The 121896-nt window shown below is 40.1% G+C and overlaps 3 protein-coding genes across 14 annotated transcripts; 1 reads left to right on the top strand and 2 right to left on the bottom strand.

Moving 5' to 3' along the window:
- Positions 1 to 1186: 1186 nt before the first annotated feature.
- On the bottom strand, positions 1187 to 12693 carry TXNDC9 (thioredoxin domain containing 9). Of its 5 annotated transcripts, none has more exons than XM_055702160.1 (5): positions 12584 to 12693; positions 10263 to 10479; positions 7913 to 8031; positions 5754 to 6008; positions 1187 to 2799 (listed from the first exon to the last, which is right to left on the bottom strand). In XM_055702160.1, exons 2-5 carry the CDS (start codon positions 10449 to 10451, stop codon positions 2682 to 2684), a joined length of 681 nt encoding a protein of 226 aa, XP_055558135.1. In that variant the 5' UTR covers positions 10452 to 10479; positions 12584 to 12693; the 3' UTR covers positions 1187 to 2681. The 5 variants fall into 5 exon arrangements, with proteins under 5 accessions (XP_055558135.1, XP_055558134.1, XP_055558137.1 ...); XM_055702159.1 differs by lacking the exon at positions 12584 to 12693 and adding an exon at positions 12171 to 12238; XM_055702162.1 differs by lacking the exon at positions 12584 to 12693 and adding an exon at positions 12217 to 12228.
- A 26-nt stretch (positions 12694 to 12719) lies between these two features.
- On the top strand, positions 12720 to 51959 carry EIF5B (eukaryotic translation initiation factor 5B). 4 transcript variants are annotated; one of them, XM_055702157.1, is made up of 24 exons: positions 12720 to 12896; positions 29230 to 29355; positions 29443 to 29527; positions 29934 to 30585; positions 31049 to 31269; positions 31449 to 31599; positions 33127 to 33222; positions 34403 to 34489; positions 35891 to 35980; positions 37811 to 38106; positions 38784 to 38891; positions 39050 to 39160; positions 40007 to 40074; positions 41253 to 41394; positions 42615 to 42746; positions 43381 to 43563; positions 43717 to 43878; positions 46299 to 46430; positions 47754 to 47885; positions 47999 to 48075; positions 48197 to 48361; positions 49342 to 49480; positions 50087 to 50248; positions 51172 to 51959. In XM_055702157.1, the coding sequence occupies exons 4-24, from the start codon at positions 30084 to 30086 to the stop codon at positions 51277 to 51279; spliced, it is 3264 nt and encodes a 1087-aa protein (XP_055558132.1). In that variant the 5' UTR covers positions 12720 to 12896; positions 29230 to 29355; positions 29443 to 29527; positions 29934 to 30083; the 3' UTR covers positions 51280 to 51959. The 4 variants fall into 4 exon arrangements, with proteins under 4 accessions (XP_055558132.1, XP_055558133.1, XP_055558130.1 ...); XM_055702158.1 differs by lacking the exon at positions 12720 to 12896 and adding an exon at positions 13291 to 13501; XM_055702155.1 differs by lacking the exon at positions 12720 to 12896 and adding an exon at positions 14537 to 14674.
- Positions 51960 to 55525: 3566 nt separating this feature from the next.
- On the bottom strand, positions 55526 to 118305 carry REV1 (REV1 DNA directed polymerase). Of its 5 annotated transcripts, none has more exons than XM_055702153.1 (23): positions 118115 to 118305; positions 104783 to 104849; positions 103851 to 103983; positions 101916 to 102084; positions 94950 to 95099; positions 92112 to 92824; positions 90168 to 90275; positions 88630 to 88746; positions 83767 to 83899; positions 82635 to 82763; positions 81809 to 81963; positions 79256 to 79375; positions 76324 to 76544; positions 73878 to 74050; positions 69662 to 69764; positions 67326 to 67482; positions 66771 to 66973; positions 64035 to 64268; positions 59873 to 59981; positions 58597 to 58805; positions 58268 to 58427; positions 57346 to 57448; positions 55526 to 55946 (listed from the first exon to the last, which is right to left on the bottom strand). In XM_055702153.1, exons 2-23 carry the CDS (start codon positions 104837 to 104839, stop codon positions 55835 to 55837), a joined length of 3768 nt encoding a protein of 1255 aa, XP_055558128.1. In that variant the 5' UTR covers positions 104840 to 104849; positions 118115 to 118305; the 3' UTR covers positions 55526 to 55834. The 5 variants fall into 5 exon arrangements, with proteins under 5 accessions (XP_055558128.1, XP_055558129.1, XP_027669194.1 ...); XM_055702154.1 differs by having other exon boundaries at positions 83767 to 83896; positions 118115 to 118304; XM_027813393.2 differs by lacking the exons at positions 88630 to 88746; positions 90168 to 90275; positions 92112 to 92824; ... (3 more) ...; positions 104783 to 104849; positions 118115 to 118305 and adding an exon at positions 85283 to 85652 and having other exon boundaries at positions 83767 to 83896.
- Positions 118306 to 121896: the final 3591 nt, after the last annotated feature.

Here is a 121896-nt window from a genome sequence, read left to right as displayed (position 1 = left end):
GAACCTTATTAAGTCATGTCCTTATATATACGGTCTGTCTGCTGTAAGCAATTAATCGCATGCAACCTGCATCCTTTCTAGATACTGCACATCATCATCATCTTCTCATCTATCAGCCATGCTGCCACTCATTCGCTGTTGACAGCGTTAACTTTGTGCTTTTCAAGCCTGCACACCTGACACGTTTGAGCTGGTGATCTCTGTATCGTTTACACTTCTAGCTTGCTGACGCAGGTCTTATTACCGTGGACACTTCATTATTTAATCTGCACTGCAAAAGCACTGAGCTCTCTTGCAGAAGAGTAATTTGCTTCTCACTACTCAAATTAGAAGAATTTTCCAGTTCTTAAGAGAATTTTTAACTTTCATCCAAAATAAAATTCTTGGATTTGGATTGTTCATCTCAAAGTAATATGCAGATCAGGAATGGAGACCAAGAGGACCGTTTGAAGATGCTTTTAATCTATATTCAGGACAGGAAATGCAGAAAGCAGACATGAAAGCAAAGACTTGAAGCAGACTCATCTATGAGGCTGCTGCTTCACAATAAATTTAAACTTATAGCACAAAGTGTCTCAACTTCCCCTTTCACCCAAACCACACATTCCTTTAAACTCCTTGGATCAGCACTGGAGCACGTGTGGCCATATTACAAGCCAAACGAAGGAAGAGGTCCAACTGAAGATTAACCTAGAAAAAAATCAGCATCTTACACGAAACCACAGACTCTGACCAGGATTTGCATTGAGTTTGTAATGGGACTATTCACACACGGAACTGAATAACCTCGAACAACGCACCATGCTGGAATCCTGACAAGCCCACATGTGTTTCCACACAGGACGCCAACTACCTTAGACATGATTTTCTACTTCCACAGCCTATTCAACATAACTAGTACTCAGAGATTAAGTCCTGCTAAGCCATTCTTAAAAATACAGCTGGAACATTGGTTTCCTAAATCAAATTTCATGCAACTGGATGAAAAAAACCTACAAAAACAACAAACATTTTCTAGCGCATTTAGAGAGTTTGTGTATTAAAAAGGAGATCAACTCAAAGCAAGCTTACTTTATGCTTCTAGTAGATCAACAGGCAGCTATCTTAAGCTGATTGCCCTCTCAAAGTGATGTTGTAATGCTAGACTGAACTGTATGTAGTTTGCTAGAAATCCAGAAACAGCACATGCAACTTTCTGATGGACTTTATTAAAAGAAAAAATGATTAACCCACAGCACCTAGACCACGTTATTCGAAAGGATGCAAACGTCAATGTTAGAATTAAAATAATTTTATTTCAATGTACATGAACAGAAATAAAATATAATTTTTTAAACTTACTTACAGAGATATATTGCTGGGCTGGCCCAAGGCAGCTAGACTGACTAGACCCACTTCACTGCTTTCTGGACCAACTGGATTCAAAGTACTACCTCAAAAGGGTCCTTCAGCACAAAGCAAACTATTTTTTTGTTTTTGAAAACTAGAAGAAGACTCATCAACTCTTCACCTAGCCAGAAATTTTAGTGTGTTCCAAGGAAGATCCCCCTTGAAAATTCTGTCCATTACTGAAGAACAGTACACAGCATGTGGCACTATATCTAAAATTAATGGATCAAGGTTTCTCCCAAATACTCTATTCTATTCTACTCTCTTGTACAAAGCATCTGCTATAAAATCCACACATTCAAACCCACAGAATTACACAAACGCATGACCAAGGCTGTTTTCAATATCCTTGTTGCTATGTGTATTACCTGCTGTATCAGCTTTAACATGCAGTGTACATACGTGGTAAAAGGGCATTTCTCTTGACCATCTTATCTTAGAATTCGCAGAAATTACAATTGTTTTTACAACTTATAGTGCAATGTAGTTGTTATTCAGTGTCATAATATGGCACCATAAGATAAGCAATAATTTGTTAAAATGCACAATTCCTCTACTAATAATTTTGTGGTGCTTAACTGATATTATAAGTAGTAATAAATTTAAAAAGACAACTGGAAGAGGAGGTGATAGCAAAAAACCTTTTAAAAAACTGTTTATCACCTCCTTTACTAAAGAAAATTAGAAAAAAAAGCAGAGCTGTCAGATTCAAGGAAAACAACAGGAAGTAGTTCTTCACACAACACAGTTAAACTGTGGACTCCTTGCCATAAGATTTGGATGCTAGGATACTATGAGGATTTAAAGAGATTATTCTTCCACAATTTTAACCAGCAAATGCTCTCAGATACAGAGTTCCCCAATCCACAGACTGCTTAAAGTATAATCCGGGGAAGCATTGCTATCTGCTCACTCTGTTATAACTCTTCCTTGCGCACCTGCTTTTGGCCACTGAGACTGGATGCTGGGCCAGAGGGACCTTTGGTCTGACTTGGTACAGTTGCTTTAACAGTTACTTCAAAACACTTCACAAACTTATACTCAAGACAAAGTTCATCGTATGCCATGTTATTTAGTTAGAAGGACTCAGACCTTTAAATTACAAATGACTTCCAAAAGAGGAAAAAGAAAACTTAAGCTTTTTTCTGCTATGACTCAGTTGTATAAAACTGTATAGAAAAATGCGCATTATGTGCAGATGTAATGAAAAGCAGTAAGCTTTATAAAAAACATTCTTAGAAATGTACCAAGCATAAACAAAAGATGATTTACAAATACATTTAGCTGTTCTTCTAGTCATCATCAGAATCTGAATCATATTTCTTTCCTCTGATGGTCTTCTTATCCAACTTCATAAAGCTTGTTCCAAATTTCTTTTGACTTTGAAAAGGTGGGTCCATCAAGTTTCCACTAGAGGAAAAGAGTAAGACATGTTGATTAAAGCCATATTCGTGCAGACAAGCAGCAGCATCTCTAACTACCTATCTCTCCAGAAAAACACTGTAAAAGAACACAACCCCTGCTCACTAAAGCCACTCTAAGTAGCATTGCGGTGTTGCCTAGCACAGCATATCCTGGAGAACTGTAGTTAAGATAGGAGTACAAGTGTAAACAGCACCTGTGAGTGGAGCTCTAGAGAAAAACTGTCTGAGAGGGCTTTTGCTGCAAACTAACCACGCTAAAGACAACCATCTGTCAGATTCAACAGTAACCAGTGAATTACAGAGATTTTTCCAAACCAACAAGGAGTCAGAAATACAAAAGCAGCCAAAATTTTGTAACAGGGACTTTGGAATAGAAACAGATGCATCAAAACTGGGTTTTGTACTTCCAGAAGTCACCGTATACTTCTCTGCAAAGGCCAGGCAGTGCAGCTTCCCCATCAGACGCTGCACTCTCGAGGGACTCACGCCTCTATGTGCATGTCTGACCCTGCAGGGGGTTTCTCAGCACCCATGTAGGTCCATGGGTTGTTGAGAACAGCAGGTGTTCACACAAAGCTGGAGCAACCATACCTCCTACAGCAGGGGTGCGCAAGGAGAGGAATCCCCTCCCCTTGCTCAGAAAAGGGTGTGTGTGCTTTCACTCATGTGACCTGTGAAGGCGGTTTGCCTCAGTGAACAAGCAATTAGAAACTTCTGAAATTAGCTATAGAAGGGTGTTTAAAAATTTGTAGGTATTAACACTTTATAAATAACATTTTGCCAATATTGATCCTAAATGTACAGTTCAGTGACTGCCAGTTAATTACATGTCAGTAATAAGTCAACACACCACTTCAATACTGATTTTGGTCAAACAATGTGACCTGAACAATTCCTTCCGTAAATACGGTACATCCTTTCATCATCTTCTGTCCTGCAGGCTGAAGGAAAAGAACTGTTTCAAGGCTCTCAGGATGACTATCTCGTTTTCAGGAACTCCACAGAGAAGGACATTACATTCAGGGCAGTGTGGAAATGCAAAGCTTGTACATAAATGGATGTATCCTGGAATGGATCTCCTGGGCTGTGCAGATATGGTGGCTCCTTCTGCAAAGCCAGGGTACCAAACTTAGGATCTGGCAAGATGAACAAAGAATGAAAGAACTCCTGCACTCCACAAGAAGCTGGGAAGGGAACACACAGTACTAGTAAAGTAAGAAGTAAAATTACGCTGTAGGCCAATGTACTAACACTTAGCAAATTCAATGCAGCTTGGTACAACTCCACTGAAAGATTTTTCCCATGAAAGGCTGTTGCTGTCTAGAATTTATATCCAAGCTGTCTTTGACTCCTCTGCATATTTGCTTCTTACTGAAATGGGAAGTGGGTATGTTACCGATTAGTTAATAAGTTAAAATCGATTGATTCTATTTGATTAATTAATTGATTTTATAAAATCATATAATAGAGTTAAAATGTAGAAGGCTAAGAAAAAAAAAATTATAGGAAACTTGCATATACGCAATAAGAGACGTTATGGAATCTTTTGTACGTCTTGTACCAAGGCTAGAAGAAGGGCCTGGAACTATTGTAATAACTCTAGGGTTGGAAGGTTCCATTGTATTTAACCAGTCTTCTGTACGCAGAGGTGCATTGAAATGTCAGAATATGAGATTAATGGGAACTGGGGAGAGTCGACTGGAACAGCTTATAGGTGCCTGCCAAGAAACTGTGAACTTTAGTAAAAAGGTAATTCCGGCAGGGGGAGATCGCGACCACCGACTCATATACCACCTACCCAAATTGTACCCTAGACCCATTTCTAGACCTTTCTAAGCTTTGCTGCGCATAATCGGATATAGGAGGAGAGTATGTAAATGATTTACGGGAAATGTGATGATTATGTATGAATAATTAATGAATATGTATGAATAAGTTCTATATATGGGATCTGATTATGGGACTTGGTGTGCGTTGATCGTGAGAGGACTCGCTCACGCACCCGGCCGTCAATAAAGAAGTGTCTGCTTATCTACATCACATTGGTGTCGATAAGTTCTTCATTCCGAGATTTCGGTAACAGGTATTACCACTTGTTTTGAATTATAAATTTTAATTTCAGATGTTTCAACAGCTTCTTTGCCTTTAAGATACAACGACACTTCTTGCCAAAATTTGGAAATTAAGAGATTGAAATAAATTCAGATAATGAAGTTTAAAATAAAAAAACCCACCAAACCCCAAAGACATTCAAAACAAAGAGCAACCTAAAAAGATAAAGGTGATGTTTTAGCCATGCTAGAAAGCACAGCAGAAAGTTCTGGTAAATGATTCTCTTGTAAAGTTAGGCTATTGTGATGAGAGTTACCTTCTACTGCCTTCTGTCCTGTAGTCTTAAATGTGGGATTTATGGTGCTACACAAATAGTTTATCTGCACTTCTGCAACTTATTTTCACTTTTTGTACTGTTCACTGAAAAAAAATCCATAGTGATGTATGTAATATGGACTTAGATGCAGTTTAAGGATGACTTGCTGAGTTTTCTCTGAAGTGGACTAAAAATGCTCAAACTTTACTGCATTGCAACTGTGACATCTAAGCACCTACAGCTTCTATAGTTGATTTAGAAAGGATTACATTAGATGCACAGAGAGGCCATATCAAAGCAGCGTAGCTACTCTATACGCCTCACAACAAGAACTGTTTATTTTTATTACTGTACAAAAAGGACAACGCAACGCTCACCGTAATGTCTCAATACTTTGACAAAGAGATACTCTTCCTTCCTTTGCCAAAGTACACAGATTAAGTAACTGTATTAAACCCTCACGTGCCTTAAGCATACACTGATAAGCCAAAGTCAAACTTTTACAGATTCTCCTAAGCGTGTTCTCCTTGTACTGTATCTGAAAATAAAACAATCACAAAACAATTAATTACCTGTAATTAATTATATCTGCACAGCCTAATCTCCATTCTAAGGTCTCTGTAGTGAAATCATCAGTATTACCGAGATCAGTAAAGCCCACAACATAGTCTTGTGTTTTTCCATCTTTTACTAGTGCTAGAGTGGGAATTACTTTGATGCGCAGTCTCTCACACAAGAAAGGAGATTTTTCAGCATTTAATTTCAAGAATTTTGTCTCAATGTGCTTTTTTGCCAATACAGTTAAATGTTTGTCCATTATTTGGCACCTGTGGAAAAAAACCAAAACATACAGTGTTAGAATCAGTAAGATGAAGAATACATATTTTAGAGAAAGTTTAAAAGGAACAGTAAAGAGCTAGTTCTATCATGTTAACTCCTCAGATATGACCTTTGTAATTAAGAATTTTGTTTCAAGAGAAACTGTGTCTCAAAGGTAGCTGGATCTAATGGCTAATAGAATAACAGCCTGAAGCACCTTACTGTACAATCATACCGTCAATTTCTCTAATTACTCCCACATACACCTGAAAGCCTCTCTCATTTCTTGAGGCATTTATTGATGAAACTTCCCTCTGGCTTCTGTTGTTCCTGCTCTAGCTTCACTGCCTGTCAGCTAGGAAAATTTCTGTATAACGATCTTCACATCTACAGAAAAGTACTCTCAACATGTTACAGCGTTTGTTTTTTTCAGTCACTACCTCCATAACTGAGATTCAGTAACTCACTGTACAGAAAAAAAACCCACAAGTTGTTTGCACAGACTGCTTCAGCAGTACTACAGGCAAAAAAACTTCACTCTTCTGCTGCAATGGAATAGAGTGAACATACAATTATTGTTTCTCAGCTGAGGGACAGTGACATGAACTACTCAAAATACTTGTCAGCGGCAAAGATTTGTGGACTTGTCACTTGCAATCTCAACTTTCTGGATTGTCGTCTTTAAGAGGTTTGGCTTAGCTGCATGAACTCTGTGATGTGACCATCCTTTAACTCAAGGAGAGCCGAGCAGATCAAAAAGCTGGAGTGGGCAAGGATGAAAGCAACTTGATACTGTGCTTGGTAAACCCGACACACTAGCTTCAAGCTGGTTGTCAGCATGACACATTTTGCCAACAACTTCCTCTAAAGTGCTTTTTCCTATCTGAGTCTACAGACTCTGTTGGTTCAACAAACAAGAACTAAACTACCCAAACCTGTTCTGAGCTACTTTATTTGTAGCGACAATCTTTCAGATTCTTTAAGGAAAAGCTAGCTAAATACAACCACCTCAGATATTTCTGAAACTTAAAACATTTAACTTAGAAAATGTAAGATCAGATACCTCACTGCATAATCCAGCATTGACCTCTTCCAATTCCTCACATTGAGGCTGTCTCCATTTATATTCCATAAACTAGGGAAGATAACATCTTGGGGGAAAAACACCCCAATCAACCAAAACCAGGATAACCGCCTCTTCAACAAACTACTCTACTTTGCAATTGTATTTTAACATAAGATAATGAAATAGACCCACTGGGGAACAGCCTATAACCCACAACTTCTGAAATTCTTCCAGGGTACTGGGAGATCTTATTTTAGGCTTCTGTTCTGACTCAGGACATATTCTCAGATCTAGATGTCTCATACCCTAAAAAAATCACATAATCACAAAGGCACAGACACAAAGGGAAAGCAGCTGCAATCGGTATCCACAGATCCTTTCAAAGCAAAAGGTTAAACTGTAAAGATGCCTAGACAAGTTTTTGTTTATATTTTAATTTTTGTTTGCCAGAACCATCCAGAATATCTCTGTATGAAAGTGCTTAAGTGATCTTTTTGAAATGCTGATCCTCCATGGTCACTACGTTCACAGACCTGGCTCCCTCAACCTAAATCAATAACAAAAGATAGCACTCTCAAATATTGGCAAAAAAGTTACACATTTATATTCTAATCAACTATGTAACAGAGTATTAATTGCTGTCAAATCATGCTCAGATTAACTAGAATGGAAAAAAATATTTTAAAAAATCAAATGTCTTGAGAAGGGAGCGAGATTTGGAAAATGAAGGAATTTGAATAGTTCTAAAAATGCCTACTTGTGGGATTTGAAAGAACAAAGGAACATGTCTGGTTTTGTAGGCATCTATAAACAAAAGGTTTCTTAAGCACAGCTTATTTACCATACCTGAACGTTGTATCTCTATAGAAATGGCAAATCACGTTTTTACTTTCTTTGACTTCTTGGAAAAAGTCTCTCTCACTTGGGATTTCTCTGTATTCTCCATGTCCTTTTGAAAGCCACTCCTAGCGGAAAACATAAAAGGAAATAATTAGTATGGAGTTTGTTAGTCCTGCAAGCTCTAGAGCTTTTAAGAAAAATTAAGGAGGGGGCCTGTAGTGGAAACCCATTTCACACAGTAACAGAAGGAGGAACAAATTACTTCCTCCCCTTTAGTTCAGTTTTCAAAATACACAAATCCCACTAGGCTAGACAATACTTTTGGGTTGCCTCTTTCTCAACAACAGACAGGTGGTTGAGCAGTAAGGCTACCTTATTTGGAAATACAAAACTTGTACAGAGCTGCATAAATTTCTGCAGTGCACCCTCTCAGTAAGACTAGACTAGTTCAAAGAGAACACCAACGACAGAAAATTCCCAGCATTTGAAAACTGCTAATTGACAGCTTGGGCTCTCTAAAAGGTTTTTGTACAATCAAAGAACTCTTGTCTAAAACTGATATCAAGTCATTACATGTGTTAAAAAGTAGATTTCTTCTACTTTTTCCCTCTACGAAAAAACCCTATTAACTCACCTGTAAGAGATGATATTTATCTATCAAACATACACTGAAGGTATCATAATATGAGCCAGGCTTCCAGAACACAGATGCATACCATCAGTCATAAAGTGCACAGAGAAACTGAATTTCACAAGCTAAAATTTACTCGCAACTTCAAAACCTGCCTGATTAAATGTGCAAATACAGTTTAGAAACAGCTAATTGTTTAGATTTTCAACAAATGCACTTAAATAAAACCCCAGCTTCTACAATACTAACAGTTAATTGTAGTGTATTAAAACAGTACAGACTAAGCTAAACGATTATAACTAGTGCAATATGACAGAATTCGACAAAAAACTAGTTTCTGGTGGGGTGGGGCCAGAAATTAGATAAATCACTGTTCTTGATCTTCCAGTTTTGTCTTAGCAGAGTGGGGGTGGGGGGAAAGAAAGAAAAAGATTTTCAAGCAAACCAAAATACTCTGTAAGCTACATTAGGATAGGACAAAGAACTTCCTGAATATTGTACAGATCAAAAATGCACAGAAGTGTAAGCACATGAAGGAGTCATTATGATGCAAATCAAGAACTGACTTATCCTTCACAGTGGGTATGCATTAATTCCCCTCTGCCCAATCCTATTCCAGGATAGTGTGGCAGCATACTCCTTTTACTGAGTAGCATCCTACTTCAAATTTGCGTTTGAAAAACACGTAAGAGTGACTTGAGATCAACAGACATGAACAAGTTTTCACAGAAGAACTACCACATGTTCACATCCAAGAACATCCAAGTAGTATGACTTCTGAAAAAGGAAAACACTAGAATCAAATATAAACTGAACTTCTGAAGACAAGCAAATAGCGTGCCACTTTCTCTACTTCTGTGTTCAGAGAATCAAAGTTGCTAACCGTGCCATGACATTTCACCACATTCCTGTCTCAAAGCATGACATTAGCTTTTATGGGTTCCACCATAGACAGAGCATCTCCTTTTGACTCAGTTGTCTGCCCCCCAACCCAGTCTATTTCTTTGTTTACATTTGCTTAGACAGAGCAAGCTAAGAAACCTGTGGCTTCCATACTCATAATTCAGGTCTCACACCATATGTTACCAAAATTTTGGTGAGAACTACATTCAGAGTGACTTTTTGGGGAGCATAAAGACCACAATTTACCATGAGGTATCAGGGACCAAAGCAGCACTTCTTTCCTGCAAGAAGAAATGAGCAGTTGTACAAAGACAACATCTTATTGGGTTTGGAGTGGGACAAAGGATTCCACCCCAGGAACAAGGAGAGACCCTGTATCGTTCTACAAAATAGCTTAAGAGAACAGCATGCATCACTTACATGCCATAAATAACAATCTCCAGAATTCAGAAGCTTAAGGACCCTAAAGGCTTACGATTATGTTGCCTACAAGGCTTATACTTCCAGATAGCAATGTTCAGTGAATATGGACATGTTCAAATCTTTGTATGAGACTCTTTATCCTATTCTTACTGTAAACAATCACAGAGGTCCTTCTCTCCTCCTGTTAAAAAAACACAAAGCATGCACACATGGACAGACACTTGCTTCCCTGGATAATTTAAAATTACTAAGTACAGAAAGGTGAGGAAGAAGAAAAGAAAAAACCACAAACCAACAAACCACCCCAAAACACTTAGGTCACATAGACAATTTCCCTAGGGTCTCCAAAAAGTCTATTACACTGTACACATCAGGAGTTTATACTACTACAGGAATTACTTGTTTCTGCTGCTGAGCCTTTTTTAGTGCCTCAAGCCTCCTTTGTTTAAGGCGTTCCAACTCATCTTCATCCATCTGGTCCAGCTTCTGCATTTCAGCATCCAGATGTTCTTCCACAACCTTGGTAGTCTGAAGTATTTCATTCTCCAGAACTTTTTGAAGTATTTCAACAGAGGTATCGGCAGCCATCTTTAACTAGAAAGTGAGCTCTTCAGAGCTGTGGAAATAGCGAGACATAGAATTAACATTTATACAAACAATTAAAAGCCTGACCTCTTTTACTTGCAGTTCACACTGGACAGAAACAAAATGCTATGCTATTTAAAGAGAACAGTAGATAGGTCTTTTCTGTATTGCAGCCCCCCTTGGAGAATACTTTCACAATGAACACGGATGGCAACAAAGATACCAGTCAAGTCCTATTCTCTTAACTCCAAAGGTAGGTGTTGAAAGTGCACAGAAACTTGAAATGACTTGTAAAGTCATTTGAAACTTGAAATGACTTGTAATGGGATATTAAAGTGTGCATTCAAAAATGAAGTAAAATTCACCAGTTCCAAAGGAATGCTCATCCTGAGCCAGATCCGCATACCTTTAATAAATATTCTGCAACTAGAAGATGCAATGGAAAGCTCCAAGCTGCTGGGAAGAGGTACAAGATGTCTCAGAACAAGTCTAAGCAATACCCAGTATGTAAGCTTCTGCCAGCAGTTGAAATTCAATTACTTTAAGTACTTGACGGATATTACTACATTTAAATCTGAATTAACACTCTTCTCAGGTAAAAGAAAGACAAGGCACTCAAGAGCAAATGCTTTAGGCCAATACACTGCTTAAGTTAGTACCAGAAAACTGCTATTGCAAACACTGCCCTATGGCGGCCAGCGAAATTATTTAAAAAAACCCAACAAACCACTACTTAATTGCTGTGTAAAAAAACAAACCTGAAATAATTTTATGTAAAATTCTCCCTGCCCAAACACTTCGAAAGGCACAAAATACTGTGATTGGGGTGCAGGAAGAGCTGGAGCAACATAATTGATTGTTCTCCCCAATAAACTTACATTACAAAAAACTAGCACTGTAACGAGTGAGTTTTGAAACAGGGACAGTGCGCGATATCACCCTAATCAGATTCTCAGCCTGCACGCTACTGATCTAATGTGCTGTATGTGGGGTTCAGGGTATGGCTGGCTGTATTTCAAAGCAGCCACACTGCCAGTGCCATTGGCTTTGTAAACACCTTGCATACAGAGGCAAGAAAGCATTGTAAGTAGCAATGGGCAAAGTACCAAGACCAAGGCAGCACTCCAAGTGTAATGTGACATCAGCAGTGCAAAGCCCGCTGCCACACACCCCTCGTGTCACAGCCACGCTCGCTGACCTGCAGCACCTTGCCCTGCGTCCCGCTACCCGAAGCTGCTGACTACAAAGTCACCGTTTTCTACCCCCCTTCCCCCTACTGCCAAAGGGCGTAAGACCCTCGCAGATCAAGGGCCACTCGGTCTTCAGGGGACAGAGGGACCCCTGCCCAGCCGAGGCAAAGGGAGGGCTGTCCTCCAAGCAAGCAGGAAAACGGGAAATCAACCCCAGCCAGTCCCCGCCACAGCCGGAGACCCCCAGAGGACTCCCGGCTCCCCACGACACCGAAGCCCGGGTGCCAACAACCGCCTCCTACGTAGCGGGGCACCTACACCCCAGGCCCACTCCCGGGGGACTCGGCCCTGCTGACGAGGCCGCGGTACGGTCCCGCTCCGCCCGGGAGGGTCCCAGAGGGCCTGTCCGCCGGCTGCGGGGCGGAGGCGGCACACCGCGCAGGCGCCGCTGTGGGGCCGCTAACAGACAACGGCCACCAGCCCGCCCGCTCCCCCAGCCCGCTCCTGGCGAGCTCTCCAGGAACGGTCTCACCTCGTACCGGCCGCGCCGCGCCCCGCCGCTCGCCACCGGCACTCGCCCCGCCGCTGCCCCGCCACCGCCCGCCCCGCCACCACCCGCCCCGCCCGCCTGGCAAGCCGGCCGCGCCCCACCAACGTCTCGCGAGAGCCGCGGCGGGGCGGGGCCGGCTGCCGCGTGCGCGCGCAGGGCTCCCCGGCGCGTTCATTGGCCGGGGGCGGTGGGCGCGTCCCCGCGGCGGCCAGCGCGCATGCGCGGCGCCGGGTGGTTGCCGCACGGGCGGCAGGGGGGTGGGCGCGTGGGGGTCCTCTCCCCTTCCGCGCTGCAGCCCCGCCCCGCAGGGATTGCTGCTGCTCGGGCGCGCTGCCCGCCCCCGTCCTGCCCCGCTGCAGCCGCGCTCCTCCCGCCGTGCGCGGCCCTTGCTTCACCCTTCCCCGACCCGCCGGCCGGGCGCGGCCGGACTGCGGCGCAGCTCCGCTTCGGGCCGCGGGCCTCCCGCCGCCGCGCTGCTCCGGGCGGGGCCTGGCAGCCAGGGGGCGTGTCCCGCCCCGCCCCTTCCCTCACCTCAGCGTGCGGGCGCGGGGGCCGCCGGCGGCAGCTGGGGGGGCTCGCTGCCGCCTCTCCGGGGACTCCTTCTGGGGGTTGGGCGTGTGAGGCCGAGCCCCCCACGGGGAGTCGGGGCGCGGCGGGGACGTAACGGCCGGGAGCTGCGGGGCCGGCCCCCTGGAGCGATGCCGTGAGGTAAGGGCGGCCCGCGCGGCGCCTCGGCGGGGGCAGGCGGGGCTAGCGGGGGCCGGGCTGCGGCGCGGGTCGGCCAGGCCGCTCCGGCAGTCGCGCTGAGAAGACGGCTGCCTGAAGCAGCCGGGGCTTGTCTTGTTGCTCTTGCCCGTGCGCTTGAAGATCCACAGGTTTAAATAATGGGATATTAAAGTGTGTTTTCAAAAAACCCAAAGTGTTCTGCTTTCTTGTTTCCTGGAAATGTGACTCTTCGGTACCGAAGTGCGCTGGTGATGAGGGTGGGGTGGGAAGATAAACGTGGCTTTATCTGCAGTCGGCTGGGAGAGGCTGATAAGGGCTGACAGCTGTATAAAGGCAGAGGGAGGTAGGAAGTGAGGATTTTAGGCTCGTGAAGGAAGATGGAGGTGGTGGTCCTGAGGCTGAAAGATAAAAGAGAACAGTAAGGCTTGCTCAGCCCGCAAAAGGAGTTACTGTAACGAGGGGGGTGACAACAACGGAAAACGTGCAGCTCTCAAAGCACATGAAGTAGCCCGATGCCTGTGATCCCTGTGATTGTTGTTATCCCTGCTCCATCTTGCTTTGCACTGGAGCAACGTGACTGTGAGGAGGTGGGTTTGCACCTGAGAGCCCCACTGCCATAATACACAGCGTTTGCTGCCTGTAACTGCCGTATTTCTGTGAATGTCGGCTGTCTTCTGCCCCACTGCAGCAGTATCCAGGCTCTCCTGTGAGAGGGTGCAGCACCCTTTTCAGCAGTCGTGCTGCAAGACTTCTTGGAGGGGAGAGGGTGAAAAAACTTTGTACGCTTAGAAAATTTGGCAAGAGAAGAAAATACCGTATTTTTAATATTGCTGCCCGGCAGCCAAACTTCCTGCAGGGGAACCTCTTGTGGTTCATTATTGAGCTGAGTTTGTTTGTTGCTTCTGCACTGAGTGGTACCCAACCCTGTCCCCCGGTTTTGGTGGGAGGCCAGCCACCACGGAGTCAGATGGCAGATTTTTGTGGTGTACTCTCACCTCCGGTGGGGAGAAGTGCTGGGGGTGAAGGCCCAGCAGAGCCCCGCCAAGGGCTGGGGAGTGCAGCTTATGGCCAAAGGCGAACCGGGCAGTGCTCACCGACACGGCCCGCACCTCCGTTCCTGCCCGGTCGCCATGCTGCCGCCGTGCACCCGAAAAGCTTTCCCCTGAACCTCTCCGCTGCCCCACTTTGACCTAGCTGTCCCATTCGCCTCCGGATGAAAGCTCTCCACACGCGTTTATTTTGGCTGTTTGCTGCGGGTTTTGTGGCCGAACGGGCTACGACCCTGCCAGCAGTTCTGGGCCTCTACGCGGCTCTCTGGGGAGGCAGGCGGAGTGGAGGGAAGCTGCGGCCTTGGCGCGTCGCTTAGGCGTTCTCCAGGGCTGCCCGAGGGCCACGCTGATGGACACAAGGCCGATTTCAAGAGGCCGGTGGCCGCGACCCCCCCGAGACTAGCCGTGTCCCCGCCCCGGGCCGCGGCGCAGCGCCGCCTGCTCCCCCTCCGGCCGCCGGGAGGCGCCAGCGCGCAGAGGCGCTGCCCGGCCGGCGCCGTGGCCGCCGCTCGTCGCGTGCCGGCGCGGGGCAGGCCGGGGCGGCGGGGGGCGGGGCGTGCGCGTGCGCGGCGCGCGGCGGGGCGGGCGGCGGGGGCGGCTTTCTACCATATGCGCGGGGCTGCGCGCGGGCGGCCGGGTAGCGCTGAGGCGGGGGACGGGCGCCGGGGCCGCCGCCATGGGCAAGAAGCAGAAGAACAAGAGCGAGGACAGGTAAGGGCGGGCGGCGGGCCCCTCGTCTCGCCCCCTGCCCCGGGCGCTGACAGCGGTGCCGAGCGCCGGTGCCGCGGCGCTGAGTCAGGCCCTGCCGGGGCTCGCGGCCTCCTAGCAGGCAGCGGGCGGGCGGGGCGCGCTAGGCCCGGCCCGGCGGTGCGGAAGGCCCGGCCGTACCGCTGGCCCTGGGGGGCGGCTCGGGCTGCGCTGCGGGCCCAGCCGGCGCTGGAGGCCCGAGGAGACGGCGGCCGCGGGCCGGGCGGCGGGGGGCGGCTGGGTGTCCGGCGGGCGCCGGCAGGAGACACTCGGCCGCTGGTGCTGGAGCGGCTGCGTTGGTGCCGCCGTCTCCGCGCTCCCCAGAGAGGCGCTGCCCTCCGCCTGGCCCGGCGCCGCGGGGAGCTGGTCCGGGAGCTAGCAGTGCCGGGCGGCCGCTGCTTGTGAACACAGATCTCTACTACCGGCTGGAAATAGCTACTTCTTCAGTTGTATTGTCTGCAGTGGTTTTTTTTTGTTATTTTGGTGTTCGGTTATTTTTTTTAATGGGAGACAGTGCTGTAGGTCACACTGTAACTTAAGTGATTGTGCATGTTTAATAAACGCCGATGTTACATAGTGGTTGGAGGATATGGGGATCGATTCTACATTATGAGCATATCATCTTGGATACTGCCCCATCTGTGGACTTTTTTTGTGTGTAAGAAATTCTTATAATGGCAGCTATATTAACCATATGGAACACTGACTGAATATACATGCTAGCAGGAGAGAACATATTGTTGCTTGTCACTATAAAATAATAAATGCAAAGTTACGATCAGTTTGGAGAGTGTTTTTAGTTGTTAATACTGACAAGGAGTTAAATGAAAACTGATATCTTAAAACACGTATGAATGAGAAACTACAACTTTTTTCCCTTACCTCGAGTCCTTTCTGTGCTTATCCCTTAGTAATAGGTTCTGTCTGCAAAGGTACCCTCATCATCTGGCGGTCTTGGTTCTAGCTGATACCCCTGGGAATGTCAAAGATTAACTCCTGTGAACAGAAACATTAAGTGTGTCTGTTATGAAAATACTCCCTATGATGGGTACTTCACAAAATATTTCTTCTCTAAACATTTTGTACTACCTGCATGTGGATTGCATTAAGGTGTTGATGTTAGTGACTTAAGGCTGTTACCCTTTACCAGGTGCGTGTAAACTGTTATATTTTCTGTGGTCCTTTCTGGATGATGAGTATTTTGCTAGTATTTTGCTCATCTGACTATTTTTCTTCACACCTTTTGCCATACCGTGTATGCTGCTTTGTAGTGTCTGTTGTTATCAGCTTGTTTCATGGGTTGTATTTCACAGGTATATCTTGGGAGCAGCTCTGGCCAGGAGATCACTCAGGTGTGGTTTGAGAAGCGGAAAGGGTTGGATCTTTGTGCTGTAAAGGAAAGAAGACGTAGTGCTCATCTCTGTACCTGGTGTGGTAGATGATAGTATCATGCAGAAGCCTTTGGGTACTGAAGCACTGCTGCTTGGGGCCCTTCCAGTGACAGTGGCTGGTGTGCAGGGGACATTTCGAGAGTCTTGGTGCCTACTAGATACCTTGTTCTCTTTGGGTATCTCTGCATGTATTTCTGTGTGTCTGTTAATTACTGAGCATGGGCCTCTCACGGGTGCTGTGTGCAAAATCTCATTTGTGTCTAAGAAGTGGAAGCATACCTTAAAAGAGAGGCCAAGAATTTACTGTTAGAATAATTGACATCTTCAGAGCCTAATGATTGTTAATTCAGATCTAATTGTTACAAGACCCAGAAAGAATAATAATGCAGTTATGCTCGCTATCTCACTGCTGCTCTAAGTCCTAAGATCAGGGGTTTCATCCTGGTGGTGATGAGCTGTTACGGAGCGTTGTCAGCATCAGGTGTCCTTCACGAGGAGCAATATGATTGTTTGAGTTGATGGTTTCATCTTCCTTGCTCAAGAATCCACTTGAGATCATTTATATATGCTTGCTAATGTGTTTATGTGCCTTGCTCTTCATTGGTTTGCAGCTGTGTTACATCCAAATATGTAAACGGCACTGTATATTAGATACTATTTATTTCTTGTTTGTTATCCCTAAACCCAGTTTTGTCCAGGTCTGCATTTCTGTTAGCCAACCAGTGGTGAGTTGTGGGCTGTCCAGTGCCAAGTCTTATACAAGCCATCTCTGTTTTTTACGTGCCTGCGCTCCTCTCCATTGCATCCTGTGTCTCCACTTCTCAAGGCTTCTGCTACCATACTAACCCTGTATTTCTTTACACTATGTCATTGTTGTAGAGTTGTGAATATCTCATTCTATACAGAATAACTGCTTGTTACTGCTATCTACGTAAAACTATGGCTGCAGCGTGCCTGGGTAAACAAGAGTAGAACCAATTAGGCATAGGCACCTGGTCAATTAGAGAAACTGCTGTCACAGCTAAATCAAGTAATAGTTGCAGGCAGGTCAAGAAAAGTTCAGCCAAAGTAAGCCTGACGGGCTTCAGTCCTGAGGCCTTGCAAATGCAGTACAGAGCTTATGGACTGCTATTAGCAGTGGGAATACTACGTTACAGGGCTGCACAGTTGTATGGCAGTGGGTTGATGTGGAAGAATTCAGAGAGATACATGTTTGAAAAGAAGGACAGGATGGTTAGACTGGGTGTATTTTATAGCAGGGAGTTTGAGACAATGGTAGTGAGGATGGACCTGGAGGGCCAGTAATGTTTTGGAGTAGGTTCTGTCTGCAGAGGTACCCTCATCATCTGGTACTCATGGTTCTGACTGGCACCCCTGTGAACATCAAGCTCCCTTGAGGGAGAGGCTGCATCATTCTTTCCATCTGTAGCTTGAAGTTGGACTTTGACATCCCTCATCAGTCTGCTATTCCATTCCCAGTAGACTGAGAGAGGAATGGCACTGTATAATCAAAGGCTTCCAGTCAGTTTTGTCTCCTGCATCTTCAGTTCTATGCTATGCCATTATTTCCTCCTTCTTTTCCTTTCCTTCCCCCCTCAATTATGTTACAGGTGCAATCCCTTACATCCCTTCTGGCTGCAGCTCCCAGAGCATGTGGCAGCTCACAGGAATGACTTGCAGTGCAGAGGAAGCACATGGGAAGATGCAGGTGGTCTGTCTGTGTTGTGTATATTGGTTTGAGAATTGGTGTGACAGGAAGGAGATTTTCTGCTTGTCTTCTGATACATACGGAGACAAGTTACAGAAGGTACAAGTAATCTTTACTCTGCTTTTCTCTCCTGACCACCATACCTTTGACTTCTGTTGTCTAGTTTCCTGCTCCCTCGCTTCTGCTGAGTAGAGCAGAGTTGTAGTGGTGAGTGTTGATATATGTCTGGGAAGCATGCTGGTAAATGAACGTAAGGATGAATTTTGTCATGGGAACAGGGTGTAAGTACAGAGGGACAAGACCCTGAGTGAGATGATACCTATGATGAGCAGGGAAAGAATGGGAATGCAGGACTGCTGCCTGTTACAAATACAGATTGCTACCTGAACAGATACACCTCCAAGTCTGTTCCTACTATGCCAGCACCTCTGTTACGCTCTTCTGGAGCTCTGTTACTGACTCCTGCTGCTTGATTGCTATGCATCTGTCAGTGAAGAACATACTTAGCTGGAGTGGCCAGATATATAAACACTGTAGGAAGAACTCAGTGTGGCGTGTTAGAGGTACTTCGTAAAGGTGGAGAGCGTGTTGGGTCATAAATAGCTCCTAAGCCCTATGGAAGTTGCTTCGGTTGTTTTTTCTTTGGAATTTTTCTGATTGTGTTGACCACTCATTTTCAAATGGAACTTCACAGCAAATCTTTCAATAAAAATGAGGTGTCTGAATTTTCAGGCTTTCCTGATTGAAGAGCAGGTGTTCCAATGTGCAGTCTAGCTCTTCCTGGGAATCATGTATTATGCTTTAGTTCTAGAGCTGTAATGGCAGAAGGTATGCCAGGGTTCTACCGTGCTGTCTTTGTGAATTTAGTATAGGATTTTTTTTTTAAGCGTGTGGGAAGAAAGGCTGTTTGTAATCTACAGAACTGTGCTTTGAATTCAAGCATCAAAGCAGTGCTGTAGACTTCTAAGTAAATGTGCTATATGCTGTATGTTACAAATTATTTCCTGTCTGGAACATGGATCTTTCTCCTTGGTGGTGTTGCTTTTTCATGGTTTTTTCCTCTTCTCCCAGCTTTGTCATCTTCCTCTTCTCTTAGTAGTTTACCTTAGCTTCTGGTAGGTAGTCTTCAGGTATGTTTATTCCTGTGCCCTTTAATATTGTGAACTGTTGCCTAGGCATACCACTCTGATCATTCATGCATATTGCTTTAGAAGTTATGGGTGCCAGCTGTGATTCTGCAGCCAAGGGTGAGCACTGCTGCTAAAATAAGACTTACAGTGCTGTTGCTGATGCTATATATTTCTTTCTCTTCTACAAATGAAATTGCTGGCATTGTCTAGTAGTCATTCTGTTTGGCCCATTTTTTATTAGTGTGTTAAGTAAAATCATCTTAATATTGTGTAGGAAAGTTCTGTGAAGGCTAGAAAGCCTGCAAACACTTGTAGTTCAGAAACATTCTGTACGCCAGAATATTTACAATAAATGTCTCTTATCAGCTTCTCAAAAATACTTCCACAAGCTTTGGAAATGTCATCTGGAAGATGCCAGGATTTTGTACTGAAAGATGGGGTAAAATAATGTACAATAATTTCTCCATTACAGAAGTTTGTTGGCCTGTTCTATGCAAATATATGTTACTGTTTCCCCCCAAACCTATTGTTTTTAACACAGACATTACATATTTATAGGAAAACTATTTTTAAGTAAAACATTGTAAAAAGGCTGTGAGGATCTTCAAATATTTGCAGTAATGACAACATAAATGAAAAAACTGCAGTATGCTAAGTAGACTGTTAGAAGCAGCTTTTCTTGTTGAAATCTTGAGTCTCTTCGTCTTTTACTTTCATGAAGGCATCTAAACCTTATGTATAACTTCTAGAAAAAGTATGAAAATAGTACGTTGCAAGCCAGCAGGAATTGCGGAAACTGTTCTTCTCATTCTCTGAGGATCTCTGGGAAGCCTTGCTCAGAATAGAGAGTAATTTAAACTTTGCTGCTGTTGTTGACGCTTGTCATACCAAGCCAGGCAAGCTGACAGCTCTACATACCTTGCCAGTTTTGTTTTCATTAGTATTGTCATGTTTTTCTGACTCTGGGTTCAGGTGCTTAGCTGTGCACTCGTTCTGTGCTGTTCATTGTTAATGAGCTGCTTAGGAATGAAGGTTACAGTTCTGGACAAAACCTCCAGTTTATAACTTTTAATACTTGCGTAGTATTCCTTTTCCTCCTCTCTCTGACTACCTCCACAAAAATAGACCCCAAGACTGGTAGAGGAAGTAATTTTTCTGCACACAAATTGTGTGCACATAATTAAATCAGTCATTAAGTTTGTTTTGCTAAAAAAAGTACAGTGCAGTCTGGTGGGTGTTCTGGTCTGAAGCAGTTGGTATCTTACAGAAGATAGGTGTTTTGATGATCCTGGTGTTTGCAGTACTGATGACTTATTCTTACTGCATGTAAACTCTTTTTTGTTCTTTTTCAATGCACTTGTAGAGGTTTTAAACATGAATCTGTTATCTTAATATTGAAATAAGTTTCTTTAGATACATGCTGTAAGATGAAGTATTGGGGTTTTTAATTATAGTTAATGTAGATGGGCATCCTTTGCCCTTCAGAATTATAGACAATCTAAAGTGTATGTCATGAGGTGTTCTAAATGGTGTTGATGTGATGTATTTTCATTTTATGCAATGAGATAGGATATGGAAGTTGTGAAACACTGGACTTGGAGGTAATTTCTGTTTATCTTTGAACCTTTTCTAAACAAACAAAACCCAAAAGAACTAGAACCAGCATTCAGTCTTCCCTGAACTTTACTTAGTGTTCCATATTCCATGCTTTTAGTCACCTTGTTCTCTTGGGACGTAAACACTTAAACTGAACCTTGAAGAACTATTTTCTTCCAGAGCTCTGTGTTGCCAGCTACTAGCCATAACAGAAGCTTTGTATCTTGAAGGTTTGCTGTATCTCTGTTTGAACAAGAATTTTAGGTTGTGGTGAGCGTGCTTTTTTAATATTTCTTTATTTAAATAAATCTGGTTTGTATAAGGGAGACTTTCTGTTTCTCTAGCATCTGTGGGGGTTAAAGGTTACGCTTTCTATGTCTTTTTTTCAGAAGATCTTGCTTAGCTGATAGCTAAGCCACTCTTTCCCTGGTCAAACTTGAAAGAGAAGGCATGACTCTTTTTAATATTAAAAATGGAGTCATTGTGTTGGGAGCCTGAATAAAAAGCAATTACCCTTTTAGTCAAATTTTACTTCCTTGCTGTCTCATGTAATTAGGTAGCTTCACCTTCCTTCATCTTACTAGGGAAAAATAGCTAAGGTGTAGTTTCATGTCACACCTAACTCAGATGAGCTGTCAGATATTTCAAACCTTGTGGTCTTGCTCTTGCTGTCCCCAGCTTCATGCTGTAACTGCTCCCATTGCACTGGATTCAATGCTTATGTGCTTATGTACGACTCAGGTGTGTGATTTGGTCTGCCTCCAGAGAAGGGTTTTCTGCAAGGACTTGCAGCCACAGGATTGCCTGAGCTGATGTGAGGGTAAAGTGTGGCTGGGAATAGGGACGGACATCACTTCTCCCCTGCCCCATAGTTTGAAGAAGAGACAAGAGGAGAGTGGTCTTCTGCCGGGGCTGTGATTTCTATTATTATTTTTTTTTTTTCAAGTACTGTTAGCTGCAGTGGTGGGTTGCATAGCTGGTGCTCCTGTGGGCACTCCTTCACTTCATGGGCTGAGGAAGAGTGCAGTTTATTCTTTCCTGAATTTCAAGCTGTCTCAGGCATATGTAACTTAAATGTTTTCAGTAGGAAAAACAAGGTAGCTGCTTCTATCCTAAAGAGAAATTTGTGGTGTTCACGTGCTTTGATAGGTAAGAGTGAGAAAAAGGCCACAGCTTTGTTTTCATGTTTTGAATAGCCTTGCTGAGCCAGCAGATGCTTGCATTTTGAATTTCATAACCCACTTAAAGAACAAGTTGGCAGTGCATGGTTTTGAATAACTAAACCACTTTGGAAGTAATTATTTATGTTCTGTAGTTAGCCAGTTGCTCTAGAGTAACTTTTTTTGGAAGAAAGAATGCCAATTTATCTTAATACCTACAAGTAAACCGAACTACAAATATGCTTTTCAGCACTGGTAACTTGCTAATATTGGATAAGCTTGTATTTAGAAAAGTATCCTTATTACTGGGCTTATGACCTGCATATACGGAGGATGGGTAAGGCGCTCTAGGGGAGTAATGGTAAAGAACTGTCTAAAAGTATTAGTTATACTTGGTCTAAACTATTGCAAAACCAAATGTATGGAAACAGATGGTTCAGCTTCTTTTCAGTCTTTTTGAAGGTCAAGGGCTTTTATTTACTCTTTTTCTTTAAGCAAAAGAAAATGACTTAATGACAGTGATGTTCCTTTGAAGGTGGTTAGGGCTGGTGGCATGTAAATGATGAAACATCTTCAAAGTTGCCTCAGCAAAAATGAGGCTTCTGATTATGCAGGAATGTGGCCAGTGAGTTCGCAGTAGTGATGCAACTTTCTTGCTGTGTCGACTTACTGACTTTTCTGCCCCATTCACACGAATGTGGAGTTCTTTTAGTCTGTTTATAACTATACAGCATTTTCTGACATTTCAACTTCATCTTTATGGAGACAGCTTAAACCCAATCTTAATTAAAATATTTTTAGTGTAATTTGACTTAGCTTGTTATCTCAGTTAGCTGTAAGGTGAAGGCAAGCTTTAGTAATTATATTTGTGTCCATCAGTGCAGTGTATCATAAAGTACTTGTAATCTTTGATTCCCTGTACCCTTTAGTTTCAACAGGAGAGTGTTATCCTGTAGATGTTGAATTTCCAGTAGTTAAGGCCTTGTTCTCATTTTAACCTGAATTCTTCCATTTATTTTCTTCAGTTTCATTTAATTTCAACAGAATCAAATTGCTATAAAAGAGAGCAATTCAGCTCCTTTGTATAGTGCTAATTCATTGCGTTGCTCCACTCTTTCAGCATGTGTTTTGGGGCAACGGAGCTGGTGAAGGGTCTGGAGCACAAGTCTTATGAGGAGCGGCTGAGGGAACTGGGGGTGTTTAGTCTGGAGCAAAGGAGACTGTGGGGGCAGATCTTACTGCTGGGTACAACTATCCAAAAGGAGGTTGTAGGCAGGTGGGAGTAGGTCTCTTCTCTTAGATAACTGTTGACAGGACAAGAGGAAAGAGCCTCAAGTTATGCCAAGGAAGGTCTAGATGGGATATTAAGAGAAAATTCACTGAAAAGGTGGTCAAGCATTGGAACAGGCCGCCCAGGGCGGTAGTGGACTCACCATCCTTGGGAGACATTTAAAAACACATAGATGTGGTGCATAGGGACGTGATTTAGCAATGGACTTGACAGTCCTGTGTTAACAGTTGGCTTTGATTTCAAAGGTCTTTTCCAGCCTAAATGATTCCGTGAATGAATTAATAGTTTTATTTGCTCTTTATCTTATTGCTACCTAGTTAGGATGCCATCTCTGTCACGTGTAGATCACAGTGCGTATTTATAATGGAAGTATTGCTCTGTGTTTGGGGAAATGTATTGTAGGCACTATCATAAGTGTACTCTAAGTAATAATTGTGTGTGGTCTTACAAAGAGTATGAGGAAACCGTGCATATTTGCTGGTGGTCTTGCTAATACAATATGCTTGTCTGTTATCAGAGAGTATCTGTGAAATGCTGCTAGTGTCAGATGGCTTGCAAAGCTGTCCTTAACTAGAACCTGCACGGAAAGTTGGAGGAGCTTGTTTGGCAAGGAAGGGCAATTATGTATTTCAGCTGCAGAAGTTCACTGAGGAAAGAAAAATGTTAAAAGTCTATTGGCTCTTCTATAGCTGTAGCCCTGTATTCGGCCTTGTTTTCTGGGACAGTACTTGGAAAGTCTTTCAAGTTTCTATGCCTACATATGTCTGTTACAGAGATTATATTGCATGCAGTATCTGTGCTTAGTATGGAGGCTTCACGCTGTGAAAATAACTAGTGATGAATTTATTAACTATGCCAGTACTTGGAGTTATTTTTTTAACCTTCCATGGGAGAGAAGTGCTAGATAATTAAATGTACTTTTAACTGTTCTGAAATACTTTGTTAGGAAGCTTTGATGGTTTTTATCTAATTTCAGAATTGTAAGTTTAAATCTTGATTTGGAGCATGAAAGCTTCTGTTCTGGTGAGATTTGCACTAGTTAATACCTATAATATCTCAGACTGCAAAAGAAAAGGTAAAACTCCAAAAATACATCTTGCTAATTGTGCACAAGTGTTAGAAACAATGAAACTTTACAATTTTTTTGTAGGCAAAATGGCAAAGTATGCCCTTAAAAGACTAAAGTAAACCCTACTACGTGGAAATTAAGATTAACATAAGCTTGAGTATTTGTAAATCAAAGGTTGTGTTAGGGTTAACTCTGGGCTCTTGATATTGGGAATTTCCAGGTTCTGGCTATTGCAGACCATTGCATCAGTAAAAGAATGGTGCTTGTTTCTCATGTTTTACAAAACATGCCACACCCCTCCTACCCCCCCAAATAAAGCCCAACACCTTAAGGTATGTGCTATTTTAGGTGGTGGTTTTCTTTTTTTTTCTAGCAGATGCTATGTAATAGCTGAGGGTTTTGTTCTGTGTGTTTTTCACTGGGGTTCTAGCCTTCAAGATTGTTTCCTTGCTGTACTGGCAAGAGAAACCCTGTGATGTTTTTTTCTACAGACTGTGCATCTACCAGTCACGAGGTTTTTCCACTTTTCTGACTCAATAGCTTGTAACTGTGTGGGATCTTATAAGTAGGAGAGCTACTGGCTATCTTTTTACATCTGACTGAGCAGTGGTAGGTGACAGCTCTTCATTTATTTCCTAATTTTGCTTTAATCTTCACACTGAAAATGTTTAATGCTTTCACTTATAGGCAGGATATGGGATTGTAGCTTATTTGTCACTGGTTTTGCTTTAAATGTAACATGAGTAGCTTACGTTGTGTTTTGGAGTGTTGCTTTCTGTTGCTGGCCTGATTTGATGCTTTGGTTGCTTGAGAGATGTTGAATTTCCTTTGCCCATGCCAGTCTTAAAAATCTCCAGACACTTACTTGGGATGATCTGGGTATATTTGATCCTGGTTTGGTACAGAGTGGTGTGCTAGCACAGTGTTTAACTAGTCACTCAGTGAATATTCAGGAATCTATTCATCAGTGGCTTTTCCCTATGTAATGCAGGTTTTCAGTAGCCTATGCAGACAGCTGGTACTGGAGCCCTTTTTGGGCAACAGATGATTTTTTTATGTAGTTTCTAGGGCAGTAAGGTCAATATTTTTCACTATAAAGTATATGAATGTTTCTATGCTACTTTAAAAATGCTTGGGAATATTTTGAAGTTTTATATTGCTGTAATCCTGCTTCAATGGCAAAAGGCAGTGAAATTGTGTAGGGTAAATGTAGTTTTGGTGTTTGGTTTTTTTTGAATCAGTGATGTAATTCTAAAGAAAAGTTTTGCTTGGTATCTGAAATGTGGTGATCTCTACATACTTGTTATTGATTACTGCTGTCTCCTTTAATTAGCCTGGCTGCTGTGTCTTTTCCCACTGCATAGTTTTGCCCTGTTTTAGGCACAAGCCTCCATGGAGGAATGTCTGCAGTCATTTAATGTTTCGGGAATTGCTTGTTTAGGTTTGAGTGAAACACACACAACTAATGCTTGCTGTAATTTACTGCATTGAAATGCTGTTTTAGCAGTATCAGAACTCTTGTCATATCTGGCAGCAGAGGCTGGAATCAGAAGTATGTGAGTAAGAAAGGTGGCTCAGGCTTCACTTTTGAAGCAGTGACAAAAGGAAATGGGGGAAGTAACTCCTTCTCAGCAATTGTAGTAGCGCTTGGGTTTGTTTCACACTCTCCAGACCTCCTTGAGCCTTTTGTGCTGGAGAAACATGGGGGTTATCTCTGTATGTGAATCTGATCAACAGCAAGCCTCCTTTGGGTCCAAAGCATTATGAGCTCGAATGGCCTAAGGTAGCGAGGTGGTGAAGTCTGTATGTAAAGTCTTCATGTGAAAGCAATTTGAGGTCAGAATTGAAAACTGTTGGAGCATGCTGGTGCTTTCAGGTTCCTGTATCAGGCACGGTTTGGACTCTTCTAAAGGCTGACTGGAGGGTCAAGAGTGGCTGTGTGGAGACATTTTGGAGGACTTGGAGGAGGAGGTTCCTGCAAGTGTTCAGGTTTCTGAAATGTGTTTGGGGACTGCTTAAAGTTTACAGGAAAAAGTTCTTAGTTGTATCTTTCAATGCCAATAGGAAAGAAGCTCTCCTGTTATGTATCTTACGTCATAAGGAACCCACTGCACTTAAGAATTTCCCAGGAAGAGAGGGAGGGCACCTTCTCAATCTTCTTTTCAACTTTCTTTTATTATGAAATTCTAGTGGAATATTATTAGAGTTTTAAAAGGTAAGTGAACTCAAGGTCAGTATGGGAGTAAACTCGTACTAATGGAAGCCAGTACTTGAATTCCATGGCTTTCCAATGATATTATTGCTTTACAGTTTTTAAGAAGAATCATAACTTTATATTGCTGTATATATAAGTGCATACAGCCTTAATTTTACTTTTTACTTCACCGAGGCTCAAATGTTTTGAAGCTTGCTGTGTAACAACTTAGGAAGTGGAAATATGGTGGAAAGTATAGATTTCTCAGAAACCATTGACTGTTCAGCAGCAGAAGCCAAGGTTGGAAAGGCTCTGGTACTATATTTATGCCACTATTGTGACAGTTCAGGAGTGTTTGTTATTATTCCTAAACTATTATTGCTGGTGGGTGTTAAAGCTTAATGTCTGTGAATTAGTTTTTTCAGTGTTTGATGTGAGATTTCCCCCAACCGCCGCCGCCCCCCCCCCACCCCCCACCCCAACCCCAAGAAGTTTTCTTCTTCAAGGCTCAGTTGAAGTGAGTTGATTTAAAAACAAATCCCCACCCCCTTAAACCCTCTGTCCTGGAAAATGTAAGGTACCATAAGCATCCTCTTTGCTAGTAGCATAAAACCCATGCAGTTTATGTTTGGACATAACTTTCTGCGAAGTTGCAATGTGAAAAGTCAGCCTTGAGAATATCCATGTAAAATATAGGCTGTTTAAAGGCTTGGCTCTTTGATATCTGTACAGCCCTATGGTTAAGATCGTGTAGTAGTGGAAGTAGTAGTGGGGCTTGTATTTTGGTCTCTTCAAACTATTTTGAGCTACGATGTGACTTCATCTTCTCTATTAACTCCTAGAGCAGCAGGAGGAGGTAAGCAAGTGTGCTTAATAAACTGATACTCTGCACTTAATGCAAAAACCCCCATGAAGGCCTGTGTGTAGGCCTAGCTGTAATATGGTTATCTTGATATTGGGGCTTTAACTCTAGGTGTAGAGAGACTGACGTTTTTTTCAGCCGTCTATACTGTCCTTTGGTGCGCAGCCAGTTAAACGGCTTATAAAACCATCTCTTAAATTGCTGAAATACCAAGTCAGTGCTCTTTAATGTGGAAATGGCCAAAAAGTTTATTCTTTCCTCTTGAGGCAGGTGTGGATTGGTTTAGAAATCTTGCATTAACTATTTGAGTTGCATTTCTTTGAGAAATATATTACTTATCCTGTCAGCACATACATATTTAAGATGCATTTTTTTCTGCTCTTGACTAAAAGTAAACATCTCTGGTAATAAAGATGCAGTACAGTGAGGTGCTTTGTTGTGCCACCTTTTATTTTATTTGATAGGTTCAGTCTATATAGAAGAAAATTTAAGATCTTAAAAATACAAATAATCTTGGCCTGTAACTAAGGGAAGTGCATTGTTGCTTACCTATACTGTTGTCACACAGATAGCGTTTGGTGGCTGGCTTATGCCCAATATTTGGGATAAAATGGGTTTGTGAATGTCAGCATTCACTTAAACTTGTAAAATGATTCTCTCAGTCCTCTCCTTTTGCAAAGGGAAATACAACTGAGACTTGGTGAATTTAAGAATCTTTAAAGAAAAGCAAGTACTTAATTATTCCTTTATTAATATTCAGCTTCTGGGTTTGTAAATTAACAAGGCTGAAGCTCTGGTACTTCAGAATTTGCTAGTAGAATGTGCTAGAAGAGGTGTTGAATTTGGAAGAAATTTATTTCCCTTATTTTTTGGATATAGGTTCAGGTATTTGGTGAGTTGATCTTTATCTGTCTGATTTGTCCTTAGTGGGTGTTAATAGAGGCAATGAAATCATGAAACAAAAAAAGTTTTCTACCCACGTATCTATGAGGGAGTTAGAGGAGATATTAATAGCATATTGATTAAATAGTTTCTGAAACTGCATGCTGTGATAAAAGTAGCATCTTAATATTTGCTACTTTAATAGACCAGTTTTGGTCTGAGTACCAAAGTGTGAAGCAGGGAATAGGTAAGCCTCCTTTCTTACAGTTGTATTGAGTGTGATTAGGTGGAAAAACCTCTGGACACTAGACTTAGTCTTCACTTAATTCTCGTGGTACAAGTCAAGAAGAAAGTGCATCAGAATTACAGCTATTGATAAAGGACAGGAAAAAAGGCACTTCTCCTTAGTTGCAGATGAAGGGCTATTTATAGCAAGAAAGGAAAATGCTTTTGAAAGAGAAACTTGATATAATGAGCTCTAATGAGGAAGTGTGTATATTTCAGGTGCCTGGTGAGATTTCTTTTGGCTTTCTCTAGGTCTGGGAGAGGTAACACTAAGCAAGTGGTGGAAATGACTCCTTGGCAACTGCAATGGTATTTTTTTATGACTTGCTTTAGAATCTGGCTCAGAATCTGAACTGTGTCCCCCCCTCCCTGTGACTTTTTTTTTATTCTTATATTTCAAGAAAAGCTTTTCAGTCTGATGGCAGAGTATAGGCAACTTAGCATAAGTTGTAAGCTGTAAAGAACTTCAATAATACATTAGCTTCTATTGTTTGCTGAAGGGTGTTTAAAGGAGTAGATATGAGCTTCTTAATAGAATTTCCTGGTTACTAAATTGCAAGATTTCTTTTATTCTTCATTTTTACACTTTCATTGTGGAGGCTGCTTTCTTATCAATGACACCTACTGTGATTTGAAGGGCTAAATGGTTTATCTTTTGGAGGAACAAAATGAAACGGTCTACTTGCCTTCTTCCAAGAAGTTTTATCAAATCTGTTGCAAGAATGGAATGTGTTTTTACTGTTACACCTCCCTTCAAGCAGACATGTGAAGGTTTTTCCTTTTCATCCTGCTGTGTGGAATAAGGTAATGGTGCATAATGGGTTTTGCCCTTGCTTTGCTTATGTTTTGTGATTGATGTTGCATTTTGAAGTTTTCATTTGTGCAGATGGCTGCTACTTATGTAAACTTTGTCTGAACTCTTGATGACCCTGCTTTCCTTTTGCATTTTAGTGCAAAAGATGATATTGATATTGATGCCCTGGCTGCTGAGATAGAGGGTGCAGGAGCTGCAAAGGAGCAGGAGCCTCAGAAATCCAAAGGCAAAAAGAAGAAAGAGAAGAAGAAACAGGATTTTGAGTAAGTCTGGGTTTCTTATATCTGGCTTACTTTGTTCCATTATACAAAACCTGTTACTTAAGTACCGTAACTTCTTTCTTATTTTAGTGAAGATGATATCCTGAAGGAGCTGGAAGAGCTGTCAATAGAGGCGCAAGGAGGGAAAGTTGACAGGGAGCCTTCTACAGGAAAGGTGAACACTGAGTGAGAGGGAGGTGGGCTATTTGATAGGAGGTAGTTGAAATATGTGACACCTCTGTCCCAGAACAGTCCCAGTGTTGCAGTGTAGTTGGAGATCCTATGTGAAATGTGCATCTAGCATATATTATTAGCTACATTTGATCATATTTTCATAGTAAAGTCAATTGTGAAAGATTTTACTAGAAGTCGTGTCTTCATGATGGTAATTATTCAAAGACAACCGGAATAAATTTTAATTGTGGGCTGAGGTATGTGCAGTACACTCAGCAGGAACAGTTACTGCTTTCAAACGTTGCCTTCAATAAGGGAAATTTTACTTGACATATCTGAATGCTGCTACTTAGCTCACAATAGCAAGTAATTTTTCATGGCTGATTACTGAATTGTTTAATTACCAGGTTGAAAATGACAATGAAGAAAGCTTATCAAAACAAGACAAAAAAAGGAAAGGAAAGAATAAAAAAGCCAATCTGGAAAATGACTATGACAGTGAGGAAGTGGAAGATAAAGATAAAAAATCTAAAAAAACTCAGAAAGCAAAACAAGACATGCTTTCTGGCAGTGATGATGATGATCATGAGACACAGCTTAAGAAAGGCAAAGGGAAAACTCAGAAGTCAAATAAAAAGCATGATCTGTCGGAAGAAGATGAAACTAACATTAAGAAAAGCAAAGAGCGTGTGGGGGCAGTGTCTACAGGTGAGAGTGGTGACGAATCAGATGAAGTTTCCCAGTCTAGAAAAGGACAAAAGAAGATCCAAAAACCAAAGTCCACCCCTGCTGCTGAAAGTGGGGATGATGAAGAAGAACCTTCCTTCAAAGTAAAAACAGTGGCTCAGAAGAAGGCAGAAAAAAAAGAACGTGAAAGGAAAAAACGTGAGGAAGAAAAAGCCAAACTAAGGAAGCAGAAAGAGAAGGAAGAATTAGAAGGGGCTAAAGAACCCACAAAGCTGAAAGAAGGTCCAAAAAAAGCTGAAGAGAAAGCTTCTCCTGAAGTCACGGCAACCCCTGGCCTCGGGGAAAAAGGAGAGACTCCTGCAGGAACAGAGGGTTTGTAACTTGGTTTCTAAAACTGTAGTTTAAACATTGTAGCTCTTACAAGGCCAAATAGTTGGCAGGCAGTGGGGGTGATTTGTTGCTTCGTACCGAATGGGGAATACTAGACCTTTGGTAGCCTTGTCTGCCTCTTTGTGTTGGCTCACATGTGGCTGTTTTCTGGCCTGTCGTTCACCAGGTACATGGGAAAACAAAAGCCAGATGGTGAATTCTCATTACAATGTATGCTTACAGTTCTGTGTTGCAAACATAGTTTTTCACTTCCCAGTTATTCTGTTACTTCAGGTCCTGACTTTGTAACTTAAGAGACAGTTTTATTTTTTCATTGTGAAGTGCTTATGTAGTAGCCAGTCAAAATGTTCCTCATTTAGTGTTACTTATCATATGCAAAACATTAATTGTATTTACAGTATCTTTAAAATTTCTGGGATCTTTGAATGTATGCCTCTTTCTGTAGCTGATGACAATGAAGGGGACAAAAAGAAGAAAGACAAGAAAAAAAAGAAAGGTGAGAAAGAAGAAAAAGAGAAAGAGAAGAAAAAGGGTCCCAGTAAAGCCACAGTTAAAGCTATGCAAGAAGCCTTGGCTAAAATGAAAGAGGAGGAGGAAAGGGCGAAACGAGAGGAGGAAGAACGCATAAGACGACTGGAGGAACTAGAAGCAAAGCGCAAAGAGGAGGTACCGTGTATCTTACTCTGAGAAAAGAATAAGGGAGAGGGTAATCTTAACCTGTACCCTTGTTGGTGCAGTTTGTGGATTAGTCCGTAGTATGTTTCTCATCAATAGAGTATATATTTGGCCAGCTTTTTTGTAAAGCATAATTTAAAATTTCTGCATGTTTTTTAACCTTTTCCTAGGAACGATTAGAGCAAGAGAGGAAAGAAAGAAAGAAACAGAAGGAAAAAGAGAGGAAGGAGCGTTTGAAGAAAGAAGGAAAGCTTTTAACAAAAGCGCAACGAGAAGCCAGAGCCAGAGCGGAGGCTACTCTTAAACTACTCCAAGCTCAGGGTAAGCAGTAAAGTTTAATAATAATTAAAAAACAAAATAAGTTTTGTACTACTTACTGCTCTGTGTTTGTTTTTTCTCTCTGGAGTTAGGAAAGCAAATACTGAGTATTTCCATGTACAGCTGCTCTATTGTCAAGGAAGGCAGTGTGTCTGGCCTTCCCTTTTTTTTAAAGTAGGTTTAAATGTCTGTATATTTTCATCTTACACTTTAAATATCCAATTTCTTTAAACTGCAAGTGGAATGTATTAAGGTGTTAGTTATGGAACTTAGGAAGAATCTTTTATTTCTGTTGCTTAGTCCAGAGGTGGGGAAGAGCAGATGGGCTATGCTGCAGGTCTTGTAAGACCAGTGGTCTTGAATTAATTCATGCACTTCCTTCAAGTGCATCGTTTTGCCTCAAGTTAGCTAGTCCATGGGAACAGTATATTATCCTCTTACATTTGATTCAGGAGAAGGGTATATAAGAGCTTTGCTACTTTTCTGTCAAATAGATCTGTTTCCATTGCAATGAAGTAAAGTTATCCAATGTATTGTAAGCCCATGTCCAAACTGGTTCCTGGTAACTTGTTTGTGGCTAAAGAAACCAGTCCCTGAGTGCTGAGTATCCTTTTTGTATTTGTAAAGAACACTGTCTGACACTTTGCTGGTAGGTGGATGTGTAAGGGTGGGAATCTGTAGGTAGTAAAATGTTTGGAGCTCCTAAACACACACAAAGGCTATTTCTCTTCAGTTGTTGCTGTAGTTACTATTTGTGCACTGCCACAGTTGGATTTTTGTCAAATCTACACTGCAAATCGCAGAGTACCTGAAGGAATTTTGAGCATTTCAGAAGGTGCAGCAGTAACTAAATTATTAATTTGTCTTTGCATCAAACTTCTGTTTTTAATTGAATCTCTTCCAACATTACAGAGTTGTCTTTCTGGTGAGGTGAAGATAAAGCTGATGAATCGAATCTGGCATTATTTTAATACCTAAAACCATCTATGTTGTTAAACAAACAAACAAACAAAAAAACCCCAACATTGAGCAAAACTGAAAATACTATCTACTGAACAACTTTAAGCTTTTAAGAGGAGCTGTGCATCTCAACTGCTCCAGACTGTCTGAAACTAGGATGATTGAAAGACTGGTTTTAAGTGAGTTCTAGCATAGCAGATTTAAATTGACAGATGCTTGTTAAACTTGAAGTATGCGTGTTTGTGAAATTCTGTGTAAGTATGTGATAACTTCAAATCTGGAGTCTTGGGATCAGATTAGGTTTTTTGGGTTTTGTTGTTTGGTGGGCTTTTTTTCCCCCCCCATTAGTGATCTAACCTTTTTGAGAACATTCATGGTATCTGGAGAACTATACTTTGGTCAAGTTTTGCAGCTTTTGAAAATCAGACTTTTCAAAAAGAAAATACACATTGAACCTACTTCCCACTCCCTTCCTCCAACTTGCAGTTCTGGAAAGTGTTCTCATTTAAATCAAAGCTTATGTTTAGTAATTAATCACTTGGATTTTCTTTCTGATTTTTTTTTTTGCAGGTGTTGAAGTGCCATCCAAAGACTCTGTGCCAAAGAAGAGGCCAATATATGAAGACAAAAAGAAAAGAAAGCAGCAGCAGCCAGAAAATAAAGAAGGTATGGTTTACATACAGGGATGCTTAATAGATTAGTCACATTTCTGAAAGTGTTTGTGGAATAAATCAGCTAATCCTAAACTAACTGTACTTCAAGGTGCCTGTGAGGTTCTTTTGACACCTCCGACCCCACACGTAAGTGCTGATGCATTAAGATCCTAAAGTTGTTTTGAAGGCTGCTCACTTAATCCTTGGTTTTACAATCTACCTGGCTTATTTTTTCCTAACCTGGGTATTTTATTTAGAACTGCTGAATGTTGGAGATGTACGGAATGTAAAGGCCTTTTATGAATGTGAGATGAAATGCTTTGTGTGTGTATGTAGGTTAAATACAATGTAGTGCAAGTAATAATGACTTGTAATTCAGTCTTAAGTTCATGTCCCATGATGAAAAGGAATTGATCCTAGTTTTAGTACTTCTCTTTTAAGTTAGAGACAGTTTGTTTGTATTCTTGTATGTAAAAACAGTTTTCAGTTTCCAGAGTGGAAGCAGTTCAGAGAGTTTGCATTTTAGAAGACTTAGTATTTATTAGATAAATAGGTTCTAACATACCTTAGTTAGACACAGATTGTGTCAGAATTTTTTACTTTTGTGCTTCATGGCTTTCCTATGGTGGTATTACTGTGGCTTTTCTCAAGACTATTCCTTAGATTAAAAAAAACCCAAACCTCCTTGCATCTGTTTATTTTGTTACTAGCTGGGTTTTTCTTTTTTACATTAGACATGAGTTAGATGGCTACTTACTACTTAAGGAGTGTGTGTAAAGAATTGAGAACAGTGCTTATGTGAATTGTATCAGTGATATTTTTAATTTTTTTTAATATGGAACAGTTGAGCAAGAATGTGTAGTTGATTAGTATTACGTCATTTTCTCTTGTCTTTTGAAGAATGTGGAGGTTTTTACGTTCAAAAGCAATGGTAATCCTCTTAGCCGATAACTGACCTATCAAATAAATCTATTTAACTGCTTAGCCAAGTGTTTTTCAGATAAGCCATGTGCTCTAACTTTGTTGCTCAGTAAGTGGGAGTTCAGTTTGTTTGGTGTTGCATAAATTCAGATTTCATTTACTTGTATAGCACAACTTAAAAACAGAACTGAAATGTGAAGCTGTATGTCTTAACTAAGCTGATTTGCACTTTGGAGGAATGTAGCAACCAATTTGCTTTCTTGCAATTTCAGAAAGTGCGGAGGTAACTTCCCTAGCTGAAGATGCTGTAGAACTGGAAACACCAGTAAAAGAAGAGACTCCTCTTCCAGTAGAGCCAGGTTAGTAGTAATGCTAATAAAATGCATATGATTGGTGGTACTGCATAGCAGGTATCATACCTTGTTGGGTGGGGGCCGGGTGGCCATCCTTTCTTGAGGTAGATGCTGGTTTTTCTTTTCTGGAGGGAGGAACTGATGGAATTTTGTGGAATAAAAAGGTTTGAAGCTTCAAAATGAGAATGTAAATGTCCCTTATTCTGGGTGAGCTCCAATGTTCAAGTAGCTTAGGCAACTATCTCAAATTAGCACATTCAGTGCCTTATGGTTAGCTCTCTTGACTTTCACCAGCTTTCTGAAAGGCTGTTTTGTCAGCAGTTAGGTGAGGGTAGGGAGGAAATATGCAGTGTCTAGTATTGATACTGCAATATTCACAGTCGTTATATTCTTGATGTCAGATGTTTTGCTTTCACAATGGCTAAGTGCAGTGGATATGGGTTAGCTTGTGAAACTGAGCATCAGCCTAGCAAGTGATTGTTTTCCTCTTTTTGCCTACACACAGTACTTGTTTTTGCAAAATCACCTTTTACTGGACTTGTTCAGCAAGGAGACTGTTTCAGTCTTATTCTTAAGTCGGACAAATACTGACAAAATTTCCAGCTTTTTGTAAACAAAGCTGAATGTACTCTGATTCTAGCTCGACTTACCTTGTGAAGGAGTAATTCCATTGCTGTAAAAGGGCTTACTGGCAGAATGTTAGTGCCCAGTTAATATTCTAGCAGTCTGGAGCCTGCTGTTAATTTCAAAGAGCTGAAATTTCATTACACTCCATGTGCTGCAACATACCTATTGTTTAATGCCTCTTTTGGAGGGGTTTCCATTTGTCTGTTTATGAAGAGACTGCAGCTCTTAATATCTGACTGAATTCCTGCTGGAATGAATATAGTGCTTCTGGAATCCATGGTATAATTATGTTAAGGCACCTGGAGTCCTAAACTAGCACTTTTTATAGACAATTTGTTATTTTCCTACTAATTAAAATTAATACTGTAACTCGGCTTGTTTTCTTGTTTCTCTGTCATTTTTTACACATGGCTAATTGTAAATTGGGCAGCTCCTTTCAAGGAACCTGGTTGTGGTAGAGATTTGTGGCATGCATTACGCAGGCACTTGCATGATATGCGGACAGGAACTAGATCAGTAGTTCAGCTATGTCTTCCAAAAATACTTTTGGGTAGGCAAAGATGCTAGCACTAGAAGATTTTATGGAGAGAACAAAAGGTTGTTTCTGAAGTATGCAGCATTTTCTGTTTAGGGAACATGGAGATAACTTGGTAGAATTACGGTAGCTGCAAACTTGTAAGTTTCAATTGTCAGTATGTCAAAGGAAGTGGCATCCAAAAATGTTTTATGTTGCTGGGCTTTTTTTTTTTTTTTCCTTTTTGTTTAATGTGGATTTCTTAGTTTCAGAAGAAAAGGAGGAAGAAGAAGAAATGGAAGATGCAGGTTTGGATGACTGGGAAGCTATGGTTAGTGATGAAGATGGAGAGAAAGGTGGGCATGTAAATATCAAACGAATGTGGGTCTTTTTTGATTCAGGTTTCTTTGGGCTGAGTGTTTTGTTTCTGTAGAAAACTATATTGTATTCAGATTCTCCCCCTGCCTATTAGATAAATTACGAGTCAAGTGTGATGATAAATAGGTACAAAATCCTCTTCTCAAAGGCAGAACTTTCAGAAACTGCAGAAATACTGGTCAAGATGGCCCTTTGGAAATACTCATGTGTGCAGTTACCACTTAAAATAAATCAGTTGAAATTTTTTGTTTGTTTTTATGGGAGTAAACATCCTCTCAATATGTGCTTAAACCACCTCTGGGAGTTTAGGGGAGCCTTTTATCTGGTACTGTATTTCTCTAGTAACCACTCCAAAGCCATAACGGTTTTACTACACAAATCTGGCAAATATCTAGGAGAGTAGCTTTGAGACAAGTTCTCAAAGTGGGGGCTAAAATGGTGTGAAGGTTAGAGTGCATGCAGTATAGTAAGTTCCAGATACCTTCTTTCATCTGCTTCTATGAGAGGCAGGTGCAGAGTAAAGGAAAGAATTGTCAGAACATTCATACTCCTGTGCTTATATGCCAAAGCCCATATTCTGTCTGCCGCCAATAGCAGTGCTTAGGGGGAAGGTAGAGCTATGCAAGAAGCGTGCAGGGGGAACTTCTTTCAGTGGTGGAGAAAACCATATTGCTATGAGTCTTCCTAAACAGGTGTTGATTACTGTTCTTAGTGCTTTCATGATGTATCTTCGTTGTGCCTTAAGATTAAAGACTGTTCGTCAAGTATTTTGTTTTATTTGCTTAGCCCTGTACTTCTGGCATCTGTACTTTCAAGTGTAATACTTCATATGTACAGCAATATGGGGCTTATGTCAGCATAAGTACATGTTCCTGTGGTGCTGGACTATTCTACTTTGAGTACTAAGGGCTGCTCACCTTGGAAGTCCATTGCTGCTCTCTGGGGAGAATGTCACATCCCACTTGTTGCTGCTTGGATTTGAAGGATCTGCCAGTGTGATCCAGAGAGTCTTCCTGGGAATTAGAGTTAGTGTATTACTCAGCTGATGGACTTTCGGCATAGCAAGGAAACATAACTAAACTCTTAAGAACAGTGAGCCTCCTAGCAGATCTGTAAGGAAGAGAATGCATGGCTTTAAAGTGTTCATTAACTTGTCTCTTACAATTTCACAAGTATGATAAACGGGAAGCATTCAAAGAAAGAAAATTACTCTTTGATACTTCTTTTTGTTTGTTTACTGAAGAATTCCTCTGAAAAATATTAATCTTCTCTGAACAGTCTAGGAAAAGCTTAAGATGAGATTTATTTTTTTAAGATGTGGAAGAGACCATTTGTTCTGATTGTTACTTCTACTTAAATGTGCATTCCTGATCAGTAATATGCAGAATCCATATTTTGTTGAGTTTGGAGTATTTTGGCTTTCTATTTAAAGGTGTTAGTGCATTCATTCCTTTATGAAGTGCACACAGCTTTAAGGAATGTCACTTCATCTGAATATTTGCAAATGATGTCAGGCATAGTGTGCTGCTAACAGCATTCCTCCCCTCACCCCAAACTCACTCTGCTGATAATATCACACACACCCCTGGCCTCCAACTCACTCTGCTTGCACAGATTCTAAACACAAGACAGCAGCTCGCAACATTTTTTTTTTTTAATTGAAAGTTGAAAAATTATCTGACTAGCAGTTCTTGAATGGAACCTTCTCTCAGTCCTCACTCGTCTATAGTAGTCTCTCTTTTTTGTTGTCTTCTCCCCCACAAGTGTGAATAGAGAATTTTTACTTAGATTTTTGTTTTTTTTGACAGAGAGCAAACCTGTCCACATTGAAGTCAAAGAACAAAATGAAGTGGATGAGGAGGAGGAGGAGGAAGATGAGGAGGAGGAAGAGGAAGAAGAGAGTGAAGAATCTGAAGATAGTGAAGGGAGTGAGGATGAGGATGAAAAGACTTCAGATGAGAGAGAGGCAGACTCCCAAGCTATTGGAAAACAATCTATGGAGAAAAAGCCCAGCAAAGAAATTAGCTCTGATTCAGAGTATGACTCTGATGATGACCGCACTAAGGAAGAGCGTGCTTATGACAAAGCTAAACGGAGAATTGAGGTATTAAGATAACAGCTTTATTTGGACAGCTGGACTCCTGTGGTGTATAAGAAACAACTTAATCTTCAGTTCATTGAAAAGCCTTTTAATCATGTTTGTCAAAATGATGGCTGTGTCATGACTGATATTTAGGCAGATCCAGAAATTGCGTTAAGAAAAAATACCTGGTTTTGCCTGAAGATGAAGTATTTTATTTGTGAACAACTTGTTCACAAAGAATGTGTGCTTCAGTGTTGTTCCCCTCCACCTCTCCACCTCCTGAAGAGAGAGGCTTTTGTTCTTCTTACAGATTTTCAGGATTTTAAAAGATGTATTTCTAAACTGTTCAACACTTACGTGGCTGCTAATGTCCTCAGTTTTCTTACTCAAGATGCTTCTTCAGAATGTACTGTTGACAAAGCTACATGTTAGTGGATGTTATAACAGCCTACTTAAGCTAAATAATAAATAATGTTAAAATAACTTGGCCGTAACTGAAAACAAAACCAACCAAAACCTCAACTGTTAGTTGTAAATTTTTGATTTTTATCAAAAGGGGGATGACAAACCTTGAATTGCCTTGAAAATTTAAGTTCCACAGTTAACTGTGTTTTATGTATGTATGCATGCAATAAAGTCAAGAGGTGAGCTGTGGTTTTAGGTTTATACGTAACAATTTTTATGTGTCTTTTACATAGAAGCGGCGAGCTGAAAACAGCAAAAACGTGAACACTGAAAAGCTCAGAGCACCAGTTATCTGTGTCCTGGGGCATGTAGACACAGGCAAGACCAAAATTTTGGATAAGGTAAGATGTGGAATGTGAAGGCACTGCCTGTGCATCTTGTTTGTGCATGTGTTGTTTGTTTTGGTTGAGAATGGAATCAAAGTGTACTCAAAGAGATTACTTTTGTTTCTTATGTGTAAGTATTTCTGGTCTTTTTTTTTTTTTTTTAATGTCTTCAGCTCCGCCATACTCACGTACAGGACAGTGAAGCTGGTGGTATCACTCAGCAGATTGGTGCAACTAATGTTCCCCTTGAAGCTATTAATGAGCAAACTAAGATGGTGAAAAATGTAAGTTACAGCATTTTAAAGACTGGTTTTTACAAAAACATAAACTAGTTAAGGCCTTGTGAAATTTCCTGACGTGGGCAGATGTACTTTCCCCTATCTGTAATGTTAGAGTTGATTTGTTTTTTAATTTCTGTCCTCTCTGCTCCCCTCACCCCTCCCCCCACAAAAAGGAGGCTGTCTCATTTTTCATTTTAGTTGATACATTTGGTTTCAGTTAATGCATTGCCACTTCACAAAAACACGGATACCACTTACTGCGCTCTGGACAGTACACATATGTACATAGGCTGCTTATTTATCAATATTTTGATTGTAAGCTAAAACTTACAGAGTTTATTTTGTTAAAAACTTAACTTTTTACTGTGCACTAAAATTGGGCCAATTCCTGGGTGATTAATTTTATTGTGTTATAGAAATAGTAACTGTATTGCTTGTTTTGGATACTATATCCTACTTTGCTGCAGCAGCTGACTGGAAAACCTTGATAGTGATGTTTTTTGAATATTTTATTTAATTTATTAAAAATGTAAAGTCAGTGGAGAGGAGGTTAAGACAAGGATGATAAATCTCAGTAGTCTGAACTACTTTTTCGCCTGTAGGCTGCCTTATCTTACAAATTTTAGCTGAGCTTATGGCCACTTGATACCTAGGGGGATGTGCTGCATCATGTTCTTTATTTTTAATATTGGAATGAACTTTGACTGATTCGTTTTATGGAGGGTGTTGGCCTTTCTTAAAATATGTCTCGGGATTTTTGAAGTGAAGGCTGTCAATAATGCTGCCAGCTCTTAAATTTTTTTCTTCTTGTGTAATCTTTACAAGATGGCTAATATTTTGAAATGTTAGTTTGACAGAGAGAACATAAAAATTCCAGGCATGCTGATAATTGACACTCCGGGACATGAGTCTTTCAGGTAATGTTTTTTCACAATATAGTACTTCTCAGAAGTGATGGCTGAAGCATCTGGATATATTTTTAACAAAGGCTAGGTCCTTGCCTAATCCATTTCATTGCTTCTCACTTCAAAAACAAACAAACAAACCAACCCTCAAAAACCAACCCCCAAATGAAAAACTAACCTGAAGTGGAGAAATAAGTGGATTTGCTTAGTTTGCAGGTACTTTTTGTATCTGGTTAATTACTGGCCTTTTGTATCTGATTAATTTTCTGTCTTCGTGCCAGTTGAGCCATGGATATCTGAAAAAGCACATCAGTAACTCTTTTCTTAATAGTTAGTGTAAGAGGAAAGACAGAAGCAGGCAGCTAGCTGGAGAAGAAAATGTGAGGATTTCAGGTGGCTGAAGCACTCTGCTGTGAAAAATCAATAGCCTCCAGTTCATAGTGTCCCAGTTAAGGTAAACTGAGTTCATAAGACTGGAAGTTACCAACTACACGAGTCAGCTGAGTGTTAGCAGAGATCATACGCTGTCTAGGAACACCAGTGGCATGCAGGCAAGCCACTAAATTAACTTCTAAGTTTAAAACACGATAGATATAACTGTACTCACTGAGGTAGTGCTCGGGTGAAATCTCCAAACACAAGGATTAAGACTTTTATGTGACATTCTTAAACATAAACCTCTGCAAGCACTGAAATGCCATGTCTTAGGGCATTTGGTAATGTTCTGATCAGTTCATTGGCATCGTACTACTTTCAGCTCTTCATCTTCTAGCCAAAGAAGATCTCTGGCACCAAAGATGTCTAATAATGTTAGAGTTTTATGTAGTATTGTATTAAAAACTGTCTTGTTCAGGTTTTGCACTCTGGTATTTCACTGTAAGAGTCTCAGTTCTCCAGAAAAAATCAGAATGTTTCTTAACTTGTAAAAATACATAATAACGTGAAAAATTTTGGGAGAGTAAGTTTCTTATTTTTGCTTACGCATACTCTAATCTGTTAAATAGAATTTGCACAGTGTGATTTTAATATTTTTGGTGACATTTTTCCCTTAGAAGTAACTAACTACTTGATCAGCTTTAGCTTTTTTTTGGTCAATGTAAATTTGATATTTTTGGTGTTTATTATTAAAGTTCTGTTGCTGTATGACTGATTTTTTTGGGTTTTTTTTTCCCTTCCTCTTAATGCCACAGCAATCTAAGAAATAGAGGAAGCTCACTTTGTGATATTGCTATACTTGTCGTTGACATCATGCATGGTTTGGAGCCACAGACAATTGAATCAATAAATCTGTTGAAATCAAAGAAATGTCCCTTTATAGTAGCTCTCAACAAGGTAAGATAACTTCCGTATATGGTTCGTATTTGTGGAAGTTGTAATTCAGTTGTGGTTTTTTTCCTTGCAGCTGCTTACATGGATTTGTGTACATTTTCTGATGAAAGACAAACTTCATGTTGAAAAATCTTTTTTTAGCTACTGATACTTGTTAGTTTGACTTGAAAACAGGCTAGCTTTTAAGCTTGTGGAGCGGTAATGTTGATCTGTATTGGGAAGTATTTCAGGCTCTGCAATATTAGATGGGAAAGCCAATTATTTTCAGCTTGTTTTTAGAAATCCTGTGCATAAGAAATTACACTGGCTGTTTGTGATGACTTACATGAATTATAATAAGGAAGTTACTTTTGTCTGATAGCATCCAAAGTTATCTGACATGCTGATAGAGAACTTACAGAAGAGTATTCACGTGCAGTGTACAAATTGCAGTATACTTTAGAAAAACGAAATGACCATTACGACTGAAGATGGCTGAAACTGGGGAGGCCATTATCTCATTGCTGAAAACAGCTGCTTTTTTACAAAAACTATTGGATGGAGAGTGTTAAAAGAACTATAACCTGAAATGCAAGAACTTTTGGTTATTTAAGCTCAGGCTCACTTATTTGACCAGGTTATAATCCATTTTCTAAAGTTATAATCCATTTACAAAATGTTTTGAGTTGTACAGCAAGTGTAGTAGTTCCTTGGACTAAGTCCATCCTGCTTTGAAAATCTACTTAGGGAAGCATTTCTGAAATATGCATTCGTGTCTTTTGAACAACCCCCCTGTGATCCCTTCTCTCTAGCAACATGGAAAAGGGTCCACATTCACCAGGAAGTTTTAAATGTTCTTTGTAAAACTAGTACAGTCTCTTTTCAGCCAAAACTCCAACCACATCACGGGATTTTTTTGTATATGTGAAGCTGTACACGGGTCTCTTAAACTTGATGTAATCAATATATATAAACTTTTCCTCTATGATCCTAGATTGTTATAGCTTGAATTTTTAAAACCTAAATTTGTATTGCTATCATGAAATACTGTCTGATGTTGGGTAAATACATAAACAGAGCTAAATATAGCAGCTAAAGCAAATAAAAAGATTTAACTTGATCACTGGCGCAAATAGCTGGCTAGCTGTGTTGGCTGGTAATGTATTTCTCACAGGTGATGTTGCATAAGCATAAAGGTGCCTTTTAGTAAGCTGCGTAAAATGACATATTACTGTATTTCCAAGATTGATAGGTTATATGACTGGAAAAAAAGCCCAGATACAGATGTAGCTGTCACTTTAAAGAAGCAGAAAAAGAATACGAAAGATGAATTCGAAGAACGTGCAAAAGCTATCATAGTGGAATTTGCAAAACAGGTAGGCTGGAATATGTTCTTTGGTTAACAAAAGTGATAGTAAAGGGTGTGGGTGGCGTGGGGGTGTGTTTTTGCTTTTCCTTGCACAAAACAACTTGGAATATCAAGAAAACTGTCACCATCTCCTCTGACACATTGGAGTTTGCCTCTTGTAAACCAAACTTTGTTGTTGTTAAATTTCTTTTAATTGCTCCAACCTCAGAGTGCTAGTTAGGAGAAAAGTAGCAGCTAATTGTTGTGCATGGTTAATAGTCATGAATAGCAGATTAAGTTTTTGTCCCTATTCTTTCTGTCTTTGGGAATTGCCTGAGAGAATTCCATCTGTCTCTTGTTTCCTTGGACACTGGCAGGGCATGAATCACATCAGTTCTGGGAACTTCTGTTGGCAATGTGCAGTGCTGTCTAGAAGCTAGATGTGGTAATTAGCTTTCTAGAGTTAACCCATACTGCTTCCATGTGTGGGTTGAGGCTTCATGTTCCATAGCATACTGTCAAGAATGGGTGTGTGTGGGGGGGTGTGTGTGTGTTTGAAGCTGGCATTTAATGCAATAGTAATTGACTGGGGTTGAATGTTACTGTTAATTGTGATGCATATATATGTTTTTTCCCTATGTAACTGTTAATCCTGATTCCAGGGCTTGAACGCTGCCTTGTTTTATGAGAATAAGGATCCCCGCACTTTTGTTTCTCTTGTACCTACCTCTGCTCACACAGGGGATGGCATGGGAAGTCTGATAGCTCTGCTCGTTGAGCTAACACAAACTATGCTGACCAAGAGACTGGCTGAGTGTCAGGAGCTGAGAGCTCAAGTCATGGAGGTAATTCAGTAGCTGTGTTTTGAAATTAATCTAGAAATTTCTCCCTTCCCTGCCCCCTTCTTCCTGGTTAAAAAAACCCCAAACACAAAAACAAACAACAAGGTGTGATTGGAGTGCTTAAATATGGGTTAACTTTTTTCCCCTTTCATTCAGGTTAAAGCGCTGCCGGGCATGGGCACTACTATAGATGTTATTTTGATTAATGGACGCCTGAAAGAAGGAGACACCATTATTGTTCCTGGGGTAGAAGGTCCTATAGTGACTCAGATTAGAGGTCTTCTGCTACCTCCTCCTATGAAGGAGCTACGAGTTAAGGTATGGAAACTGGTTAGTGTAATTGGCATTTAGAGAAGATTTAGAATCAGGAAAAAAAAAGAAGCAAGTTTTATGAAAAATGAGGATGTAGTGGAGTGCAGTTGTATCTAAGGATGATTTAAAGGAGAAGACGGTGCACATCCAGTGTTTTTGTGAACGTACTTACTTGCATATACCTGTTGGTGTGCCTGTTATAACGATGGCAAAGGAGTTGCCTTGCTGCGAGGATTAAGATGTTTATGCTTTAATAAAGGATTCGAGCACGTGGCTATGTGTAAGAGGGAGATACCAGTCTCAAATGGAAATTGGGATGTGCTAGTACAGTGACTTCTGAGTTAAAGTATATATGATTAGTTGTTTTTTTAATGACAAAAATCATGTATACTTAGATTTGGGAGAAGTGAACAAGTGACTTCCTAGAAGTAGTTGGTGAGTGGTGATGACCAGGACCTCTGCAGAATAGGCAGCCTTCTGTCATTTTTAAGAGTTATTGGAGGTTTTGCTGCCCTAGTCTTAACAGACTGGGAGAGACTGAATTTGTGATCCTACCTGAATTGCTTGCATGAAAGGAGGAGAGCCACAGAAACAAAAGGCTATGAATTCATTATCTTTGAATTGTATATATTATTGTAAAGAGCTGCTCAGATTTTTTTTCCTGCTTAAAAGGGAAGGATTAAGTGTCTCCACAGATTCTGCTTAAGGCAAAGAAAGCCATACTGATAACCTAGGTGAATGAAATAGGACAAGCCTTAAAGGTTTGGTTTAGATGTGGAGAACTAGTGTCGGGATCTTAATCGAAGGCAATAGTTGTGGTGTGCTTCATTTCATTGGAGACCTGCGTCCCTGCAGGCCACTGTACTCCTTGGTGTTTAATCTAGTTCCTTCCTGCAAACTTAGTCACTCTTGCAAATTATTACTGATAATTGCTGGGGCCTGGGTTGACGTTGGTGTTCTCTCTCTGTTGTGGTGATCCTCCTTTGAGAGCTTTGCTGCCTCAGATGTGCTGAAGAATGGAGTGTTGATGTTGAGATGGAATTGAGCAAGAGCTGCTTGGCTTGCTTTAAATAGGAAGACAAGAGCCACTCTTCCCACTTGTGTGCATGGCAGTCTGATCAGCTGTGGGGTGGGACGGTTGTCTTGGAGAGCCTGTCAGGCTTCCCACTCTGGAACAAAGCTTTACTCCAATCATTTGATAACGGCTAGAAAGTGGCAAAGGGGAAACGGACGTTTGTGTTTAGGTTATGTTCTTTACTTTGTTGGAACCTGTTGAATATATTCTGGTACAGTCAGGAATGAATTTGCACCTGTTTGCTTCCCTTTATTCAAAGCAGAAGATAAACCGGGGCATGCCCATCTTATGAGACTGAAGTTTGTTTTTTTGTGGGACTGAATAGCAAGATAATAGATCAGAGGTTCCCATCAACAGGATCTTCAGATGAGTCTGCACTTTGGTGGGAGATGGAGTATAGGGTACCAGTACCACAATGAATAATACTGGATTTGGGAACCTTTAGCTGAGGAAGTGGATCTAGGGGAGCCGTGTTTTTTTCTTTTTTCTTTTTTTTTTTTTTCTCCCTTGTTTTTGGGTTTTGGTTTTTATTGAGCAGGCAATGAGGATACATTTCCATTCAGCCTGTCCATGGGGAATTCTCATCCTTGAAATAAGACCCAGATTTTTGGGGTCGAGGGGTAAAGAAAAGACGCTTGCAGGAACAAAGTGCTTACTGAGGAAGGGAGCTGCCTTGCAGTTTCAAGAAAAAGATGGGACATCTCCTAAATAAATGAAGAAACAAACTGGAAAAATCCCTCCAACGTTGATTTAAAGGCCTTCAGAAATAACCGCTTTTGTGATGCCTTAGAGCTCTTCTCTAAAGTGGTGAAAGATCTTCGAGGTTCCCCTGGGTGGGGAGGAGCAGCTGGGAAATTGAGCATGGAACTATGTACATGAGAAGGCTGGATGGGAGGCCTCCAGTGGGAGAAGGAGCACGCTGTTGCTGCGCAGAGCCGTGGGCTGTGTCAGCTCCGCTTTGGTGCTTCAGCTGAGCCGTTGGTGTCTTCCCCTTACTTCCGTATGGGGCTGAACTTGTGCGTGTGGTGTTTGGTTTTTAGTGAGGAGCTGCCAATCACTGCTTACTCTTTTCTAGTATATATTCCTTTTTGGCTGCTGTCTCTGTTTTTTAGATGATTCCCCCTGCCCGCCTTGGCAGGCATGTTTGTGGGATCTGAAGGGACAGCAGCATGCTGACTGAAGCATGCAAATGCAGAGAAAATCAGATTTAAGACAGGAGCTGCTGGGCGCTTCGCTGTCACGCTCTCCGCTGTGCTTGTGGGTGGCGAGTTCTTTAGCTGCTCAGCACTGCTTTGTGGCGCTGTGTAGCATCTACATGAACTCTTTTTTTGGTGCGTATTCTCCTTTTCAGAACCAGTACGAAAAGCACAAAGAGGTTGTTGCTGCTCAAGGTGTGAAGATTCTTGGGAAAGATTTGGAAAAAACATTGGCTGGTTTGCCTCTGCTTGTAGCCTATAAAGAGGATGAAGTCCCCGTCCTCAAGGTGAGATGGCTTATGTTGAAATACGACATTTAACCTGAAGGTAACGGAGTTCTCCAGTGATGAAGCTCATTCAAATGTTGAGAGCTCAGTATGAAAGTAACTTGCTTTTTTTGGTTGCATTTTAAACACTGTTACAATAACATGTGTAGGCTCGTGGCCGTGTGAAGCATTAGCGTTGGTGTGATTTTAGTAACGTGACTCTTAGCTTTTCCCTGATGTATTGCTGGGGTGTCTCTGCTGATAGAATGATGTTTGAAAACGATTATCATATAGTTTGATATGTTAATTACTGATTTGGTATTTGTGGTAACTTACGCATATATTTCAGTGACATATTAAGCAAATATCTGCTAGTGTGGAGTTCTCCAAACGATCATAAAAGTTGCTTTAAGACTTCTGTAGTAAATTTCTTTTGTGACTTACACTTGAAAAATGGCAGAGGAAAACTTAGCTGGCTTAAAACCAAAACTGAGATACTCTTGTTCTCCAAAGTTATGAAGTTAGTTTAAAAAGGAAATTTGCATGTTGATAGTTTACTTTTAAAACACAGTTTTATTTTAGCCTTCTCTGGTTATCTTTGCTTCTAAAGGGAAGTTCATCTTTCAGGCCCTCCAGATACAGACCTTGTTGCTGGGTACTTAAGAGTATAGTATACTAGTAGTAGCTATGTGACAGCTTAAAGTAAATGGCAACACCTGTTCATCTCTCAGAGGAAAAGACTGAGTGTTTGGGTTTAAAAGGCATGGGCTCTTAAAAAAAAAAAAAAGGTAGTGTGGTTTTGTGGTGTGGTGTGTTTTTGGTTTTTTTTACCTTTCTGAAAGCAGTAAAATGGCCTTGCCGCTCATGCATCCTCTGTTTTGCCCTTAGGCCTAAAGAGTGTTCAGAATCCTTCCCAGCTCACAGCGTCAGGAGGTTCTGCTTTTGTTGTGGGTGCTCAGTTAGGAAACCAAAGATACTGCCACACCCAGCGTTCACTCAGTCAGTCCTGTTAAGTAGAAACTTACAGTGGTGGGGAGGGAAGAACAGCGTGTAATCTGCAGAGAAATGTTACTAACTCCCCAAATGGGCATCTGCTTTGTGTTACACGATCACCTTCTTGCAAAATCCTCAAGTCTGGTTCGGTTCAGACTTTTCTAATGCCAGAAACAAGCAGCAGTGTATCACGGGGCTGCCTATGACCTATGCAACCAAGTAAGTTGGTACTGCTCAGTACAGCTGTCACATACTTTCATCAGCTTGTGAACAGAAAGACTTAGTACCCTGAGGCATAAATAGTAAGAGAAGTAAATCTTGCTTTTTTTCCTCTCCTTTTTTTCCCTAAAGGATGAACTAATACATGAACTGAAGCAAACACTGAATGCAATCAAGTTAGAAGAGAAAGGTGTTTATGTTCAGGCTTCTACTTTAGGCTCTTTAGAAGCATTACTTGAATTTCTTAAAACGTCAGAAGTGCCAGTAAGTACTTCTGTGCTGTCATCTGATGATGTTGTTTCCACGTTTTAGTGGGTAACTGTTTCCTTGTGACTCAAAGATCGGTGACTGATTTACGTGGCTTTCTTCTTCAACAGTATTCAGGAATTAACATAGGTCCTGTCCATAAAAAAGATGTTATGAAGGCATCAGTTATGTTGGAGCATGACCCACAGTAAGTAACTGCTTTGCTTTACTGTGCTGGTAGACGCGCGGTGGTGTTTCAGGAGGGCCCCCTCCTTAGTTCTGGTTCTGTGATCTGGCCAGTAAACTGTTGAACTTCTTTTTACTTACAGATATGCAGTCATTCTAGCATTTGATGTGAGAATTGAACGTGATGCGCAGGAAATGGCTGATAGTTTAGGAGTTCGAATTTTTAGTGCTGAAATAATTTATCACTTATTTGATGCCTTCACAAAATATAGACAAGACTACAAAAAACAGAAACAAGAGGAATTCAAGTAAGTAAGAGCAATCATATTCTGGATGCTTCCCAAGTAACAGCATCTCAATTATTTTATTACAAAAGAAATTGCATTTAACTTCTTGTTTCCATTTTGTTATTTACCATGTAGTTCTGATGGGGAAGAGGGAGAGGAGGAAGAGGCTAGGGCAATAAATTGATAGTTTTCAAGAATTCATTACTCCAGTCTAATTGTTTACATCTGGGATTAGGCTTAGTAGGGTGAGCACTGTAAAGCAGTTACAAGATTTATCTAAAACTATCATGTAATATGGAGTGGCCTTATTAAGGTTTGCTTTGTATACATGGCTTCTGTTCCTAGCTTGTGCCAGATGGGTTAGTCCTGCAGTTAAGAAAACCAAAGGGATTTGGATTCTATTGTTTTGTATTTACGCAACTCCAGCGTACAGGGCTTAATTCTGACTGCAGTCACATGAATATGCAGTCATTTAACTTACAGGGACCCAAAATTAATTTTTCAGATTGGTTTCATTGGGTGATCCTCAGTAAAGACAGACAAAATAAATGAAAACGTATTTATTTCATTTCACATTGATCCCAATGTGAGTTTATATACTTCAGCATTTAAACCTATTTGTTCACTTTACAAACAAAAAATCTTGAATTTTTGTAGACGCTGTGACGGGTTGAGGCAATAATATTTCTATTCCTGTGCTCTTCTGAGACTAATTATACAGCAGAATTACTATTCCTTTGGTCTTGGTCTTAGTTGACTGCCCAAGCCAGTCAAAATAAAATCTGTGCCAGCCGTGCTTGATTATTGTTCCCTATAGTTCTTGAAGATGAAGTATTGACGGGGATTAGCAAGATTGCAAAAGAGTGTTTTCCTGCTTGATTTATCCCCAAGTGACACTCCTAGAATAAATGCCCAAGAAGTGCAGGAGAAAGCAGAATTGTTAATGTCGTGTACACTGTTCAGTATCTATCTCAAATTGCCTCTTCTGTGTCATCTTTCAGGCATATAGCAGTATTTCCTTGCAAGATGAAAATACTCCCTCAGTTCATATTCAACTCTCGTGACCCAATAGTGATGGGTGTGGTTGTGGAGGCTGGCCAGGTGAAGCAGGGGACTCCCATGTGTGTACCTAGCAAAAACGTAAGTAACCGCCTCTTCCCAGTGCGTGTTTGATCTACCTGGTAGTTCCAGGGATGATGCGCCAGGAAACGCTTGCATGCCTTTCCCCGGTGTACAGCGTTCTGGTAGGAGACGAGATTCAGACTTCTAGCTCAGGTCTCTTTCCTGGCGACCACCCATCTTGCTGTTCCTTGCTAGAAAGGAGTTGAGTCCTGTAGTGGGGCACAGCCTCTGGACCACCGCAGGGCCCTGCCAGGAAGCATCGTGGTTAGAGGGGATCTGCTGGTCAACCGCCCTCCTTCCCCTGCCGCAATTCCAGTATTGCGATATAAAGTAATGAGCGAAATCATCATTCCTGGCAGCTAATAAGGGGGGGAAGTCAAGTCGTGCCACTTCACGGGGTAACAAATTGGTATCCCAGATGACTATGGATGGGCTGATGTTGCTGGCTTTTCGGTGTGCTGGCCTTACAGTGCAGGGTGTTTTGCTTTACTGGCTCCGAGGTGGCTGCTCCACCAGCGCAGTACTTCAGGCCAGCAAGCCTGTCTATATAAAGAGGAGTTTAGAGAAGGGTGTGTGCGCGGAGGTTTTGTGGATGTGGATTACAGCTTCTTCATTGTATTGCAGTTTGTTGAAATTGGAATAGTTACAAGTATTGAAATAAACCATAAACCAGTGGAGGTTGCAAAAAAAGGCCAAGAAGTATGTGTTAAAATAGAACCTATTCCCGGTGAATCACCCAAAATGTATGGACGACATTTTGAAGCAACAGATATCCTCGTCAGTAAGGTAAAAGCAACCTGCGTTTCTGGAGTGGGCTTGCAGCACAGCGGTAGCTTGCTTTGAAGGGGAAATGTTGCATGAAGCCTGAAAAACGTACACTAGGAACCTTCCATCAGAGACTATCGAACACTTGAAATGGTGCGTGTGGGGGTGGCACTGCTCAGCCAGGTTTCTCTGTAGCCTTGTTTTGAGGTTTGTAGTAGTGCCCCTCAAGAGGACCGAAGGAATGATGTACTGCAGCTAAAAATACCTTGCAGCTCACTGCACCCGAGAGGGTAAAACACTAAATTAGCTATTTGCATACTGTGGTATGTAGCTGGTGCTCAGAGCACCTTAGAAATCCCCTGTGGCATTACAGCATGATTGTGTTTGCCTGCTTTTGAAACTGTGCAATAAACAGCAATACTTCAGCTGCTCTGACTCGGCAACGCTGGGCTTAGATGAGATGATCCCTCGCTCGGTTTTCTGCTGTCAGAAGCAAAGCCAGAGCTCTTACCGTGTGGCAGCGCACCCCCTGCCGCACGCACGCCGGGGGCACATACCCACAAGCGGGGGGGGGGGGTGTAGCCACAGGAGCTTTTTCAGCTGGAGACGGCAGGACCTGTGACGGGGCCTGGGAGGTGGTGCTGGTCCTGCAGGCACTGGGCGAAGCGGGAGATCCTCTCGGGTCACAAGTTTCTGCCTCGCTGCGCAAAGCACGAGACGGTCCGTGCTGCTGCACTCTCTGAAGAGCGGGTAATGGGGTGAGGAGAGAAGGGAAACGAACGGGCCAGGTCACGCGGCAGAGCCGTAGCAGAAGTGTGATGAGAAGGTTTCCTACTGTGCCTGTGGACGCCCGTTCCTTGGATTAACTGCTTCCGGTGTGCTAAAAGCTGCCTGTAGTAGCGCGCGTGCGTATGTTTCTGATGGGTTTGTCTTGTGTGTTGCAGATCAGCCGTCAGTCCATTGATGCCCTGAAGGACTGGTTCAGGGATGAAATGCAGAAGTCTGACTGGCAGCTTATAGTAGAGCTGAAGAAAGTGTTTGAAATCATCTAGATAACTTTTTACAGCAATGGGGAGGCAGGAATAAACGTGCTATTCCTGTTCTAAAAGTTACCAACAAAGTCATATATTGAAGACAGTGTTGGATATATGTTTGGGAGGAAAATGTGTGGATAAAATGTTTTCCATGAGAAACCAAGAAATTTACACTGGTTTGACAGTGGTCAATTTACATGTTCCCATGGTTCCAATGTGCCTGTTCACCTCTCCTACTGCCCTTCCTAATACTGGCTGCTGTTTTAAAGTTTGCCCTTCCTTCTCTTATACCTTCCTTCCACCCTTTTTCCCTCCCTCTCTCCAAAAGTAAATAAAATAAAATGGAATTTTTATTACAGAACTAAAGCTCTTTCACTTTTATACTGATGAGATCAGTACTGCAGTATTTGATTAACCAAGCTTCTGCAGACTTTGTGATTCTTGGGACATTTTTGATGTAAGAAGTACTTCTTTATTTATGCATACCTCTTCCCTTGACTCTCTTTTCCAACATTCTTCTGCTTTGTGCCTATAGAGATTTTTTTAAATAGAAAATTAGGCAATTGGATATTTCTGTATTTGCTTTGTGTGATACGATGTAAAGCATAGTTGGCCACCTTTTACTGCTTGTACAGTTCATGAAAGTCAACCTGTAACCATTATAACGCAGAGCCGCAAATAAAGGAGATGGACATAGTAGCCCATTTGTTTTACAGTTTGCTTCAATAAACAGTTTCACTCCGTGGGCTGTGGCAGAGGTGGAAGCGCCGGCGGAGGCTTGCCTCGCTCTGCTTGGCTAGGTAGGGAGGCGTGTTCCAGCAAAGGTGTTTCTTCCTCTGGCTTCACTTCCCCTCACGGAGCGTGCGCGCTGCGTGTGGTTGTGATCTCGGTGGCTTGTGCCTCATCTCGTGTTCCCAAAGCACCGGAGTTGCAGGCCGGGTGTTTGGCCGGTCACAGTTCCCCGGGAGGCTCTGCTGGGAGGAGCTGAGGTGGGATCTCTTCTCCAGCTGCTGCTCAGCTGTGGTAAGCACCTGCAAAACTGTCCTCTGCGAGTGAGTGGTGACTTCGGAGGCTGCATCAAAGCTGTTGAGGAGTCTGACACCGTGGGACTGAACCAGCTCAGAAGGCGTCTGGTTGCCGTTTGTGATGACCAGGAGTCAGTCCGTAATCCCAGCCTGTTCTTACCCGCCCTTCCCCCGTGCTTCCCTCCTTAGGATGACAGCTTGACCTATGCCTAATCAGGTAGTCGTTCGTAGAGAGGAACGAAACAAACACTTTTCAAAAGCACAAGCTGAAAGAAAATTGATAATGATCTTTCACATAGCCGAGATTTTTAGATTTAATTTACAAGAATTTAACTTGCAATAAGTTTGATCAGATCTGTCGCTGCTTTTTGGTTGGCAAAATCTGCATTTTATAATGGAGATGGCGTGGAATTCCAAAGGAACATTTAATAACTTGCCTCCTTTGGCAATGGAATTTAACTTACCGGAATTTTTTTGGTTGTTAAGACTTTAAACTTGCCATTGAAAAGCACCTTTTCAGTATGGCTGGTGCGTGCTGCAAATTCACATCGCTGGGCGTGTGGGTGGGTTAGACTAGAATGATCAGTGAGGAGACTGCGTTTAATTGTTACACTTTTCTTTTGCAAACTATGCAATCATGAAAACTACACTAATAAAAGAAGTTCTTAAGAACCTCGATGTCAAACGTTGTCTGGATGTATTCTTGCTTCCTTGAATGTGGAAGGGTGTTCTTCCCACAGGCAGAAACTCTGGGAAAAGGATCATGCTATTTTTTGTAGGTTGCTGTTGTGGAATTTAAAGCCTTTTATAAGGCAGCTAATAATGGCTGAATACAGTATTTAAGGGTTTGAAGCAGGGATCGCTATGGAAGAAGGAAAAGATAATTACAAATAGCCTTACTCAGTTAAGTAACGCTTTGTTTGGCTGTTTGGGTTTTTGGTTTGTTTTTTTTTTATTATTATTATTATTATTATTTAAAGAGGCTGGTTTCAAATATTCCTTGAGCGGTACAGGCAAACTAGTAGAAACCGGACAGCTTGATGGAGGTAAGGCGTGCCCCTCGCTGGAGGTACATAGCTACAAACAGATGTAGTTTATAGAACTTAATGAGCTGGAAAAAAGTCTTGTTGAGGTTGGAAGGGACCTGTTGCAGTCACCAAGCTCAGGGCAGGGGCTGTCAGAGCAGGTTGCCCAGGTCTCCAGTTGGGTTTTGAGCATCTCTACTGCTGGATCTCTACTACTACTCTCCAGAACTCCTGTGGACAACCTGTTCTGGAACATGGGTGGGGGTGTGTACACGGGGGGCTGCTGGAAAGCAATGGTTTGTACCAGGTAGTGCCCACCATCCCATGCCTTTCGCTGGTACAGAGGAGTGGCCCCCAGCGGGTGTTCATACACGTGGGTGCCCCCCCCAGCCTTCTCTCCAGGCTCAGTCCCAGTGCTCTGAAGCTCTGCTTCCTTATGCAACTTGTGGCCCTGCAGGGGAGCTGCTGTGTGTCCACGTGCCTCTTGCACCACGGAGCCCAGAACTGAACCCAGCATTCCAGGTGTGTCCTGCCAGTGCTGATGGCAACGGGCGTCTCCGCTGACCTGCTGCCGGTGGCGGTCTTGCTTGTGCAGTCAGGGGGGCTGCTGGCTGCCTTTGCTGCGAGGGAGTCTTGCTGGCTCAGGCAACCCACGGGGCCTTACGCCTGCAGCGCTGCCTTCTAGCCAGGTAAGGCCCCGGTGCCTGGGGGGGTTCCTCCCTGGGTGCGGAGCTTTGCACTTCTTGCTGAGCTTCACGCGGTTCCCACAGGCTCACGAGGAGCCCAGCAGGCTCCAGCGGCAGCACCGGTCCCGGCCCAATCAGCCCATCCTGTGTCACCAGCAGACGTGCTGGGGGTGCACCCTGCCCCGTCATCCAGCTCATTAACAAAGAAGGTGAATGGGACCAGACCTGGTGCTGACGGTGTGGGTACAGCACGTGGGACTGGCCTCCGACAGGGCTTTGTGCCAGGGATCGCCATGGCCGGGGCCTGCCTGCCCGGGTGGTTTCCAGTCCTCGTCTCTCCAGCCTGTTCGTCAGCTACTCTGTGAGGATGTTACAGGAGGGATGAGGAAAAGCTTTACTCAAGCCAAGAGAAACAATGCCGACCGACCCGCCCCTGTCCACCACCTTGCTGCAGAAGGCCGCCAGGCAGGCGTCCCTCCCAGCGTGCGTTCCAAGGGAAGCCTGGGGCACAACCTAAAGCTAAAAGCCACTGTCACCGCTGTCACCTGTGCTGCAGCCAGTGAAGTGACTGCAGAAGCTTCTTCCCTGTGCTAGTGGAACGGCTTCCAGCTAAGCTGGTGGCACAAATCCTGCTCCAGGGCTAGTTCCAGTCTGCATTCCAGCTTTCATTCTACAGGCAGGTGGGCCCGCACCCACCATTATGTGGGGTCCTTCTGACTCCTCTCCCCCAACATTTCTTCAGAAAATGAAAATATTTTTCTTATCACCTGGGTTTTCTTCCAAGTGCTCTTCATTCCTTCCAGGCACCTGAACAGCCTTCCTTCAACATATTGGGCCAAATACGACTACATGAGGCTGGCGTACATCTGGGAAAAGCAGACTCGCCCAAAACGCAGACTGCAGAGGCACAGGCTCACCCCTCCCTACCACAGACGCAAAGAGACAGGGCTATTTATTTCACTTCTGCTACTCGCTACAACCTATTTTGTTGTGTTGCATAAAGGAAATGCGTATCACGGGCTGGGGAGAACGATGGTATTTTAAGAGTGGAACGTGGCTCTATCCCAAGAAGGAGCAACGCAGAGAACTGGCAGAGGCTTAAACAGTGCTCCGTGTTAGCCGCTCCTCAGCACTGCCTTTGCGTAACTGCTTGAAGATCTCCGTTTGTTTTCCTCTACGAGCACGGATCTGCAGCGGTGACAGTACATGTGAATGCACAGACCTCAGAGAGCACTTACGCTTCAGCTAACACCGTGTGTGCTTTGGGAGCGGCTGGGCCACGCTGGTTTCTATCTTTGAAGCATGAAACTGAAAATGAGCTAACATTCTTTCCTCGGCTTAAAATCTGTAATAAAGTCAGTGGAGAAGAAACAAAAAGCAGCCAGGTGGATGTACAGCAGTCTCCTACGTGCGTTGAGGCAGTGTCACTGTGTAAAACTTTGTGAAATGAATCAAAGCTGCAGCTTTAATAAAAGGGGTTAGCTATATTCAAACTGAAGCATCACAAAATAGAATCAGTACAAAAATATACATACAGTTCTTTATTAAACAACTGTAAACACTTCACTGTAAAAATCCATAAAACTTTATAAACAAACATTTTGTAAATAGATTCTATACTACAATAAAAGAATTTTAACACAATTATTTACATGCAATACTGACAAATTTGGCACTTTCTGAAAAGAAATGTACAAAACACTTTGTTGTTTAAAAAGAAATTTGAAATTATAAAAACTCAGGGCATTACTATCATGCACTTTGCAAATACCTCACAAGCACTTATGGCACAGCTAGCAGAGAGCTCCAGGCTCTCATCAAGCTCTTTACTACAAGTTCAGATAACTTTTAATGTGCTTCCGTAAGTTTGTTGTAAAACTACCTGAACATTATCAAGAATGAAGTCAAATGCCATATTCCAAACCGATTCCACAGATGACTGCATTAACCTGAAGGAGAAAAGGAAGAAGAGGGAGAAAATTACCATTACAGAACCAGTCCTTTTTACAGTAAGTTTTGGTCTTCGTACTGGAAAACAAGACCACAACAGTTCGCTATGAATGGTATTTTGATTTGATCTTGGTAAAGCCCTCTCTCTTCCAACAGACCAACTCTTCCCTAATGCCACAGACTGCTCTGCCATTCAATGGTGAAATTCCTGACGTTAGCAGCGTCACACCAGCTTGCCAATGTTAGCATTTTGCAGCGGCTGTACGCCTGCGATTAAAGCGGTGACCTACCAACTTCATACTGAAGAATCAGAAATGGCAAGCTTCTGGATCCTCATCTTTCCTTCCTCCTTCCAAGCCATACATGCTACTTTTTTATTCCAATGAATGCCAAGGGCGATTAAGACATTTAAGAGGTTCTGGGGGCACTACATTGTGTTTACTGCCAAAAATGGAACCAAATCATGGAGGCCCACTAAGAGCTATGAGTTACCTCTAGCATTCAGCTGCTACTAGAAACAAATTAAGGAAAGCAAAGCAGCTCTGTAGTCTCAAAATCCCCTTCCAGATCACTATTACAGGAGAGCAGAGGGTTTCTATGCTTACAGCTTTGGAAGACCTAACATCAGGATCATCCAATTCCTGATTTCTTGTCCTATTCTTGTTACCAGGCTCTGGACAGACAGACTGCCATCGGTGCAAATATCACATAGAGGGACCAGGAATGGAACATGATGCTTTCTGAAGAGTTTTATAAAGACTTTACTACGCAGCATTCAATGCACTGTGCATTTTGCATTTTCTGAGGCCTAAAGCCATCCCATAATGCAAAAGCATAGTGAAGTTTTTATATTCCTGTAGTCTTTTGGGGGTTGATTAATTCTGTGAAGTAAGTATTTTCCAGATCTAAGACACAGAAAGCTGAGCTCCATAGTTATGTGTCGGTCAGTAAGCAAGTCAGATGAAACCTGGGCCTCCTGACTCACGGGGAGAGTAACTGGAGCACAATAACTAAGTAATAAACCCTGATTTAATAGGTTGGAGGTGAGACAGGATACAGCAGAATGAAAACAGATGAAACAAAAGAAAGATCTAAGGTACCATGAAAAATTTATGAAAACAGCATGAAGAAAAGGGACAATGCTGCCAAAAACTATAACCTTTGTCTAGAAACAAAAGACTTTGTAGCAAATACTATTAAACGCTACTTTTATTTTTTCACAAATTACCTATTTTAACAGCCCAACTTCTTAGCCCATTTTTCAATAAAGTTTAAGCCAAAAATATTTACACTCGTGAATGGAATGTCTAACAGGCTTATGGCCTCACACTGAAGCATCTAGTACATGAATTCTAACAAAACTAGTCTAAATATCACAAACTTTAGCAATTAAGCTACCTTTTCATGTACTTAACAACCAGATCCAACTTCTCCAAATCTTTTTCTTCTATTAGATCAGTACAATACTTCACAACCTGTAGAATGTCTTCTTCCATAGGATCTGTAATAAAAAAAATATGAGAAATTGAGGTAACTTTTCTCTAAGTTTACTTAGAATATAATCACAGAGTAACTGGAATAGAACAGAAAGAAATCCTGCAAGTGTCAGCGCATCAGGGACTGATCTGGCAATTGCTATATTCCCATACTTCTCCCCAACATCCGAAGATGTGTACGCAGAAGGACTGATGTATGAACAAGTAACAGCCAGACTAATATTAACCAGGAAAATAAACAGGGATCTAGAATGCAATGGCTGTTTTGAAACTCTTAGAACAGTAATGCCCAGGGTACGAAGGTCAGATTTGTCAAGATACTAAGGGATTGCAAATTATTTGACATGATGTTAAAATTCAAATCACAATTTAGCAATGACGTTACACTTTTGCACTTCACTGTGGAATTCTTTCCAGCTTTTATTCCCAAAAAACCCGCATTCCTTTGCTTCTAAAATAGCATCTTCATAAAAGAATTCCCTTTCAATAGCTTTCAGCCTAGTGGTTGTAAGATGCTGGACAAAATAAGGAAAACCTCCCACACAAGTAAGGTCAAGGCATAAGACAAGGGCCTGACAAGGCCTGAAGAGAGTGCAGGTAGATTTTCATGAAGTTAAGCGAGAAAGAGGAGCTGGCAAAACTACAGAATAACAACTGAGTAGGAAGAATCAGGTTACTTCAAGATTGCAAGGTGGTAAGACTTCAAGATTACTGTGAAAAATAACCAGTGAAAGGAAGAGTGAAGCAAGAAAGTACAAAAAGTCTACTAAAAATAGTTTTCCTTGTGATGCATGCAAGATTACCACTAGCATGACATTCTGTACCTGAAATAGTTGTAATCCATTCTTTCAACAACATCTTTACATCGTTGAATTCAACAGCTCCAGCTAAGTTGGGTGCTTGTGGCCTAAATGAACAAGGCTGTTGTTCAGTCTGCACAGCTGATGGGTCTGAAGAATCTGAAGTTGATGGAACTGCTTCTGGCTGTTCCAAACATAAAAATTGATAATGCTCAGTCTGACAAATATAGTAACACCATATATATACATAGATAAGAGTCTAGTAAAGAATCCAGTAAGGAAAACAAGCTGCATTTGTGAATATAGACTAAGTCTAAAGAAAAGGACTGAGAGCTGTTAAGTGTTAAAATTACCTGAGCAGCCGTTCCTTCTTGTTTCAAGAAATCATCTATTAGCTTCTGTGGGCTACCAGATGTAGCTGGCATGTTTTTTGCAGGGCTACCAACAAGTCTGCTTTTCAAAGGACTCCGAATCTTTTTTACAGGACTGTCTGGATTTTTTTTCCGGATTTTTTTATTTTTCACCGTTGCATGCTTCAGGTGTAGGAATGCATTTTTTGACGCTGAAAAACACAGGAATAGTCAGTAGTTGAATTATTTAAAATTTAATACTTTTCCACAGGAAGGGGGACTCTCTATCTCCCGTAAAAATCTACGGATCAACTGGGAGAACACAGCCTAGATAAAGTGACTTTAACACTCACATATGCCATTCCAGACACGGGCGATGTTTTAAGTATTTGAAAAGCACTGCTAGGCATTAGTGTACTCGGAGGATACTGAACAATTCATAAGCCTTTTAATATCAAGCATTTCAGTGCTTGAGTATGAGCAGCTGGTGAAATCTGAAGCCCACTGGACAAACTGCTTTCCCTCAGTCAGAGCACTGTCTCACCTAGATACCCACACTAAGACCTCCCCGCAGCGGTTATCAGGAAATCCAGCAGTGAAAAGCCCTACTTTTTGTAATATTTCACTAAGGACACTGCTCTCATTCCATCATACTAACGTATCTGCATTAGCCCACTGGCCATGAAATCAACGTTTGATTATAACAACACTGTATTTAACTGGCAATGAACCAAATGATATTTCCAACCTATTTTATGAGAAGGCATGTTCACAAGGAATTTATCTTACTTCTTTCTACTAATTATATAAAGGAGACCTGGGTGATCAGCTCAGAGTAAAACCATCTGACTATCAGACACATGGAGAGATGGATCATGTCTCGAGTTGCCTAAAACCCATAGCACTGGTACGGGTTTCAGGGAACCATGAGAATGCTATCTGAACATAACTTAGGTACTGAAGATGCGATGCTTTAAATTACAAGACATATCAAGTTTAGATTCCATTCTGCAAACATATGGACATGGGTAAGTTTAGTGCCACAGTCCCCATGAATTGAATTAATTACCCATTTAAGCAAAGCTAGGCATCTGTCTGCAAAATGAGACCACAGCTGGTTGTAACCGACAGTCTGTCAAAAACACAGAAATTTGATTTAACACAGCACCTTCATAGAAGCTTTAGTTGTATTTTCCAGTTTGTTGTTTAGGGCTGCATAACTCCTTTTGAACACTAAGCAACTCCTATACAGAACTACTGCACAACTATATATACTCACCAAGAGTGTTAGCAGGTTGCTGCTCTGATTGCTTTTGCCTTTGATCATATGCATCTTTCAGCTCTGCTTGCAACTCAGCAGGTAGGGCAGCAAAAACCTCAGGGTCCACCTGAACAGTAACAAAAGATTAATTTGATTATTTTACCAGTAAGCAACACCACTTGCTCTCCTCCAGATCACACACATGAGAAAGGTATTTACATTTTATGCCAAGCAAAATAAATGAGATGCAACTGAAACACTGTAAAATGTTTTACACTTTCTTCATGTGCTTTTTTTGTAAAAAACATAAAGTTTGCCATCTAATATTACTCTACATTTATTATTTTATAAAATTACTATTTATGGGCCTATAATACACTAATCAACTTTATTCACCTACTGATACACAGTGCAGCTATCTTAACAGCACAATTAATCTTAACTCGGCGAATGGTCTCCTCAGATTTCCAGACACAAACACTGTGACAATCAGACTTTTGTTCCTCCTTTTCTTTTGACACTTCTATTTCCTGGAAGCTGCTACTCTCCTCAAACAAAATATCCTTGGAAATAGTCTCGCTTCTTTAAGGAGAGGAAATGCAAGTCCAGCTACCTCACATTTTGAACCAGCGCAAAAGGGTTGCTTTTCTTTCTCCCCCCGTTGTCCACCCCTTGTTCAACTGATAAGAACGCAATCCTTTCCAACTGTCCTACGGGCTGGAATTCTAGACAGGAAATAATTTGTTGTCTTTTGCCATAAACACTCATCTGGCCAAAATAAAATTTCGTGTTTCACCCAGTTCTCTTCCCTCACTGTGTCTTGAAGTAGCAAATTAGTGACCCACTAGTCTTGTATTCTGAGTTTCCCAGTATTATTGGATAGTGTTTTCAGCTCATAATCTGCAAAATCTAATTCAAAAAAGCAAACCTATCACTTACGAGGATTAAAACTGCCCAGTGGGAGAGTGCCCTTCCATTTCAGTGGTAAAATTCAGAGATGTGCACAAACAACAAAAAAATTATTCAAAACTACTATTACTATTCTAAGGGCACAATACAGTTTCTCCACTATCTGAGATACTGTATTATATGTCCGTATGCATATATATTAAAAGTTACCTTTTGTTTTCAACAGAGATTTGATCTTTTTTTTAAACCAAAATACGTATGTTACGTCAGGAAGGTAGGCTGTGCTATTCACACATATGATGTCTAAATTATGTAGATAATAAACACGAACATGTTACCCACAGGTAAAATTCATCAATTTAGCACATTTTTTCCATTTTTAAAACTCCATGTGCTGTCACAAATTTTTCACCACACAAAATAGGCACTAATTAAGGGAGGAAATGGGAACAACTCTGACCACCTCAATTACTGCATATGTGGCGCAGAACAAAGCATCGTAGTGGAACGTAGCCAATTAAGCCCAGAGGCTCAAGTTATTTTTTAAATATAAATTTTATTTAATAAAACTATTTATAAAAGGTTACTGTTCTCTGGTTAAGCATTCAGGAGTCAGGAATTTGGGAGGCCCTGAATTAACAGGTTTCTGTGTACACAACTTAGTAATTCCTGCAGAAATAATGCATTACAGGGAACTGGATGTGGTTTCGTTATTCCCCCTATCATTGCCCTCTGAAAGCATAACATGCAAAAATTCTGTTAGAAGAGCCATCAGTCAAATTCATATGAATTCTGCACTAATAATTGGACTTTTGGGTAATTTACTGTACAGCCATAGTGTCCTAACATAGCTTTCGCAGAGCTGGAGCACATTCACATTATCGAGAAACTTGATTTTATAAATTAATGTACTACCTCAGCATACAGCTATCAGTGTTTTTGATGTGCTGTATAAATTTGCTTACAAGGAATCTATACCATGTCGAGACAATGTGAGGACGAGGGGCAAATTTGCTACCAGTAATTAATGCCACTACTACAAATGTCCTTCACTTCTAAGCATCTTTACTTCTTGCCTCCCATGCTTTTACAGGATTCAGCTGCTACAGATAAACAGCTCTTCTAAATTTTAAGATTACTTCAGCAGCTAATGGAAATGAATACAACCTATCTGGATTCTTTTTATGGGAGAACCTTACCCAACAAAGGACATTTTCCACGTTTTCTAATTAATAAATCACTATCAGCCAATTAACTTGGCACCTGGTCATAAAAACAGTTCAGACAAAAGGAATGAAAGGTTGAAAACCAAACCTAATTAAACTATAAAAAGATGGCAGGGCATCATTTACATTTGCTGAGTTGATGTGGCTAAAGTACTCAATTTGGAGTGGTTTGCAGTATTTCTATACCTGAAACCCATTACTGCTCAGTCCACTGTATCATTTGAAAGAAAGTAATCTTAAATGTTTGTATATACTCATACAATATACACTCCTGCAAAAACTTTAACAATACCAACAATTGTATCAAACTATATTTAGACAAAGATGTTATTTTTGAATTAAGTTCATGTATGATTTTAACACAGAAAAAAAGTCTTCCCAGATTAATGAACTGGGTTTAATATTTTTTTCACCAAGCCTAAGAAAGCTAATTTAACCATAGTATTCTAGGTATTAAACTTGGACCTAACTCAGAGAATTAAAATTGTAAATCGTAGTTCTCTTTTTACCAGTAAAGAAAGCTGAATGGTTTTCAGGAGAAAATGTGGAGTACAAGAATAAGGCATTCCAGAATAGTTATATGGATAACCCTGACAAATAAATAGGAAATAGCTAATTCTTCTTGAACTACATCTTCAAACAAAAAGGCTGCTCTGCTAAGCTGACATTTTTGGATCAGGTAAGAGAGTCACAAAATGCATTAGGAGATAGAGACAGGAAAACCGGTGCATTTGAGTGTGCAAATTAGGTATTTCTATGGCAATTTCAAGAAGTAATGCTGTTATAAAAAAACCAAGAATCAATTCTCAACTACCTAATTAACAGACAGATAAAACACAAAACAAACCAAATGCAATTTTTATAGAAAGCCACATGCAGTTAAAATTTACCCTGAAAAAGAGAGCACTGAGTGGTAGAGGAGGGGTGTACTTTAAAGCACAGCATAATTTAATACGTAAGTCCAAGATAAAGTCTTGCCTATGAATGAATGTAACTACATAATTTAAAACAGCTGGGGTGTGGAGAGTTCGTATACCATCTGCACAGGGATAAAAACTGACACAACTCTTTTTGAACCAATGAACTTGAATCAAAGAAATTTTAGTAGTAGAATAGACTACACATCTTCTAAATAACCATTACACATTAACTACTTTTTACTGAAAACAGGTCAAGAATTTCTATGTAATTTTCTCTGGATTCTTTGTCAGCTAAGCAGCATATCTTAGAAACAGCAACAAATACCACTGAAAGCTGATATGGTATCACTTCATTTGAGAACAGCAATGGAGCAATGGCACAGCAAAAATAAAAATACTGCTCTATTTTAAGTGATGCATATGCAAGATGATATATCTCTGGGTAACCCAATCTTTGATTTTTTATTATTCTTACCCTCTATTTGTTCAGCACCATCTTGGATTGAAGGGTGGATTATTATTACGAGCATCATTACTGCTATCTGCTCCCCCTTCAGACCCCTATTCTGAGAAACAACTTTGCACTTTCCTCATCCTGGACATGCTGTATATGACCACATTCAAAAATCAGGAAGATATCCACAATCTTTAGCTGCGCCTGCCTTTGTCCCAGGAACGTGATATAAACAATCACATCTACCGAAGCTAGAAGAGGTTGGCTTTACACCATCAAAACATCCACCTAACTAGAGTGAGTCTCCTGTGACTAAGCTAAGCAGATTTTAGGACTGCTTCAGACTTATGGTGCAGTATAACTGAGCTGCAATGCAGAAAAAAGACTATTTACACACTGGATTGCAAAGCAAAGTGTAAACGAGGAGGTTTTACATTAAACAACAGCAAAAACATAGGCATACTTATGACTATAAAGCTTTAATAAATATTATCATACTATGTATGTGATAGATCAAGAAACATTTGAATGCAGAATTCTTAAAGATATTAAAGGACCATAAATGATTTTGGAAAGTCACAGATTCTAGTGAATGCTGTCTCAAGAAAAAGCTGTTAACTCTTCCTATAGGTGTAAAGTTGATGTTTATTGATACCCTGTGAACATCCTACCTGTGACAAAGCTGGCAAGGCTATTACATTAATTCCCATATTGGTATTTGGTTCTTGGAGCTCCGGTATTTGTAAAAGCACTGTTCCAACTGGTTGTGACAGAAGTGCCGAGTTACATCCATTTATTGGCTCTTTTTTGCTATCTCCATAACTCTCTCCTTGCTGAATGGTGCATATTTGCTCTACTTGTTCTCGGAGGTCAGGTGGCAGAGCTTCTAGCACAGACTTATCTAGCTACAAATACATAAAAGCTTTTAGATTTTTCTAAGGAATAGATAACAGGCTTAGTTTTAGTCAAAAATTAGTTCTACAGTCCTTGAATTTTATAAAAAAAATCAGTTTAATCTGTGTATGCAAACGTACTTAGGAACCTGACAGTTACACTCTGCAGCAGCAAAATGTAAAAATATCTTTTCAGATTTAAGTAGTTCAGTAAATATGAATGCTCAGTTTTACCTTTTCACAATGTTCAGTGTTCTCATCACAAACCATATATGAGGTCTCCTCTACAGCTACTTAGTGATAAGGAAACCCAAATTCTGAGTTCAAATTACATAGGCAACATGTTGATATGAATACTAAATCAGTGTCTAGTACAAAGCCATAAGCAATTAATTCTTTCTTTATATAGTTCTAGGATACATGTTACTAATTTACTTTGATGGTATTACGTATGTTTGCATACTGTCAGACTCTTGTCATAAATTTTGATAATGAAATAAGCTTTAGGTTCAAATTTTTGCTTGCTGTAATTGCTACTTACCATCAATTATTGGCTTAAAACAACTGAAATGACCCCTCAGTGCCTAAAAGTTGCTGTATACAACGATGGCTGCACAAGTGACAGAATGAATATAACTGACAAACAGATGTACAGCATCATTTTTTTCACAAGTAAAATTGAGTAAAACTGTGTAGATAAATGTCAATGTTTGCCTCTAACTTCTGCTAAATGAGACTCCACAGCAGTGTTAGAAAACTTTATCTTTTACCTCCAAGAAGAAAATTTGGAGTTGATGACCAGATTCTGGATTTACAGAGAGGAACTACAAATATCTGTGAAAAGCTACTCAGCTTATGGTAACTGAGAACATTTGGTGAAAGCTGTCTGCATTATTAATCTTTCAGTTATTCTTCCACATTCTTTTCATGTTCACTCATTTCAAATTTGCTACATATATACCTCTACAAACCTTTTCTGGAAATCCTGGGTGTAAAGTATCTTGTTGCTTTTCTAGCACAAGAATAGCAATACGGGACCAACTCTCGCCACTCCTTTCCTGTACCGAATTCCGTATTATATTCCATATATAATATACAGTAGAAGGAAAGATGAGCATATTGTGCCACAGAGCCACCAAAGCTTTACGACTTCTACTGCACAGCTAGTGCATTTTTTACTTGCTCATACACACTGCTCCTATAGCAGAATCTGAGTGTATAGAGCTTCATATTGTTACGTGGCTTTGAGATCCTGAGCTAGCTGTGAAAATCATAATTTGCTTCTAAAAATGTATAAATATTTGGGAAAGCCATTAATGGAATATCAACAAATGCTTTTACAGATTTAAAGTACAGAAATTAAAATTACAGAATTTTACAGAAAAACATGTAAATCTGTTTATACCTAAAATACCTACAAAATTCAATGTAGTTTGCTTATAGCAGACCCTTCTAACAGATGTCTGCTTGAGTAACATGTGGGATGGAAAGGAGGAGGCTCTTCCTTTGTTAAAGCATGCAGAAAAAAACCCAAACCCTGCAGAAATATTTTGCTTAAATAAAGATTGCTCTCCTCTCATCTAAAAGGTGATATCCTGTACAAATATTAAGTATGCATTCACTATTGTTTGAAGAAAATTTTAAAACACACAGGAAGATGAAAAATTCTAAATACAAGTTTGACATCCTTTTAGGCAGAAACCTGGAGCAGTCATTGTAAAAGTGTATGAGGGAGTGTAAGACTAGTTGCTGTTCAGTTCCTTCTCGCTGACTCAAGCCTGAAGAGAGATTTATAGTGTAATTTAAAGACTGGTATAGAATACATGACTTCAAGAAACTATGTGGAGAAGACTACCTGATTATCATTTATTTGCATCTGTGGCAAAGAATATTGCTGCCACAAAGAGGAATGGAAGACATTTAAAAATTCTGTCTCCATGAAAATTAAATAAAGTACTTGTCAAAATTCTTCTTGAGCAAGTCATCAGTGATTAAGCTAATCAAAATAATTTTTAAGAGCTAACACAAGAAAAGGGAATTTGTAAGTCTGCATCCTATCATAATCATATAAACACAACATTAACTATAGAATGTGTCAAATTTCTCTGATGGAAGTTTTCCTAGAGTCTATTGCACATTTTTTATAATTAGACTCTGAGCTTTGGTTGTGAAAGGTGGAAGGTAACGATTTTTAATATTTCATCCCTGGCATCTTTTCCATTCCTGATCCATTGCAATCCTTTGGTAAGTGATTGGAAGGGAAAAAGATACTGAAAATTCTATTTCTTTTCTTTGAATAAATACAAACTTTTTGGAGTTATCCTATAAATGACTGATTTTAAAAAACGCTTTTATTAAGGCAAAGTAGTTTTCCATCAATAACAGTTTCTTACTGTGCATTGTACTCTGCTACAGCTCTTTTTATTTTTAAAAAGTATAATGTAACTTTTTTTGCTCTATCCAAATAAGACAAACAATCCCAAGTTATTACAATTTTATATTCTCAGGTTTTACCTGGGAAGCAGATGGAACCTCAATACTCAAATTAAGCCTGGATTTTACGCTGATAGGAGGATGCACGCCATTCCATTTGAGCGCAGACTCAGTGTTGTTAACATTAGAATTGAGACCAGATGTGAGATGGGTACCACGAGATGGAAGAAAAGTGCAAGTTCTTGAATCAGAAGATATTTCAAGGTCCATAGCAGCCACAAATACTATACACATGAAAAGAAAATAGAGAATGATCCTCAAATAGCTAAAAATACTATGAAGATTCAAGATACAGTGAAGCCAATTTCCAGTGTTCTTTACTAGTTTACTCAATATATAGCATAATTATAACATTTTCTATTTCAAAGTATCCTTTGTTACTATTAACTTTTTTAAAAGATTCGAACAATCCTATACAAAGGTTTTTTTGTAGCATTTTTCATTTGAAGCAGCAAAACCTGCTCTTTACATTAAATAATTTGTATCAGTATAGTACTAAGTATTCCAAAAGGAATCTATGTTGGAGCCGTTCAGAACTCATCAATATCACACATGCAAAGTACACAGCTTACTGACCTTCCTTATGTTCTTCCTCCGAGCACTTTTTTGTTTTCTGAACATGGAAAAGGTCAATAACTGAATGCGATCCACCAGGTAAGTGTCCAGACTGTACTGCTGAGCGAGTGGAAGTAGTTTTACTGATGGGAACTAACTGCTGCACCTGAATTCCAACCTAAATCCAAAACATGAATACATTCATTTTATTAAGTTTAAAAAATAAAGTATTTTTTTTAAAAAATAAGTATCTGTAAGTCTTTCATATTAGCACTGCCTTCTCTGAAATTGGCTGCCTGTTGTGGGTGGGGGAAAGAACGAATAAAAGTATGTTGAAATACACATAAATAGCCACTAAAACCATCCCAAACAAATCCCAGAATTACCCACCACAATCCAACAAATAAGAAATCAAAAAGATAATACCATCTAACTTTTCTGATATAGAAAAGCGTTGTGTTTATTATCAGATTTCTTAGACACTAACAAATGCAGAAGCACTGACCAGGAAATGATTAGTATTAAATCTGGTTACTTTTACAAGAAAGGAATGTTCTTCATGAGGACAATCTATACTAAATCCGTGACCTCAGTCTAAAAATGGGAAAAATAACATTGTTGCACTTCTAGACATGGTCCTTGCAAAGTCTCAATGGATGAAATTTACTTTGGTGAAAGTTATCTTTATCAGATGAGGTGTTCCTCATTTTGAAAGATACCCTCGCTTTTCATTAACTTTTAAATACTAAATCAACAGGGGTTCAAAAACTGTGTCCAACTAAGAATGTATTCGTAAATTGTGCAAGTTTACTGTTAATTCTCCATTAATATTAAGAAAAAACCCAACACTTAAAAAAATTTGTATATACAACTCAGAAAGCATGAAGGAGCTCATGTATGTATTTTCACCAGGTGGTCTTCCATTAATTACATAGCAAGGATTTTGTTTGTTAACAGTTTTTAGTTGCAATTAATGGGATATTAAAACATCACTGTACAAAGCTTTTCTTTGCACTTTTATCTTTTTGTTTTGAAACATTTCTAGAATATTTGAGTTCTAGAACTTAAAAGCAGCCTTCGGCATACTATACTTGCTGTGCCAACAACTTTGTCTCGTTTAATTTTTTTTTGCCTTTTAGGACAAGCATTTGAGTTAAAGTGTTGTATGAAGTCTACGGAACAAATGAGTGGATTCATCTGCCCAAGGGTAGGCATGAACAGCTAAAGGTATCACTTTAGGACCTTTTCTAGATTCTGAGATGAAAAGGACACTTCAAAGCATGACGCACCTCATGTATAAGCAAAGCTTAAGGGGACTAGCTACAATACAGACATATAAATGGGAGGTGTCTGAAGTCTGTTGAAAGGAATACCACTGAGGGACCTTGGATGTATCTGCACTTTATTACATAATCTAGAACTGAATGGCCCCTCCAGGACTGAACAGAGCCACCTGGTCAGAAGTAGTACTTTGTTTTGCAAAACAACGTACGCAACACCCATGGGATACTAACTTTAAAGAAGAATCCTCTAAAACCAGGGATAAAGAAATCAAGGGAAATAGAACAATGTAAGAAGCCAGGAAAGACAGCAAAGGAGACAGACAAGAGACTAGAAGACATGGAGAGGATGATAAGTATTTCCTCAACTCCGAGGAGAAACACAAGCCATGGAGCTGACTTTGCAGGGCAACACTGAATCAAAACTGTACTTCTACATCTAGATGACCAATACATGCAGGTTCGTTTTAGAAAGCCTCTGTGTGCTGCTGTAAGAAAGAGCTTATGTCAAAATAGTCTTATCATGGGTTCACATTGCTATGACAAAACCACTGAGATAAGCAAGAATGTTCTAAACTAAACCATGATTCAAAGACCCAGCAATTTACCTTCAAAGGCCAAACCATGGGTTGCTAAGTTTTCTGGCTTTAAGACTTGCAATCTAGAGCAAAAACTCCTCTGATGTCTACCTTTTGATTGGCATTACAGGCAGTAATTGTGTTAGCTACTTTACTAATAACTGCAAAAGTTTACAGAAAATTCTAAAACAAAATAAAATGTGCATGTGCTAACAGAATTGTAGAAGATGCAGTTTAACTTTGTTACCTCAGGCTGTTTTAAATCATGAATTAATCCAGTAAAATTTTCTGGTTTTACATTTACGGCTTTGTAACCATGTTTTTCAAAGGTAAATACACAAAACATAATATGATTCCATAGCCTAATTTACACAAACTTTGTATTAGCTACACTTTTGCTTAGGTTTGGTTATCTTGTACCCTGGGGAACTGAAAATTTATTAAAGACAAAAAAGAAGGTTGATAAAGAGAATAAACTTCAGTTTTCCCATTAACTCACCCCTCGCATATCTGATATGTTCAGTTTCATTGTGTGAAACATGTTTAGAGTTTCTTTCCCAATTACTTTTGCGCTGTCTGTTGCATGGTCTAAAGTCACAGTCCTACAAAGAATAAAAAAGCATGGATAAAAAAGGAAACTGTTTCACAAATCCTCAAGACAACAATTCTGTGTTTATTGCAGAGAGAACCTCAAAGAAAGACAGATCTAATTTCCTGGCATACAAAACCTGAACACTGTTTTTTTGTTCTGTGGTTTCTTTTTAAAGGTAATTACAGCTAAGCATGTTCTACAGCGAAAAGGATTACTTACAAATTGAACACTCTCAGTGTGTGGTCCACACATTAAATTGTCAAATATACTATATACTTACATACATGCTATCTACTGAAGCCAGACAAAAATGCTTCACTTTACAGTATTCACAGAAATGCACTCATGCACTATCCTTCACTCAAGCTTGGTTCATAAAGAGTTTGCTCAGTATTATTTCAGTTGTCAATTGTCCAATGTCTAAAGCAAGACTTTCAGATGGAACTCTGAGAGTTAAGCAGATGTAGGCATGTGCACGTGGATTACAAGTAACAAAGAACTTGGATTAACGGTATGTAACTTTAAAACAACATTCCAAATACACCTTACACGTGGGCAATTTTCTGCAACAACTCCCACAAAATTACCCGGTCGCAAGTTTTACAAATTGCCACCAGAGACCTTGGCAGGGCAGTGCTTGGTAGTTCTGGACTCTCTAATGGCCTAACACTTGAGACAGACAAGGACAGAATTCCAGGTGGCTAATCAAACACATGGAAGTGATGTGAAGTCTTCTCACTGAGGAAACCGATGCAGTTTCAACTCTGACAGAGTGGGCTCCATTGACGTTCACCTTGGTGTTCTGACAGCGTGCCATCCCGGCAACTTAGTAAACGCTTTGATGGCATCTCCTTTTTAACTCTACTTTTGAATCTGTCAGAAACCACCATGAACAGCCAAGTTATCTCCAGAAAGGTCTGGTTCTGCTAATATGAAAACGGAAAACTTTCCTGCTGGGAGTGATATGAAGACCTCCCTGAGCCTCACTGTCAGCGTTTTTAAGAAAAAAAGACATCAATATCACCATTATGATGCAACTATGCAAAATACTAGGGAGAAATGCATGACAGGTCTATAAGTACACACACAGAAGAGTATTTTACAAAGGTCTATGCTGTACTACCAGGACCTGATATCAATGGCGCAGTAAAAATACCATTAATATCTCAGAAGTTGAATTCGATTTTGAGCGTGTCTGTAAGCCTGAATCCTTTGCAGGACTACAGTTACCATTGTAGAGGATCTTGGCCTGTGGGATAAGAAAGCATAGCAACTCATTCACCTGTGAGGTGAGGGGACAAGGTCATGAGCTATAGCTACAGAGAAAATCTTTCACTGAAGAGAGAAACCAGTCACTTTAAACTCCAGTAAATGTTGGAACTAGGCTGTACGTAGGGAAAGCACACCTGAGGGAACACACCCTGAGATTCTAATCCATTTGCCTGGATTCAGCTTCCAGAGGTTACCCTGCTGCTGCTAAAGCGCCTTTCACTGGGCTGAAGAGAAATACTCTAACAGACAGGAATACAGCATTTACATCATCAAATAGCATTATTTGGATTGATGGGGGCTGCCGAGTTCATTAGTAAAGCCAGAAGCAGAAACAAGAGACACTGCCAAACGAGACCCTGGCATTAGGACCGCTTCAGCTGTGTATGAACAACTTCGTATTCTTGGGTGCCCCCTCACCATACCTTAATGAAGACTTCATGAATTAGGCAAATTCCAGGGCACATGCACATTAGCATGCCTGACCACAGAAATGAGGTCCAAAGCATTCAGCTGTTCATGAGAAGGCAGTCTGGCACTAGCTCCAATAAAGCTCTATCTCAACACACACTTCACCCTAAAAAAAAATACGTCATTAGGCTGTTAAGAGTAACCTTCAGCTCAAAATATTCGGGATAGCCAGAAGACAAAGGTATAGACTGATGGATTTTCTTCTTGATATACCAATCCCAAAATGTGATGAGCTTCTGATAGTGAAAGGTGAATCCTGTAGTTTCAGTTTTAAATACAGCTGAACTGTATGCCAAAGCTCCCAAGTACGAGACAGACCCTATGCATCCAAGTCCTACTGTTGAGCTCCAAGCCACTGAAAGAACGCCACCTCTTCCATTACCAGAAATCCTGAGCAAATGATCCTTCAGTTCAGGAGGGATTCATCTGTTAGATGGAGGGAAAAGTGGAAAAGACCTGTCTTTGAAGATGCCAAATGCACCCTCGCACTAAAGCCAGGATCGTCCCTTCACCTAAGGAAAAACTGCTTTGATACAGAAGTGTCTGCCTGAAGAATAAATATGTATTTAGAAGGTACTGAGACAATCTTGTATGAAACCGCATATAACATGATGCTCTCTGTCTAGATTTCATTCTTGTGTTTTCAGTATGCAAGCATGTAATATGTCTGACATTAAAAAAATCTTTAGTCAACATCGTCCAGTTGAACAACAGGAAACAAAAAAGGATCAGAAATTTAATATAATCGGTAAGAGTAACAGCACTACTTGAGGAACGTGAAGAACCTACTCCTTTGACAGTGATGTATCAACTGACACTACCCAGGCTGAGTAACGGGGTTACCCCATGACGCGCGGGCATGGGCAGCCACCACAGGCAGCATCTCAATGAGACCAACAGAGCTGCAGTGAGACCAAGCAGAAAGAGACTTTGTTATGTTGATAATGATCCACAAGAAAACAAAGGCATTTCTGATGAGGAACTTATGACTATATGAAAAAGCGTAACTGTGAAGGTCAAGAGACGTGAACAAATTGCCTTCTTCAACAGCTGGAACATGGGGCACAGTCTCTGACTTCGAGATTTTGTGACTCAACCTTCTTAGCTCCACTTTGGATCTTCATTGTCTTTTTTCTTCTAGGACCAAAATAATTCTCTGCAGACTTACTGGTAAAACAACAGGAAAGACAGATTTGACATAAAGAAACTTGTCTGTACTAAGATGGACAACTGTAGACCAAAGTGTCTGATGCCAGCTCCAATCTTCAGCACTGAAAGTGGCTTCTCAGTCTTCTGCAGCAACTAATTCTGCAAATATTGCCCCATGGACTCTAGACTTGAAGAAGAACGGTCCTGGATCAGACACCCTTCTTGACAAGTACAAAGGCAATTTTCTTTGAGAATTGACTCCAACTGTCACAATCAGCATGTGACCAAGAACCTATCAAGGAATAGCAGAAAGCCTCTCAAGAAAAAGTACCCAACATTACACAGAGCTCAGGGAGAGGAAACAAGATTGCAGCAGCAGAACATTTCAACTCTGCTAGTTACTGAAAGAAATAAAAACGCTGCTGCATGCATGTCACAGTGCAGGATGTAAATATGTCTTCTACAGGTGCTGCAAAAGGAAAACAGCTCCAATACTGCGCAAGCTGGAGAAATGTACGCCAACAATATAGACATAACTATATATTATTGTTTGAAGACAAACCCTTTAAAAGATCAAAATGCTTTTGTTAGCTAGTATTTCATGACACTATTACCAATTAAGAGCGACCTTAAACTACAGATTATTAAAGTCAAAAAGATAAAAAAACGTATCTCCCTACCAAGAGAAACAGTCACAATCATTCACTGAAAATATTCTGCTACATCACCTTAATTTTTAAGCAGCATCCACAGACACATGAGTACATTCATTTAAGAAAACAACCTCAAACCAGAAAGAATGCATTTGTGTGGAGTCAGATTCCTTCTTTCCCATTCCTGCTTCCTCTGAAACCCACACATTATTTCTTCTATGCCCAAAACTTTTCAGCTTCTGATATAGTGTCTTTTCCCCCCATTTTTCTCTTTGAAAAAACTCAAACGCAAAACATGAATGTTAAAATTCTTCTTTCTCATTCAGACACCTTACTCTCTTCCTTCTTTCTCCTCCCAATAGGCTGTGTTTTTTATCATTGGGGGATTTACATTTCATGTTGATGACCAAAGACTTTTGATAATAATACTCTACTTCTGATTTTGGTGCAGGTCTGATACGTAGACAATGAGGTACCAAGCACTTCAAAATTTCCATCCTGTCTTCCTGTAAGTTTTGGTGCTCCCTGCAGAAGTGTACTTATACCTACTATTGACCATTGTTTTTTCCATGTGTAGTTACCTGGCAATGTTATCACAGATTCCATGACCTCCATATTTTGCAGGCTCCACTGGTGCCCCAGCCTTTCTGACCATAATTTTAAGAGTCAATCGTTTACCCTTCATACCAGCAGCTTCAAGTCTACGTTGGATTTCTTCTGAGAGGCTCAGAAGGAAAGCTTCTGCTTCCTTAGGCTGAGAGGGAAAAACAACAACATGTTTAGATAATTCCTAGTTTTCATATATTGAAGGTTAATCATTAACAGTTAATGCAATCCAGACCGTCTAAACAGATGTGGTGGTGCACTTTCCCTTCTTCAGGCTGCTCTACAACCTTGGCAGCTGCCAGCTAGTCCTCGGTGCCTTGAGTAATGAGTTGGGCAGTTAAGCACCTCTTGGCTGTACCTCCTCTACTCAACTGAGGCAGGGAATGGCACTGCCTGTGCTGGAACTCCCCAGTGACTGGTCAAAGCAGGGAAGAAGAACGGAAACGGTGAGTTATTCCCTGACAGCCTCAGAATGCTCCTGCTGGATCACAGTCTGAGCGGTAACCAAGTGGAATAATATATTGCTCCTGGAATTTTTCAGCAAATTACCAACACAGGTTGAGGTTGGGATGGAAATTTGCTGATGACTAAAGGCAGTCATCTCACAGCCTCATAAACAGCAGTGCTAAAGTGAGACCTTTTTGAGCTCTCCTGGAGCGCAACAGGCTGCGACCAGCATCTCCCTCTGAGCCGGACGCTGCTCAGAGCTCGCAAACCGCTCAGTTTGTGATACGAGGGGGACCATCGTGGAAGGTCAATGATGGGGCCTGGGCTGATACCCCTGCTCCTTGAAGCTCAACCCTTCGCCCTTCGAGGAATGAAAAGGCATAACGATATGAGTATTTCAATGAACTCAAGGGCAAACTTTTAGTAGGTATTTAGCTTTGCTGTAATATATATTGCAAGCCTGAAGTAATCTTGTGATTTAAAACAAACTGATTTGCTGCTAAACTCTTATGCACTGTGAATAAACTTTCTGTCTCTCTCCCTCCCTCCCTGCCTTTAGATCTAATCTGTCGTCCAAGTCTGAGACTAGGAAAACATCCAGCCACACCTAAACTCTGAGAGAGTTTAGAAAGCAAGGGGGTCTATTCTGAACCTCGTGACTCAGCAGAAAGGTCTCCCTTGTTCTTTACCCCACTTTCTATACCTTTCCCTTTCAGACAAAAACTGCTGACCAAGCCTGAGACTAAGGCTGGATCCAGCCGCACCTAAACTCTGTGAGAGTTTAGAAAGCAAGGGGGTCTACTCTAAACCTTGTGACTCAATGGGAGGATCTCCTTTACCCTTTTATACCTTTGATCTTTACAAACTGTTTCCAATTCTACTATTGACTTGGTTTCAACTCGATTTATCTTTGTGCATTTACTCCATGTAATAAGTAACAGAATGAATCTTGCCAGTGAATCTTGGGTAGATGCATTTCCTCATATTCCTATTAAACATGTTGCACTTAAAACTCTCTGGTGGTAATTCTTTAAGTAACCTGACCTAACCACTCCTTTTCATGACAAGTGAAAAGAGCAAGCTGACTCACAGGCAATTGTCTTATTTAACTTCAAGTGTTTTCTTTATATTGTAGGTTGCTGAAGTTAGGTGAGATGGTAGAATCCTATCCTAATGCTGAAATAAGTAGGAAATACTTACCCTTTTGGAAATAAGTTTTTTAAAAACCTACGTATTTAGAAACCCCAACACAGAATTGCAAGTCTAACTTTAAGCATACACCTAGATGATGAAGAGCATAGGGTTTATAAGGAAAATCTTTTCACCATGAGGAAAGTCAAGCAGTGGAATATGTTGCTCAGAGAAGTTGTGCAGTCTCCATTCTTTGAGGTTTCCAACACCAGATTGGATAAAGTCCTGAGCAACTGGTCTGATCTCATAGCTTCCCCCTGCTTTGAGCAAAAGGCTGGACTACACAGTATCATGAGGTCTCTCTCCCAACCTGACTTTTCTATCATTTCTATAAATGCTTCAAGCTGAGTTATTTTTTAATACAATTTTGTCAACAACACTTCCCCTCCTACAATATTTGTAAAAGGTCTAACAAAAGTGTTGTACTGGAGTAGCTGGTGATGGTTTCAGGCACTGGCATCTTTGAATAATCAGCACTTAAATGAAAGAGAATGCTAGGTGCTGACAAACCTACTGCAGTTCCCTTTTTCTGCACCAGACTTGCATAACGAATGCAGAATAGCCAGCTAATTTTGTGCAAGCTTCTTTTCAGTCCAATACTTTTGCAGTCTCTTCTCCCATTTTATTGTTTTGTCTCCTACTTCTTAATTTTCCTTATTTCTATTTGGTGGCTAAGATGGTGCTCTAACAGATCAAAGTGTAAGTGAAAATAATCAGAATATGAGAAGATTCTTCTACAGCTCACAGAAGTCACTGCAGAAAAGAAAGTAAGTTCAAATTTACCTGAGTAAACCTTATTCCATAGTTGATTTCTGCTGAAACAGATTTTCTTTCTTTTTCTGTACGAACAGGTCGATCATCCAAACCACGACAAAATCTGTAGAGCATTTGTCCTGTTTTTGGACCAAATTCTTTCTGCAGTTTTGACATTGAAGCACACTGCAAATCTCCACAGGTTTTAATTCCCAAAGAAGCCAGCTTAGATTCCATCGTCCTGCCAACTCCTAACAACAAAGCAATTAGTTCTGTTAACACTACACAATTCAAAGCCAGTCAGGTTTTGAAAAAAATAAAATGTCTTTTTAAACCTACACTAGGTCATATCAAATAAATAAATAAATATACACCATAAAAGATAAATTCCACTCAATAAAACATGGTTCAAAGGGAAACTTTTGCTGTCTTCACCTGTGTTTCTTTAATCTGTTTTATATATTTAGTTTAAGATGTCATACTGCTGCGCATTTCTTTATTTCTGGGTAAAATGTGAATGACTCCTGCTTGTAAATCTTCTTGACAAGGTAGTGCCTGTTACAGAGTATACAGCTCTGAAGACCACAACACTCAGTCCAAAAAGAGTGTCCAACATGTAATATGTTTTGCCATCATATACAAGTGATTTTATCTAAAAGAAAACCAACAAATATTTTGACTACTGTTCCACTGCTTCCTTGGTAGAAAAACAGTATTTCAAGTAGAAGTGATAGCATACCTGTATCATTTGTGCTCTGAATTACCAAACACTGGAAATTGTAGGTAACCATGGCAACATCACATATGTGAGTGTGATAAACTTAAGTGTGTTTCTGAATTTTGGAGAGGAGGCCTGTTACTTCTGAAAAATATTAGTCCTTTGAGTTTACACTAGCAAAGTCAGTGAAAGTTAGAAACCCCAGGTAATCAGCTTCTAGCTTTCATAATCTGTTTCTTTGTCTAGGTAGCTTTATTGAAAACATTAGAAAGTTTTTACTATGAACATGCAAGTCAATTCTGAAAACTTTAAAATACATCAAAGCATGGTACTACATGAATAATTTTCTGGAAGAAAAACACCACCTGTAAGTTAGGCCAAAGAGCAATGGTGCTGTGCTGTGAATTATGTTTGGCCATGGAAGGGGATACATTAAGAAAATTTCTAGTAAACTGCACCTGTCCACGTATGCTTTCCTACCACTTTTCCATTTCAGTGCCTATTACTGTCTATTTTTTGTTTCCCTTCCATTTTTTTTTCCTTAAACAGAGAAAATACTATTTTGAACATTTAACACTAAATAACTGTGTACAAATGTAGGCTGATCATTAACATACAAAGCATAACTGACTGCTTACTCAGCATTTTTTGCACTATGCCTGTGTCACATTATACTACTAAAGTATTGACTAACAATACAACGCAGAGTTAGATGCCAGGAAACAGTTTAGCCTACAACACTTTAGAGTATTTTTCTGGAACAATAAAGAAAATATAATAAAGCCTGTTTTCATACAGCTGTAGTCCGTATATCCTTACTGCCTGCCATGCTCCCAGCACAGTAAATCCAGTTCCCTGCCATCTCATCTCTCCCACAATGCCTTGGAGAATCTCCGTAAAAAACCTGTGGGCCAGAAACGGTTCTTTCTTCCCCTCCACTTTCTCCCTGGTCTTCTCTATGTCCACAGGCATCCCACTCAATTGCTCCACTTCTCACTCAAATATCCTTCTCTCTCCTATCTAAGGAATGCAGGACAGAAAACATGTACTCTGCCTATACATATGATGACTGCGAACAACTGCCAAAATGTACAACAGTTTATTTTGCCTGCCTGTTCCTCGAAGGATGTACTCATCTGGACCACTCTTCTCTGTCAAGCGGTCATTTTTCACAAAACTTGTGGAAACACTATGTCATTAGAAATTACACCTCTCAGTAAGATTTGACTAAAACTGCCAAACAGTTCATGAAGTTATTAGTACTGTCACACTTGAAATTATAAATTGTCATAGTCACAATCGTTTCTTCAGACAACTAGGTAAAAACCAACTGGAATTTGAGAAACCTGTTGTTCTTTAAAAAATCAACACATTCTGTCACAGTTGCAATATACTATTGACTAAAGATCCTTACCCCCCAAAAAAGCAATTACTTGTGTAACAAAAGCCTAATGAGTATTCCAAGTCTACCAGAACCAAAAACTGTCTATAGCTGGATGTATAACAGTGGTAATATTCCCACACTAGCCTTGTTTTCCACCTTTCCCTCTATTTATCACCCATTCTAATATAGCTTAAGTTGCAAGCAGGAACACTTCTCTAGTTTGGTAACACTCTCCTCTGCCAAACTTTTATTTCTTCATTTTCCTTCTGTCCTTATGCTCTCTGAAATATCTCTGAGTTTCTTAGATGCAGGAGAGATTAAACAAACTCCTCTCTCCTCTCTCTCCTTTTTTTCCTTCATATGCCCTCTGTTTTATTATGGCATCTGCACTATTTTTTCCAACTCCTGACTTCATACACTCCTTTTTTAGAAAGAGTACTCTCTTGGGCTAGTTCTCAGTTCTAAGAACAACCTGCTTCTCTCAGCAATAAGTACCTGACGTTACTCATTTTATTACATTCATTATGATACAACAAACTAGCACTCACTTGAAATGACTTATCTAAATAATTTTAGTAAAGAATATACGGTTGCATAACAAACTAAACTCTGAGCCTCTTCCATAGATCACGCTGTATGAATCTGTAAAATTCTTCACTGAAAAAGATGCTTCTCCAAGACACAAAAAGGTAACAGATTCTTTTCAGAAATGTCAGAAATTTTTAGAAATCAGTATATCTTCTTTTTTTTTGATCAAAACAATGGAATAACATCTAATCTTATTTGATCCAGAACACATATGTGTAGCTGACACAGTTTTAGTACCAGGAGGCAAAATGTTCTCTAAAAGAAAGGAGTACCTGGAAGACTGGTAACAAGTTGCCCTCTGATAAAATCATCCACTTCTTCAGGTTTTAAGTGATACTGTCCATCTGGTTTTGCTTTACGAGTTGCCATTCTGGCCAGCAGAATATTGGAACCTGTAAAAAGAACAAATTAAAGTGTGTCGGTACTAACTTCTGTCTTCTCAAGTAGAATGCTGCAGTTCAACAGTCAAGGTAAAAATGCAGAAAGCACGGTCAAATCCTTTATCTTTTACAAAGAATTTAATGAAATGCATTCATATATATGCACAGTATCTACTTTCAGATTAGCAGCTAGCAGTACTTGTCATTACATCAGTGTAATTGGAATTACATCAGTGTAACCAGTAAAACTGGAACTGCAAAGTTAAAACCAACCAAACAAAATCCCACCAAAAAAACCCAAACCAACCAAAAAGTAAGTACAGGACACTTCCCTAAGAACAATGAATTTATTGGTCTTGGTTATGGTCTACACATGTAGAGATACAGATAAACAGTTAAGTGGAAACGGTTGAAAGAATTAGAAGTGTAGTATTTTAACACTGCAGAACTTCAAAAAATCCACTGTGGTCAACATAAATAATAATTAGGTGACCACTTCATCAAGTGTATTTTATCTGAAATACTGGAATTAAGGTAATATTTGGGCCTGAGTATTCACTAAAATAATCCAATGATTTCATTAAATTATTATATACACTTATAAAGTGTGGTGGGAACAAGACCTATTTCAGCACTTTTTCTTGTCTGCTTATAGGCTTACTCGTGCCCAGCCAGTAAGATCTCTGAAATGATACGCAAACATATTCATTATTGCCACTCAAACACCCTGTTCTAAGATAAAGCAAACTAAGAAAAGGTCAAGGGAATTCATAACCCACAGCACTGTGTGTTACTATTGCTCCTCTCCTCCCACCTATGTTCACATTTCTTTTGTCTATTCTAAAATTTTAGTTAATAAGAACAGTAACAAGAGTTTAACATGCACTGTTTCTACTGAGGCGCTAAATTGATGAAACAGTTAATGACACATTCCTCTCAATTTCGTATTTAACTTTGGGGATCCATGTTTTGTCTATAGAGTACTGAAGATTACTGATCCTCTTATCTATCAAACATACCAACATAGCCTCTAACACCAGGAAATCTCAGTGATTTACCTTCTGCAATGTATTATACCCACAACACTGATGTAAAGTAGGAGAAAACTAATACCTCACTTAAAAAATGGTTAAGATGTTTACATCTTAACAGGATATGGATACAGGATATTTATAGATGAGTGTTTAATCTTTCACTAGCATTGTTTAAAGCAGTTTAGTTTAGCCACTAAAATCTCTAGGGTAATAAATCAAATTTATTCAACTGCTATAAGCATGGCCTTCCTTAATTTATCTCTAATCAGACAAGAGTGTCAAGAGGAGATCTCAATAGTATTAACATAATCTATTCAAATTTACATTTTATTATATTGGTACAACTTTCCCATTGGGCAACATATAAATCACATAAGATACACATTTCAGGCAGACCATGTTTTTCAGATAAGGTCTCTACGTTCATGTAATAGTACAATTGTTTCCTCTGATTTATTTACTTAATGATGAACTATAAGTGAAGAGTAAACGTCCTTGTTGTGCACCTACCATACAATTTTCTAGAAAAGATACCAATATCCTTATTTTCCAGTATCTCACACAAATTGATTATTAGGAAAAAAAAATAATAATTGCTCATAGGCATTTGTCTCTTTCAATCTCTAAGAGAATTATGATACCAGATTAGAAAATAATGTTTTAAAACCTAATTCTGCACTTTCTAAAGCAAAAAACAAACACTAAATAAGCATATAAAAGAGATTACAAATGTATTTCAAGTAAAACAAGACATAAACACGAATCCAGGGAATTACAGTCTCTGTACTATGATATCATAAGAAATAAAGGAAGAATTCTGCTTACAGTAATGAATTTCAGCTTGTCTCACAAGTGGATTTCATACACTTATACATGCTCCGTATATTTATTTACGGATACTCTAGTTTAATTAGGGACAAAAACAAAGGAGAAAGGAAAGGCCTAAGTGAAAAGAAATCAAGTAAGTCTCTTCAGATGTGTGATTTCATACACAACACCTACTATAAATCATATAAATTTTTGCTTTCAATATCTTCTAATAATTATACTAAATCATGCCACCCTGTAAATTTTTACTGCTATCTCCAATAAGGAACAGAATATCCACTCATTTTTCCATTTACTGGAAAACTACAGTAGCATTTCATGAAGTTGAATGTAATAATATAATATGGATGGGATTTTAGCATACTGTTCAGATAACAATGGAGAAGCAATGGCAATTTTATAGATTTTTGCTTAAAACTTCCCATATATGAAGATTTTCCTGCATTTTTAGTTACACTAATGTAAATGGCAATATATTCCGTATCACACATGTACTTACAGAGTTTTAGCAATCTTACATAGCTTTGATACACCTAACAATAGCAGGCAAAGCTTGTAAACAGAAATGAAATAAGGTACTTACCCATCCCAACAGAAGCAGTGCATTTAGTTTGGGCTTTGATTTCGGTGCGGATAGCATTTGCAAGTTCATCGGGAGTCAATCTGGTCTCTGTAAGTATTTCAGTGATATCTACTAGTGCTTCATCACAACTGACTGCTTCGATGTTATGAGTATAGCTATCAACACAAAGTAAAGGAGGTGAAACACCAGCAACAGCTCACCATCTGTTAAAACAAATATGTAGCAAATAAAGTCTTCCTTTTGTGGTGGCATTTCCCTGCTTATTTTGTATCACACATCACTTACATATTAAAAATGATAAACCAGCAAATTACAGTAACGTTGCTAAGGTAGGACTAATTTCAACATGCATCTCTATTCTAAAGGAACAACTGGAAGAGATGAACACTTATTTTTCATTGACAATAAGAAATTTCCAGTTTTGTTCAAGTGCATTTAAACCCCAGGAAGTATAAAATCTAATAGATGTTACTCCAATAACCCCTTCTTAAGTTACTCAAGAAACCCTCCTGGAAGTACCTCACTACTAAGCAAAGATCTGCTTCTCACAGTGTAATCAGTAAAAAAATGTAACAATGACTCCTTTGGAAGTCAGATGTTCACTGTTTAGAGGATCTGGCTTCAAGACAGAATGCTCAGAAGCAGCACAGGGCTTAAATAACAAAAATACTACAAAAGGAAGATCTCAAATAGGAATGGCTTAATTGAAGCTGAAAAGTAACATGGAGGTGAAAATGCTAAATTGAATAACGGCATGCAGCAGTGGCAAATAAAATATGCTTGATAATCTTACCACGAAAGATCATGCAAACAAACAGCGTGTTACCTTGCTAATATTTCATATACCGTCCGTGCAACTTCTTTGTATGCATCAAAATCATAAGAAACTGCTTGAAGATTTGGACACAACTTCTTTGCTTGACCAAAAAACATTCCATTCTTTATGCCAACTTGTCTAAATTGGAAGGATAAAAAAACCCCAAATAAACACAGTACCAACTTTTCCACAAATAAATATGAGGTATTTTCGAATGAAGTATTTGTCTTTTCCCATAAAAATGAATTGTCAACAAAAAGGAGTTTAGTCCCAACTGCTAGCAATTTAATAGATAAGAAAAATAACTGCAGATTGAGTATTTGAAGTAGCTGTACAATATTCAGGCATGCAGCACAGACAACTCCCCTGTAGGAACATGCTTAAACCAAAAGTCTCCAGAAAGCGCTACTTGCTACCTTGTTTCAAATTAAAACCAAGCATAAACTACAGCAACTAAGGTAACTGGATCTTATATTCCACTGTGCAAGTTGACAAAATTATGCTCCTGTAATAAATGAACTCTTAACTTTCTAAGATACAAATATAAGCCTGCCTATCTTAACATGCTTGAGAAAGGTTTCAAACGAAGGAATAATTTCTGGAGTATTATTTCCACCAGGAAAGAAAATCCTATTTCCAACACTGTGCTTCTATTTTTAACAAGTCATTTCATACTCTGAAGATTTATAATGTACGTTACTGGGGATGCTCAGAGTAATCTGTGTGAGAAACGGTTTTAAGTTTAGTAATTGCAGTTCCTGTCTGATTTTACTTCCTTCAGCAACAAAGTGTTCTTAATTCCATAAAAGAATGCAATTTTGACACAAAGAAGTGAAGATAACATCATGAAATCAACAATATCAGAGTGAGTGGCACAAGGTTTTCCTTAATAGGCTTTGTTTCAAGTAACATGCAGGTTAGGTTAAGAGCTATTAAGGAGTGTTTAAAAAGCAGCAGCATCCACATGAAAGACCTAGTGTTAAATTCTAACAACCTATATAACTACAAGTTTTGAAAACATTACAAAAAAATTCCTGTCTAGATAACGCTAAAGAAGCAGACTGAACAACTGCTGTTTTTGGACATTTTATGCTTATCTGTATGAGATTTTCAAGCAACCTGATATGTAACTTTTACCTACCTGGCTTCATAACTACAAGAAGCTATTTCAGCCATGGACAGAATAGTGAGATCAAAGTCAGCTCCATTCACATGTGTGGAATCCATATGCTCCCAGACTGATGAGTCCAGTTTATCAGGTACTCTAATTTCTGCTTGGAAAATAATATTTATATTTGGTTTTATACTGTTTTTCTTAAAAGTTCAACAGACAGAATGTGAATAATATAAACATTATTGATTTTATTTTATACAATTTCTATACTGCTACCTGTTGATGAAGAGGTTCTTATTACTATATTGATTCATGTCATGGTCCAGGAAAAAAACACCAGACCGCCCCTGAGTAATCTCTCTCTGCAGGTAGGTCTGTACGTATTACTGAGAATAACATTAAGCTACAGAAAATTTCTGTTTCTATTTCCCCCAAAATTACTAGACAGCAGCTTGTTGGTGATGACATACACCATAGTGTAAAACAAGACTGATCTCAGTCAGCTTTAATGACAATAAAAATGAACAAACACTTGAGGCTAACTGCTACAACCACATCCTGTAAACAAATACAAGACACTCAAAAATTTACCAACTGCTTGGCTGAACAAGACACTTTGCTACATTCCTTTTTACAAAAGCACAACTACCACCAGAACACAGAAACTGAATTCAGAATACAAACCCATTTTTTATCCTACTTACAACCTCTTACTTGGAACTACTTTTCTAATAATTTAGATACCACAAAGTGATTTTTAAGAAGTGAAATAACCAGAATGCTAATTAGTTCAAACTAAAAAACACCAGCTAGAAACTTACATTTCCTTTAACACTCTTACGGGGATATTAATTGGCAAAACTGCTGTTCCTTCCTAGTAATTCTCTTACTAGGATATGTCAACTTCTTTCAAATATCACCATAAATTTACCTTTGATCAAAACGATACATTTATAAATACGGCAACCCCAGACTTAAAATGAGACAGACCTTCCCTAATTTTAGAAAACTTTACTGCATGCTCTTAGATAAATTTTAGAGTCCTCTAGGCCCACTGCATACTAGGTACTATAGAACAGAATTCCATGACACTGCATAACTGGCATCAAGTACAGCATTTTCTATTCCTTTCTATTTGGGTTTTCACGGTATGTAAACCTTGAAAGATATGTGCCTATATTCTGAATATTTATCAGCCTGCAAAAATGGCTAGATGCAAAAATTACTATGCCCTCCCAAACTCCCCACCAGAATCAAAACAAGTTATCACAGACAAAAAGCTTCTATTTACTTAAAATGAAATCCAGTATGCGTGTTATAGTTCTTTTTCATTACTGTAGTCTATATACCACCATACACCACTGTAATATAATAAACAGGGAGTTTTCTTCAGTGCCACAATGTTACGTTACGCAGTAACATGGTGTGCACATTCAAGTACTTATCAGACCAGAGAAAGTGTTGTAGTGAGTGGAGACAGCAGGGGTAGAACCTGACTCATGAAAAACTGCTTTTGTTCAGAATCTCTGCTAAATTTGTGTACCTTTTTATGTCTTAAATATTTTCATGAATGATGAGCTCAGTAAGTTACCTAAGATGTCGGCAACTGAAAATTAGAGCAAAATTATGCCCCAAATAAAGATAAGAATGACAAGAACAATTTCTTTAGTCCATGCCTTCCTGTGCCCTGGCCTGAGATGATGCTGTCATCTTGTCTATCTTCATTGGACTCGTCGACTTTTTCCACTTCGCAGCAGAGCAGATCCCCCCATGAGCTGATGGAGTCACTTCATGTGAAATTCAGGGCAATGCAGAACACATTGTCCTCAATGGAAGGCGAGGTAGAGAACCTCTCATCAAAAGCTGGGAAACTAGACAGGCACATGGTGAATGTGGAGCAACGGATGGAGAAATCAGAGGCCAGGACCCAAGTCTGTGAAAAAGAAATCGCTGAGAATAAATCTGTGACTAATATGATGGTTAAAATCTGCTGCTCTTTAGAATGAAAAAAGGGAGATACTAGGGTTGAGGGAAAGGAAGCCTAGAAAACATTCACATCTTGGGCATCCTGGCCATGGAAAAGAGACCCCAAACTATGAATCCTGATTAACATACGTTAATCTTCTATCTTTAGAACATGAATGTTAAAGATGGCATGTATGTAGAGAAGTAATTTCTACTACCCGGAAAGACTATCTCCAATTCGGAGATTTAGGGCGAGAATGATAGCAAGTTTTTAAATTTAAAAGTTACACATTTTTGGATGAATTCAAACAAGAAAAAGAAAGTATTTCATAAAAGAGTCAAGATTCTATTGACACTAGATATTTCTCTAGCAATGCAGATCAAAAGGCAGAACCAGTATCACTAAAGAAGTAATTTGCAAAAAAAGAAGTAGCTGAAGCAGCGGAATTCAGTATTTGGTCAAAAGTGATTCATAAAGGTTTGGTTTTGTTTGTTCTTTTTTTGGTGTGGGGTTTTTTTTTTTTAATTTAGAACATTTTTTCTAATAGGCAAGACCTGGAGAAAGCAAAATCAGAGAACAGCCTGGAAAGCACGAAGCATCAAAAAATGATGTGAGTTCCATGTTGAAGCATGGATGTAAAAATATGCTCATGTTCAGAGTTGGTGCCAACTACCTTTTCATTTCATTTACATAACATGTCCTCAAACAGAATTGTGTATGTTTAACAGCATAATTTAGCATTTTGAATTTTTGATATTTTAGAAAAGTATCTTTTCCATGTGATACATGTACCTACTGGACTGTGTCTACCTCTAGCATGGCACAATTAAACACATGCTGTGAAGTGTGTCATATAAATTCTCTAAGATACTGTTATATTAGAAAAGCCTAACCCGTAATTCCACCTTTTCATCTAAGACCATAACTAACCAATTTCTTTTCCCCAAAAGGAAGACAAGCCATGTACTTATGAGAATGCAAGCAGAAACAACAGGTTGTAATTTTTGTTGATAAAACCATTGTGCATGGACATAAAAATTCATAAAGAGACTAAAAAAAATATTATGAACTGCGGCTGATGAGATAAAGACTATAAAATGAGTGTTAGGAAAAAAATCCTTTCACCAAAACAACAGGTTGCACAACCAGACTAAGTATCAAGAAAGAAAGAGCTAGCTGCCTGCCTGTGTGCAAGCCAGTGAGATTGGATGCTGAAGTTAAAGAAACGAATGTGGGGCTATCCGGAAAAAGCTGCTGCAGTAAGAAACTGAGTTTGTTATACAATAGGCTGAAATCTGCTGTACCCTTAAGCAGTACATATAGTAGAAGAGACACTATTGAATTTGTGAATCACAAAGAACATGCTAGATAATCAGCTAACTTCAATAATTTAACTGCCTCACTCTCCAAACATCACTTGATCGTATTGTCACACCCTTACCCAGTGTAAGATCCTAATAAAAGTTACGAAGGCGCTGTATAAAACTGAACTACCAATTAATAGTGCATACGCAAGCTATACTACAGAAAATCCAACACCATAAAAACCACAGCTATCTTTGTAACACACTTGTATATGGCATTGCAAACAACATAGCAGAAGCTAAGTCTGGAGCATCCTGAAAAGTCCTCAAAGAGTTAAAGGCCAGTGGGTTCCACAAACATATATTCTACCTCAGTTTTGAAGTGATCTTAAACTACAGCAAAAAGACCAATAAAATGGCATCACTTCCTGTAATACCTTGTTTCCACATGTCTTTGAAAATTGGCAGAATTGATTAGGGTTTTTTCTGTTTTAGGGGTTTTTTTTGGTTTTGTTTTTTTTTTCTTTTTGAAGTACTAACATTTCAGAAATAACCATGGAAGAACAACCTGTCTTTTTCCACCTCTTATATCAACAAAATAACTCACTAAGGTGTAAACTTTGTAACAGTAGTACTTGCTACCATAAGGTTGGAAAAAGTGCATATACAAGGGGCAAAGGAGAAACTCAACTTTCAAATCTAAACTGAAATGAAATAGCAGTTGCCCCTTGTACATGCACTTTTTACCAGCCCTGAGGTAAAAACTAAGTTTCAAGCTGATTAAGCAGACTGTTGGGGGGGAAAAAAAAACAAAAACAACCCAAAACAGAAACAACTTGCCAATGTTTAGCAATATGCTTTCTTACACTGAATGCAGTTCAGGCAGAATAATTACACAAACAAACAAACAAGTAAAAATATACTTGTTAACAAAAGTATGTTCTGTTTACATGAGTACTACTTGAGGACACAAAGTAACAAATTTCTAAATTACTGCAAGCAAGCAAGGAATTTTCAAACTACAACAGATACCCTGATTTTGAGGAAACAAAAGTACTAGAAAGACAGAACTCATGGAAGTTGCACAGACTTTCCAGAAACCTGAAATGCCCTAAGGACCACCCAAATTAACTCACTGTACAGAGATACTGTACACATGCAATTGAAAAGTCAGCTTCAAACAATCAGTTTCTCACTGGCCATGTGCTGTCATTTCTACTTTTAAAGTAAAAAAAATAGACTTTTAAAATTTATTTTGTACCTCCTTCTCTGTAACAGACTTACTCAGAACAAAGTGATCCTGGACATCTTGTATTTATTTCTTATTCTAAATAATTACTTAGCATTATATCTTATACTCAACCTCAATGAAAGTGAGTAAAACCTAAAACCACTCTAAACTGAGCAAAACTAATTGACAAGAAGACACAAGGGCATGTTATTTCTGAGGCCACCGGCATCCTGTTGTCCAAAGATTATTTCTTTTCTGAAATCCCCTCTGTGAAAAAAACAAACTTATCCACTGTGCACTTAAAACTCTAAGGAAAAAGTCTTCAATAACAACAGTTGAAAACACACAGACAGACAGACAGACAGACAGACAAACAGACTTATCTGTACCTGCTTTGCCATTCAATAGTTTATTCTGGTAATATTGCTGTTCAAGCTGGGGGTTTGCACCAGGGCGCAGTGGTGCCTTTCCTGCACCTCTGTTACTAGTAACAGCTACTGGTTTTCCTGTGGAGAAGAAATACATGTACTTGTAAGTCAACATCTGTAATAGCTTACATTTTAGTAACAGCACAACTAGGCTAGGATCATACAGATGTCTGATTTGTTTGTCATTACTTTCAAGTTTATACACTTTGAGCATTAAGAAGTGACTTTGCACTGTGACTGTGAATTTGCTGTCTTACTTGCAGTCACATGTAAAGAAGAAAAGCTTTTAAAGAGTGGAAATACAGCTGTACTAGTTTGTCTTTAATAATCAGTATAAATGGAAGCTGTGAAACTTCATCAGTTTAACTGCAAACGCTACTGATTTTAAGTACTTTATCATGTACATACATACCAACACGCTCAGTTTCATTTGTTTAATTAACTGTACAAAATAAAATCTTTAGTAAACTTTCGACTTTTTACTAGTATCAGCGCCTTTGTAATTTTTCTACAGGAAGCTTATTTATGAACTGAAAATTCCTGCAGACTTCCATGGAACAGAAAAAATATTTGCATGAAAGTCTTAGGTTCTTTATAATCCAGTAATGGAATTTGAACCTTGACAGGAAATAAAGTTTTAAAGATCCAAACATACCAGGAATATCTCTGACATAGTTGCTCCTACCTTTGGACAGAGGAGAGCAAAGGAATTGTATATGCAGCTTACTCTTTCCCAAGGTCTAGGATAGCTGGGTGTCAGATGGTCACCACTGCACCAAGTCTTCAGACTTGTGCGTCACTGAAGTTCAGTGTTTGCACAGAAGAACTAGCATCTCTGCTTCTGAATGGTACACTTCTAAGGTGCAAAACTTGCTAAAGAGCTCCACTAATTCTTACTATGCCTTAAGGATGATCACACAAATCAGACTTCTAAATGACAACTAAATTGTTCATCCTCCAGGTCTTATAGTATATTTAATGTATAAGAGTTTAGATAGAAAAGGGAAGGAGAAGCAAATTTCCTTTGAAAAAGATGCATCAGGCAGAAATAATTCTCAACCTTGACCTCTCCACTTCTCTAGCTAAACAAAGCTCCTTACTTTACTGCAGCGAAAATATCAGGATATCCCACCTTTTTTTTTTTTAATAGAGAGTGACCAAACCCCACTTTTGGTACAATCAGAATTTGATCCTCAGTTTCTAAGATGGCAGATTTAAGTCTCACAAGATATGTGCAATGTTAGAGAGAATGGTTACTTTAGATCTTAGTTCTCTCTTCTTTCTTTAGATACCAAAAGGAGACAGCAAGAAGAATTCCAGTTCTTTCTTCCACTTGTTTTCAATTGTGAGAAAGTAAGCAGGAATATGAAAGTTGCATGGTCTGACTATCAAAGATGCCAGAAAAAGATTAACATGCAAAGTTCATTTTGGAAGTGTGCAAGTTTGGTTTTGTTTTTAAAGGCCTGAGTAAACTGTAACATGTAGAATTAAATACTGACCTTTGAGATCTGGTCTATTTCGGATAGCCACAGACACAAAGAAGCAATCCATATCCACGTGCATTATACAGCTCTGTGGCTTGGATGAACTCGCAACAGACACATTACCTAGTATGAAGATACACCAATAGAAAACTTGAACCCTAATTTACACACTTTGGTACTACTCACAGTAGTCATTAAGGACTATTATAAGGATTTTACCACCTTAAATTAGGAAGATTTTTGTTTCTTCTCACCAAGAAAATACTTACTCAGAGAAATGTAAACATAAAAGTAGACAAACAGCCTAAACAATGCATCAACTTAAAGTTTCTATTTTATTTTCTTGTAATTAACACCTTCTACCTAACAAGTTCCCCCAACCCAAGCAGATTAACGCATGTTGTGGGAACTGGATCTTAATTTCACTAAGTTAACACTGAATCTGGAACAAAGAACTTTACTCCTTTTTGTTCATCAATCAGAAGACTGTTCCAAAAGTTAAAAAATAAGTTTAGCTGCACTAAGAGCTACCATTAATGCTTCATAAACCACACCAAAATTAGTTTTAAACCTCTGATGCAACTGGATTCTCTCATTGCTGAGTCTACAGTCACAGAAACATTCAGCGAAGAGGAGCAAGAAGGCCCCAGACTGAAAAAATTAGACACCTGAAGAACTAGAAATACTTGCGTCAAGTATTCTAGAAGTTCTAGTCTGCATGTCTATGTTGCTGACATACCAGAGGAAGCTATATCTAACAAAAAAATCTTAATTTGAACAATGCATAAAGTGTAACAGTGCAAAAATACTTCAAGACATCAGTGAATTGTTCCACTTAACATCTGCGTTAATTACTGAGCAATGAGAAAAGTATTTTCCTGTTTTTAATAATTTACCATTTGAGCTCATTCTTTGAAAAATAACGATGGTCTTATAAAGGGTGTATTTACAAATAAAGCGATCAAGTTAATGCTTAACAAGCTGCTACTTGTCAAGTGAAACACAGCCATTAACTATTTGAATACTCTAGGCCAAATCAAAGAGAAAATAAAAATATATTAGTTTATACCATATTTTGATGGAAAAAAATACACATTAAGGTAGTTCATAAGCTAACATGTTTTATAACTGGGTCCTAGAACAAACATGGAATCAGTTAATTTATTAATCTAACAATTTTTTAGGACGTGGTAATTTATCTTCCAGCGTATCTTCGTATGATTACAAGTGAGTATTTTTACAGCACAAGAATCAGAATCTCTTTGATGGTACAGAGCTAGCCTTTTAATTGAGTAAGACTGTAAATGAGAGATTCTAAAGATGTAAAATGCTTTACCTATACTTGTAACGCTTTTCCTCTTATGAATTACACAACTTTTTTCATTTTGGCCCTTGATGTAATGACATAAAACATTTCTTGCCTGCCACAAGCCAGGTTCAGAAGTCTTATATGACACTGCTACACCATTTAAACAGACCCAGAGAAATAAAATTCTTACTAACAAATAAAAAAATTAAATTTTAGTTCACTTCCAAACGTTACTCATCTTTTTAATTTTCAGACTGAACTATACGAAGCAAGGTTTTTTCTTCTGTTTTCTCCCTTTAGACCTTCACACAGCAACTACAGACTTGTAGTTAGAGATATATAGAAAGTATTTTTTCCCCTTATCAATCCACATATCTTGGTAAAGTAAGAGGTATTATTTCCACAAGGAGGAATTGAATATAGACCAGAGTATCACATTCAGTCACATTTTATAAGTTAAAAAAACCACCTCAAACAAAACCAAAAGCAGTCAGATCCTTTAGTTTTCAGAGTACCAAGGTCACCAAGCTTTTCAAGATAGCCTGACAATGTGGACAGTGAATATTAACCTACTTAGTCTCAGTTAGACATTTCATGTACAAAGATATAAGGCACCTTCTCAACATAAACCTTCTTAAACAAGTATCTACCTGTGTCAGTTTTAAGTGCAGACCTGCCTGCTTTCCATTTTTTTAATTTTTCCCTTCCTGGAAAGACACCGCTGTTTTTTCTCTGCAGGCTGTTGACAAACTCTGTCAATTCACACTTCCATGATGATATATGATGCAGTCTTGAACGTGAATAAAAGTCAGAAATAAAACTACAATCTGAAGGTTTGGACACAGGTAAGGAAGCTGCCTTGCTAGCAGCAGGTACAGAAGTGCTTTTTGTGCTTGAAGGCCCCTGAACAGTGGAGTGGTGAGCACCATTTATTTTAGCATTACTGTGCAAAGATGAAGATGAGGATGAATTACTCATAGTCCTATGTGGATTCCACGAGAAGTCTGTATTTTTGTTGCTTTGCTGCAACTGCTGCGTTGTGCAGTCTCTAAAGTCAACCATGCCTTTTTCAGTCTTCTCCTCCTCCAGCACAGGGCTTGGAGAGAACCTACTCGCAACACCGTTGCCGGAGGGCACCAAGCAATCCTGTGTCTTTAAGGCACTGGTAGAAGTGTGTGTCCGTCCGTTAAAAACGGCAGTGCTGTCTTTGTGAGACTGAATCCCATTTTGTTTCCGTCCAGGAAGGATCTGCTCCAGCTCCACAAATCCAAAATCGTCATTTTCTTCCTCCTCTTCTTCATTCCAGCTACTTATTCCGTTGGGTGTCATCTCATTTTCCATCTCACACTTTTTAATATGATTTCTGAAACAGATATGATTCTTTAATACCACATCTTTCAAAAGGCACACCTACAGGTCATTTCAAGTGCTAAGTATTTATCTTCCTAATTGTTACTGGTATGTATTTGAGTAATTTTTACATTTTCAAGACAATTATCTCAAACTCTGAGCCATGTCCTCTGCATGTCACAAAATATTATATTGCTGTACAAAAGATTTCACAGATTTGGTGTATTATTAATGCAGCGCTACACGGAGTTTATATGGGAGTAGCCAAAACCATGCTCACACTAGAACAGCTATTTCCAAGGCCTTTAATTTGACCAGCATTCTCCAACTGAACTATAATATTTATTTGTTAACAGAACTGTACTACCATGGTCAGCATGAATGGGGCAGGAATAAGGCAAACCATCAGAAGGAGTTACCTTTTTATCAAGAGAGGTGATTTTCCTTATCTAGTTACAAACACACAAAAAAAGAAAAAAACAAAGTATACAGAGAAAACTTCTATTTTTTAGAAAATTATTTTGATGTGTTGCATTTATTTTACCTTCTCCCAAGGGAAAAAAATATCTGTTCAAGCTCTATAAATCAAACACATTCTTAGCTTTTCACAAAACCCCAAACAAACAAATTTTCATCTTTTAACCATATAAAAAAAAGTACTCTGCCACAAGCGCACTGGCAATTTACATTTACTATGACAATGTAAAGGTAAAGCTTTCATTCAAAGAATTAATGCTGTAACAAACCTTAAGTGGAATTAAAACCAAAGCCTTCAAGAGTTGTGCATACTCTTGATCCGCTGAAAAAAACTCAACCCACAACCACCATTCACAACTCCCAAAGCTATCAATGTAAGTACACAAAAAAAGGCAGGCAATAATTAGCTATGTAGTATACCAGTGAAACCAGAAAGCCAATTAAGTGTGACAACAATTTGGTTAAGATTATCACAATCATAAATTATTACACATAACATTTTGGAGGAGTTGCATGGTTGAAAGTTGTATACCCAGTGGTACATATTTAGTATTAGAGGCTAGGGCAGGATTTTTAACTCATGCTTTTCAGACTAAATTGTTATTTTTGGAAGCGTGAATATTTTTCCCATTTGAAAAACATTAACAATGCAATAATAAGAGGTGATGGTAATTGTATCACTCATTGTTTAGAATACAGGTAAATACTCCTTACGATATTAATTTTGTGGCACTGTCATTTTTTCTAAATACAGACAAATCCCACTGATAGGTAAAGTCTCCTCAGCATTATGTGGAACTGAATTTTAAATACATCAGCAGACTACAGAAGAATAGAGATCACCATTACGCATCAGAAAGTACAGTATCTTGTACAGTATCCTTGGCCCTTTTTGAGGAGCAGTAGCATTGGACCAGATGATCTCCAGAGGTCTCTTCCAACCTCAAACATTCTGTAATCTTATGATTCTTCCTTCTAAAAAAACCACATGCTTCTGAAAAAGACGTGGGAACCCCCTTAAAAAGATCTACAGAACAGTATGTTCAAGTGGAAGGTTTCTTTCCAAATTCCAGTTCCTCTGCCAGTTAAAAGTTTCACTCATAGCTTTGTTCTCTTCTCTTCTCATGGTCTTTTAGGAGAATTTCTTACGTTGTAATTGAATTTTTTAATCCATCTTCTCTCTCAAGTGTGACTTAAACCTTGGTGTTAACATATATAAGGTATGCTGTCACTTTTTGGCTTAAAAGAAGCTAAAGAAAGAACTTAACTAATATGCATTTGTATTTGTTCCTAGGCACCTCCAGCAAAAGTAATCAAATCACACCAGCTTTTTGTTTTTGAAATAAAGACCTACTTTTCAGTGTCACTAGTCAGAATCTTTTAATGTATACCTGTTGCTTCCACACAGATATCCTACATCCTAGGATTTCTAAGTCACATAATCAAAGTGTGGTCCTAAGGTTAGAGACAAAGCTTGAAGTAAAGGTAACTGTAGTTCTGTCCTTGACTTATATAGCTATGCCTTACTTTTAAATTTCAGTGCCTCAGAGATTTCCTCTTAATAGAGAAGAAATTAATTTAAAAGATATTATATAGTTATAAGTGCAAACCCATTATGAGTGAAAGATTAGCATCTGCATTACAAGATCAGAAACACTTACACCCTGTTGAGATCTTTAGCTATATTGCTTGGACCTGGCATGGCATCTTCAGGTTTGCATATGCTATTAAAGTTGAGACCTTTTTGAACACTTGACTGCTTGGTGTAAAGCTGATACGGAATGTGCGACAGGAGACGCCCAGCTTTAATGCTGAAACAAAAAAAACCAGGAACAGGTTACTATTTCAGACATTAAAAAAAAACCAACCTTCTGTGCTAGAAAATACCTTATGCACAGTAAACTATTACTTTAGTCATTACTGTTTGCTGTTCTGCTATATGTACCTGCAGTCCCTTCTACAGCCCCCTTCCCACTACTAACTGAATTTCACTGAGAAGTAATTTGTGATGTGGTGACTGGTACTACAAAAGACATTTGCACGGTTCTGTTGGTCAGTTGTCTACATCCATTTATCTTCTCCAATTGACACAAAATCCAAATATGTATTTTCAAAACCAAAATAAACAATGCCCAATAATAAAAAAAAAATAATAATGGTGAGTTGTCCAGGCTATTCTAACCGAACAATGCTGACTGAGCTTTTAAACTTGGAACAATACATATGCATGTGTTCCAAGCAAATCTGCGTAGAATTTGAAGGTCAGCTAGGATGTGGTTCACTATTAAAGAGGAACTACTTTTTTCCATTCTGAAAAGGTAATTGCTCCTCCTTGTGAGAAAATTCACTGAAGAAAGCTTGAATAACTTCCAAATAGACATTCCGTAAGTATCTACCACAATCATTCCAGTCCTGTCTTATGTGTTCCACTGTATCTCCCTCTTCTTTTTCTTCTTCCACTGACACTGCAATTATAATTCAGTAACTCTTGAATTCCTTAGGGAAATCATGGACTTTGAAGGGGAATCTTCTCAAAAATACACCACAGCATGATTTCATCCTTCCACCCCAATACCTGTTGCTGGCAGTAGAGGTAACAGCCCTCCCAGCCTATACTTCACCTCTTCTCCATATACAGCTGTCCTGGTTTCAGATTAGTAGCTGGTGCAGTGCTGTGTTTTGGATTTGGTGTGAGAGCAATGTTGATAGCACACGGATATTTTCAGTTGTTGCTGGGTGATGTTTATACCAAGTCAAGGACTTCTCAGTTTCTCAGGCCCTGCCAGTGAAAGCGATGGAGGGACACGGGAAACTGGGAGGGGACACAGCCAAGGCAGGTGACCTGAACCAGCCAAAGGGATGTTCCATACCATGGAATGGTACGGTACTACCATGCTCAGTATATAAACTGGAGGGGTTGGCCGGGACCTGCCAATCGCTGCTTGGGGACTGGTGGGGCATCAGTCAGCGGGCGGCGAGCAGCTCTGTTGTGCATCATTTGTTTTCTTTCCTCCCTTCCCTCTGGATTTTATTCCTCTCCCCCTCTCCCTCCTTTTCATTATAACTGTTATTATTATTGTTCTTTCATTTTTTATTTCAACTATTAAACTGTTCTTACCTCAACCCTCAAGTTTTACATTCCTTTCCAATTCTCCTCCCACTATCCCTCTGGGTCAGGGGGGGAGTCAGTGACTGGCTCCATGGTGCTTAGTTGCCAGCCAGGGTTAAATCACAACAGCAGCTCTTCATGTTGAACACTGGATCAGAGATGCTGAAATTTCTTACAGCAGAGGAACCTCTCTCACATCAAAGCAGCTTAATTAGTGCTCAGTTTTGAAGATACAATTGGATTCAAATTTTTAAAGAGAACCTAGCTCAGTGACAGATACTGTTTTTCTGTTCAACACCTGAATGCTTTCTCTTGGACATGTGCTTTTTAACTAGCTCAAATCTGTATTACTGTCAGGGGAGTTGGACAGTGGAACAAATGCCCTTAGGAGCTTTCTTGCTGCAATTACAGAAAAATATGTAGAGGGATCGCATTTCCCAATTAGGTAAATTAAAACTAGTTAGGCATATACACAGAGACCTAGTAAGGTTTCTATGGGAATGGGATAGTAGAAACAGGTCTAAAAATATATCAATTAAATACTGTTTGATACGTGAATATATAGCACTCATAAAGGAACATCATTTACATTATATGTTGCGAACTATTGCCAAACATTGCCATTTGGAACAGGCAGCCCAAGATGGAATCGCCATCCCTGGATGTGTTTTAAAAAACCTGTAGATTTCATACTTAGTGACATGATTTAGTGATGGACTTGGCAGTCCTGGATTAATGGTTGGACTTGATGATCTCAAAGGTCTTTTCCAACCTAAATGTTTCTATGATTCTAAATAAAGCTAAAAATACACACGGTAGAGTTCCAAAGTTTTCTTGTACAGAAAGCAGTGATGCAGCAAGTAGGCTTTTACAATACCTGGTTAGACTGTTTCTCGTTATCACTGTGTGAATATGATAAACTCCCACATTTACTTAAAAAGTTCTAGCTAAAATTTTAGCTACTGGAGTAGCTGCATCACTAGATCAATACACAGTTGGTTTGTTTTTTTTCTAACTGTACTAACGTTCAGCAATAGGAATCCCATTTTAGATGCATCATTCAACACTGTTCCCCATTCCACAATCCCTGGATCACAGAATTCATAATCACTAAAAAAATTACATTGGAAAGGACCTCTGGTGTTCTCTAGTCCGAACACTATTCAAAACAGTTATCTTTAAAGTTAGATCAGGTTGCCCAGGGCTGACTCCACCTAAATTCTGAGTATCTCCAAGGCCTGAGATTCCACCACCTCTCTAGGCACCTCCTGTTCCACTGCTTACTATCACTGTGAAAAATCCTTTTCCTTATACTCAGTCAAAATTTTCTTTGCTGCTATTTGAGACTATTGCCTCTTGTGTTCTTGCTGTGCATCTTGAAGAAAAATCTGGCTCCGTGCTCTCTGTAACCTCTATATCGGTAACAAAATACAATACTAGATCACCCCCAGTCCTCTCTCCAAGCAGAACAAAACCAGCTTTCTTATACTGAGAAGCCCCAAATCAGACACAGAACTCCAGATGTAGCTTCAGAAATGTCAAATAGATTGGAGGAATCACTTCCCTTGACCTGTTGGCTATGGTCTTGCTAACACAACCCTGTATGCTATTAGCCTTTATCTCCACAACGGCAAAACTGCTGACCCATAGTCAACTTGTAGTCCACCAGGACACTCAAGTCCTTCCCTACAAGGGTGTCTCCCAGCCAGTGACTCCCTAGCCTATCTGGCTGCATGGAATTAATTATCCTCACATGCAGGAGTCTGCATTTGACTTTGCTGGATTTCATGACATTTCTGTCATCCCATTCCTCCAGTTTGTTGACACTGTCCAAAGGGCCGCCCTGCTCTCCCGTATACCAAGGATTCCCTTCTATTTGCTGTCATCCACAAACTTGCTGAAGGTACTTTTTACTGTGTCACCTATGTCCACATTTTTCATGAAGACAATAAACTGCAACTTGTAACCATTTGCCAATTTGACTCTGAACTGTTAACCACTACTGTCCGAGCCAGGCAGCTGAGCCAGTTCTTCACCCAGCCAGCAGCACACTATCCAATCTGTATCTCCCCAGTTTGACTAAAAGAGTGCAGAAGCCCTACTGCAGTCAAAGCAAATGATAGCCACTACTCTCCCTTTGTCCAGTCATCTCACCACAGAAGACAACCAAGATACAGCCACCTTAGATACAGCTTCCAGGAAGGTATTTTCCATAGGCTTCAATAACCATGGTGAAGATGATCACAGTGCAGTTCCCTGGATCCTTCTTCTTTCCATTTCAGAAGACAGGCATGACATCTGCCTTTTATCCAGTCATTCTGGAAAATCTCATCTGATTGTCAGGAATTTTCAAAGATGAGAGACTGGTGTAGCACTGGTATTAGCCAGCTTCTTCAGCTCCCTTGGATGCATTCTATCTATGTCATGTTTCCTTAAATGAAACACAATTTACGCTTCCTGTACCTTTTGTAGCATTGCTTTTCTCCAAATTCTGCCACTAGGCACACAGGCCTTCAAGGCATGAAAGTAGACCCTGCCACTAAACACTGAAGAAAAGGCAGTATTGAGTACCTCAACTTTTTCCATATCCTTTGTCATGAGGATACCCCACAACAGCAGGCCTGCTCCACTTGCTTCCAGTATAGCTATAAAAGCCATTTCCTTCCCCTTCAGTGCTTTGCAGGTTTAAAAAAAAAAAACCAAACATGGCATCTCTTCTGAAAGCTGTACTGTTTAAGACAGGTAGCTTTCATTTATTCAAATATTTTGTATTCTGAATCCTCATCAGAAAAAGGAAGTGAAGTGTGATGTACCAGACTAATTTTTGGTCTGGGTAAATTATTTTAAACTATTGTCTTCACATTTTTGTTAGATTAACACCAATCTTTAAGAAGAATATTCACTGAATCTGAGTATCAAAATAAGGAATCCACAAATTCTACTGGGAGCTCATCATAGTGGTTGGTTATCCTTAATCTCCAAAAAGGAATTTTATTATAAATGTTAAAGAATGTTTGTTAAAAGAATATTCAATTTGAAAGTCAAGCTCCCAGATCACCTTAATTTGGCTTCCACTGGACGCTGCACAACCACCTCTCCAAGCTACATAATTACATGGTGTATCTTTTAAATAAAGGAAGAAAAATTTTACAAAGGAGGTCTGCCTGCAAGTCTCCTCCTTCATTTGTTGCAGAAATGGAGAGGGAATGAAAACATACAACAAGGGGAGTACAGAAAGAATGATTCTGTCACTAAAGCAAACACCATTGCTCCACAATACTGGATTTTGCAACTACTGTTACCACAGGGTCTCTATGTGATGCTAATTAAACCAAAATTCTAGCGCTACTAGCATTTAACAACAGCCTTATCAGAGTCTGACTTCAGACCATAGTTCAGAAAGTTTACAGTTCAGAATATGCAAAGCTTTTAATGCAGTAATAAACTTCAACATATGCCTTACCATCCTTGTATAAGTAAGTCTAAAAAATCTTATCTTACATAGTTCACATGGCATATTCCAAGTTATTGACATTTTTGGTGTGTTACCTTAATGTCTTTTTGGTGGTTCTCAAACAGAAATGAAAATAATAGCTATTGTAATGAGTGCCATGCTTAAGTTCATTAATCTCTGGAAAGCAGACAGATACTATAGTGATAAGCACCAATAAAAGACAGGAATTAAGTTATTCATTCTGTTATCAACAAAGAATTCAAGTCACATACAATAAGTAAGAAACAGGGTTAGAGACAAGAAGCAATAAGATGAATTAGTAATTTGCAACCTGACCTCAACCTTTTCCTTGAAGAGAACGTGTCAGATACCATAGTGAAAAAAGATGGCATGTGATCATGTAATTAAGGACTAGATCATAAATGTGTGCACACAAAGAAATAAATCAAAGCTCCACAGACAAACGACCTTTTAATTTTGCAACCTTGGATGACAAGACTGAAGATCTGACAACACTGCTTTACCAGCAATTTGTGACAGTAACATTTCAGGGTGGATTCTTAACCAAACTGGAAAAAAACCCCAAACCCATCATATTGCACTAACACGATGTGCACATGAATATTCAATAAACTTGGAACCTCTACATCCACTGCACTTTCACCAACTAATCTACCAAGGAGAACATAATTTGGTATTCCATACAGTGAGATGGGAATATTTAACCTATGAGTGTTCTTCAGTACTGTTGAGAGGAAAAAATGAGGGGGGTTTGTGAAATTAGCTTTTATTCCAGATTCTGACATGAACCCAGTTCTACTGAAACACTGAGTTCTCTGTCTGCTCGTGCTCAACCCTATGTATCTGTCTATACTCAGTTCTTCTGACTTACTCTACAGTACAACCTTCCACAACCAGGAGATGCAGAACCTGAACAAACATCCTAAGGCAAATTCTAGGAGATTTCATGCATTAGGTTCTAGCAAGTCACTACTGAATGTATACAAATTTATTTTTCCAACTTGGTTAAAATCATAAGTTTTAATGGCATCAATGGCAGCCACACCTTTCAAATAAAACCGCACCTACTACCATTTTCCAAGTCCTTAAACTCATGGGTGAGGCCCTAAAACTGTTTAAAAATACGTTGCCTAAAATCCATTTCAAAGTGAGGAACCTATCATTACTGACTAAAGTTTAGAAAATTTACCTTAAAGATACATGATACGAAACAGTTGAACCCAAAGGACTGAAAATCAGCAAACTGAAAATAGGAACTTCAAATAGGATTTTACAAGTACGTATGCAGAACCGTTCCTTGCCTGTTTCTGCTGGTCATCTAGGAAAGAGGCTAGTTAAGAACAGCAGGACACTGACAGAATTATTTCCAGAACATATTCCTGTCTGTTCCATTTCCCATGGGTTCCTCAGATGGAAGACAGATGCAAGCCAGATTAACTGCTCTGAGCCTGGCTATCATCTTTTTCAAGGACCTGAGGACAACTTTAGTTGATCCTACATATTCCATTGTATGGAGGAACCAAAGAACATAAATTCTTTGCAAATAGAAGTTGTGGCGAGTTTTTTTTATGTTGTTTTTGTTTTGTTACAAAGTCACAACATAATAAATGTTTAGATGGATTAATTTAGATTTTATGAAAATGCTTTTCAACTGACCTTCTTTATTCACAGATGAAATGAAATTTATGCAATGCACAAGGCAACAGGTTAAAAACCAATCACCTGGTACTTACTTAAACATACTGAGATGAAGGCTGGTCAATTGATTGGATATTAAATGGAATCCACAAGATAACATTCAGTTTTCTGATATGCCTGAGACTTTCTGAATGTTCTTAGTGAAGTTTAAGGAATGATCACTAAGCGTATATTCAGTCTAACAGTGCTACTTTTACTCAGCTGTTGCAAGGATAGATTTATTTTAAACTAAACCATAATCTTAAAACGCAATCTTATATAATGCTGTTTCTCCAGATTTTTCTTCTTTTTCTTTCACCCCCCAAAAGGAGAAACTTCCAAAAGTAGTAGTAGACCTACACTTACCTTTCCACAATCCACTCTGGCCGAACTACTTTTTCTCCTTTCAATTCTTTTATTTTGGCATTTGGAAGATTTGTGGCAATGATGTGAGTTGTTTTTGATCTGGAATAGTATACATGGTATTGGCCTCCATGCAACATCATTAGCCGTTTTAATTCATCAGCTGAGGGATCTATAAAATTTAAACGAGAAATATTTCTGTTTTTTGTCAGCAAATACAGTAAGAAAAACAACTCTGAGAAATATGACGCCATGACCTGAAAGAGTACAAACTGTTGTTTTCCTTCAGAAAAACCTTACAAGTTCTTCAAAGAACAAATCAGAAAAGCATTTCTGAAGAAATGTAAAAAACTGTGTTTTTGAAGAGACCAATTCAAAAGGTAAACATTCTACTTGTTAGAGGATCTTTCCACAACATGTATGGGGGGAATAATCAAATAGATTTAATGCTAGACTACATTAAAAACACTTTACCTCAACATAACACAAAATGAGACTAGCTCACTCATCTTTTCACCACAGTTTGGGAGAGTAATTTATACCCAGAAGCAATAGAAAAGAATTAGTATCAAAAGTGTTAGCAACAGCACAGAACGACTGTACAATTTCTGATTTACTGAAGCAGTTAAATCACTCTTTCTTTACCAGGTTATTCTTCAATTGTTACAGCAAACAGAGAATACCTTAAAAACTAACATCTCTTCTTATCCCCTCAATCGTGTTAAAAAGAGTACTTATTTTGCAAGCAGAAGTGGGAAAAAAAAAAAGAAACAAGTTTTAGCTTTTGGAAAGCCTTCCCAGTTGTACCATGCTGGCACCGAAAGATTTGGGCCAGCACAAATGTTTTGAATAGTAAATCCAGCACAGGATACTAAAAAAAAAAAAAAAAAAAAAAAAATTATCAATACAGGAAGGAGAATTTTTTTTTAAGAATAAAATTACCATTACTTCCAGCTTCCAGTGGCCTACTGTCAACTTCCACAATATTTCTAACACTTGATTATACCTCTAACTTTTACCTAAAAATTAAAGCACACATTTTCCCCAAGCATTCCCTTTCCTACTCCAGCCTTTTGGACAACCATCTTGAAAAGCTCTATTTAGGAACTAGTACTTCAAAGAATGTGCAAATGCTAGATTTTCACTAAAGAAACTACCTGTATTAAAGTAATTGATTCAGATGTATTAATAGTTTACCACGTCCACCTTAATTTTTTTCAGTCTGTTTGAGTCCTGTACTCAAACCAGCACTGCTCCATATCATAGAAGCTGTACGCATCAGTTAGATAATAGTCACAACATTCCTGGCATAGGTCCCTGAAAAAGGCTTTTGTGAAGTTTCAAAAAGGTTATTGAGCTGCTTTACAGAGCCCAGGAGAAATACTAACATAAGGATGGTTGATTAAAAATCTTACTCCAGATAACATGCACTATCACTCCATGATAGACAAAGCATACATATGTTCTACCTCTTCTGTTCATCCTTCCTCTATGAGTGGGTTCAGTCTCAAGCATTATGCCACTCTGAGTAAGAAAACCCCAACATATCCACCCAAACATAAATTTAATGCATACACTCCAACCATCAACAGTCTGGAAAATTAAAAATATAATGTATGTAGGAATATGGAAGAAGTTAAAAGGTTTCATTTCAAAGATTAAGATTGCAGAAGGGTGGAAAAATTTACTCCTACTTCTATTGGTGACCATTCACACAAATGATTCAGTAAAATAATATTTATATTCAGAACCCAAATCTGATTTTGTATTGAAAATCCTACTCACGACATACAAAGGACCAGAATATGCAAAACATACACAGTAACAGTTACGTATTTACTTAGTTGCAAAAGAATGTGTTTTACAGTTCTTTACGCCACTTAGGATGGTAAACTGACACTAAATCAGAACAGACTCTTAAAAAAATAAAAGGTTCACCTGTAAAACCATTGACATAGATGGCGACTCCACTAAAGATACTTGAAGAATTTCCATCCCTCTGGTGCTGTATGGCTGCATCTGACCGGAATTGATCCTCCAATTTCTTAACCTTTGCTGACATGTACCCGCCCTAATTTTTAAGTTAAAACAAAACAAAACCAAACCCATGATTGCTAGTCTTACTTTCTAACATTTACAGACAGAAACTGATCAATTATAAGACTGGAAAAGTAAGCACCATCCCCTCAAATTGATTTTGGTTGACATACGGAAGATATATTCTTTTTCCAAATGAAAAATAATAAATCCTCCTGATTTCTTATCTATAAGATAATTGCATCTTGTTACCAACATGGAAGGATTTATTTCATACTTCTTTCATCTTATTCCATACAAAAAGGATTCTATCTATATAAAAATTCTTACAGAAGAAAAAAAAAAGAAACAAGGGAATGATGCAAGTCTGGATGCTAAATTGGAGGCTTTTCGCCTAAAGAAACAATGTAGAGAATATTCATTAGAGCTCCATGCATTTTCAGTTCTTAAATATACATGAGACAGTAGTATCATAAATATTTATGTAAATTAGGTGACTTAGTTATTGTTTCTCCAACTACACAGAATGTCATGGAAACAACCATACATAGTTTTAGAATTATTTAGTTTAGTTTTTAAATGGTGATTTAAAGCTATTCAAAGGTCTGCACTTATTAACAATGCAATTTAGTGGATTACTGTGAATGAAGACTTCAAAACCTGGTCATTTTAAAAATTTCTTTTGAAGTTAATTATGTGTTTTCAAGTGAAGCAAAAGGGTTTAATTTATAGCATTACCTTTAGCATATATAACAAAATTGTAAACCCTTTTTAACCACACTTCCATTTACCTCTTAAAAAAAGAAAAAAAAGCCACTTGGTTTTGAACATACCCATATGCCCCAGCCATCGCCATCGGCAGCCCGTTTCCGCCATCCACCCCGCCTCATACTGAAGCTTCTGCATAGGAAGAACAATGCTTGATCAATTAGATGTTTAGTAACATCATCGGTGACATTTCAATGATGCATTACAGGCCATCTACAGATTATCACAGAGATTACATTTTCAAATGGGCTTCACTGAAGTATATGAGTTACACAGTTATCCTAGAAATGAAAAACTGCATAAAAAACTAGTTCCTCAGTTTTGTAGTAATGCACACTGTAGCTCCTGCTATGTATCAAGAAACACACATGTACATTTTGTTCTGTTCACCAGAATACAGAAAACTCATTACAATGCTCGATTTCCATTATGATTTATTAAATCCTCCCTGTTCATCATACATCTCCTATAAAAAAAAGAATAATAACAGGCTCTTAAATACAATTGCTACTGTTCATGCAAAATATTGCCCAAGTCAGAAACAATGTTTTATTTCCTGTTTGATACTATCTACATGGTGGGATGCAGGCAAACACCTCCCGGTACTACAGACTGGATTAATTTCACCAGTGGATTTACAGCTAATTACAGAAGGTCCAAACGCTTGTTGCTCCAGTGCAATACATCACATAAAAGCAAAAAAACAAAGGCCATCTCATGGTCACTGAAAAAGCAGTTGTTTATATTATCTAGTATGACCTATAATAGCTAGGTTTGTGATTTGTTTCTTTGGGGTGGTCTGTTTGTTTGTGTTGCTTAATAATAAGTAAATAAATATACCCAACCAGCCAAATTGCAGTTTTCCTTTATGCAAGACACTTATCCCTGGACCATGAGCTGTACACAGCAGCATCCCCAGATGAGCTATTAGTTGGCTAGAACAGAACTGGTGGAGAGAAAAACAGAAACATTTTGGACTGTGGCCAAGTGTTCACTGCACCCAAGTGATTCACATTAACTATAGCTGTTGTAACACTGATTTTAAAATATTGATTAATGATGTAGTGAGATCATGAGATCACTGCTTGCTATTACACCTCTCACTTTCTGCTCTAACCAGTTCCCTAAATAAAAACACTGTTTTGTCTTTTAGGGCTATTTGTCCTTAGAGCATGAGGACAGGACTCTGAAACTAGAAGGAAGATTTAAGCCAGTCACCTTTATTTCATTAAATATTTGATTTCTATTCATTTATCCTCCATAAAAATGCACAAAACTACACTTAATAGACAGAAGTGAATTGGTTTTTTCATCCTTGTCTACTTTTGAGAAGATACCTATTCTCTGGACTGTCCATAGCATTGTCCAGTAATGGAGCACAGAAGTTTCTCTCAGTCTCTTGCCTACCAGAAAGCACACACAACTGCGGATGCAGATTAACACATTTTGGTATTTTCCTATCCAGGCCTTCTACTGCACTGTTCTGAAGACTGCCTCATTTATCACATTAAAATTTTGTTTCCTCTGAACCTGGCTGAAAGTTGAATTCTGGCTTTCTTCTCTTAAATCCCTTTTGTTCTAGGGCTACCAAGCAGGCATACTCTGAAATCCAGTGAAACCACCCTGGACTGCAGGCAAGTTTAATTGCAAACCAAGACACAGCTGCAGGAAAGTTTTCATAAATATGATTGTTTTCATTGAATACTGCAAATATACCAAATTAGGCAACCGCAGAATTAGTCAAAGCAGGTACAACTACCTTGAAAAGACAAACTTCAGTGGTATGATTCAGGACCTCTGCAAGCACAGGAAGACCATGATGCACTCATCTATTCTTATAGTTGCTGTAATTTAATACATAACCTACACATATGTATGTAATTATGAAGATTAATCACATGTCAAGGAGATGAGCTCTACACCAACCACCAAACCCAAGCAATTCCTCCTCAGTATGCCATATTTTCTCTTTAGGTACCTGTGTTTTTTACCCAGAGACCCATTTCCAAGATACTGGACTTCCTGAAATTAATTTTTAGTGGTTTGGATTATATCTAATAGATACCACAGAACTCTTAAGGAGCAGTGAGAAAAATGAGAGGAGATGATCTAGATGACCACATGAAATACAAAATTGACTTTTTTCCTGTAGAGGACAGTACATACTGGAAATGGCTAGATTATTTCTTTCATATGGAAAAATTCTATTTCTCCATCAGCTGAAGTCCACTGTAATTCAAATCTATCACTTCTGGCTAAGAAGCTATTGAAGAAAACAGAAAAGTCTACGTTCAAGAAAAATAAAATCATGAAAATGTCATCTTGTGGTTTTAGATAGTATAGGAATCAGTGTATGGGCTTGTAAGAGACACCAGAATTTTAAATATTGATTACCCTTTCTCCTTCTTAATAAAGGATGACAAGGTCTTACAGAGTTGCTACGAAAAGGACAGAGATTCTCTCTTCACAAGAAGCCACATGGAGAGAACAAGAGGTAATGGGTACGAGTTGTACGAGGAGAGGTTTCATCTAAGACAGACATTTTTTACAGCAAGAACAACTGATCACTGGAACAACCTCTCCAGGGACAGTTGAGTCATCACTGGAGATTTTCAAGCTGCAACTGGACAGGGATGCTAGATAATCTCATCTAGGCTTCCCTACCCATGAACGGTTGGACTAGATACCTCTTTTGAGGTCCCTTCCAATCTGGGCTGCTCTATGATTCTGAGTCTACCAAACAAAAATCACATATGAAAAGAAATTCTTACTCTGAAAAAAAGCAAGAACCTTCAAGACTGTGTGAAATGCACAATGTAAATCACCACAACATCAGTCTAGTAAAAGACATTCTTTATCCCAATCACTGAGTTCTTAAGAAGACAGGATTTGAGAGGTAGTTACTCTGATGCTTATATAGACAACCTCTTGCTTAAACTAAAATATCTAATGCCTGATAAACTGAAGAACTGCCTTCAGGAGGGCAAGCTTTTCTGAAAACACATCTTCTTGAAACACATTTAATTTTTATTCAGGACACTGGGAGGCGAGAAAGAAATGTCTCTAGTGTAAAAGCCATTAGATCAGAACACCACAACCAGTGGGGCCAGTCAAAATCAGAATCATGGGTATGTGCCTAGTTTGGTGAAAACTAGTGTGTTAAAAACAGGACGTATCAACTGCTCAAAAGCTGTCTTCCTAGAGCCCGCAAAACTAGAGAAGCTAGGGCTGTAATGCCTACTTACAACATCTGATGATTTACCATTTCCTTGGCAGATGCGATTTTTGACTCAGCCAGTCCACTTAAGTTCTAAACAGTCGTTAGGAACATGGTACTTCAGCGATTACTAGATGCCTCTGCCTCAGGTCTTGAGAGTTGTGGATTGTTTTCTTAATACTGATACGAAAACCTGGAAGACTAATTTCTCACTTTGTAATTCCAGGACTACAAGGTTTCTGGACTAAGGAAAATCTCCACTGCTAAGGACTTGCACTTACAGTGTGAGTTTTTCCTTGAGAATGAAGATAACCTCTACAGCTGCCTCCAGAAACGTAAGGAACAAACGAGCATGAGAGACATCTTGCACAAGGCATATTAAATGAGTGGAAAAGTTAGGCAAGATTTGAAACATGCTCATTGGTTCATGAAATAAGAATTGCAAGGATGATATGATGCTCCCTCTATAGGAATCATGACGAAGGGATGAGTAAGAGAACTGTGTTATAAAGAGCCCTTGAAGTAGGGGGCAGAGGAGATGTACGGAAATCAAGGCAAGGGACTTAAACACCCATCACAAGCAGGCCAATTTCCAACAAGAGTTCACACTTTCGGTGATGATAGTATCTAACTTGTTTCAGAATATTTTCTCTGTTTTCACAAATTCGAGAGCACAAACGCACAATGACTCAGTGAACCATCATAGTTACTAGTTTTCAGGGTATCTCCAGAGCCTGAAGGACAAGCCATAAAGTGACCCTTCACCTGGAAAAAAACCTTTTTAAATAAAATTGAAATGTTCACGTTCTGGACCTGGGACTACAAAGAGATCTTCAGCAATTAAAAAAAAAATGCCGACAAACTCTGAAACTGCACAAAAGCTCATAACAGTAGAAACAGTATTCCTAGGAACAGTATCCAAGTTTTCAGTGCAAGAGAAACAACCTTTCAAGAAAGAAAAAATACAAACTAAAACCTCCTGTGATCAAAATTAACATCATTTGGCCCTGAATCTCTTTCGAGACCACATACAAATGCTAAAATCTTACTGTTCTACAAAATAGGGTTATTTAACTAAAATTCAAATTTCTATTGGGCAATCTTTTTCAAAACTGAAGCTAGAAGAGAAACTAAGAGTTTTGATGCTTTGTACATGACTGGCAGCTCAGAAGTACTCAATACAGCCCACTAGGAAAAAATATGCAACACCCTTTTTTTGCACACTGCTTCACAGGCCTAGCATTATACTTGCCAATCCACAACCACTTAATCCTATTATTAAAGACTATTAATCAAAGCCTATAGATCAGGTAATGGAATGAAATGTTAAGTCTATATTCCGTGGATTCTGTAAACATGTCTGTGTGTGTGTAACAGTTGCACAGCAACTGAGAGATTTTAGATTGCAAAACAAGGAATGTAGATATGAACGTTGATGTTAATATTCCTTTTAGTTTCATCTGTTGCATACACAGTCTGATGCAGGAGTTATTTCTTAAAAAAACTTTAAATTCAAGACAGTGTGTTTTTTATTTTAAGACAAGTGGCTTTCTATCATCACAGGCAGTTGGGGTAAGGCAGGTAACAGTCAAACCCAGACCAAAATCACAGGTATTACGGGGAAAAAATGCTTGGGAGCACAGAATACAGATCTCAATGACTCTTTTAAAAAGTTAATATGGATCCTCACGGGCTTTTTAATTCCCAGTCAGTACCAGTCCTACCCAAACCTGACCTGTCTCTGCCCTACCCTTGTCAACATTCCCTTTTCCAGGTAAACGGTGCAGAGACATTTCTACTGCCTCTTCAAGTAGCCAACGTGAATCTGGCAGAATATACACTTAATGGCTCCACACTACTGGAAAGCATATGAACTATTTCCAAAGACAAAATGAGGCTGTGACTCAACAAAGCACCCTGCCAAACTTGTGTCTACATACACAGCACAAGTAAACTCTAATCCAGACAATCCAATTCCAGGTAACTGAAAGCTGAGTGAAAGTGTAATAACACATGGTAACAGCTATCTTGCACTCTGACCAGAGTGAACATCCTCTCAATGTCCTACTGCAAAAGAACTCGATTTAATTAATGTATTCAAACACAACAAGCCTTATTCTTGAAGGTGTAACTCTACCGCTAACAGAAGTATGGCTATCTTGGGCCACTGCTAATGAGTATCAGAACCTTTTGCTTGAACTGTAGATTGAATCCATCCCAGCTCAGCAGGGTTTAAAAGTTGTTTCCACCAAGTGGGTATTTTGTGGCCTGTTTGAATTTCATGCATCTACATTCCAGCTCCCACATCAAACTCACCACTCTACTTGGCACTAGTCTGCAAGCTCTTTGAGGAAAGAACTGTCTTACGTGTTTACACATTTCTCAGCACAAGACAGTCCTATTCTTGGCTGAGCCTTCTGGAAAAGAGCTGCTGCTACAGGGTCTAAAACTGTTCTCTACCACATATTGAAAAGTTCAGAACCCAGCAAAAGAACTTAAAAATAATACAAAAAAGACAGCTCAAAAGTTTATTTTAAGATACTGTGTTTTTAAATCTCCGTGATTTTAGACACTTCAGAGTTAACACTACTGTTCCATATTAAAATAAAACTAATTAGTATGTTGCAACGCAACTGAATTTTATTCTAGGCGGGAAATAAACTCTCAGGGTGAAGTTTTGTAAGATGGTTGAGTCAACTTGATGGCTGACTGCCACACCAAAAGTGATAGTTCTCCCCCCAATCTCTGCTGGCCTAACAGGCTTTATCCCTTCTTCCCAACCTTTCCATTACCTCTGAAGGCACATGACCCCTATGTTCATACTGGTGCTATGTGCAATTCAGCTCACCAAATCAATAGAAAATTGATGTAATTTTATGGGTTAGTTTCCTGCCAGTTCCGCAAGCTACAGTGACTCACAGAAGTTATCTGACAAAGCCAAAGCAGTCTGGCCAGAAAAGAGGAATGGACTGTTCCTCTCATTGCTGGTGGCACCTTCAGATTATCTTACCCATTTCTAGAAACCCACTTTTAGGGTCATGGCTATAACTAACTAACTGTGGTGTAAATGTGGATAGAGTTGCAATGAGCTAGCTACTATTCATCAACTAGCCCTGCTTATGTTCCCCCCTCCCAGCAGTAAACAAGAGGGACAGGCTACCTCACCTGTTCCATAGGGTGAGAGTTTTCAAAGAACGTTACAACAGAACAGCTCCCCACCTTAGGCCACATGTGTCCATACAATTATCACTTCTAACTACAAGCACCTGATGCTATAGACTCAACCAGCAAGTTCTGTTTTGCAGTTCAATCTCTGATAATATTTCAGAGCAACAGAAATGAAATTAACTGAAGGAAACTTGAAAAATATCTGTCCCCCTAAAAACACCCAATACCAGCCCAATCCCCTGTGAGTAAACCTAAGAGTATAAATTAGGAATGAACAATCATTAAAATCTTGGGCAAATTAAGTATTAGACACAAAGCTGTAATACTATTTTTCTAAAATAGGAATATCCATGGCGTTTTCTAGAAAGGTGAAACACCATACACCTTTCCATAAAGCATGAAAAAAACAAAGCTCTTCAGAATCAACTCCTTATATGTAGATGACTATCCATGCATACTTTCATTCGAGCTTGACAGCAAAGAAATGACACTGTGACCTTCAGTTCAATTGCTCCTCCAGAAACACACAAGAACTCTTTGCTAAACTAATCCAGTTTCTGAACTGACTATTCTTGCAACTCAAAATGGTCTTTATTTCAGACCAGTTTAGTTTAACATCAAGGACTAAATACTTCACATACAAGTAACAACAAAGAAAAATACATTTCTTTTGCTGGCAAATCATCACAATGACCTAAAGCAGTTGTACAACAGGCAACCCTTTATATGAGAGCTGTAGAAGACAAAAGAGTTTAGACCTTTCCACAACTGATTTTGAGTCTGGGACAGAATTGTTTTAATTGTCACAATTTAAGGAACCATGAGCACAAGGTACAGAAAACAGTATCACTGGAAAGTCTGCACCAGCTCTGAGCAACCTGTTTTCAAGAAAATACTCTTTTTGCTTTTACACATGGGATTTGAAATGGTTAGTTTTTTGAAAAATAGCAAGCCAGATGCAATTTGAGACCAACTGTCAATGTTTCATTCCCCTCTAGGAATAATGCTCAGTAGCAGCTACAGTCCATTTAGAGCTTGTCACAAGCAGTGGCTCAACTTGGTTTTCTTTTTCAACAATTCTTCTTCTCACAGAAGACTCTGGCTTCAGTTTCAACATTTCTGCATTTTCTGGTAAAGCTTCCCGCCCCTCCTTCACAATTCCTCAGTGATGAGTGGCTCTTCTTCATAAATTTTCACTGCTATATTCAACCATGTAGCTCAATCCACTTTTTAGTTTAAATATTACCTCTTTGATACAATGTTCTTATTGCCACAATACACTGGGAAGTTTCAGCAGACTTCAGCAACTGGCTTCATTACTTCTCTTCTGCACTTAAGATTCTTTTGGAGTTTCAACCCCAAGAGGACTTGGCACACTCAGTCTTTATGCCAGTTTCTAAATGCTAGATTCCAGAATAAAATCCATTAAAATCACAATAAGAAGTGTATCTTCTTGTATAGGAATTAGGACTCTCAATAGCATCAGTGAATGGACTGTAAATCACCTAAAGGAAATTCTCTTTCTATGGTGCTAATAATAAAGCACCACTTCTTCTCTACCTGGGTTTTTTTGTTTGTTTGTTTGTGTGTTGGGTCTGTTGGGGGTTTTTTTTGGAAGTGTTGAGGGCAGTTGTGCTTTATGCTCAATTCAATGTTATCCATGTACACTGGGCAGGTGCTGATCAGGGACAGGCTTTTCAGGGAAAAAGATAAGATAGCCACTGTGTGAATCTCAAGTGGTAACTGATGTCAGATATTAAGGAAGACCCCCCTCTACTCATATACAGGCAGCACTAAACACATACAGCAGCAAAGTAACTTCACCAGCAAAGGTATTGATGACTACAGATTCAGTATTTAAACTGGCAGATTTTCTGTTCATAGCAGCTTTTAAATGATATTACTTAATTCCAACTGACATTACGTATTCAAGTTCCCATGTTTTTCTGGACTTCCCTTTGAAACTCTCAAAGCTGCAAAATCTTTTTTGAAGTAGAATCTTCACAAGATAGGGCTTCTATGCTTAACCTTGAAGTTTTAAGTTTCTGTTCAAGTTTTCTGCATCTTTCATTACTCCATGGATATTACTTTTATCATCAACTCAGACCAACAAGACTAGGAAGAATGAGATGAAACTAGTAAGTGGACAGATCAAAACAAATGGAAATACTTTTTCATCTGTTGCCTAGGTTTTTGTGGACTCTCTGACACAGGACACCAAGGACGCTAAAAGTCTGCATGGGTTGAACAGATGAATGGAATAAAAACCTTTTTTTTTTTTTTTTTTTAATGTAACGAACTACAGGAACTCAGAATATAAAGCCAAAGTATCTCAATATGTTTCTTTACTATCACCTAGGTGAACTTTTGATCTGACCCAACGATATATTCTCAACTTTCCTTTTGGATTTGGAGGAAAGGGAAAAGCTAGAGCACAGTGTTTTCATGTTTTCCAGGAAAAATACAGTTCTAATTTCTTAGGACAAAACAGAAATGCTCTAGTTCTTTAGAATCCCTAAATAAAACTCAAATACGAAATGCATCCTTGGCCTGAAGTGGTTTTAAATTGGTATTTCAAGTACCTCTAACATCACAGTAACAGTGTCACACTGCTGCCTAGTGAAGACAGATCAATATAAAAAGACTACAGAGCAAAAATGGCCTACCCCAGGCAAACATGATGCTAGTAAAACTTAAGTTAAAAAATCAACATAGAAGTTACGCAAATCATTATGGAAGGGCAACACTTACAACTTCAAATTCCTGATCAGCCAGAAATTAAGAGTGAAAAGTCATTACCCCTACCTCTCATCCAGTATTGTTTTACAAGAGAGTTCTTAGAACTGCTTACCAAATAATGTAATTTCAGCATGGAAACAGAGGAAATAGTGACTGAAAAGCCAGTATTTCCAGTTTCCCAATGCTCTAATGTTTCCTGAAAACAACAGGCAGATTCAGAAACCAGGAACCGTATCCTTTCAATACAGACCATTACTTAAGTTCTTTACTTCAACTGGGAGTCGCTTTCAAAAGCACAAAATGGTAAAACACATTCACTCTACTTGGTAAACTGCACTAACCATCCACCTTACATGTCATGGGGTCACAGACTTTCCTATTCGTAAGAATTATCAGCAATTTCATGACTTCTTTTAAACAGCAACAGCTCCCAGGTTTCCAAAATCATGTAAGTGGAGTACAACCATTTGTCCAGGATGCTGACTCACTGGACTAACAGCTGACCTGAGTCACCTCAAAAAGATGAAGTCACGAACATCGTGGACAGGGCTTTATTTTACTTTGGATATTCACTGACAATTGGAACCTAACAAAAAAAAAAAAAAAGTTAGCAACAGTCCCCAGGATCCTGCCACAATACACTACATACCTCACGCTCTGCCAGAAGACTGCCAATCTCTAAAGTCAATACGGACAAACCCCAGAGCACTTCTCAACCCTACTCTGTGCAGCTTTGCACTGCTGACGTTTGGCATTCAAACCCATCCACCTGCATTTGCAAGAATGACTCTGCAAGGTACCTGAGCAGTGTCTTCTCCTAAGTGAAATTAGCCTTCTCTTTTTCAGGATTATTTACTTTCATAAATCAAGAAGCTGAAAAGGACTGCATGAATTCAAGCAAACCAAATAAGGAGGTTACAACTACTAACTCCCTTACGTTGGGATTTGGTTAGAAGTAATTACAGATAGCTGGGGACAGAAAGCAAAACCAACACAGAACAGTTAACCACAACATGGCTAAACCTTATTTATACAACTAAATGTCAAACCACCTGCTTCAGCACTATTAAATAGGTAGAATACCCATTGGGAAACTCGGAGACCCGAAGCTTTGAGATAGGAAGAGTCACCTGCCCTGCTCTGCTCTGCCCGCCCCACGCACCCCCACCCCCAATTAATAAAATATTACTTTCCCAAAAAGGTAACACTGAAATTCAGGGACCATGATCTGCTTAGGTGTTTCCACCAAAGAATACAGAAGATAAAATATCGTTTCTATGGGTATACCAAAGTAAAACTACCTGCCAGATAAGATTTAATGGTCACAGATTCCTTAACTGTACTAGCAGCAGTCCTTCAGTTAGTTTTGAAAACACAAGTCACAGGAAGGGAAGTTACCATCACAGTGTAGAATTTAAAGCTGTTCTACTCACCTCTCTTCCACTGAAGAGTGAGAAAGAAGGGTTTCCTAATTCTGACTTCTGCCTTACCAACATCAGTTACTCCACATGACACACAGAAGTGGGGAAGACCACAGACATGGGAGGCCCTCCTCCCTAAAAACCTTTGTGTCTCCAATTAAAATGCTGTCTGGTTTCCACAACAGAGCACAAAGCTGCTCCTGGGGAGAAGCACTACACAATTTTATCTCTCAGAAGAAGACAAAAAAACCCCAACTTCAACAAGTGTACTATATTACACCTTTGAGAATTGCTCATGCTTTTTTCCATTCGCTTAGATTTGCTCTCTTACTTTCAAATTTCTTCGTAACTCCATGGCCACCCTCATTTCTACTTGCTTCCGATTTTTCCTCATTTTGCTATGCTTAGGTAAACACATAGCACTATCACCAAATTAATCTACACTGTATCCTTGAGGGAGGGTTTCAACATTTGGATATTTAGCTCCCTTGCTGTATCTATACAAGGCAAACATGCTGCTAAGGGCTGACAGAGATCTCAGTGACAATAATGTACACCTTTAATTAAAACAGAAAAACGTTCAATCCAAACAAATTCATTCTTCATGAAATAAACAATAGCTAACAAATTAAATGGGGAAAGCACATAGAAGGGTCAGGCAACTTATTCTTTCCCTGCTTGACCTGAACAACTGATTCATTAAAAGAGATCTGTGTAATCATATTAATTTTTTCTACCTACTCAAAACTAGGTTCCTTATTCTAATCATTCTTTTTTTAAAAAATTTCCCTAGCAACTGAAAGGGATGGTAGAAAGACTGAAAATCTGCCATGAAACTTCTTTTAAAAAAAAAGATATATGGGTCAAGGGATCAGAGAAGACTCATCAAAATCAGCTCTCGGCTACAACACACTGTCACTGCATCAGAACAGGCTGTGACTAAGGAAGAGTATGTATGTACTATCCGGAAAGATGGACTGGTGCTACATTTGAAAGGCCAATTACTGAATAATGTACTGAAGACATGTATACTGTACATATAAAAATGTACAAAGAGTTTACTATCAAGGCCTGATACATTTGAAAGGCCAATTACTGAATAATGTACTGAAGACATGTATACTGTACATATAAAAATGTACAAAGAGTTTACTATCAAGGCCTGATACATGGTAATGTATTTTCCCTACTAGAGCTTTACTTTTAAAACAATCTTTCTTCAAGTAGTTAAACATCAGTGAGTCACAAGGCAGGCGTCTGCACTGTGCCTCTACTAATACTGTCCTACCAATGACCTCCAGTCTGACAGCTTGGGATTATTTACTAATAGGGATTTGGTACACTGTCCAGCGTAAGAAATGGACTGAATGAAAAGACCAATATGGTGGGAACGGGTAATAACTACACGCTTGAGACAAGATGACAAAGAATTTGTCAGAGATTCGGATTTCCGTGTTAAATGTCATAAACCTTAGACAGAACTATACCAGAAATAAATTTTAACTATAACCTCTTGCAACTAATGGCAATTAGGCAACTGTTTCAAACAGTTCTATCAGAGCAACAATAGCATCTAAATGAATAAAGAATTCAGATAGCAAAATTAGAATCTCCCGGGTTTTGTTCTTTGGACTACAGTATCAAATTTGAGATTGGACCTGGCTTTTAAATCAAGATGCAGAGCAAACATCAACTCATCTCTTCATGAAGAAAATCGCTCATTAACATGAGCATAGTATTCTGTCATTTTGAAGGCTTGGACATCAATTTTAAAGCATCAGAAATAATGGAGCATTACAGCATACAACACAGATTTTCTATCAAAAAATCACGTGCTTGTGATACTATCTTGCTCTCCCTTAAGGTTAACATGCCACTACCGTGCATCTCTGCCATTACCGCGCGTCTCCCATCAGGGGATTTTTGCTCAGTTATCACAGGTCAAGTAACGGTAAGTATATGGCAAAAGGCATCAACATCAGACAGGGAAGGGGCGAAGAAGCATCAGCGGACACATCTGTCCCCCCGTGTTTGTAAGCAGAGGCTCACTCATCACGCAGAGGTCCACCTCCTTTCAGCACAGCGGCTACATCCAGCACTATTGCTCAGCAAATACAACTTGTGACAAACACGGTGGCAACCCGCACGGATGCACGCTGCTACGGCCGAGCGCCAGGGCGCGCGGTGTGTGCACGAGGGCAAGGCTGCGCCAGGGCTGGGCCGGGCCGGGCCCCCCGCTCCCCTCCCCCGGCCCATTTCCCTGCAGTGACCCCTCGGCCGGCAGAACACCGGCGGCACGGCGGCGGCTCTGCCCGCGATCCGTGTTGTGTCTGAGGCGCAGGCCCCATGTGACAGGCGCACGCACCGCCCGGTGCCGTAGCCGGCGGGAGGCGGGGGAGGGGAGGGCGGCGAGCGGGGGCGGCCGACCCCGGCAGCACACACCTGGCACACCCTCCGCAACTTGCAGAGCGCGCGCGCGCGCGCCCAGGGGTCCGGCCCCCTCCCCCCCCGCGCGCACACACACCCCCCCCGCGCGGGCGAGCGGGGCTGAGCAAGGCCCCCGCGCCGGTTACATAACCCCGCGCGCCACACTACCCCCCCTCCCCCCCCCCCCCCCTCCGGCGGGGAAGAGCTGCGGCGGGGGGCGGGGGGAGGCCCAGGCCGCGGGCCCGGGGAGGGGCTGAGGCAGGGCAGGGGCTGCGGGCCCGCGGGCTCCCCGGCCTCCCCCCGCCCCCCGCACGCGCGCACGGGGCCGCGCTCGCGAGCGCCGGGCGGCCGCGGGGGCCCGGGCAGCTGCGCCGCGGGGGGGAAGGCGGCCGCCCCGGCAGCCCCCCGCCGCCGCCGCCGCTCACCTTTCGCCGCGTCCCAGACGCACATTCCCGGGGCGCCGCCGCCGCCTGCCCTGCCGGGCCGTGTGAGGGCTTCACATCGCGTCTCCCCCCCCGCGGCACGGACGCACGCAACCGCCGCCTCCTGCCCGCCTTCCTCCTCCTCCTCCTCCCCAGCTCTCAGCCCCGGCCGCGCTCTCCCGTCTCTCTCTCCCCCCTCTTCCTTCCTCCCTCCCTCCCCCTCCTCCCCCTCTCGGTGTCCCCAGCAGCAGCCCCTCCTCCCCCCGCCCTTCCTGCGAGCGCGTCACGAGAGAGTCTCGCGCCACCAACCGCCGCTCGGTCAACAAGCGGCGCGCGCCGGGCAGGCCGGCCGGCCGGCCCGCCCGCCCCCGGGGCGCCCCCTAGCGGCTCGCGCCCCGCGGAAAGTCGCGTGCGGCGCGGCCGCCGCTCCGCCGAGAGGGCTGGGGAGCTCTCACGCCGGGCACGTGACGGAGGGGGGCGGGGCGAGCCGAGCAGCTCGCGCGCCTCTCCGGCCTTCCCCCCCGCCGCCCCGCCCGGGGTGGGCTGCGGAGGGCGCGGAGCGGCTGCGCCTCCTGGAGGCCCGACGGCCGCGCTGCAAGAGCAGGGAAGGGGGTGGAAGCCGATGCAGCGGCGGCGCGGGCAGACATGTCACAGCGGGACGCGACGGGAGCGGAGACGACCCTTGTGCCCGCTGTATCCCGGCCCTCCCAACGGCAGGGGCCGCGGTAGCCACCGGCCGGCTGCCTGGCCGGCAGAAGCGAGGGGCGCGCGTGTCTGCCCGCAGTGCGGCCGCGGCTCCCGTGAGCGCAGCCGGCGGCGGCGGGCAGGAGCCGTGAGGGCGGGCGGCTGCGGGGCGGTGGGAGCGCTGCCCCCAGCACGGGCACAACCCGCCTGCCTGCGGCCGGGCCGCGCCACAGCGGCGGGGGGAGCCCCTGCCTCCGGCGGCGGCAGCACCCCCCCCCTTCCGGGGCCGCCGCCCAGGGAGGAAGCGGGCGGGAAAGACGCGAGTCGGGCTGTGGCGGCGGCGCGTATGGCGGGTGCCCCCCAGCCGCCCCTCGGCCGGGCCCTCCGGAGGGGCCTGCGCTATGCCGCCCCTGCAGCGGCCCCCTCCGCGCCGGGGTCCGTGTAGGGGATGGCGGGGGGGCGTTACGGCCCAGGCCTGGCCCTGCCCTGGGCCCTGGGGCTGGGCCGGGTTCAGGCCGCAGCAGCCGCGCGCTGGAGGGGGTTTCTCCCACGGAAAAGGGGCTGCTTGTTCCCCCGCTCGCTGGATACAGGAATAACGCCCGCTGGCTCCTGGCATGTGATTCTGCATTTTTAATTATGCAGGCTTCTAAGAGAAGTGCAGCGGTGCCACCTGCTCTTCCCTGGTAACTTTACAATCCAGCAGCTGTTTCAGCTCCGTTTGACAGAGGCTTCTAGGCCTCCGCAACGTGAAGGGTTACAGGTTCTGTTAGAAAGAGCAGCAGTGAGGCAGCATGAGAGCCCAGGGTAACTCGGGTGCTGAGCCAGCATGCTCCTGTGCAAACCGGTCACCACGTGTGTGGGCCCTTCTCCAGTTCTTCCCCAGTTACAGCTCATGGGAGAGAACTGGGGATGCTGTGAAGTGTCTCTGTGGGGAGGCAGGAAGGACCACGTGTGGGGGAAGATACAGGGTAGGTGGGGGATCCTTGTATAGGAAAGTGGGCATTAGTGTGGTATGGGGAAGTAAGACACAAATCCTTAAGAGACCAGGCCTTAGTTGTGCTACTTACAGAAAAATTGTTACTGAGTTACCTGTTCTAATTCTGTTACATGCAACTTGTTTTATAAACAGAAAATAGTTGCAGTCCTACAACTGTATCCGCTTAGATAGATCTGCTAGGTGTCCCCATTGATATCAGGCAAACTTCCAGTTTGGCTAGAAGCGCATTAGTCTACCCACACGGACTTAGTTCCAGGGATGAAGCTATACCTGCCTGTCTCTGTAAGAAAAGCACTTGCCTGGAACCTTCCTTTCTCCACCTGCATTGCCAGAGCAGAGGAACAGTTGTCCTGGCCTGTGAAAAATGTTACAATTTCAAGAATTTTTGTGTTCTTCACTGTGTGATAAAACCAAGATCTTTATGAAGGTCCAGACTTTCCCTTATAGCTAGTTACATACTGCTCAAGGTTTTCAGGTAGGGTAAGGAAAATTCAAATTCTGGTCTACCTCGGTTAGTTGATCATCAGCTGTTTTAACCAGGGTGTCATTTCTTCATTTCACTTAGAAAAATATTTATAGGAAACTTCATAACACCTTCATGAGAAAACCCCAAATATTTGACTTTCACTCAGTATTTTAGTGAAACTCCTCTTCAAAATGTGGGTGTTCCCTGCCAGAGGGAAGCACCAACTAGAGTTTTGACCAGCTTTAACCTGTCAAATTTTGGAGATATTGTGGCTAGCCACTTTCTAATTTTCATCAGCAGTTATATTACCTGGGGGGAAAAAAAAAGCTTCTGAAAAATACGTTGTTCAGAAAAGTTATGTTATCTAAAATATATCCATTTCACTGGCCCAGCATTTTCCAGATTGCTGAGAAATGCCTCTACCAATTGCCAGTCTGGAGCAAACTAACTGTTAAAAGCATGGCATGACTGGATGTGTGTATTATTTTTTCCTTACAGAGCTATTTCTCTAGGGGGCAGTTGTGGAGCAAAAAGGCAGAAAGACAAGTGGAATAGGGATTAATTTAGGTTAGCAAGAACAGCTTTAAAATGGTTAGTCAATGATTATATTTTATTTTTAAATAGAAGCTGACATATAAGCAAATTATAAGAGGAACCAACAGTTAGTTAGAGAGGCATGTGGGGACAACTATTTTGTTTTGTGAAGTAAAGCTGGGGGTAAGAGTTAACAGTGAAAAAGCCTGAAGTAGCCATATTATACTTTCAGCAAAGATTACATACAATTAGTTAAAATGGGCCAATATTAGTTTAAGAGGAAACAGAAAAAGGAAAGGAATCAATGTTAAAAAGAGGATTAAAATAGGAAAGTTTAGGAAAAGGGCCAAATATTAACAGGCATAAATTATCTTTTATGTCTTGTAAAGCCCTCATGGTGCAGTGCATCTGCACCAGCAGACTCGTGAGCTGACAGAGAAACATCTTGGGCTGTAAGCTGCCAGATTGGGAACCGGGTCATATGCTTATTCATTGGTAAATATTTACAGGGTGAAGCCTGGCTGAAAGCATGCTGACTTCAGTAAAAGTATTCTTGCTGTCTTCACTGAGTCTGGAATCAAATCTGGGGTGGAGGAGGGAGACACTTGTCTACAGGCCTCTGTTCAGTGGGGCTACGATCTTAGCTGGGGCATCTCAATGAGGTAAGCATTATCATTGAGCAACCTTAACCTATAAATTCCACTTGCTGAGTCAAAATCTGCTCCAACTTACAAAAAGTACGCCTGATGTAATTTCAGTAACTTCAGCACAAAGGAATTTCCAGGTGAAATATGAGAGGCTCAGTGTCATGCTACTTGCAGCCTAATGTGGGAGACGTGATGGAGCAGTGGTCATGGCTGCTGTGGCCTCTGAAGGCGGCTGTCACAAACACAGAACAGCTCTGGGTCTCTTGTCAGAAGAGGCATGTAATGCCACAAACGGAAGATCTCTCCCCACGCTGATACTTCTGTCTGTTCCTTCTAGTCTCGTGCATTTCCCAGAGTGATTTTGCGCTGCTGGAGCACATCTAAACATGGGGGCCAACAGCCAGCCAATCTTTAGCTGTTCCACAGAGAAAGGAAAAAATGTAGCACTGGCTATTGC

This window comes from Falco cherrug, chromosome 2 (genome assembly GCF_023634085.1).
Source record: "Falco cherrug isolate bFalChe1 chromosome 2, bFalChe1.pri, whole genome shotgun sequence".
NCBI classification, from domain to species: domain Eukaryota; kingdom Metazoa; phylum Chordata; class Aves; order Falconiformes; family Falconidae; genus Falco; species Falco cherrug.
Note: the sequence above shows the minus strand (reverse complement) of the source record. Positions and strands in the feature narration are given on the sequence as shown.

Coding starts and splice junctions, on each gene's coding strand:
- TXNDC9 (XM_055702160.1), bottom strand. CDS start 10,451: ATGGCTGCCGATACCTCTGTTGAAATACTTCAAAAAGTTCTGGAGAAT. Junction 8,032..10,262: donor AGGCTCAGCAGCAGAAACAA/GTAATTCCTGTA, acceptor GTTTTCCGCTAG/GAGTGGCTTTCAAAAGGACA. Junction 2,800..5,753: donor GCAGATATAATTAATTACAG/GTAATTAATTGT, acceptor CTTTTCCTCTAG/TGGAAACTTGATGGACCCAC.
- EIF5B (XM_055702155.1), top strand. CDS start 14,640: ATGGGCAAGAAGCAGAAGAACAAGAGCGAGGACAG. Junction 29,528..29,933: donor GGGAGCCTTCTACAGGAAAG/GTGAACACTGAG, acceptor TTTAATTACCAG/GTTGAAAATGACAATGAAGA. Junction 49,481..50,086: donor TGTGTGTACCTAGCAAAAAC/GTAAGTAACCGC, acceptor ATTGTATTGCAG/TTTGTTGAAATTGGAATAGT.
- REV1 (XM_055702153.1), bottom strand. CDS start 104,839: ATGAGGCGGGGTGGATGGCGGAAACGGGCTGCCGATGGCGATGGCTGG. Junction 103,984..104,782: donor GCGATGGCTGGGGCATATGG/GTATGTTCAAAA, acceptor CTTAAAAATTAG/GGCGGGTACATGTCAGCAAA. Junction 102,085..103,850: donor CTATGTCAATGGTTTTACAG/GTGAACCTTTTA, acceptor TAAATTTTATAG/ATCCCTCAGCTGATGAATTA.